Here is a 120,288-nt window from a genome sequence, read left to right as displayed (position 1 = left end):
CAAGTCCTATGTAACAGGTTGGCTGATAAGTCCCCGGTCTAACAAAGAAAAAAATTTTTTTTATCAAAATTCGTTTTTATTATTCAACATAGTTCCCTTCAACAGCGATACAACGATTATAACGACCTTCCAATTTTTTGATACCATTTTTGGTAGTACTCGTTCGGTTTTGTCTCAAAATAGGCCTCAGTTTCGGCGATCACCTCTTTATTGCAGCCAAAGTCGCTGGGGGCCAGATCTGGAGAATAGGGTGGGTGGGGAAGCAATTCGAAGCCCAATTCATGAATTTTTGCCATCGTTCTCAATGACTTGTGGCACGGTGCGTTGTCTTGGTGGAACAACACTTTTTTCTTCTTCATATGGAGCCGTTTTGCCGCGATTTCGACCTTCAAACGCTCCAATAATGGCATATAATAGTCACTGTTGATGGTTTTTCCCTTCTCAAAATAATCGATAAAAATTATTTCATGCGCATCCCAAAAAACAGAGGCCATTACTTTTACGGACTTTTGAGTCTTTCCACGCTTTGGAGACGGTTCACCGGTCGCTGTCCACTCAGCCGACTGTCGATTGGACTCAGGAGTGTGATGATGGAGCCATGTTTCATCCATTGTCACATATCGACGGAAAAACTCGGGGTGTATTACGAGTTAACAGCTGCAAACACCGCTCAGAATCATCAACACGTTGTTGTTTTTGGTCAAATGTGAGCTCGCGCGGCACCCATTTTGAACAGAGCTTCCGCATATCCCAATATTGATGAATGATATGACCAACACGGTCCTTTGATATCTTTAAGGCCTCTGCTATCTCGATCAACTTCATTTTACGGTCATTCAAAATAATTTTGTGGATTTTTTTGATGTTTTCGTCGGTAACCACCTCTTTCGGGCGTTCACTGCGTTCGCCGTCCTCCGTGCTCATTTCACCGCGCTTGAATTTTGCATACCAATCAATTATTGTTGATTTCCCTGGGGCAGAGTCCGGAAACTCATTATCAAGCCAAGTTTTTGCTTCCACCGCATTTTTTCCCTTCAGAAAACAGTATTTTATCAAAACACGAAATTCCTTTTTTTCATTTTTTCACAATAACAAAAGTTGCTATCTCACAAACTAATTGACTTACATACGTCAAATTTTGACACGAATCATTTGAAGGTTGGTACTATATAAAAAATATGGATTTAATACTACACCCAAAGAAATTTGTTAGTAGGGACAGCGGAAAAGTCTACTAAAAAAGCAGAAAGTCTGATGAAAAAGGGACAGCAGTCACTGTTTGCTGAAATAGCAAACATTTCCTGCTATTTTTTAAGCTCGATTACACTAAAACATGTTTTATTTTGGAAAAATGTCAACATAGGATCTATCCTAACAGAATTAACACAATATTTTATGAATATCTATAGTATTTGACCAAAAATCTGAATATTTATCAAATTGAGGCATAGCAGCAAACAAAATGTTTGCCGATCGTATTTAGGAGCTTGTAAGTATATTACAGAGCAAAAATATACCAAAAACTACTTTTGGTTCTTAAATATGCTTTGGAGAAAATTGTATAACCTAAAAATTTTATAAATTGTTGTTCATTAGGCCCTGAAATACAAAAGTATAACAGCAGACATCGACTGCTGTTTTTAGCAGACTTTTTTCTATGAGTGTAGCGACGACATCTATGTGTCAGACCGGGGACTTATCAGCCAACCTGTTATAATGACAAAAAATAATTTTTCGGTGGAGCGATTAAATATTTTATTGTTGCTGCTCTTAAATGTTGAAAAGGAGAACTCTTGCAATATTTAAATATGTTACCGTTACGTAGCATAGTAGGTTCCGTAATATAAGAATCCATTTCATTACCTAATACTGTATTTACATGAACATTTATGCCTATATTCATAGTAATTTACTGACAGTTTATCGAACGAATTTGTATGGTAATATGAAGGATTTTGGGCGTTTTGTTATATTTGTATAGTAAGTGCTTTGCCTGCACATTTCGATATGAAATAAGTTATTAAAAGCTTCGGTTAATCAGCTTCTTGACGCCGAAGACCGATTTTTGGTCGATTCTTCGGTCGAGTTCTCCAATGAAATCAAAATTGAAGCCACCACAATTTTGGGTTTTTGGCCGAAGCCAATGTTTTTCCTTTTTATTTTTAATTAAAGAAATTTGGTGTGTTTTAGTTCAATATTAGCCTATTTTATTGTACAAAGGCAAAAAACAACGGTAAAAGGTAATTCAGTCCATGTCTTATACTATTGTTCTAGAACTAACAGACTTTTTAGTATTCCAAATTTAAGTTTGATATTGTAACGGCAAAAAATGTCCTTTAATATTTTTTTATACATTTTATTTGTACTGGGTGCTTCGGCTGAGACAAATTCAACACTTGGACAATAAAAACGATATGAAATAAAAGATTCAAAAAGCTTCGGCTTCGTTTAATCGGCCTCTTGACGCCGAAGTCCTATTATCGCTTTTTGGTCGAATACCGATTCTTCGGTCTAACTCTAGTGGACACCCTTGTTAGGTTAGGCTAAGTTGTAAAGGATGGCAATAATTCATGAATCGAATTGTTGTCCACTTCAATTTCTTCTTCGTGAGGTGGTGTCCTTTAAACTCACTCAAGAATTTCCATTTATCCGTCTTTTCTAAAGTTGCTTAAGACATCCACAACAGAACCCCTGATGAAGGCGAGTATGCTCCTTAAGCTTAGTCGACATTTGCCAACGTTTCATGAAAATTGTCCACTTTTGAGGGTCGTCCAAATCTGAGTGATTTCACAGAAGCCTTAAATTCTGCCGAAATTGATAAGCAAACATTTGATTAAATTTTAGAGAATACCCGACGCATATGCTTTAAGAATTTCGTTTTTTTTACAATATACCCTAGATCCTATCTTTTTTACACCTTCCACCATAGCATGGGGGAGTGTGTTATGCATTGAAGTATTACTCTCTCAGAAGTGGACACCCACGGTCGCCTTAATTTTGTCCACATTTGAGAAGTGTCTATAGGAGAAGTTATTTTTTACTGTGATAATGTAGCAAACGAAAACTTTCCACGAAAACTGTCCACTTTTGGGAGGTGTCCGCTTTTCATGTTTGAGAGGTATATTTTTGGTCTATGTGAACATGGGAACTTCCAAACGAATCATACTATCGGCTTGGCATTGATGTAGGTTGGATGGCATTACAAATGGGTCATGTCGGGCCAGTTATAAGCATAGTCCCCATATAAACCAATTGCCAAATTTGATTGGGCCTCCTGTCTGAGTCCGTTTTTGGAGATAGTCCCCCTATAAACGGATTGTTTTATTTAATTTCATTCCGATTTGGTTGAAATTCGATAAGTGGTTTCAGGAACTGTCCTCGAACAATCCTGAAAAATTGGTCTTGTGAAGATTCCACGAAGAGATAATCTCATCCGATCCGGTTGAAATTTGTTACGTGATGTTAGTATATAACTTCTAAAAACCATGCAACAGTTTGTTCATATCGGTCCATTATAATATATAGCCTCTTGGAAGAAAAAATTTCATCCGATCGGGTTGAAATTTGTTACGTAACATCACGTATGCATATCCCCTCTAACAACCGTGTAAAAATCCATCCATTGTCCATATCGGTTCATAATTATATATAGCCCCCATTTAAACCTATCCCAAATTTGACTTCTGATTAACTTTGTCATTCCGTTTGTAACACATCGAAACTTTGAACTTGTTTCCTGTAAAATTCACTGTGGAATGGAGACATCGAATTATGTATATCCCCCATATAAACCGATCCCCAAGGTTGAACTCTGGAGCTTCTTGGAGGAGCAAAATTCATCGTATCTGGCTAAAAGATGGTACGTGGTGTTAGTATATGGTGTCTAACAACCATGCAAAAATTAGTCTCAGATAAACCAATCCCCAATTACATAAAAATTGGTCCATATCGGTTAATAATTGTATATGGCCCCATTTAAGGCGACCACCATATTTCAATTCTGGCTCTCTACTTACCGCGCAAAAGTTCATATTGGTTCGTAGTTATTTGTAGACTTCCCTACATATATACCGGCCAAGAACTGAATTATATACGCATTTAATTTGCATTTTTTGTCTAATATATAACATGTATGGACTAACTTACAATTTAGACGACGATGTTAAGAACTTTTGAGATAACTTGCCATCGGTAAGTATTGCCACAACCCAAGAAATTCGAATGTGGATGACAGTCTTTAGTAGAAGTTCCCACGCAATCCATGGTGGAGGGTACATAAGATTCGACCTGGCCGAACTTACGGCCTTATATACTGTTCACGATTACTTTCTCCTTCAAAGACGTATAACATACATTTATACTGTTTTTAATTATTATACCCTCCACCATAGGATGGGGGTATATTAACTTTGTCATTCCGTTTGTAACACATCGAAATATTGCTCTAAGACCCCATAAAGTATATATATTCTGGGTCGTGGTGAAATTCTGAGTCGATCTGAGCATGTCCGTCCGTCCGTCTGTTGAAATCACGCTAACTTCCGAACGAAACAAGCTATCGACTTGAAACTTGGCACAAGTAGTTGTTATTGGTGTAGGTCGGATGGTATTGTAAATGGGCCATATCGGTCCACTTTTACGTATAGCCCCCATATAAACGGACCCCAAATTTAGCTTGCAGACCCTCTAAGAGAAGCAAATTTCATCCGATCCGGCTGAAATTTGGTACATAGTATATGGTCTCTAACAACCGTGCAAAAATTGGTCCACATCGGTCCATAATTATATATAGCCCCCATATAAACCGATCACCAGATTTGACCTCCGGAGACTCTTGGAAGACCAAAATTCATCTGATTCAGTTGATATTTGGTACGTGGTGCAAAAACACCCATGCAAAAATTGGTCGAAATCGGTCCTTAATTATATATAGCCCCCATATAAACCGATCCCCAGATTTGACCTCCGGAGCCCCTTGGAAGAGCAAAATTCCTCCGATTCGGTTGAAATTTTGTACGTGATGTTAGTATATGGTATTAACAACTTTGCCGGAATTGGTTCATATCAGTCCATAATTATATATAACCCCCATATAAACCGATCCCCAAATTTGACCTCCAGTGCCTTTTTGAAGAAGCAAAATTCATCCGATCGGGTTGAAATTTTGTTCGTGGTGTTAGTATATGATATTTAACAACCATGCCAAAAGTGGTCCATATCAGTCCCGATCCCGAGATTTGGTTTTGGAGCCTCGTGGAGGAGCAAATTTCATCCGCCTCAGTTAAAATTTGGTACATTGTGCTAGTATATGGCCGTTAACAACCATGCCCAACTAGGTCCATACCTGTCTATAGTTATATATAGCCCTCAGATAAATCGATCCCCAATCACACAAAAATTGGTCCATATCAAGTTCATAATTGTATATAGCCCCCATGTAAGCGATCCCCATATTTCAATTCTGGCTCCCTACGTACCGTGCAAGAGTCCATATCGATTCGTAATTATTTGTAGACTTACCTACACATACCTTTTTTGTCTAATATATACCACGTATGGACTAACTCACAATTTAGAAAACGATTTAAGATACCACAACCCAAGTAATTCGATTGTGGATGACAGTCTTTCGTAAAAGTTTCTACGCTATCCATGGTGGAGGGTACAGAAGATTCGGCTTGGCCGAACTTACGGCTATATATACTTGTTTTAGATTTTAAGTTCGGCTAAACTCGAACTTGATACCCACCGTCAGCGCGATCTTAATACCGGCCTTTTGAAAACTGATACCTCGAAAATACCTTCCTAAATATGCCATAATTACAAAAAACATTTTAAGCTTCCCATTTCAAATGATTTTCAGTCGTTTCCATAGACCAAGAAGCTACAAACGTCTCAAGTCAATTCACAATAACTTTTCTTATATGCCGAGTGCATACATTGCACTCATTTGGGCATACAATTACCTGAATTTTTGGAGAACGAGAATTGCCGTATCAATCTATTTGAATTTATAATTAAATCATTGTGCAAAATTTTATATTATTTTTCAAAAGAAGAAAGAAAAGAAATTAAATACGGCTTGACAATTATTATTTTAAATAAAAAGGAGCCATATACAATGTTCATTGATTTGAATCGTTTATGGTCCATGACCCATACTACATTATCTTTGAATTCATATTCACTCCTATTTATTTCCAATAACTGGTAGTTCACTTAAATACACATAGAATGTTTTGTTTTTCATTGTTCACAGAACTTAGTATTTTTTAATAAAATCCATGAAACACTCCAAACAGGAAATCTTGAAATACAACAACAATCAGACAACTTAAAGCAGCTTCCTTGGAACTGAGGATGCCCCATTGTAGAAACGAGCATTATAAAACGAAAGGACGTTTACTTCTTCTTGGGTTTCATCATGTTGTAAGCAATGATTAAACCAATAACGGCATAAGTAGCCTTACCAACCTGAAAGAGTAACAAACATAATTCAGCAAATTAATGGTGTTTCATAACAGGGGGTTTCAACCTTACATTAGCACGACCAGCAACGGTATTGCCGTTGAAGATTTTTCCCAAACCCGATGCAGCTTTTTCTTCGGCCATAATTGTTGTATGCGGACTACCTTTAGTTAGGAGAAACACGAAAAAATAATTGGTTTTATATTTAAAATAAAAAATACACAGCCGACTGAAACTTACTTTTTCGTGAACAAAAATTGGCTGTCAAAATTTCGAGGTTATGTATGGCTGTCAGTTATGTAAAGTTTCGCAAAAGACATTAGCAAACGTCAAAATATATGTGTAATTAGTCAATGAACGTTGCATTAACGTGGAGTTAGTTATGGGTTCAGTGCTAGAAAATTATCAATTATAATTTCAGCTACCCATTACAAATGCATATATGTATTATATATTATATATATGCCTATAAAGGCCGGTATGCACCTCTAGCGAAAAATTTCATTCCCATAAGAAATGCATTGCTATTTATGCTAACGAAATTTTCGGTAGCGTTCAATTTCGTAAGCTGGTACGCACCTCTAATGAAAATAACAGGGTTGTCAAAGCATATTTTGGAAGCAAACTTTTAATTTATTACAATCATTGTGTGCGTAAAAGTTTTAAAAGGTCTGTAAATAATAAACAATTTATTTAAGGACTATTTGGAACATATATTAACAATTTTTAAAAGCGATTGGCTGGTTTAAAATTTGTGTACACAGCCCTGTTTTTTTGTTGTAGACTTAAATAAATTTTTGCTACCGAAAATTTCGCTAGAGGTGCATACCGGCCATAAGCACATTTTTTCTAGCGAAGTCTTCGTTGAGACTATGTTATCGATTTTTTTATATACTCTACGATAGAAATGAATGGCAAAACTGTCTTATTGGCCTGCATCAGTAATTTCCGCTAATGCGTCCTCCAGACTTTAAATTTTTTCCAGACATTCCGTCCGGAAAACTTATAGTCTGGAGGAAAAATAAAGAATCAATTATAACGACCAATGGAATTTAATCAATCATACAGCCCGATGCCGCTAACTTTTCATCAAGGCCAGTGGCAATAGTGCGCCTTTTTTCACGGGTACTTCGTTTTAATACTCTATTTTAAAGAAAATAAACTTTTTCAATTTAAAGGTAGGTACTATGTTTATTGGCACGAAAAAAAGTCCCTAAATCATTCTTTCGCGTTGAAAAATGAGAGTGTTGACAATAGATTTCGAAGGAAGAAAACAGCCTTTTTGGAAATATTTCGCGTTTATTTCTCCGAAATTTAATTGACAACATCGCCAAACGTCATAAAATTATTACATATGTATACGCAGCAGCTGATTAGATTGTTTACAAACACGCATTCATGATAATTGTTTCGTAAAGTTTTTTCTACCAGTTTTTAAATTGTTTTGCAACCAAACCTCAGACAGCACTGGACACTTATAATTGTTAAGAATAAAACGCCAGCCGCTCTACTCCTGGTGTCTTACCACATTCGGCAACAGCTTTAACGACATGTGGTACATTGTCGCCTTCTTCAGCTTTTCCAAATGGATACCGTCAATTTGTAACGCCCATCTAACAAAAATATAATTCCGGTGTTATGCTAACTTTTACATCATGCGCAGCAATGGACTCATTCATCAACAAACTTAATTCGTTGGTGTCCACAATATCTACACAATCGCATTGCAATACCAGCGGACAAGAGTGTACTTATGCCCATGCTGTTGCCGCCTCACTAGCAATTTCAAATCCAATGGTCACCACCACGGTTCCCACAAAGGATAATAACGCCATTTCATTTGCCAATGTTGTTACCTCGGGGGGAACAACATCATGGGGTGACCAGTTAAAACACGTACACCATACAATAGCTATAGTCAAAGTGCAACTTTTTGTTCAATCAACATAAGCCTATAAGTCACGTTCAAGGGCAGTTCCTAAGCAAAAGTCACTGTTCCCGACTTATATTTCGCAAGATAATTCGTCACAAAGGGATGTTAGTGTTCTATACCAGGAACTCTTCGTTGACTGAAATTAATACATTGAGATGCAAAGTGGCTGGTTTACTGAAGAATGTTTCTTGTTATACTCTCCCAATGTATAATTTTATAACTATTTCAGTCACGTTATAAAATTCAACCAGTGTTTTGAATCGATAAAATGCAACATATATGCATAATTAATTTTTGCACTTTATTTTTGGAACATAGCAATTTATTCTTGTGATTCCATTCGTAGCTACCATAGTACTGCAATATCAATCGCACTGCCTTCTTTATAATTACAATGCACCGCCAGCATTTGTGTTTATTATCCCAATACCCAGTAAAAAGAAACGATTGTAAAATGAAATTCACTAAATAGAACTTTATTTTGTTAACACTTTTGTATAAATTTCATGTTATGTACATTATTTCTATTCTATCATGTAGTAGGGAGCCGCTAGATGGTGGCTTTATTACGAAAACACCACTCCAAGTTATTTTTATTTTGTCAATCGATCTTATTGCATTTTTAAATAACAATGCGAACCACATTTGTGTTGTAATTTCACACAAATCATTTGAATAAATAAATTATTTCTTATTTCACATTGCAAATGGCGCCATGTTTTGAAACTAACTAATCTCAACATATGGAAGGATTTAACACGATCTAATTAGGGACTGTGCGCTTTAAGTCAGTTTTTCAACTCGAAAAAAACAAAGTACCACAAATGAAAAAATATTTCGGTAGTTTTTCGCATTTTTGGTTTTGTATGGGATTTCGCTGCGGAAACCGAACGTAGTACCTACCTTAAGTCCGGTATGCAGTTTTGAAAAAACTTCCTTTGCTTGGGAGCAAAATGTAAATGATGGATAATAACAAATTCGTTAACAAATATAGCAATGCATTAGCGGCTTAACTCGAACTTAAGGTGGGTATTAAGTTCGAGTTTATCCGCTAAAATCTTCACTTTTTCACGATTACTTCTCTTTAATAATCCATTTTAAGGAATACAAATTTTGTGAAAATTTGCTTTGGGCTATTCCCCATCAAGTTATAATAAAATTTGTAACAAATATGTATTATACATGCCTTTTTTTGCTGATTTAGTTTTCATGCCTTTTTTGCTGATTTATTTTTCACTTTAAGGCCGGTACTCTGTTCGGTTTTCGCGTTGAAACTCCATACAAAACCAAAACATGCGAAAAACTAGCGAATTTTTTTCCATTTGTGGTACTTTGTTTTTTTCGAGTTGAAAAACTGACGTAACTCGCGTGTTCAGTATTTTCATAACATGGCGCCATTTGCAATGTGAATTAAGAAATAATTTATTTATTAAACTGATTTTTGTGAATTTATAACACAAAAATGGATCTGATTATTATTTAAAAATGTAATCTGATGATTGATAAAACTAACATGGAATTGTATTTCCATAATAAACTAGCAACCAACATCTACCGCTCCCTACTATATGGTAGAATATAAATAATTTATATAATATGAAATTTAAACACAAATGTTAACAAAATAAAAGCTTTATTTGGTGAATTATATTTTACAATCGTTTCATTTGTACTGGGCATCGGGATAATAAACACAAAACATAATTTAAACAAAAGGAGGCACAGCAATTGATGTTCCAAACAAGCATTAGCACTTCAAGCAACATGTATAGTACCGAGGTAGCAATGAATGGAATCACAAGAATTAACTGCTATGTTCCAAAAAATAAAATGCAGCACTGTAAAATTAGTTTTTTAATTCCATAGATATTTGTAAAATAACTTCGCCTGCTTCTTCTTTTTCAAATTATTTATTTTGTATGCGTGTGTGTGTAAATCGAGCAACTAGTTGCGTATGTATATGTAATCATTTCGTGACAGTCTGCGATGTTGTCAATACATTTCGACGAAATAAACGCAAAAAAGTCCCAAAATGGCTGTTTTTTCCCTCAAAATATATTGTCAACACTATCATTTTTCAACGCGAAACAATGATTTAGGGGAACTTTTTTCGCACCAACAAACAGAGTACCGGCCTTTAGCGGCTAAACTCGAACTTAATACCCACCATTAACCATTAGACGTGCATACTACCATACTTAAGAAGACATTCTTTTCTTATTACGTTTTTAAAACATTGCATGAAAACACTGTTATCAACATGCAAAAGAAAATTGTTGTAGATGGCATTAACCAACAATGGATTCATATCTTGACTATAACAGCCCATATGTAGTTACGGCTTATTTGAAAATTGTTTAAAGCATACCTTTAGGGAGTATTTAGTTTCCCTAAAAATAATACAGATGCCGCTTAGTGCAATAGTTAGCGAAAATTTCGTGGGGTGTCAGTATTTTTCACCCAAACGTTGTTATCGTTTTTAACGTGTTGTTTCCCTTAAAAATACATGGAAAAACTGCGTTGTTGGCATGTAAACCAAAGAAATAAATAGCAATAATTTACGTTTTCACCTTGGTTTTATAGATTTCGTGTCTTTAAAATACGAATGCAAATTTTGCTTAGCCTAGAAGACGCATTTCTCTAATAAAAAGTTTTTTCCTTGTCCAAAAGCCGATAAATTTTTTAATGAATTCGTATTGTCCTTATAATTAAGTGAATTCACTTACAAATGGGTATCATAACATGAAAGAAAGAAGTTTTTGGGCTAAGGTCAACTTGACTTTAATAATTCAGAAAAATTCTTTACATTTAATGAAATTGTCTTTAAATTTGTTGTATTTTTGCATCTTGACTACAAAGCAAAAAATCGTTCAAATATAGGACATGTTTCCAAAACTTTATTTTAAAGACTTTTTTAACAGGTTGGCTGATAAGTCCCCGGTCTGACACATAGATGGCATCGCTAGTATTAATTGCATACATTTTTTTTATATAGTACCAACCTACAACTGATTCGTGTCAAAATTTGACGTCTGTACGTCAATTAGTTTGTGAGATAGAGCGTCTTTTGTGAAGCAACTTTTGTTATTGTGAAAAAAATGGAAAAAAAGGAATTTCGTGTTTTGATAAAATGCTTCTGAAGGGAAAAAATACGGTGGAAGCAAAAACTTGGATTTTGAATGACCGTAAAATGAAGTTGATCGAGATAGCAGAGGCCTTAAAGATATCAAAGGACCGTGTTGGTCATATCATTCATCAATATTTGGATATGCGGAAGCTCTCTGCAAAATGGGTGCCGCGCGAGCTCACATTTGACCAAAAACAACAACGTGTTGATGATTCTGAGCGGTGTTTGCAGCTGTTACCTCGTAATACACCCGAGTTTTTCCGTCGATATGTGACAATGGATGAAACATGGCTCCATCACTACACCCTCAACAAAAATCGCTTCTTTAACATATGTTCCAAACATATTTTGCAGGAAGCACATATATTATTGGATACTGCCGAAACATTAATATGTTTGTTTTATGTGAACATATTATATGTTTGGAAGCATTTTGAGCCCAAAAATATTATATGCTTGGAAGAATTTTTCCCAAAGATGATTGTGCTCATACCCTAACATACTCGCAATTTTCACTTCCACGAAATATTTTAGTTCTTGGCACCTTTTTCTGTAATACAAATAATGTTGAAGAAATTATTCACTTTTATAATTTTTTTAAATTTTACCTTTCGCCTGCACGGAGAATCGAACCGAGGACCATACACACACACTATCCACTGGGCTACGTAGCTGTTATAGTCACCAGTAGATAATTATCGTTATAAGTTACATTTATATAGCATAGTTTGCAGCGCCCACGAGCCCATGCAAACATAACATTATTTAACAGAAACATACATTTGTTTGCCACGTGGAGCAGTGGTTAGCATGTCTGCCTTGCATGCAAAGGGTCGTGGGTTCAATCCCTGCTCCGACCGAACACTTTTTTTTTTAATTTACACATTTATATTTATACTATATTAAATTTTTATAATGAAACTTTGAAATGTGGGTTATTAAAGATTTATAGTCAGTAACAGTGCTTGATATAAACGTAAGTGACTGATTTTTGGATAAAATATTATTTTTTATTGCAAAAATAACAATTTTGTAACAAAAAACTGTTTTTGGTACAAAACTTTAAAATTTGGAAAGAATTCAAAAACTAACAAAAGAAGAACGTGGAGTCGAGTATAAACATACATAAATAATTTTATAATATAAACATAAATTTATTTAGGCGTGAACAGTTTTTTACTAGCATTGAACACCATCGCTCTAAAATGCCTCTTATTTTTCTTTAATAATTTATTTTAAAGAAAATAAACTTTTTCAATTGTTTTAGCTGCAAAACTCGAACTTAATGCCCGCTTTTATATTTGAAGGTGTCCGTCAACTCCTCGTGGACTACTTATTAATAAAGAGGAACTAAACTTTGTTTTTATAGATTTTACTGTGTAATTTTTCACTATTTCCTCCTTATTTCATTTTACTGTCCCAACTCTAAAAAGAGTATAGTACCCTTTCGTTATTTTTATGAAGACCCCTGATTTCTTTTATCGAACCAAGAAAAAAATTGTGCCTACGGTGCCAAAATGATAAACAAAACACATGTCCACACATACATAAAATGATGCTCTCAGGCGAAAACATATGCTGGTTGGTTTTCAAATGTCTATTCTCTTGGTTCCGAATGTCTATTCTCTTTATTCAAATTAAATAATATTTAGACTTAAGCATATCAAATTTTTGGCCTTATCAAAAAACAGTTTTCCGAAACAACATACAAGCGGTTTCACAGAAATTTTTCTCTTTTGATTCTTTCGCTTTGTAATGTTGATATCTTTCGTCAACTCTCTCGGTTTCCATCTCTATTTCTTTCTCTATACTCTCTCTATCGCTTTGAATAAAATATCACAACATATGTATGTTTAGTCGAAATTTGTAAATTTATATATGTTTGCATTCACACATATGATTTTTATGAACATTCATGCCCCAAACATAATTTATTCTAACATATTAACATAGATGTCCCAAACATTTAGTGTTAGTTTAGGAACATCACATGTTTGCACTTAAATATATTGTGTTTTAAAATTTTGCCCGAAACACATTTTGTTTATATCGGAACATATGAAAAACATATTTTTCTAACAGTGTACACTTCTGAGTCCAATCGACAGTCGACTCAGTGGACAGCGACCGGTGAACCGTCTCCGAAGCGTGGAAAGACTCAAAAGTCCGCTGGCAAAGTAATGACCTCTGTTTTTTTTTGGGATGCGCATGGAATAATTTTTATAGATTATCTTGAGAAGGGAAAAACCATCAATAGTGACCATTATATGGCGTTATTAGAGCGTTTGATGGTCGAAATCGCGGCAAAACGGCCCCATATGAAGAAGAAAAAAGTGTTGTTCTACCAAGACAACGCACCGTGCCACAAGTCATGAGAACGATGGCAAAAATTCATGAAGTGGGCTTCGAATTGCTTCCCCACCCACCGTATTCTCCAGATCTGGCCCCAGCGACTTTTTCTTGTTCTCAGACCTCAAAAGGATGCTCGCAGGGAAAAATTTGGCTGCAATGAAGAGGTGATCGCCGAAACTGAGGCCTATTTCGAGGCAAAACCGAAGGAGTACTACCAAAATAGTATTAAAAAATTGGAAGGTCGTTATAATCGTTGTATCGCTCATGAAGGGAACTATGTTGAATAATAAAAACGAATTTTGACAAAAAAATTTGTTTTTCTTTGTTAGACCGGGGACTTATCAGCCAACCTGTTACTTGAAACATAGCATAATTTCTACTGGAAGTCGAGTCTTAATTTGGAAAATAAAGTTGTCGTTAACTCGTTTTTAAAGGACTATAATTTGCTTCCTAGAAGCAAGTACACAAAACCCAAATTTAAAAGAGAATTGTGTCTTACTTGTATTCTCCGCTTCTTTGGCTCGGAATCAATACCAAAAATTTTAAAGTAAAGACAAAATCCTTGGAACCGGGCATGCTTTTTTTAGCATGGGTAGCGGTAACACTTGCCGATGGCAACGTATCTTAGGTTAGGTTAGGTGGCAGTCCGATGTATCAGGCTCACTTAGACTATTCAGTCAGGCAGCACTCAGTGATAAGAGAGAAGTTCACCAATGTGGTTCACAATGGACTGAATAGTCTAAGTGAGCCTGATACATCGGGCTGCCACCTAACCTAACCTAACCTAGACTATTCAGTCCATTGTGATACTACATTGGTGAACTTCTCTCTTATCACTGAGTGCTGCCCGATTCCATGTTACGCTCAATGACAAGGGACCTCCTTTTTATAGCCGAGTCCGAACGGCGTTCCACATTGCAGTGAAATCACTTAGAGAAGCTTTGAAAACCTCAGAAATGTCACCAGCATTACTGAGGTGGGAGAATCCACCGCTGAAAAACCTTTTTGTGTTCGGTCGAAGCAGGAATCGAATCCACGACCTTGTGTATGCAAGGCAGGCATGCTAACCATTGCACCACGGTGGCTCCTAACGTATCATAAAACTCCTTAACACCGTCTTCTCAATTGTAAGTTAGTTCATACGGGGTATATATTAAACAAAAAAAAAACAAATTTACATAATTTTCTATATTAACAAAATTTTCTATATCAATAAAATTTTGACAAAATTTTCTATAGAAAAAAAATCATGACAAAATTTTGTATAGATATAAAATTTTGGTAGATTATTTTTGGGGATCGGCTATATACAATTATAGACCGATGTCGACCAATTTTTGATTGGTTGTTAGATACCCTATACTAACACCATGTACCAAATTTCAGCCGAATCAAATAAAATTTGCTTCTCTTAGAGTCTCTGCAAGCCCAATCTGGGGATCGGTTTATATGGAGGCTATATATAATTATGGACCGATGTGGACCAATTTTTGCATGGTTGTTAGAGACCCTATACTAACACCACGTACCAAATTTAAATCGTATCGGATGAAATATGCTTCACTAAGAGGGTCTGCAAGCCAAATCTGGGGGTCGGTTTATATGGGGGCTATACTTAAAGTGGTCCAATATGGCCCATTTGCAATACCATCTGCCCTACATCAATAACAACTACTTGTGCCAAGTTTCAAGTCGATAGCCTGTTTCGTTCGGAAGTTAGCGTGATTTCAACAGACGGACGGACATGCTCAGATCGACTCAGAATTTCACCACGACCCAGAATATATGTTATGCACTTTATGGGGTCTTAGAACAATATTTCGATGTGTTACAAACGGAATGATATAATTAATTTATTAATTAATAATTAATTGGATCAATTAATTTCGTGATTGAATCCAAGAATTATTTTATTGTGTGTACCAAATTTCTACCGACTCGACATCTACCGATGTGGTACACAAGGAATGATAAAGTTAGTATATTTCCCATCCTATGGTGGAGGGTATAAAAAGAAAAATACAAATTTTCCCACAATTTTCTTACTTAAAATGTTCTCTTTAAAACTCTCTCCAACCTCCAAAAAAAGGTTTTGTTTTTAAGAATCTTGTGGCAAAATTTAATTGTTGCAGAAAATTATCTAATTTTTTTTTCAAAAAGTGTTCGAAAGCTTTTCGTAAAAAATACGAATATAAAACTTACGAAAAACTCCATAAAAGTTAAGAAACTTTTTGCCTCTATCTATAGAGCTGCGCTTATAAAGAAAAACAAAGTTTTACAATTGCCATATATCATATGTGTATATATATTTTTTAGATCGTTTTTTTCACTTTTGTTTTTAATTTTTTACTAGATTGTATATGTATATATAGAGAGATTTATGTATTATAATTAATTTATATATAATTACATTCGAATATATTATATTACACAATCAATATCCATACATATATGTATAAACACTTATAGACTAAACGAGATTCTTAGATATTTAAAGCTACATTAAACAAATTACATTATACTCTCTTTAACCCCTTCATTTTAGTTTGTTTTTTTTTCTGTTTTCTTTAATATTACTATGTTGTTTAGCAATATATTTATTTTTTTTTTAATAATAATTAAATAATTCTCTTATGGTCTATGGTCGTGATATACGTACATGGAATTTATGTGTGAAAATCTACTTGTGTATTGAAAATATATGTATATGCCAAAAGTGAAAGAGAGTTTAAATTCAATTAATATCATTTGATTTATTGGTAAATTATAATACACTACTTAATTAATTTGTGTTTAAATACTACATATACGTACATACATACATTGGTATATATGTATATATAGGGAAATATACACACAAAAATTGTATGGGATTAAATGCACTGGTTTAATTGTGGTCGTCATCTTGTGACATTGAATGTTTGTACAAATGAATTGTTTGATTGTTGTTGTTGACGAATTGAAAAATTAATTAATTAACAAACTAAAATCACAATGGGCTGAACATATATGTACTTATAAATAATATAAACATTTATTATATAGTTATGTAATAATTATTGGTTATTTTGTGCGGCTTTTGGTTTGTTTAACTAATATTCTTTTAAGATTGTTCTCCTAAAATTCTATATACATGGATTAGTTTGTAAAACTTTTTATTGAGATTTCATTTATAGAATTTATTTCGTTGTGCTATATGGAGAATTTTTAACGAAAACCATATTGTGATCTGTGTACCGCTTGATTTTAAAGGTTTCATTTATTTCTGTAAGATGCAGTGTTGCCAATATCTGGGTCTTGTCCCCAAACTAGGACGCTTTAGTTTGGGGACAGGTTTTGGTAGCAATAAAATTCATAATTTAAATTAAAATTCCTTATAAAAATCGCATCGACTGCCGCAAATCTCTCAATGAGATGGCTGAGCAGTACAATATTCACCTAATATGGGTGCCTGGCCATAGGAACATACCGGGGAACTGCGAAGCGGATGAGTTGGCAAGGCTAGGGACTACCTTACATATTCCAGGGGAACTAGAATCTGTTGGTATGCCCCTGGCTACCTGCAAGCTCATGCTGCGTGAGAAGGCTGTTATGATGGCAAATGTTCGATGGGAGAATTGCAAGGGCTGTAACGACACCAAGCAAATATGGCCCCATTTAAACTTAAACCTCTAGTGTTCTCGAGACGTCAGATATCATTCCTGATATCTGCTATAACGGGTCGCTGCTTGATAGGCAATTTTGCAAAAACTATAGGCGCGAAGTATAATGACTATTGTATGAGCTGTCATGATGCGGAGGAAAAGGAATCAATTAAACACCTCTTGTGTGAGTGTCCTGAATTTTGTGTAAAGCGCAAGCAACTTTTAGGAGCATATAGCTTCAGATTATTGGCGGATCTGGAAAACGTTAACTTAAGCAGTCTGCTAATGTTTTTGGAACAATCTAGTTGGTTCAACAAAGAAAAATAATCAAGATGGTTAAGCGGTTAAAACTAGAAGTGCCCATATGTAATAGGTACTTTTAGTTAATGTGGTATCACAATGGACTGAATAGTCTAAGTGAGCCTGAATCTTAATCGGGCTGCCACTTTAACCTAACCTAACCTTATAAAAATCCCTAAATAAATTTTTGACAAGTTTTTATACAAAAAATAGGCTGTGCTGTAGACAATTACAATTTAAAATTAAAAAGAAAAAACAAACTAGGACGCTTTAGTTTGGGGACAAATTCCTTATAAAACTGCCAACAACTAACTCCAAGAAACTAGTAAATGAGAATATCACCTCAATGGTGTTTAAAAGCTTGGATAGGCAGAAAGAAAAGAAAAAAAAACAAACTAGGACGCTTTAGTTTGGGGACAGGTTTTGGTAGCAATAAAATTCATAATTTAAATTAAAATTCCTTATAAAAATCCCTAAATAAATTTTTGACAAGTTTTTATACAAAAATAGACTCTGCTGTAGAAAAGTAACAATTTAAAAATTAAAAAAAAAAAAAAAACAAACAAACAAACTAGCACGCTTTAGTTTGGGGACAAGTTTTGGGAGCAAGAAAATCCATAATTTAAAATAAATAAATAAAGAAATAAATTTATGACAAGTTTTTATACAAAAAAATAGATTCTGCTGTAGAAAATTAGTAACAATTTAAAAATTGAAAAAAAAAACAAATACAATTTTTGTCATTCCAGTTTGCGAGCAGCAAAAAAGAACAATATTTGAAAACACAACACCGGGAGACCTGTCTTACAAATGCTCGAGAACTTAAAATGGGAGTTCCAACCATTTTCATCATTTCTATATTTAATGGATATATTGTCCAAATCAGTGATGAAAACTGATAAGAGATAACATTTAGGCCCGAGTCCGTTATTTCCATTTTCATAAGTGTTGAACTTTTCTCTTATCAATGAGTCCTGTCCGATTCTATGTTTAGCTCAATGACAAGCCTCCTTTTTGTAGCCGAGTTCCAACGGCGTTTCACATTACGTTGAAAACAAGAAGCTTTGAAACACTCAAAAACTCACAAATATCACCAGCATTACTGACATGAAATCATACACCGTTGCAAAAACTTTTTGATGTTTGGTCGAAACTAGGATTGAACCCATGACCGTTTGTATGCAAAGCGGACATTCTAACCATTGCATTGCAGTATTCAATGTCATAAATAATGAAAGTAGTAAATATTTTCTATTTTTGAGCACTTCCAGTGTTACACCTTTTTGGGATATGCCAGTATTGCATGTCATTGGGACATGTTCTGGATAAACGTGCGCCCTGTTTTCTTTTAGTTCGCCGAGGCTTGGGTATTCAGTACTAATAGAAAACCAGTCTAATATAGAATTTCATTATTGAGCCTATTTCGAAAATAATCCCCAAATTTATGAAAATTCCCCACCAAATCCCCAAACCAAAAATTTTGTCCATACACCCGAAAAATATCTCCAATACCGGCAACACTGCGCCAGAGTTCTCATGAATGTGTTACTTGAGGTAATGCCAATATGGTTATTTTATGATACGTCATTATCGACAGTGTACATTTAGCCACCATAAAGGCCGGCCGACAGTTTTGACGAAACTGATGCCGCCCACAAAAATGCATGGATACACAATTTTCATTGAGACGGTATTATCGATAGCCGATTTTTTCTTTGAATAAAGTTTGCTTGCATTTACATCAAAGTCATTCGACTAGAATGGAGTTTCATATTTTAAATCTGAGTGTCCTCAGACTAAATGGAAACTTTCTTTAATACAAAATTAAGAATAGGGCTCCGCATTTGATTTTTTCTGTTTTAATCTCAGTTTTACTTTGTTGACATAAATTCCAAAAAAAAAATTTTTGTTGGGTTCCAGCCCAACTTTTTTTTTTTTTGAAAATGTTCACAAATGTTTTGTTTTTGTGTTTTATAAAAAGACAAGTGTGCTTTACAAGAGAACATCTATAAATAAATTTCATCTATTTTCCACCTCTTCACGTTTTATCATTTTAATATCCTTCAATTGATCCTCCTCGGGATCATCACAAATATCAATCTCTTCCTTATCACAGTCATCATCATCTTCGGGATCGATATCGGGATCGGTAATGAGATCATCTTCATCGTAAGCTTTTTGTTGCTGTTGTTGTTGTGATAGTTCTCTTTGCTGTTGCTGCTGCTGTTGTTGTTGCTCACGTTGATATTCTTCTTGGCGACGTCGATGTAATTCCGCTGCCTCAGCCATCATTAATTGATGTTGCTGCTGCTGTTGTTGTTGCTGTTGTTGCTGCTGTTGGTGTTGCTGATGCTGTTGATGCAATTGCTGTAGATGATGTAAATGTTGCTGTTGATTGTAGGGATGATGTTGCATAGCCGTATGATGGGCATTTGTCATAATATCATGGGATAATTGAGCCACACCACCACCACTACTCGATCCATGATGACCCGTTTGACCTTTATGTTTACCATGGTGATGATGTGGATGATGGTGATGTGGATTACTATTATCGAATAGTAATCGTGATATTGAAAAGGAGGAGATGGGCGAATTATGTGTACTACCAGCTGAGTATGAGGTATTTGTATCATCGGAGGTGGGTGTTTCACGATCACTATCATCAGACTTAAGGACTTCAGCTGCTTCTAGAGATTTTTTGTGCATTCCCAAGAGCCAGGGAGCCACGGATTCGTCTTCCTTGGCCGATTTGATAATGGTCTCTGGCAAAGGTAGTGAATGTCTTACCATTGCCCCATAGAGACCATACTCGGCCATTTTTGTACTGTGACCCCAACATTTTTCGGTTTTACGCCATTTAGCTCGACGATTTTGGAACCAAACCTGGAAGCAAGAAAAGGGAAATGCCAGTTAGCAAAATGATATATTAAATAAAACAAAAATTGGAAACTGCCAAGAACTACCTCCAAGAAACTAGAAAATGAGAATATCACCACAATGGTGTTTAAAAGCTTGGATAGGGAGAGCAAAAAATTGTGTTTGTGTGCGAGTTCATTTGATTGCTCTCTTTACCCACATTGAGAAATGTTTTTTTTTTGATTTTTTCAGCAATTAATTATAATTGTTTAGTTTTTTCATTACCTATTTAAAGAACGGGGTTTTTTCTATTAAAATATATTATGACATATAATATTTCTAAAACTGTCTCTTGAAAACAATAGCAATATATTCTACTTCATTTTGCCGTGTGTAAAAAACCTCTGTACTTTTGTTCAGCGAGTGTCAGTTTTTGAGAGTGAGAGCGAAACGTCACGTAGTCTCTTTTATTTTAAAGAAACCATAAACATTTGTAATCAACATAAAGGAAATATAACCCTTTTCTAATGCTTGTAATTCACAATAATCTTTTATTGTGAATCGGGTAGAATTGAATAGGAGAAATTTGATTCGTAAACAGGATAGTGATATCCTCCTATTCAATTCTAAAATCTTTATTTCCAACGGGGAAGACTGCGACAACTGGAGTAATTTAATCAAATATACACAGAAAAAAATTCACGAAAATTTTTTTAATTAAAAATTTAATTGAGTTTTAAAAAATATTCAATGAAAAATTTAATTGATTCAACAAATTTTTTAATTGAAACAAAAATCAATAACAAACATTAATAGTATCAATAATTTTTTATTTGGATCAAATAATTTTTTAATTGGCCTTCAATAAATTTTTTAATTGATACTATCATTTCCGTAATTGAAGACATTTCAATTAAAAATTAATTGAATCATTTAATTTCGTGATTGAATCAGATTTTTTTTTTGGTTGTAGGCAATTTCTAGTAAACAGTCAGAACTTTTAAATAAATTTACATCGAGGCGGACGTTGATTTTTTTTAAAAAAGCATTGTCTAAACAAAATTTTGTACAACATTTTGTAAACAAATACCTTTATTCAATAAAACAAAAATCAACTAAAAAATATTTTTATTACAACTATCTCTTAAGGTCATGTGTCTGGGAGAAGTTTTTTTGTCTAATTAGGAAAATCAATATATTTTTTTATTTTCTAAACAATTGAACAGTGACATATGCACGTTTTTAATCAACGGTTGGTACACTGAAAAAAAAATTACATGATATTAACGATTATGCCATTGCACAATATTAAGAAAAAATGTCATTAAAATGATGAAATTTTAATTCAAAAAAGTTCAAAAATGCTTGTCATTAAATTTATGCTTGCCACTAAAATTATACTATTAATCACAGAATTAATTAGAAAAAAACTATATTTGTTTAAAAAATTAATTCATTGATAACCTAAATTTTAAAGTAAATTGTAACCTAAATGTATCTTTATTTGGCTTGCAATAAAAAAAATAAATAATAAAAAATAATTGAAGAAAAATACAAAATCTTTGGATAGGCTTTGTTTTCATTGTTATGGTCAGTATTGTGATTTCCGTTTTAATTTTCTTAAAAAACTCCCAAATAAAATTTGAGATTTTTGTTTCTTGTAGAAAAGAACAATACCTACAATGCAATAGTCCCGAAAACGAAAGTATAGACACAGAAATTTAAAAAGGAAATGAATATCAAAAAATCTTTGCTGTTTTTTTTAATAACACAAAAAAAACACACACAGACCCTTAGTAGAAACAGTGCACAATAATAAATATTCTTCCAAAAAATCAAACAAAGCACAAAAAAAAAAACTATAAATATTTGCTCAATATTTGCACTGAAAATTTCACAATAAACACATATAATACCCAAAATATTTTTACATTTTTCAGGTGTGAGAAGTGAATGGAGATTGTCCGTCTTGTATGAAAATCCACAAATTCGTATTATCTGTTCATTTGGGCAGTGGTGAGTGATGATGTGTGATGATAATGATGGACCGACCATTAGTAGTTGTTGCCTTCAAACAGGCCATAAGGAGGCATAAAGGCTGGCTGGTTGACAGTCAGTACGATTGGGTATTGTATTGTGCTCTAGTGAAACATGACCATTTTTATAATTTAATTTTAAAAGTAAAATAAAAACATATTAAGCTGCATACACATACATGGGCATGTGTATATGTGTATAGCTAACATTCATTCATTTGTGTATGTAAAGAATCATATGCAAATTCCAAATTGAATGAAGAACCAAATTGAACAGGATAATGGTCCAACAAGTAGAAGAGTTGAAGAAGAAAGCCTGAAATGTATGTAAATTTTATCCAAAATCAGGTTATAACAAGCATGAAAATAATATTCATTTACGCACTGCCAAATACTGGCTAAATGTAAGTGTACATGTATTTATTACGTTACAAGTTACATCCCTGCAAACATTTTCTATCGAAAGGGTATCGAAGTAGTTTCGCCCTGGAAGATAAACTTTCATAGGCGATATTATTTTCTTATCGAGTTAGTGTCCCCGTTCGTGAACAAATGTCCCACTACGCGATAGTGTACTCGGGGAATCGAACCAGTGACTAAAAGTTAGTTAGTAGTTATAAAAGCGATAGTTATTTTTTAAAAAATAAAAATGATGATCGGCCGCACTGAGCGTTGAACTCGGAACCTTTCGTTTTCAAGTCAGAGGCTTTCCCTCAGTGCCACCCACGCTCGTTGATTGATTGTGGCTTTTTACACACATGTACTCTCAGAGAGATGCTATTGAAAAATTAGCTATTTTGATGTATGGAGTCTATATTTAGATTTTTGATCGCTGTTAGAGTCGAAACGGAAACACCCCACGCTATATCGTCTTTCGCAGTGGACGCCCGAAAGAGATGGTTACCGACGAAAACATTAAAAAAATCCACAAAATGATTGCGAATGACCGTAAAATGAAGTTGATCGAGATAGCAGAGGCCTTAAAGATATCAAAGGAACGTGTTTGGATATGCGGAAGCTCTGTGCAAAATGGGTGCCGCGCGAGCTCACATTTGACCAAAAACAACAACGTGTTGATGATTCTGAGCGGTGTTTGCAGCTGTTAACTCGTAATACACCCGAGTTTTTCCGTCGATATGTGACAATGGATGAAACATGGCTCCATCACAACACTCCAGAGTCCAATCGACAGTCGGCTGAGTGGACAGCGACCGGTGAACCGTCTCCGAAGCGTGGAAAGACTCAAAAGTCCGCTGGCAAAGTAATGGCCTCTGTTTTGTTTGGGATGCGCATGGAATAATTTTTATAGATTATCTTGAGAAGGGAAAACAATCAACAGTGACTATTATATGGCGTTATTGGAGGGTTTGAAGGTCGAAATCGCGGCAAACGGCCCCATATGAAGAAGAAAAAAGTGTTGTTCCACCAAGACAACGCACCGTGCCACAAGTCATTGAGAACGATGGCAAACATTCATAAATTGGGCTTCGAATTGCTTCATCACCCACCGTATTCTCCAGATCTGGCCCCCAGCGACTTTTTCTTGTTCTCAGACCTCAAAAGAATGCAGGGAAAAAAATTGGCTGCAATAAAGAGTTGATCGCCGAAACTGAGGCCTATTTTGAGCACAACCGAAGGAGTACTAACAAAATGGTATCAAAAAATTGGAAGGTCGCTAAATCGTTGAATCGCTCTTGAAGGGAACTATGTTGAATAATAAAAACGAATTTTGACAAAAAAAAATGTGTTTTTCTTTGTTAGACCGGGGACTTATCAGCCAACCTGTTACATACATACATCGACATTGCGAATTTTTCATAGCACCTCATTGAGAGTACATGTGTGTAAAAAGCCACTATCAACCAACAAGCGTGGGTAGCACAGAGAGAGAGTCTGTGATTTGAAAAAGGTTCGGTTGCGGCCAATCATAATTTTTATTTAAAAAAAAAAAGCTATCGCTTTTTTGACTTCTTTTAGTCACTGGTTCGATTTCCCGAGAACACTATCGCGTAGTGGAACATTTATTCCCGAACGGACACACTAATTCGATAAGAAGATGATATCGCCTATGAAAGTCATATCTTCCATGGCGAAACTACTTCGATACACTTTCGATGTTCGAAAATGTTTGCAGGGATGCCTTTAAATGACCTTTACACATATGTACATACATACTTACATACATATTCCCATATAGATAATTCTGCCTTTTCACTGTAAGCTCATCTATTTAGTATGAGTATGTGTATGTTTGACTTGTAAATATACTCGGATGTACATACATATAAATGTATTTCGTGCTTCATTAATAACATATGAATGGAGATACTGTTTTTTTTTGTTTTTGAAAAATAAAACAAAACTTTTTTTTTCGTTTAATTGAATATCAAATTACAATGTGTGAGTTTGCCTGTAGGTTTATTTGATTTGTTCTTTTTTGGGGATTTTTTTATTATTATTTCATATGCATTCATAATTCTAAGGGGTATGATGATCGAATATGATGGTCGGTCATAAATGCATGTGAATGTGCAATAGCTGTTCACGAGTACTACTCACTCATTTCAATGACATTTGCAGCACAAAGCATCTAAACAAGGTTATGGATTCTTTTAGAAACGAGGTGAACTTGGAAATTTATAGAATTAAAGACAACTGAGATTTAAAATATAACTCTCCGCTCATTTCTCTCTCAAGATCAAATGTCAAGGTTGAGTAGACATTGCTTTCTGTCTCTTTTTCCCAAGCTCTGCTTTATGGAAAATCCAAGAGACTTCAATATGCTAAAGTACACTGAAAAATAGTTTTAAAATTTTGTTTCAAAAAGAGAATTGCTGAAATGCATCAGCAAAATAAGCGCGGCCGAAAAAGTAGTGAACATGAATTTTGGTCTTCCAAGAGGCTCCGGAGGTCAAATCTGGTGATCGGTTTATATGGGGGCTATATATAAATATGAACCGATATGGACCAATTTTTGCATGGTTGTTAGAGACTATATACTAACACCATGTACCAAATTTCAGCCGGCTCGGAAGAAATTTGCTTCACTTAGAGGCTCCGCAAGCCAAATCGGGGGATCGGTTTATATGGGGGCTATATATAATTATGGTCCGATATTAACCAATTTTTGCGTGGTTATTAGAGACCATATACTAACACCACGTACCAAATTTCCGCCGGATCGGATGAAATTTGCTTCTCTTAGAGGCCTCGCAAGCCAAATTTGGGGGCCCGTTTATATGGGGGCTATACGTAAAAGTGGACCGATATGGACCAATTGTTGCATGGTTGTTAGAGACCATATACTTACACCACGTACCAAATTTCAGCCGGATCGGATGAAAATCGTTGCTCTTAGAAGCTCTGCAAGTCAAATCGGGGGATCGGTTTATATGGGGGCTATATATAATTATGGACCGATGTGGACCAATTTTTGCATGGTTGTTAGAGACCATATACTAACACCATGTACCAAATTTCAGCCGGATCGGATGATCGGAAAAAAAAATATTTGCATTGTCATAGATATATGGCGTATTTCTAAATCTTCCTCTTTTCATTTTCTCACATTAAAACGGTTCAACGCCCACTATCCATAAATTTAATCTTTTTTAATGTATCGTCGCTTTGTTGTTGTTGTTGCTGTTACATTTTAATTTATCAAAAACTATAGGACACGCCCACTACTTAAGCGTTTAGTGGAACACCCAAGCATTGGATTGGTATCTCAAGTACCACAACATTGGTCGCTAATTCCCAAATCTAATTACATTAAATTTATTTAGGTTCGCATATAAACACTTTTCCTTATAAAGGCGGCGGCGTAACTCTTGTTTAATGTTTGTGAAGTACTTGTGTGAATTCGAACATGACATTAAACGGTCAATTTTCAATTTGTTGCATTTCCATTTTGGTAGGTACAAATAAAAACCCGTGCAAATCCTAGGGGACAACTTAATCTTATGTTGCAGAGCCGGAAAGGAAGCTGGTTCCCACAATTTCAAGTGTAAACGCGTGTCTTTGTTGCCTGGCCCAAAAATGCCCAAGGGATTTGTATGGATGGATGAAGGGATGTGGTGCTGGCAATGTTTGCTTATGCAAGAGACAAAAAATATACTCTTAGCAAGGGTGGAATAGATGAGGCCATAAAAAAAAAACAATTGACTTGGAATCTATTAACGTTAACAACTGCAATGATTTTGTTTTTTCTTTCAAAGGTTGTGATAAATGATTAAGGATGAGACTAGACACTGTTTAGGGGTTACTATTTTTGCTATATGATAATCGTCCACATTTATGATATTTGCATTTTTGTTTTTTTTTTTTTTTTTTTGAAGACATAGTCGAGTAAATGCCAAAACAATCAAATATGACAACACTAAATTATTTCCACTACAAATGATAGCACTTAACGAGCCCCCATACCTAAAACTCAAATATGGCAACAATGTCACACTCATCTGAAGCACGGTTGCCACAGTTGGTAGAATTCTACCAAAAATTGTAGATTTTTTTATTATTTGGTAGATTGGTAGAATTCTTGATGTTTTGGTAGATTTTGCAAAATATTCCTCGGCAACCAAGAGTCATTTCACAAATTTTTAATAGCAATAAAATTTTGACAAAATTTTCTATAGAAATAAAATTTTTACAAAATTTTCTGTAGAAATAAAATTTTTACAAAATTTTCTATAGAAATAAAATTTTGAAAAAATTTTCTACAGAAATAAAATTTTGATAAAATTTTCTATAGAAATAAAATTTTGACAAAATTTTCTATAGAAATAAAATTTTGATAAAATTTTCTATAGAAATAAAATTTTGACAAAACTTTCTATAGAAATAAAATTTTGACAAAATTTTCTACAGAAATAAAATTTTGATAAAATTTTCTATAGAAATAAAATTTTGACAAAACTTTCTATAGAAATAAAATTTTGACAAAATTTTCTATAGAAATAAAATTTTGACAAAATTTTCTACAGAAATAGAATTTAGACAAAATTTTCTATAGAAATCGAATTTAGACAAAATTTTCTATAGAAATAAAATTTTCCCAAATTTTCTATAGAAATAAAATTTTGACAAAATGTTCTACAGAAATAAAATTTTGACAAAATTTTTTAAAGAAATAAAATTTTGACAACATTTTCTTTAGAAATAGAATTTTGACAAAATTTTCTATAGAAATAAAATTTTGACAAAGTTTTCTATAGAAATAGAACTTTGACAAAATGTTCTATAGAAATAAAGTTTTGACAAAAATTTCTATAGAAATAGAATTTTGACAAAATTTTCTATAGAAATCGAATTTAGACAAAATTTTCTTTAGAAATAAAAAAAATCTGTAGAAATAAAATTTTGAAAAAATTTTCTATAGAAATAAAATTTTGACAAAAATTTCTAGAAATAAAAATTTTGGCAAAATCTTCTATAGAAATAAAATTTTGACAAAATTTTCTATAGAAATAGAACTTTGACAAAATGTTCTATAGAAATAAAATTTTGACAAAAATTTCTAGAAATAAAAATTTTGGCAAAATCTTCTATAGAAATAGAACTTTGACAAAATGTTCTATAGAAATAAAGTTTTGACAAAAATTTCTATAGAAATAGAATTTTGACAAAATGTTCTATAGAAATCGAATTTAGACAAAATTTTCTTTAGAAATAAAAAAAAAATCTGTAGAAATAAAATTTTGACAAAATTTTCTATAGAAATAAAATTTTGACAAAATTTTCTACAGAAATAAAATTTTGACAAAATTTTCTATAGAAATAAAATTTTGACAAAATTTTCTATAGAAATAAAGTTTTGACAAAATTTTCTATAGAAATAAAATTTTGACAAAATTTTCTATAGAAATCGAATTTAGACAAAATTTTCTTTAGAAATAAAAAAAATCTGTAGAAATAAAATTTTGACAAAATTTTCTATAGAAATAAAATTTTGACAAAAATTTCTAGAAATAAAAATTTTGGCAAAATCTTCTATAGAAATAAAATTTTGACAACATTTTCTTTAGAAATAGAATTTTGACAAAATTTTCTATAGAAATAAAATTTTGACAAAATTTTCTATAGAAATAGAACTTTGACAAAATGTTCTATAGAAATAAAGTTTTGACAAAAATTTCTATAGAAATAGAATTTTTAAAAATTTTTCTATAGAAATAAAATTTTGACAAAATTTTTTATAGAAATAAAATTTTGACAAAAATTTCTATAGAAATGGAATTTTGAAAAAATTTTCTATAGAAATAAAATTTTGACAAAATTTTAGTTTTTTGGTAGAATTATCTCCAAATTTTAGTAGATTATTCTTGGCTCGTGTGGCAACCGTGATCTGCAGACGTTAGCAACGAACGAACGGCCTAGCAATGTCATCAACATTGGTTTAATGTATTGTATGGATGAAATGGTTTAAAAACAACAAAATTTGCTTCAAATCTAATTCTATGATAAATGTCCGTTGAAATTGTAATGTCCAAAAAAAAAAGTGGAGCAATTGTTTTTAAATGTAAAATTTTATCCGGCTATTAAACACTTGTGTGTGTGTTTTTTTTTTGTTTTGAATTGTGATACCCTTGACTGTATAATTCTGTCATAACCTTTGTTAGCGCTTCAATGGTTTTTTTATTTTCTCTTCTCTCTTTTTTTGTGTTACTTTGCTTTAAATGTTAATTACATAATTATGCAATTTTTATCCTTGTTGTTTCACTATCACCTCGTTTTTTTGTTTCTCTCTTGTTTGTCAATGTTAGCATTGCAACAAAAATTAACAGCTCATTATACAAATTAATGCAAAATACCAAAGTAAATAATTAACGGTAGCATCGTTGATATGAAAATCACCGGAAAACAGAGTTGCAACGGAAAGGCAAAACAGAAAGAGATTTGCAATGGAAGGGAAATGAGAGACGGCTGTCACCATTATGGTAAAATGGTTATACGAAAGCCAACAATGATTATAATTACAATTATGTTATTATCCTGTTATGGAGATTTCTGTTTTTTAATTATTGTCAACCACTTGCATTGGACCCAAAAAAATGTGTGGGTTGGTGGAGTATAATCTAATAATAGGTCTGTTTTGTTTTAGTACTTGATAAGAATGAAAAGTTTAATGCCCATATAGAAAACAATTTAGTAAGAGTTTATCGAAGGAATTTATATGGTAAAAGTAGGCTTAATGTTTTCTGTAACTTTTTTGTAGGTGGAGGCAAAAAATTGCCCCCCCCCCCATAAAGCTTGATATGCAGATCTGGCAAACATTTCTGTTGCATGCCAATAATATAGTGTTTCCAAGCCAAAAATAATCTACCAAAATTTGGAGAAATGTTTACCAAAAAAAAAATATGTTTTATAGAAAATTTTTTCAAAATTTTATTTCTATAGAAAATTTTGTCAAAATTTTATCTCTACAAAAGATTTTGTCAACATTTTTTTTTCTATAGAAAATTTTGTAAACATGTTTTTCTATAGAAAATTTTGTCAAAATTTTATTTCTATAGAAAATTTTATTAAAATTTTATTTCTATATACAATTTTGCAAATTTTTATTTCTCTAAAAAATTTTGTCAAAATTTTATTTCTGTAGAAAATTTTGCCAAAAATTTTATTTCTATAGAAAATTTTAATAAAATTTTATTTCTATAGACAATTTTGTCAAAATTTTATTCTATAGAAAATTTTGTCAAAATTTTATTTCTATAAAAAAATTTGTCAACATTTTATTTGTATAGAAAATTTTGTCAAAATTTTATTTCTATCGAAAATTTCCTCAAAATTTTATTTCTATAGAAATTTTTTTCAATATATTATTTCTAAAGAAAATTTTGTCATAATTTTATTTCTATAGAAAATTTTGTCAAATTTTTATCTCTATAGAAAATTTTTTTTTCAATATATTATTTCTATAGAAAATTTTGTCAGAATTTTATTTCTGTAGAAAATTTTGTCAAAATTTTATTTCTATAGAAAATTTTTTCAAAATTTTATTTCTATAGAAAATTTTGTAAAAAAATTTTTCTATAGAAAATTTCTTCAAAGTTTTATTTCTGTAGAAAATTTTGTCAAAATTTTAGTTCTCTAAAAATTTTTGTCCTATTTTTATTTCTGTAGAAAATTTTTTCCTAATTTCATTTCTATAGAAATGTTGTGAAGTACCTCTTATTTAGAGGGGAATATTTTGCAAAGTCTATTAAAACATCAAGAATACTATCGGTAAAAACTATATCACTTTTTGGTAGAATTCTACCAACTGTGGCAACCGTGAATCAAGGTCGTGCTTGTACATTTATTACAAAAAAACTGGAAATGTCTTCTGTAAATTTTGAGATCGATGAACATGCAGTTGGGCATGTTTGTATTCCAAATTCAATTTCTTCCATTTCTACGGAGTTAGTTTATTAGTTTTAATTTTCAACAAAAATCGTTAATTTTTCTAAGCTTATTTTGAATTGTTTTAATTCACAATAGCCTGCTATTGTGACTGGCAGAAATGTAATTCAATCTGGCAACATCTGTGAGATAACCAACAATGAACTGTACTGGATAGAATAAAATAGCAATTACAAATTTACATTGAATCCAATGCAAAATATCCATAATGATTTGATTTGGTAAGAAATTCTCTATTAAGGAAATTGTACAAAATTTGTAGCCTTCATTGTTTTCGTTAAGAGGAGTTTTGAAGCTCTTAGAGCAGACAAAAGACATTTTTCAACATTTCTTTTACTTTACCAATTAGGGAAATCTTAAATGAGCATTTTTAAATGTAAAAACAAAAATGCAAGAGTCTTCTGTGCATTTTTCACTTCAAAAACGTTTTTTTGCAAAACTTCAAAAGACTTGTAGCGCAATTTTTTATAACATACGGTTAAGTATTATTGAAAATCAAAAAACCTACAACAATTGTTGCAATACTTCAAACAAATCCGCACCCTAAATTTTGTGTGCTTTTTGTCTTAATCATAAAAAACAAACCTGCTGAAATTAGCCTCATTGAAATCGTGTATCAATTCAAACTCAATTCGTTGAGTGCCTTACATGCACTTTATATGACATGAAAGAAATAGGGTGAGATAATGATACATTTTGATACAAAGAATATAAAATATTTTAATGATATATGATATGAATATATTAAAAGGTTTAATATACCATGTGGAAAGAGTGGGAGACAAACTCATTCAAAGACATTTTTGCAGGGATGTGACCATACTGCAAGAGTGGGCTTTTGAAGTTTGAGCGTTGTATTCTGTACGCATCGTTTGTTTGTATTGCAACCACTGTTGCCACTCGACCCTAAAATAATCTACCAAAATTTGAAGAAAATTTTGCAGATTTTTTTTTCAAAATTTTATTTCCATAGAAATTTTTGTCAAAATTTTATTTCTTAGCTGATAGCCTTAGCAGCCACTGCTTCTTTCTCTTTTTTATCATACATTTACTAAGTGATTAAAATAAACAATATTTATATAAATAATTTTATTTCTATAGAAAATTTTGCCAAAGTTTTATTTCTATAGAAAATTTTGCCAAAGTTTTATTTCTATAGAAAATTTTTCAAAATTTTATTTTTATAGAAAATTTTCTCAATATATTATTTCTATAGATTTTTTTTTCAAAATTTTTTTTCTATAGAAAATTTTCTCAAAATTTTATTTCTATAGAAAATTTTGTCAAAATTTTATTTCTATAGAAAATGTTGTCAAAATTTTATTTCTATAGAAAATTTTGCCAAAGTTTTATTTCTATAGAAAATTTTGCCAAAGTTTTATTTCTATAGAAAATTTTGCCAAAGTTTTATTTCTATAGAAAATTTTTCAAAATTTTATTTCTATAGAAAATTTTCTCAATATAATATTTTTATAGATTTTTTTTTCAATATATTATTTCTATAGAAAATTTGGTCAAATTTTTATCTCTATGGAAAATTTTGTCAAAATTTTATTACTATAGAAAATTTTGTCAACATTTTATTTCTATAGAAAATTTTCTCAAAATTTTATTTCTATCGAAAATTTTCTCAAAATTTTATTTCTATAGAAAATTTTCACAAAATTTTATTTCTATAAACAATTTTTTCAAAATGTTATTTCTATAGAAATTTTTGTCAAAATGTTATTTCTATAGAAAATTTTGTCACAATTTAATTTCTATAGAAAATTTTGTCAAAATGTTAATTCTATAGAAAATTTTGTCAAAGTTTGTTTCTGTAAAAAATTTTGTCAACATTTTATTTCTATAGAAAATTTTCTCAAAATTTTATTTCTATAGAAAGTTTTTTTTCTGTAGAAAATTTTGTCAAAATTTTATTTCTATGGAAAATTTTGTCAAAATTTTATTTCTATAGAAAATTTTGTCACAATTTTATTTCTATAGAAAATATTGTCAAAATTTTATTTTTATAGAAAATTTTGTCAAAATTTTATTTCTATAGAAAATTTTGTCATAATTTTATTTCTATAGAAAATTTTGTCAAATTTTTATCTCTATAGAAAATTTTGTCAAAATTTTATTTCTTTAGAAAATTTTGCCAAAGTTTTATTTCTATAGAAAATTTTGTCAAAGTTTAATTTTTTGAGAAAATTTTCTCAATATAATATTTTTATAGATTTTTTTTCAATATATTATTTCTATAGAAAATTTTGTCAAAATTTTATCTCTATGGAAAATTTTGTCAAAATTTTATTTCTATAGAAAATTTTGTCAACATTTGATTTCTATAGAAAATTTTCTCAAAATTTTATTTCTATCGAAAATTTTCTCAAAATTTTATTTCTATAGAAAATTTTCTCAATATATTATTTCTATAGATTTTTTTTCAATATATTATTTCTATAGAACATTTTGTCAAAATTTTATTTCTATAGAAAATTTTTCAAAATTTTATTTCTATAGAAAATTTTCTCAATATATTATTTCTATAGATTTTTTTTTCAATATATTATTTCTATAGAAAATTTTGCCAAAATTTTATTTCTATAGAAAATTTTGTCAAAATTTTATTTCTATAGAAAATTTTGTCAAAATTTTATTTCTATAGAAAATTTTGTCAAAATTTTAGTTCTATAGAAAATTTTGTCAAAATTTTATTTTTATAGAAAATTTTGTCAAAAATTTTCTTTCTATAGAAAATTTTGTCAAAATTTTAATTTTATAGAAAATTTTGTCAAAATTTTGTTTCTATAGAAAATTTTGTCATAATTTTATTTCTATAGAAAATTTTGTCAACATTTTATTTCTATAGAAAATTTTGTCAAAATTTTATTTCTATAGAAAATTTTGTCAAAATTTTATTTCTATAGAGAATTTTATTTCTATAGAAAATTTTGTCAAAATTTTATTTCTATAGAAAATTTAGTCAAAATTTTATCACTATAGAAAATGTTGTCAAAAGGTTTTCTCTATAGAAAATTTTGTCAACATTTTATCTCTATAGAAAATTTTGTCAAAATTTTATCACTATAAAAAATTTTGTCAAAATTTTGTCTCTATAGAAAAATGTTATCTCTATAGAAAATTTTGTCAAAATTTAATTCTATAGAAAATTTTGTCAACATTTTATTTCTATAGAAAATTTTGTCAAAATTTTATCTCTGTAACATCAAGAATTCTACCAATCTACCAAACAGAAAAAAATCTACCATTTTTGATAGAATTCTACCAACTGTGGCAACCGTGATTGCAACCAATTTCAGATTTATTCCAGTGACAGTTCATTTTATTGCTTAGAAGTTTACCAAAGTATTTGGACATATTGTATTCCGAAATTAAGTTATGCGCAACATGTTTGAGGTAATGAACAGAACTATTATTTTGCTATTACGATTTGTCATCTCTGACATCGGTCAATAAACAGAGGACTCAAGGCAAACGCAATACATGAGCTTTTGGTTTGAGTCAAACATAACCACGTGTTATTAGAAGTCTACTTAATCAAACGCTTCAAAGAAATTTTTCATAATTGTTAGTTTTCCTTGAGTAAATTGAAATAAAAAGAAAAAAATCAATAATTTAAATTCCCATAATGTAAACCATGCGTGAGGCCATACAAAATTTCTTATAAGTTTTATGTCAAGCACTAACTAAAAGCCTTCACTGAATTTGCACAGGCGCGTTTTTTCCGATTTCATTTTTTTACGGGAGGAATGTGATGGCGTAGTTGGAGGCAAATGTTGATGGTTGCTGTTACGTCTTTTATTATGAAGACAGCCATGTTTGTTTTTTTGTTTTTGTTGTTGTTGTTGTCCTATAGTATTTCAAGGCAAGGAAACAGCTTTCAATGCGCTCTCCAGTTATCCTTGAAAAATTACGACTTTTACGCAGAATGGATGGCATAGGGAAGAAAACTTGTTGAAAAAAAAAAAACCAAAAAACCACTCAAAACTTTTGTGTTACGACGAGAGGGCACAAATTAATGGCTGATTTCGTTCGTTACGTTTACCATACTTTTCGGTTTTTTTTTTGGCAAACATACATTCTTCCTATACATGCATGTGGATATATGGCAGTTTGTATATTTTTATAAGCAGCCATTCATTCAACAACGCCTTATGGTAATAAAATCTCGAACTACAACCGGCAGTCATGAGTGGCTACCGCAGCAGTTTGAAATTCAATACTGATTCACTGTAGTCCTAAGTTAAAAAGGGGTTTCTTTTACAACGATGTCATTGCAAAGCCAAACCTTTGCCTGGAATCTGGGGAATTTTTAATTGAAGTATAGAATTTGAATATCGTAAACTTGCAGTCCATGAGGACTAATGGATGCATGCATTTTTCTATATTGGCAATTGTTGTAGTTAATTGAATTTTAATCTCATTGAATTTTTTTTTGAGGTAAAACAGTAGGGCGCATTTTTTATCAAGGAGTATTGCAGTTACGAAGGCGTTGCTAATTTTTCAATGAGAAAAACTTGTTACCATTGCCACCGCCGCCATAATATATGCATTTGCGTTTGTATGCTATACTGCTGACATATAGGCATTGTTCCTCGATTTATGGTGGATGTCGAAGGCTTATAATGGGTGAAAATATCATGCAAACATAATGGCTGCTTAATGCAGTTTGCCATTACTTATAAGTGGCCTATGTTAGGAAAAAAATGAAGAGTTTTGCAAATCTCACGGTGTGGTAGATACATCTTGAATAAGCGTGTGTAGATTTTTCTTAATTAAAAATCAACTTGAAAAAATTCTTTATACACGGATAAAAAAAGTTCTAGTTAATACTAAAGAAAATGGATAAATTAATTTAAAAGTTAAAAAAAAATCCAAATTTAATCTCTATAGAAAATTTTGTCAAAATTTTATTTCTATAGAAAATTTTGTCAAAATTTTGTTTCTGTAGAAAATTTCGTCAAAATTTTATTTCTATAGAAAATTTTGTCAACATTTTATTTCTATAGAAAATTTTGTCTAAAGTTTATTTCTATAGAAAATTTTGTCAACATTTTATCTCTATAGAAAATTTTATCTCTATAGAAAATTTTGTCAAAATTTTATTTCTACAGAAAATTTTGTCAAAATTTTATCTCTATAGAAAATTTTATTTCTATAGAAAATTTTGTCAAAATTTTATATCTATCGAAAATTTTGTCAAAATTTAATTCTATAGAAATTTTTGTCAAAATTTTATTTCTATAGAAAATTTTGTCAAAATTTTATTTCTATAGAAAATTTTGTCAAAATTTTATTTCTATAGAAAATTTTGTCAAAATTTTATCTCTATGGAAAATTTTGTCAAAATTGTATCTCTATAGAAAATTTTGCCAAAATTTTATCTCTTAGAAAATGTTGTCAAAATCTTGTCCCTATAAATTTTTATGTCAAATTTTTATTTCTATAGAAAATTTTGTCAAAATTTATTGCTATAGAAAATTTTGTCAAAATTTTATTTCAATAGAAAATTTTATTTCTATAGAAAGTTTTGTCAAAATTTTATTTCTATAGAAAATTTTGTCAAAATTTTATTTTTATAGAAAATTTTTGTCAAAGTTTTATCTCTAAGTAAATTGTGTCAAAATTTTATTTCTATAGAAATTTTGCCAAATTTTTATCTCTATAGAAAATTTTGTCAACATTTTATCTCTATAGAAAATTTTGTCAAAATTTTGTCTCTATAGAAAATTTTGTCAAAATTTTATTTCTATCGAAAATTTTGCCCTAATTTTATTTCTATAGAAAATTTTGTCAAAATTTTATTTCTATAGAGAATTCTGTCAAAATTTTATTACTATAGAAAATTTTGTCAAAATTTTATTTCAATAGAAATTTTTGTCAACATGTTATTTCTATAGAAAATTTTGTCAAAATTTTATCTCTATAGAAAATTTTGCCAAAATAATGTCCCAATAATTTTTTTTTTAAATTTTATCTCTACAGAAAATTTTATCAAAATTTTATCTCTATAAAAATTTTATCAAAATTTTATCTCTATAGAAAATTTTGTTAACATTTTATTTCTATAGAAAATTTTGTAAAAATTGTATCTCTGTAGAAAATTTTGTCAAAATTTTATTTCTATAGAAAATTTTGTCAGAATTTTATCTCTATAGAAAATTTTGTCAAGATTTTATTGCTATAGAAAATTTTGTCAAAATTTTATTTCAATAGAAAATTTTATCAACATTTTATTTCTATAGAAAATTTTGTTAAAATTTTATCTCTATAGAAAATTTTGTCAAAATAATGTCCCTATAATTTTTTTTTGAAATTGTATCTCTAGAGAAAATTTTGTCAACATTTTATCTCTATAGAAAATTTTGTCAAAATTTTATCTCTATGGAAAATTTTGTCAAAATTTTATTTCTATAGAAAATTTTGTCAAAATTTTATTTCTATTGAAAATTTATTATTATTAATTTAAATAAGATTGGTTGTTTATATATTAATAAGTTGAAACCAAACATTTTTTCTATCTGTGTAACTGCATTTATATCTTGCGGCATTGCTCTTTTTTTTCAGACCCTTTTTGCGTTGTGTGATGACATCATTAAATTTGTAAATTTAATTTTCTAAATCTATACTTTTATGTTTGGTCCACCCATAAAGATCCTTAATAGAATTTCAAATGAAAGTCATTTCATGTGCATCCATGCATTATAACTCTTTGTCTATTCCCCATATGGGCTAAGTAAGAAGTTTCAATCAATCTCTATAAATAATCCACTACTACTGTGGACTTGGAAATGTTATCTCAACAACCTGTTGTAAATTATCCTTCCGATGACCGTTTCCTTTATTGAGCTTTGCCATTTGCTTGGCAATGATAGTTTTTTTTGTCTTGCAGGTGGAGGCAGTAAATTCAAGTTCATAAAATTTATCACCTTACCTGTATACGATCCTCGGCTAAACCAGTTTTCATTGATAGCAATTCCCTGGCGCTGACATCTGGATAATGGGCATCTTTGAATGCCTTTTCCAGCTCTTCCAATTGATTACTTGTAAAAATGGTACGACCATGACGACGTTTGTTCTTCTTTTTACTGCTACCAGCGGGACCCAGGAGTACACCATCTGGCCCTGTGGCAGCATGATGATGGCCTAGCAGGCCATTTGCCCCAGCTCCTGCAGCCCCATTAAGAAAAGCTTCATGGTGTGCTGCAGGATTATGGGCATGGGCATGATGATGGGCTGCCGCGGCTGCAGCAGCGGCATGGTGAGCCGTCATCGGGTGGCCATGATGTTGGGAGTGTGAGTGGGCATGATGGGCTGCAGCTGCAGCGGCGGCATGGTGGGCCAATGCCGCGGCTGCATGTTCGGCTGGTGAGAGTGTGGGTCTGGTGGGCGTTGTGGGTTGATTTGCAGAATTATTCGTTGAATTTGGTGTATTATTCGAGGAGGTATTATTTTGGCTACTCGCTGAACTATTTTTACTTGGGGAGTTGTCATCATTGTTACCATTATTATTTAAAGATCCCGCATAGTCTCCACTGCCTCTTGAAGCTTGGTCTGCAAGAAAAACAAAAGAAAAGATATAATTGTAATAAAATTAAAAATTTAATCTCTAAATTGTATGATAATAGGACTAACACCTTGAAATTTTTCTTTAACCCTTTTATATGCCACTTTAGAAGATACCATGGTTGTTTGCTTGATTTCTTCTGCACCAACAATTGACATTTCAATAATCCTACATTGTCTACTCATGTTTCTGAAAACATTTGTCAAAAAAAAATCCTCAGCATTTTTTTTGCCAATTCCCATTCAATGGTGATATTTATTGTTGGCAAGGATTTTGGTTACAAGGAAATATGTTAACAATTCACATGTAAACCTCTTTAGATCCTTCATAAGGACCTTCTGCTCTTTTTTGTTTGTTCCTTACTTTGATGTGGTATTCCGGTTTAAAATAACAACACATGTGCTTAAGGAAACGTGCCATTATTTGATCCTTCAAAATCGTTTTCCTTTCGTTTCCCTATTGTTAAGAAATTCGAAAATTTTGCATTTCTAAGGTGTCTAGGGTGCGGTGTATTGTGACAGTTCTAAAGGATGTTTTCATCCCAAAAATAAAGTAAAAGGTGTGATAAAATCATTCCTCTCAAATCTTCTTGGGGATGGAAAGAGACTGTTTCTCATATCAAGTATCCCATCTAAGATTGTCATCTTAGTTAAGAAAATTATGAATTATATCGTTGAACAATTGATTTTTACACATTTCCATTGTTAAGGCAATTATCGAGGGTTTGAGGATGTGGAGAATTAGTTGTGGATTATTTCTTTCCAAATGGGTGTATTGTTATGATATTTAGATGGAAAAATGCCATTTAAGTATTTAAAATGAAAAAAGAAGAGATTTATATTAAGGGAAATTAGGGTCTATTAAAAAAGAAATAAAGGAGATTAAATCTGCAAGATATGCAGAATGGTGACGTTTGTCATTTGCAGTGGGATTTATGTGCCGCCTAGAAATATGCAACGAAAAGAGGTAAATCGTGTTATACACACGTTTAGTAGAATTCTACAAAAAATGGTAGATTTTTTACTATTTAGTGAATTGTTAGAATTCTTGATGGTTTGGTAGATTTTGAAAAATATTCCTCTCCATCTAAGGTGTACTTCTCAAATTTTCTATATAAATACACTTTTGACAAAATTTTCTATATAAATACACATTTTGTAAACATTTTTATATAAAAACAAAATTTTCAATAGAAATAAAAGTTTGATAAAAAATGACATTTTGACAAAATTTCCTATAGAAATGAAATTTTGACAAAATTTCCTATAGAAATGAAATTTTGACAAAATTTCCTATAGAAATGAAATTTTGAAAAAATTTTCTATAAAAATGAAATTTTGACAAAATTTCCTATAGAAATGAAATTTTGACAAAATTTCCTATAGAAATGAAATTTTGAAAAAAATTTTTATAAAAATGAAATTTTGACGAAATTTCATATAAAAATGAAATTTTGACAAAATTTCCTATAGAAATAAAAGATTGATAAAAATTTCGACAAAATTTGACAAAATTTCCTATAGAAATGAAATTTTGACAAAATTTCCTATAGAAATGAAATTTTGAAAAAAATTTTTATAAAAATGAAATTTTGACGAAATTTCATATAAAAATGAAATTTTGACAAAATTTCCTATAGAAATGAAATTTTGTCAAAATTTCCTATAGAAATGGAAATTTGACAAAATTTCCTATAGAAATGAAATTTTGACAAAATTTCTTATAGAAATTAAATTTTGACAAAATTTTTCTATAGAAAAGAAATTTTGACAAAATTTCCTATAGAAATGAAATTTTGACAAAATTTCCTATAGAAATGAAATTTTGACAAAATTTTTTATAGAAATGAAATTTTGACAAAATTTCCTATAGAAATGAAATTTTGACAAATTGCCTATAGAAATGAAATTTTGACAAAATTTCCTATAGAAATGAAATTTTGACAAAATTTTCTATAAAAATGAAATTTTGACAAAATTTGCTACAGAAATGAAATTCTGACAAAATTTCTTATAGAAATGAAATTTTTACAAAAATTCCTATAGAATTGGAAATTTTATAAAATTTTCTATAGAAATAAAAGATTGATAAAAATTTCGATAGAAATAAAATTTTGACAAAATTTCCTATAGAAATAAAATTTTGTCAAAAAAAAAGTTTATATAAAAATCCATTATATTACGCAAGATTCTAAATTTTATCTGTGTATAAAAAACAGTAAAGATAAATAAAATAATGGAAAATTCCGAAAAAAAATATTGGAGAAATGTACCGACCCATTTATCGCAAACTTGAATTTTGCGATGATATATTTGCTCTTTACGTAGAGATAAAAGACGAAAACTTGTAGTTTTTAATTTTTCCTTATTATTGTTTTTAATGAAAACCGGAATATTTAAATATTATCATATCTGAAGAACTAATGTGAAATTAATGCAGCGGATGTTTAAAAAGAAGACTTCCACAAGCCCATATAAAATTCTTGAATTATAAGCCGATTTTGCATCACCACCTAAACCAAAAAGAAAATTTTCATTGCTTTTCTGACTACGTTTTTCTTGCTGGACCGTTTCTAGTCCAAAACAATATTTGTAGGCAATTTTTCCTTCTTATTCTCACAATGTTTTCAAATGGAAACGTTCACCGCCTTAAAGTATGCAAATTAAAAACATTATATATCAATATTGGGTTACTCTGCCCAAATTGTCAACTTCATGGAGTCACTTTGAATGAAATGGAGATTAAATGGTGGTGGTAGATCTAATTCCGAATGTTAGAAATTAATTTAATTCGTATGTTTTTTTTTCATATAAAAATGTGCCACTTTTCTAAAATTAGTGTGCCACAATTTGTTGTGAATGCCACATTTTTAAAAATTCTCAAAGGCAGCTACTCTTTTTTTTGCTGGGGCGTTTTTTCGTCCAATACAATATTTGTAGGGAATTTTTCCTTTTCATTCTCATAATGTTTTCAAGGGGATATGTAGACCGCCTTAAAGTATGCAAAGAAAAAAATATATATTACGTGTATTAAGTTACCCTGACAAATTGGTTATTAGATCTAACTCCAAATGACAAAAATTAATTTAATTCGATTTTTTAGAAAAATGTGCCACTTTTTTAAATCAATGTGCCTCCTATTGTTGTAAATGACACTTTTTGTGCCAATTATTTTTTAAAATTGTGAAATCTTGCAGAAAACTGCAAATAGTAACACATCTGGTGATACAAAATATCATCATACGAAAAAGTGGCTACGTGAATCTACACAAAACGCAAGTGTCGATCCAGCCTTGGTTGCCTTGTATTAGGAAGGTTGCATTAATTGCAATCTCACTCAAACTATTGTTAATTTGTAATGCTATAGACAATAAAAGATTTTCATTGTAGGGAAAACTACAATCCAAGGATATTTGCTTTATTATGCCATTTTAACTCACCACTCGAAGAGAAACAATCCTAGCCGATATGATATGATTTCCTTTTTATATTTCCGGTTTAGCTTTCGATTTTCTTTAGTTTCCTTGATTTTTCCTTGGTAATACGATCCCATGCAGAATATGCACTATACAATAAAGACCACAATCAATGCTTATTTTTATTGACAGATCCAACATCCAATTTAATTGAACAATTAATTTGCCAATTTCCCAAAAACAAAGTGAATCACAGAAAAACTCGAAATAAATCTTCAATGGAACTATATTTTACTAATGTAATCAATAATAAAGTTGTTAAAGTATCGCATGACCATAAAGTTAAAGAAATATCAATCAAAATACTTGGCTATTGTTTTCCTGAGCCATTTAATGTGAACCTTTGGTCAGGCATATGCCCTATGAAATTAATAGGCAAAATTCTCTCTTAGACATAAACAAGGTGTTCGTTCATGAATCGGAGATACCCATGCCATCATCCTGCTAGACCCAATGCCGTCCAGAGAGAAGGGTCAGTGTTCCTTTCGTTACGCTTCATTGAAGAAGGGCATGGGTGGATGGATGAATGGTTCTTGGTTATCGTCCTCTACCCACCCTCTCTCTCTTAGTATCTCATATATCTTTTGGTGAAACCAATTTTGTAAATCAATTAGTTGGTAAAAATATAAGAGGGATGAAATTTCGACGACCACAACAGCAAAGCAACAAACATAATTGTTAATTGATGTGTATATAATATGCTGATGATGATGATGAAGAGAATGACCAGTGGCCAGTGGAAAATATCTATAAATATAAAGCTGGTCAAAAAAAGGGGGAAAATTGTTTAATTAGTTTTGAAGGATTATTAGCAATTATGAGGAAAAACGGCAAGAAGCTGGTAGACAGACAAACAACAGGCAATGGTTGAATGGAAATCGATTGTGTTTCGTTCTAAATTAACTATACTGGGAACAGCAAGTGTTTTTGTTTTGTTCCCTAAAACGAATGCTATTTATAAACATATACTTTTAAATATTTTGAGTAATTTCAGGCTTTAGACAAAATCTGCATCAAAGAAATGCTTGGAAATGTGGGATTAAGTGGCAACATAAGGAGCAAATACCAGCAAGAGAACTATGATAAGTGGATAGCAAGATAACAAAGAGAAGTAGACTTCAGTGTCCATTTTGGGGAATCATGATTCTGAATATACAAATATCGATGTCGAACAGATCGAAGAAGAACTTCTGTAAGAGAATAGGATTATGGTCAGTATGAACGTGATAATTATGTTTGCTCATCAAATTGAGGGTACATCTGGTCAGTATGATGAGATTTTGGGGTATTAAATGGTCTTGCTTTCTAGAGATATAGGTCTCGGTGGATGAGGAGAGGGATTAGAAAAAGGGTTAGGACCACGGTTGCGACAGTTGGTAGAATTCTACCAAAACTGGTAGATTTTTTACTGTTTGGTAGATTGGTAGAATTGTTTATAGTTTGGTAGATTTTGTATAATATTCCTCTCCCACTAAGATGTAATTCACAAATTTTCTTTAGAAATAAAGTTTTTTATAAAATTTACCATAGAAATAAAATTTTGACAAAATTCTCTATAAAAATAAAATGTTTACAAAAATTTCTATAAAAAACTAAAATGTTGACAAAATGTTCTATAGAAATAAAATGTTGACAAAATTTTCTATAGAAATAAAATTTTCGCAAAATTTTGACAAAATTTTCTATAGAAATAAAATTTTCGCAAAATTTTGAGAAAATATTTCTATAGAAATAAAATTTTGAGAAAATTTTTCTATAAAAATAAAATTTTGCATAATAATTTTTTTTTTCTAGTTTTTGGTAAAATTTTCTCTAAATTTTTTAGTGGGTTCTTTTTGGCTCGAGTGGCAACCGTGTTTAGAAAACAAATGTGCCACTAAATACCATGCTTTTTACATGTCACCTTTTTGCCATATTATGCTACTTTTCAATGTATGTCTTTTCTTGCAATACTTATCGTAAATTTTGATCCCGGATCTCTTTATGATGGATCCCGAATGAGATCTATGGTATATTTTAAAATCAAACTATGACGCCTAAAAATAGGCAAATAACATTATGTAGTTTTTGCTAGTTTTTGGTAAAAATTTTCTCTAAATTTTTTGGTGGGTTCTTTTTAGCTCGAATGGCAACCGTGGTTGGGAAACAAATATGCCAATAAATGCCATGCTTTTTACATTTTTATGCCACCTTTTTGCCATATTATGCCACTTTTTAATGTATGACTTTTTTTCAATACTTATCGTAAATTTTCATCCCGGATCTCTTTATGATGGATCCCGAATGGGCTCTATGGTATAATATAAAATCAAACTATGACGCCTAAAAATAGGCAAAGAACATTATCTAGTTTTTGCTAGTTTTTGGTAAAATTTTCTCCAAATTTTTTGGTGGGTTCTTTTTGGCTCGAGTGGCAACCGTGGTTAGGAAACAAATATGCCACTAAATGCCATACTTTTTACATTTTTATGCCACTTTTTTGCTATATTATGCCACTTTTTAATGTACGTCTTTTCTTGCAATACTTAACGTAAATTTTGATCCCGGATCTCTTTATGATGGATCCCGAATGGGCTCTATGTTATAATATAAAATAAAACTATGACGCCTAAAAATTGGCAAAGAACATTATCTATATTAGGTAGGGTTTCCCCATGAACTCTTAATTTCAAGTATGATTTTCAGTTACATGTTAGTTTGGTCTAACTAAAAAAATACGATTTCATATTTTCATAGAAAAGTTAATTAATTCATTTAATTCGTTTTTTTACTGTAAATAATATGCCACTTTTGTGCCACCTTTTTTTAAATTAGTGTGCCAGTTTTAGAAATTATACCTTTGTAGAACCTAAGGTATACCAACGTTTAGTTGAGTTCGAAAATAGGCAAAGTAAATTTTCAGTAAATTTCGTATTTTTTCTTTATAAAAAAATGTGGCACTTTCTGTGCGGTCATTTATGGCAAGTGACAGTTTTTATGCTACCTTTATGCAAGTGATACTTTTTGAGCAACTTTTAGAAATCCTTAACGGTAAGGCTGCTTCTAAGGTATGAAAAGGTTGAGTTAGAGCGCAGAGGAACCTACTCTATTAACTGCAATTCGATGTTGTGGAACCTACTCTATGAAGTTATCAACTTTTGTGATCTATCTCTCGAACCCGTTTTTAAAGTCTTCTATTGGTGTTAAGCTCAGATACTGATAGAGGTGTTTTCTTTTCTATGGAACGAACCTTTAGAAAAAGGAAGTTATCTTTAACTTAAAAAAAAAAAATAATTATTTAAAAAATATAACCCCCAACACCCAGAGAAGGAATATGATCACCTCAAACATGTTTAAAGAGTATCATGTAACTTTTTCATAGCGACCATGTAGCATTTTTGTCGCAAAACTTTTCTTTTCTCGTCAAACATAACATGCTTTCCGAAAAAAGAAAACGTCAGTTCCAAGAAAAGAACATGGTTACGACAAACATGCTACATGTTTTCCGTGAAAAAGTAACATTTTGCTCTTGGAACATGGTTGGGGGTGATTATATTCCTTCTCTGCGTGATAATAAACGAATTTCCAACGCAATAATCGAACCGTTTTTAGGTCGAAAAGAAAATTTCTTATAAATAAGATCGATACCTTATTTCCAAATATATATGTTTTACGAACTAAAAACATGTTTCTTAATTATTTTAAAAAGATGAATAATTCATTATAATCTATAAAAATTTTCATAAAAATGTAGTACTTATCAAGATCGCCTATTTCAATTATTTCCACTTAGGAAAGCTCTTTCATAATTTACCAATAAATGCTGCAACATTATTTCCAGGTAATTTACATAAACATTTTATTTTTTTGTTACAAAAAAAAAAAAATTACATTTACATAGAAACATTCTTGCCTATTACTCCTTGTGGAGTTTATTTTTCTCTATTTATACCAAAAATACCCAGTAACCTATGATGGCTTATAATAAAAAAGGAGAACGCTAAAAAGAGCGGAAACTTGTGTTGACAGGAAATACACTCGAAATTGGCAATTTTGCATTTACGTTAATAATACTCAAGTGTATTTACTACCACCAATACTAGAGCATGCCATTGCTACTTTACTACTATTACTGGATACCAACTATGTACTCAGTATACTTCATTGCTACTTACAAGTCTTACTATTACGTCTCTTTCACCACTTGCCCCACCTTAGTCATCTGAGTTTTATCCCCAAATACCATAGAGCGTGTGGAAAAAAAATTAGAGGCAAATAAAAAGAAAAATAGCAACGATGGCGGTAATAGCAACGTCGACAAACATCTTATGGTGTGTACTATGTTCTGTTTTCGAGTTGAAAACCACTTTATTTTCGCGATTACTTTTCCTTAAATAATCAAAATTGTAAATGATAACAAACATATTCCCATAATATCTTGCCGAAATTTAGAGGAACAAGAAACTGTGCATCAATTGAATTAATTTATCTGCTTTATATTGAACTGTTTTAATAAAGTAACCGCGAAAATTTGAACTCGAAAAGCGAACATAGTACTTACCTTTAGACAACGAATAATAAGAAGTGTAAGGAAAACAGTCAAATGTTGCTGATGATGTTCATGATTGTGAGTATGAGAGAGAAAGAGAGAGTGTGAGTTGTCATTTAACGTGAAATTATATATGGAAGAAGAAATATTTTCACTATGCGACAACATGGCTGGTATTTTAATGCTTAAAGGCATTAAGGTAAATTTTGTAAGAAAATGATTGTGCCTTATTGTCGTGGTTTAAATATTGACTGCAGACATAAAGTGAATGGGAAGGAAGTTACAGCTGTTTGGTGAAAAGCCAATATTTTATTTCTTTTTTTTGTGTTGAACCCCTCTAAGGGTATGAGCAATTATTTGTAATGAAGAGACTGGCAAGAGGAAACATCAAATTTCGATAGGTATTTTTATGGAAAGTAAATTGGAAAAAACGCAACATATTGACTGAGAGGGGGAAAATTAAATTGTAATGGAGATGAGAATTCAAGACCTAAACGAGCATGAAATTAATTGGCATATTTTATAAGAAATACACCCAAAGTGAAAAAAACACTTTCCCGGGAATCAAATTGTAGATAAGCGAAATTTTATTTTAATGTAAAGAATTTTCTATAAATTTGACAAAATTTGGACAAATATATCTTTAGAAATAAAATTTTGATAAAATTTTCTATAGAAATAAAATTTTGACAAAATTTTCTATAGAAATAAAATTTTGATAAAATTTTCTATGGAAATAAAAATTTAACAAAATTTTCTATAGAAATAAAACTTTGATAAAATTTTTTATGGAAATAAAAATTTGACAAAATTTTCTATAGAAATAAAATTTTGATAAATTTTTCTATGAAAATAAAATTTAGACAAAATTTTCTATGAAAATAAAATTTTGACAAAATTTTCTATGGAATTAAAATTTTGATAAAATTTTCTATATAAAACAATTTCTATACAAAACTTTTCTTTAAAAATAAAAATTTGACAAAATTTAATATAGGAATAAAATTTTGATAAAATTTTCTATGAAATAAAATTTTGACAAAATTTTTCTATAGAAATAAAATTTGGACAAAATTTTGTATAGAAATAAAATTTTGACGAAATTTTCTACAGCAATAAAATTTTGACAAAATATTCTATAGAAATAAAAATTTGACAAAATTTTCTATAGAAATAAAATTTTGACAAAATTTTCTATAGAAATAAAATTTTGACAAACTATTCTATAGAAATAAAAATTTGACAAAATTTTGTATAGAAATAAAATTTTGACGAAATTTTCTACAGCAATAAAATTTTGACAAAATATTCTATAGAAATAAAATTTTGACAAAATTTTCTATAGAAATAAAATTTTGACAAACTATTCTATAGAAATAAAAATTTGACAAAATTTTGTATAGAAATAAAATTTTGACGAAATTTTCTACAGCAATAAAATTTTGACAAAATATTCTATAGAAATAAAAATTTGACAAAATATTCTATAGAAATAAAAATTTGACAAAATTTTCTATAGAAATAAAATTTTGACAAAATTTTCTATAGGATTAAAATTTTGCTAGTATTTTCTATAGAATTAAAATTTTGATAAAAATTTCTATAAAAATAAAATTTGGACAAATATTTCTTTAGAAATAAAATTTTGATAATATTTTCTATAAAAATAAAATTTTGACAAAATTTTATATGGAATTAAAATTTTGATAAAATCTTCTATAGAAATAAAATTTTGACAAAATTTTTCTATAAAAATAAAATTTTGACAAAATTTCCTATAGGAATAAAATTTTGACAAAATTTTCAATGGAAATAAAATTTTGAGTTTTTTAAGTTTAAGTAGATCTTTGGCAAATATTTTTTTCAAATTTTGGTAGATTATTTTTGGCACAAGTGGCAACCGTGATCATAATCCGTTGAACGTTAGCGTCTGGGGCTTTGTAGTAAGATTGGCATTAAAAAACTACTACAGTTTCGGTTATATTAAGACTGCCCTTCGCCGGAAATGGAGCAAAGTGTCCCATAGGTTAGTTTGTCCCATAGCCACAGTGTCCCATAGCCACTTTCGTGTAGCGTGCGATGGCTTTGGCGTCCGTTTGAAGGCCATAATTAGTGCCAGGGGTAGTCAAGCCGAAGAAATCTGTATTGTTCCTAAAAAAGAATAACATATTCTGAAATTAAAAAAAATGTAAAGCTTTACTTTGTTGCATTGCAGGCTCAGCTATCCTGTATATATCTGCCATTGTGGTAATAGTATCTTTGTTATCGTTTTAATTGCTATGATGCCAATATAAACGGCCCATTACAGATGAGATAATCTCTCACCTCTGCGATATGTAAAAAATAAACTTTATGGTAAAAAGTTCATCATGGCAACTCTATACAAAGTTGAATTATTTTACCAGCACATACTCTATTTCTCTAATTACTGATTAGTTATTCACTGGACCTTTATCGTAATGTAAGCAACTAAAAGTTAAGTAAACATGTTTTTGTTAATTAATGAATTGCACTTTAGTTGCTATTAGGAAAAACAAACTTGATATTGAAATGAAGTAGACGAACAAGTGTGTTGATTAATGTTTACCATTAATTAATCACTTTGGACTTTTGTAGAAAACATTAAACGGAAATGAGTAGAGATTTTTGTTAAGCACTAATTTTAAGGTAAAATGAAATAAAAAGAAAAAATTACAAAAAAACAGCATTAGCAAACAATGCAGAGAAAATATCCCAGAGAGTGAATACTTTTTTTTCTATAAGCCATTTCCGTAGTATTTGCTTTCTATTTTTCAGGCAATCTTTGTTTTTTTTTTTTTTTAGCTCTCTGCTCTATTTGCTTGCCAATTTTCCAAAGCTACTGATTGCTAACTAGCATGACTGTTTTTTCAGCTATTCATCATTTGATACTCGAGTGCTGCCGCTGCTGCTGCCTCGGCTATGGCTGGGTGTTGTTGTGCCATTATTATTCTATTCCCTGGGTTTAAAGAGAAGTGAATAAAGTATATAGAGGAAATAATATTCCTTTGGCCATGGAGCAAGATAATAATGATGTTGCTCATGATGATGGCGATGCTAAAGTCATGTTAAAAGCCAGCAAAGACCGGCAGAGTTACCCAGAGACTGAGAGGCAAGAAGTTAAGGATCCAATGTATATTGTACTACATATACATACAACAACTAAATATTGTTGTTGCTGTTGTTGTGAGTAAGTATTGTCGGTTTTATGTTACGCTTATTTTCCAATTTTCTTCTAGTATTGTTTTGGCTTTCTCTCTCTGAATGGTATATACACATACACAACAACCAAACACATTATACACACATACAGAGTTGTATTTAGATTTGTAAATACGTTAAGTTTGTATGTATTTATGAAAATGCCATAGTATTTGCTTCATCTACAGGATTTCCTTTAGGTTTTCCACCATTTACAGATTTATTTACATATATAACATAGACTACATACAAACATACCATCGGTATATTTGCCGTTTGCATTTTAATGATTGTTATGTATTGTGTTCTCAAAAAGCTTTTGTTGTTGTTTGACTGCCATTCAGACTTATTTATAGCGCCAGTGAAGCTTAAATTAAATAATTGGATAATTTGTAGAGGTTTAGGTTTTCAATTTGAAGTTGACGTTTGGAATTGTTATACCAAAAAAAAAAAGCAGAAAAAAATGACACAAAAACCTGGGTAATTGAAATTAGAAAGAAAGGGGCGTGTTGTGTAAATAAAATGAGAAGTGAAGGAAAATTATATTTGAATAAAATATTGGGAAATCTCAAATGATTGAATTTAGTATGCTATACACATTTTCGGCTGTTATACAGACAATGGGCATAAAATGAAAAATTGCTATGAAGATTGATAATTTAAAGGTAAATTGAAATAAAAAGAAAAAAAAACAGATTAAATCATTCAATGATATTTTCAGAATAACAATGATTGAAAATTCCAATATTGGATAATGCTGGTGATATGCAATTTTTAAGTGTGGAAGGGTTAAATATCAATGTTTGGGCTCGGAAAATAACCCTTATTACGATACACAGAAAAAATATCAATAGTTATGTTCAATTAAATTTTTAATTGAATGTGAACGATTTTTCTACTTTTCAAGCTATAATTAGTTCATTTTTTAAATGAGAATTATTCGCCATATATTTGTCAAATTTATTTGGACAAGGTATTTGCCCAAATAAACTTGACAAATATTCTTTTTTCCCTGTTGAATAAGCTACTCTTGTGGTTTAGTCATGGTTTTAATCTGAGATCAAAACAACCATAATATATAAATTACATTGCTTTTTTATTTTAAAGAAATTTTCCATAAATACTCTGTAAATTGTGGGTCACGCAATAGTTCATAGTTGAAGGAAAAAATTGCAGCTAAAATTGGATTCTAGGTGCACACAGAGAAGGAATATGATCCCCTCCAACATGTTTCAAGAGCAAAATGTTATTTTTGGATGGTAACCATGTAACATGTTTGTTGCAAAGATGTTGTTTTCTCGGCAAACATAACATGCTTTCGGAAAACAGAACATGGTTGCCGAGAACATGTTACATGGTCACCATCCAAAAATAACATTTTGCTCTTGAAACATGTTGGAGGTGATCATATTTCCTCTCTCTCATAATATTTTATATTTTGAAGGAAGAAATACATTCTATGTATGGTAGCCAATTGAGACAAAATAATCTTACAAAATTTGGAGAAAGATTTACCAAAACCTACCAAAACTAAAAATATTATTTTTCAAAAATTTATTTCTTCAGAAATTTTTTTCAAAATTTTGTTTTTATAGAAAAATTTGCCAAAATTTTATTTCTATAGAAAATTTTGTCAAAATTTTATTTCCATAGAAAATTTTGTCAAAATTTTACTTCTATAGAAAATTTTATCAAAATTTTATTTCTATAAAAAATTTTGTCAAAATTTTATTTCTATAGGAAATTTTGTCAAAATTTTATTTCTATAGGAAATTTTGTCAACATTTTATTTTGACAATTTTGTCAAAATTTTATTTCCATAGAAAATTTTGTCAAAATTTTATTTCTATAGAAAATTTCGTCAAAATTTTATTTCTATAGAAAATTTTGTCAAAATTTTATTTCTATAGAAAATTTTGTCAAAATTTTATTTCTATAGAAAATTTTGTCAAAATTTTATTTCCATAGAAAGTTTTGTCAAAATTTTATTTCCATAGAAAATTTTGTCAAAATTTTATTTCTTTAAAAAAATTTTGTAAAAATTTTATTTCTATAGGAAAATTTGTCAAAATTTTGTCAAAATTTTATTTCTATAGAAAATTTTGTCAACATTTTATTTTGACAATTTTGTCAAAATTTTATTTCTATAGAAAACTTTTTCAAAATTTTATTCTATAGAAAATTTTGTCAAAATTTTATATCTATAGAAAATTTTGTCAAAATTTTATTTCTATAAAAAAATTTTGTAAAAATTTTATTTCTATAGGAAAATTTGTCAAAATTTTGTCAAAATTTTATTTCTATAGATAATTTTGTCAACATTTTATTTTGACAATGTTGTCAAAATTTTATTTCTATAGAAAATTTTTTCAAAATTTTATTCTATAGAAAATTTTGTCAAAATTTTATTTTATAGAAAATTTTGTCAAAATTTTATTCTGTAGAAAATTTTGTCAAAATTTTATTTCGACAATTTTGTCAAAATTTTATTTCTATAGAAAATTTTGTCAAAATTTTATTTCTATAAAAAATTTTTTCAAAATTTGATTTCTATAGAAAATTTTGTCAAAATTTTATTCTATAGAAAATTTTGTCAAAATTTTATTTCTATAGAAAATTTTGTCAACAATTTATTTCTATAGAAAATTTTGTCAAAATTTTATTTCTATAGAAAATTTTGTCAAAATTTTATTGCTATAAAAAATTTTGTCAAGATTTTATTTCTATAGGAAATTTTGTCAAAATTTTATTCTATAGAAAATTTTGTCAAAATTTTATTTCAATAGAAAATTTATGAAGTACCTCCTAGTTGGAGAGGAATATTTCGTAAAATAAATTTTTCTTATTCTTCTCTTTTTTCTAGAACTTGTAATAAATAAAGTTTGTTAAATATGATCCCAAAAAGCAGCAATTTATCTGTTCTGCCAAAAACGAAAACTTCATTTAATCTGTGCCACCATAGAAAACTCCATAGTAATTTTCAAATTAAATTTCCATAAAAATTGTCTTCAATTATTTCAAATTCGTTCTGCCTCCACATTGACTTTTTCGGTAAATTTAGCACGTATTTAATGGGTTAATAAATATTTAAATACACATACACACACCTAACACTAGCATATGTGTTTACCAAAAAAACAAATTATTTGTTTGTTTAGCCATGTGTGTATGTGAAAACAACCCTTTTTCCAAAAGGGAAATAATTCGTTCCACATCACAACACCACATTTGCCTTACACACACATGCACACATGTGGTATAGAAGGTGTAAACCTGCAATATAGGGTGGCAAATTTGCACGAGTTTTTTGTTTTTGATATTGAGTGCAAAAATAAAAGTGAAAAAGGTTTGACAGGCAAATTTGTAAAGTTTTTTTTTACCCCTTTCCCTCTATGTTTGTTTGAGGGAAGAAGCATAAGGAACAAACCAAAAGAGTAAAACTTATTTTATTTATTTAGTGTGAATTAAATAAAATTCATCTCATTTGTTTTCTCTTTGAATTCATGTTATATCATTTGTGATTGTATGTGTAACATTGATTGTATGGAATTTTGGGCCTATGTATGTATGAATGTATATATATTTTATATGCGAGGGATGGTCAAAGAGTTTTTGAAGTTTGCGTGTTTTTTTTTGTTATAAGAAACGAAGGAAATTATTTAATTAAAATTAATTAAATATGCCTCATTGGCTATAGTCGCAGCAGTAAATTCAAACTTATTTGCTACTAAAGAAAAAGGCCATTAAAATGAGGATCCAGAGATAATAATTTTAAATCCAAAAATTTAATTAAACGAAATTTAATTTTGAATTGACCAATTTTGCTTAAAAGGCAAATACGGCTCATTGTTGTAAATTCGGATTTATTAGTGACAGAAATAAATTTAAAAAATGTGACATAGAGGGGAAGGCCCTACAGCAAGCTAATTTTTAAAAATCATCCAGTATCAAACTGTTAGTCAAGCGATGGTTATTGATTTTAATTTTTGCATAAATATTTTGGAAAAAGGTAGGATTTAAACATAAAAATTCTTTAAGGACAAATAAGACACATTAGTTGTTAGAATATAGCGCTGGTGTGGTACAAAAAATTAAAAAAAAAATCCTGAGTGAGGGCCCCATTGCCAGCAGGCGATTTTTAAAATTTCTAAATTATAAACAAAAAATTAGCTTGGAAATTGAAAAGTATTTCCTTAAGAAGAAATAAAGCTTATTGGTCGCACACGATGCTAGAAATTCGGTTTTATTGTAATAGAAACAAAATTAAAAAAAGACTTCAATTTGAGGGCCCTTTTTAATAACAAAATTAAAAAAAAAAAATAAAATAAAATATCCTTTTGAATTTAAAATTGTCTTGTTAAGAAAACCTAAGACTCCTTGTCCAAAATCATTGTTATAAATTCGAGTGAGAGTCCTATTGCCTTTCGGCCGAAAGCCTTATAGCCAGCAATCAATTTTTTTAATGATGGCATTGCTAAAAATTCGGGTTATTTTCTCACTCAAGAATATATAAATTGAAGTTATGGCTATATTGCCAGAAAATATTTTTTTTTAATTTAAAAATTTTAGATAAATGGAATTTATTTTTGAACACGAAAATATTTTACCTATAAGTACATATAAGGTCTTTGGCCACATTATTCATAAGCTAAATTTAAGAAAAGGAGATAGGACTGAATATGGCCATATTGCCATTAGTCGATTTTTTTATTTTTTTGTATCAAAATTGTAGTATACATTTGTATTTAATGGTAATGCCTGCATTTCTAGAAATTTGGACTTTTTGGTCACTAAAGAAAATGTAAAAAAGTTGAAGTTAGGGCTATATTGGCAAGGAGATAATTTTCAAAATTTAAGGTAAATAGGAATAATTTTTGAATTTGATTTTAATTAATTCATTTTTGAATTTTTCGGTTTAAGCACAAATAAAATCCTGGGTCACAGTCTTTGCTGTATATTCGAATATATTTTTCACTAAAGGTGAATTTAAGAAAAGAATCCTATTGCCAGCACTCAATTTTTTTTTTAAATTAAAAATATCAAAATTTTACTCCAAGGTTTTTTTTTAAAGAAAATTATTTTTTTTTCAAATTTTGGTAAATCAAAATTTTTGTATCAAAATTTTACTCCAAGGTTTTTTCTTTAAAGAAAATAATTTTTTTTTCAAATTTTGGTAAATCAAAATTAGATTTTTAATTTAAAAATTATTTTTCAAATAATTTAAAAATTTTTTTTCAAATAATTTAAAAATTATTTTTCAAATAATTTAAAAATTATTTTGCAAATAGTTTAAAAAATATTTTTCAAATAATTTAAAAATTATTTTGCAAATAATTTAAAAATTATTTTTCAAATAATTTAAAAATTATTTTTCAAATAATTTAAAAATTATTTTTCAAATAATTTAAAAGGTGAATTTAAGAAAAGAACCCTATTGCCAGCACTCAATTTTTTTTTTTTTAATTTTTGTATCAAAATTTTACTCCAAGGTTTTTTTTAAAGAAAATTATTTTTTTTCAAATTTTGGTAAATCAAAATTTTTGTATCAAAATTTTACTCCAAGGTTTTTTCTTTAAAGAAAATATTTTTTTTTTCAAATTTTGGTAAATCAAAATTAGATTTTTAATTTAAAAATTATTTTTCAAATAATTTAAAAATTTTTTTTCAAATAATTTAAAAATTATTTTTCAAATAATTTAAAAATTATTTTGCAAATAGTTTAAAAATTATTTTTCAAATAATTTAAAAATTATTTTGCAAATAATTTAAAAATTATTTTTCAAATAATTTAAAAATTATTTTTCAAATAATTTAAAAATTATTTTTCAAATAATTTAAAAGGTGAATTTAAGAAAAGAACCCTATTGCCAGCACTCAATTTTTTTTTTAATTTTTGTATCAAAATTTTACTCCAAGGTTTTTTCTTTAAAGATAATTATTTTTTTTCAAATTTTGGTAAAACAAAATTTTACTCCAAGGTTTTTTCTTTAAAGAAAATTATTTTTTTTTTTCAAATTTTGGTAAATCAAAATTAGATTTTTAATTTAAAAATTATTTTTGCTTTTAAATTATTTTTATAAAAATTCAAATTTCCACCAATGAATGTTATTTTCCATTACAGGATAATTTAAAAATTATTTTTCAAATAATTTAAAAATTATTTTTCAAATAATTTAAAAATTATCCTGTAATGGAAAATAACATTCATTGGTGGAAATTTGAATTTTTATAAAAATAATTTAAAAGCAATTTTTTTATATAAACTTCGATTCGAGAAACTACAAATATTTTTGTGTATTACTTCAATTTGAATTCTATATAAAAGGCATAAAATATTAAAAATTTGAAATGCTTCAATGCCAACCCACGTATTGAAAATTGCAATAAATGCTTAAAAATGAGTAGTTAGATTGCGTTTTTAAAATTTAATGAAATTACATGTTTGTGACAAAATTTATTATACCCCTCAAATAGACAATCTCTCTCTCACACACACACACACTCGCACTCATACACTTTTACCCTCAAATCCAAATCCATTACAGTTTAATTGAAAAATAACTTAAACAAATTATCGAGTTGCCATCATATGGCAATAGGCCGGCCTTACCATAGATTAGATTTGGAAAAAAGGGGAGTTTTAAAGGGAAAATAGAATTGCGAATATGAAATTTGAAATGGGTAAAGAGGAAATAATTTCTTAGGAGACTATTTTTGGGATTAATTGCCTTGCCAGGAAATGGTATGAAATGTGCAAAAGAAATATGAGATTTTCGAAAAAAAACACCAAAAATAGCAAAAATAAAATCCAACTCTCAAGGTAATTATGGAAAAAATAGAGATTTTTATCAAAGATTAAAAAACAACCAATTGCTCATTTGGTGGTAGGTTTAGACAACACAAAAGATCACCTATATAGCTAACAACAAAATTCTTTTTCATAATTCAAGGTTGAATGAGTTTTTGGTGAGTTTTCGATCTTTTTCTTCGCCTTAGAGAAACTCTTTAGTCATTATTTTCTTAATGATAATTTTTTTTAAATTAGAAATTGAAATAAAAACCTACACACAATAACATTTTGGGGGTATTTAATATATCAAAACCCAGGCTAGTTTTTTCTAATACTCATTTCTTCGTCGTTATAAAATACAAAAAAAAAAAAAATAAATAAATAAACATTTCAAGAGATAATTTGAAAATTGGTTTTCTACAAAAAATAAACAAAAAACTATTTTTTTATCCACTCTGACGATCACAGGTTGTTTTTGTCTATGCTGTTGCCACCAGTTAACACTTGAGTTGCTCTTAGTGGCCGGCTGACAACTGTTAAGGTCCTAATTTTTGTGGTGGCTACTTTTTACTTAGGTTGGAAATGGGATCATTACATTACTGGGACAAGATACTTGAGTTTGTCATCATCATCGTTAGCAGATCAACTTATTAGAAATTGTTTCACATGGTCTTTTCTTCCCCATCTCTCTCTCTCTTTCTGTATTTTAGTAGAACGACAAGAATAGCAGTTATTTTGTGGGTTGATTGCTTTCTTTTAAAAAGTGCCAAAGAAAAATAGACAACAAATTTGAAAATGTTTTCAATTCTAGGAAGTAAGTGCTTCAGTTTTGGGAACTACTTGAGATTTATTTGTTTGTAATCAGCAGTTTATTTTGTGTGTTAGATTTCCTTATAATCGCTTCTTGTAATATGGTAATATGGAAAGGGGAACGATATTTTAATTTTTAAATTGAATAAAGTAAATAAAAAATTTAAATCAATTTACACCATATTACCATAATTAATATAATAAAATAAATTAAATTATTTTAAACTAACTTGTATTAAGTGAAATACAAATAAATTTAAAAATATAAAATTAATCCATTTAGTTAGTTGAAATTAAAAATATTAGTGTTAAACTTAATATAATAGAAATTAAAAAATTAAATTAATTAATTTTTAATTAAAGTAATTTTTAATCACTTAAATTTATTTAATTTGAATAAAATAACTTTTAGTTATATCAAATTAATTTGAACTAAATTAAATAAATGTAAATTTAAAACTATTAGTTATTGTATTTAGTGAATAAGATAAATTATTATTTTTTTTAATTTAGTATTAGATTAAATAGGTTCAAATTTAAAAATATTAAATTAGTTTATTTAGTTATTTATTTAATTAGAATAAAATAAATTAAATTATTTCTTATTAAATTAAATTTAAACTATTAAATTAATTTTATTTAAAAATTTATTTTTATTTATTTAAATTAATTTATTTGGAATATAAAAAATTTAATTATTTTAAATATATTGTATTAAATAAGTTTAAGTTTAAAACTGTTAATTATTTTAATGTTGTTAATTTATGTTAATTTATAATTTTGTGTGGAAGATTTCCTCAAATTCGCTTTGAATGATATGGTAATATTGATAGGGAAAGATGTTTTAATTTTTTAAATAAATTAATTAAATTAAAAACTATCTTAAATGATTTAAAAATTAAACTGTTTTTTATTAAATTAGAAAAGCATTAATTTAATTTCATTAAGAGAAATTATTTTTTTTAATATTATGTATTAAATTTAAAAATAAATTAAAAAATATTAAATTAATTTATTTAGTTAATTTAAATTAATTGACATACTGTTACAATATTTATTCAAGCTTAGTGGACAAGAAGAGTACGGGAATTGATTACTAATTTAATAAGATAATTAAATTAATTTAAATATATTGTAATATTTATTTTAAATAATACATTAGTCTTAGTGAAAAAGATAAATTATTATTTTTTAATTTTGTATTAGATTAAATAGGTTCAAATTTAAAAATATTAAATTAGTTAATTTAGTTGTTTATTTTATATTAAATTTATTTAATTGGAATAAAATAAATTAAATTATTTCTTATTAAATTAAATTTAAAATATTAAATTAATTTTATTTAAAAATTTATTTTTATTTATTTAAATTATTTTTTTTTGGAATATAAAAAAATTAATTATTTTAAATATATTGTATTAAATAAATTTAAGTTTAAAACTGTTAATTATTTTAATGTTGTTAATTGATTATTTTGTGTGGAAGATTTCCTCAAATTCGCTTCGAATTATAGGGTAATATTGATAGGGAAAGATGTTTTAATTTTTTTAAATAAATTAATTAAATTAAATAAATTAAAGACTATCTTAAATGATTTAAAAATTAAACTGTTAATTAAATTAGAAAAGCATTAATTTAATTTCATTAAGAGAGATTATTTTTTTTTATATATTTTGTATTAAATTTAAAAATAAATTAAAAAATATTAAATTAATTTATTTAGTTAATTTAAATTAATTGACATACTGTTACAATATTTATTCAAGCTTATTGGACAAGAAGAGTACGGGAATTGATTACTAATTTAATAAGATAATTAAATTAATTTAAATATATTGTAATATTTATTTTAAATAATACATTAATAAATGAGAATGAAATTGATTTAAAGTTAAAAATATTAAAATATAATATTAAAACAAATTAAATTACATTGAAATTGAATTATATTATAAATAAAAGACAATTAAATTTGATTTAAAAAATATTAAATTAAGTTATTTAGTCAGTTTAAATTAAATTATTTTATATTTATTTAAATTGATGTATTTTATTAAATTAAATTATTTTAAAGTAAGTTGTATTTAATAAAATAAATTTTATTGAATATTAAATTAATGTATTTAGTTAAATTAAATTTATTTATATTTAATTTAACTTGAACAAAAGAATTTAAATTGTTTTAAAGTAACTTGCATTAAATTAAAATAAACTCAAATTTAAAAATATTAATTCTATTGACTTCGTTGGTTTATATTAAATTTATTTATATTTAATTAAATTAATTAATTCAAATAAATTAAATAAATTTCAATTTAAAATTATTACAATAATTTATTTAGTTAGTTTAAATTAAAGTTATGTAAATTTATTAGATTTAATTTATTTACATTAATTACAATTTTAAATGCGAGCTAATTGGACATGAAGCCAGATTTTACTAGAGACTATGGAAATGTGGATTAGCCAACACTGAAACATATGTATAGCAGGCTTGTAGGATGGGTATCTGGCATTTTCTTTTCAATAGCATAATAATACCAATTCCTTAATCTTCATGTCCAATTAGCTCGCATAAGTAATTGATTTGGACGAAAAACCAGCATGCGTTGATATCAGGCTAACATAAAAATAATTAATTTATTTATTTATATTTAAATTAATTTAACTTGAATAGAAGAGATTAACTTGCATTCGATTAAAATAAACTCAAATTTAAAAATATTAAATCATTTGACTTAGTTCGTTTATTTTAAGTTTATTTATATTCATTTAAATTAATTAATAAAAATAAATTTAATAAATTTAAATGTAAAAATATTACAATAATTTATTTAGTGAGTTTAAATTAAATTTATTTTTTGTTATTTAACTTATTTTAATTTGTATAAGATAAATTAAATTACTGTAAATATTTTGTATTAAATTAAATTAAAATAAAATGCAATTTAAAATTAATTTATTTATATTTATTTAATTTATTCAATTCTTCTTCAATATTTTAAGACATTTCAAATAATTTTAAATATTATGTATTAAACAATAATATAAATTAAATTAAGTAATATTAAATTGGAGTAAAGTTAAATAAATATAACATATTAATGAATTTTTAATTAAATTGAATTTTATTATAAATTAGTGTAAACTCAATTTAATACAAATTAAGTAATATTAAATTAAATTGTAGTAAAGTTAAATTAATATAACGTATTAATGAATTTTTAATTCAATTGAATTTTATTATAAATTAGTGTAAACTCAATTTAAATTAAAAATACTAAACTAATTTATTAAATTATTGTTTATTAAATTTATTTATATGTATTTAAACTATTTTAAATAGAATAAAATAAATTAAGTTTTTTTAAATAACTTAAATTAAATTAAAATAAATTTCAATTTAAAAATATTAATTTAATTTATTTGGTTAGTTTAAATTAAATTTATGTATATGTATTTATATAATTTACTTTAATTTGAATAAGACAAATTATTTTAAAAATCTTGTATTAATTAACATATATGAAATGAAAAAATTAAATCAATTTAAATTAATTGAAAGTAAATTTAAATAAATATAAATAAATTAAATTAATACATGAATTTACAATTAATTATTTTTAGAGCTTTATGGACAAATAAGATTAAGGAACTTGATCAATAGAACCATTGAAAAGAAAATGCCAGATACAAATCTATACACGCCTACACGGTACATGTTTTAGTTCGGGCGAATGAACTTAAAGGCTGTGGAAAAGTTCATTTGCCCGAACTGTAACATGTACAGTCTAGGCGTGTATAGATTTGTATCCGGCGTTTTCTTTTCAATTGTTCTATTGATCAAGTTCCTTAATCTAATTTGTCCATAAAGCTCGAATAATAATTAATTGTAAATTAAGATATCATGCATTTGAACGTTAATCACCTGTTTCAGTATCAGGCTAACATGAAAAATAATTAAATTAATACGTTTCAATTTAAGTTATCTTACATTATAAATAAGGATAAATGTAGGTATGATGGCTATTTGTTGATACATGTGGTGATTTTCTTTCTTATCAGTGAATATTGCACGATTTTCTTCCTATACCTATACCTAGTCCTAGGAACTTGTCACTCTACCACAAAATAAAAATATTTGGTAAAATTAAATTTTTAATTGAAATTGTATCAATCACAGAGATACCAATTTCAAAATTTATTGATACAATTAAAAATTTAATTCATTATAAATTTTTTAATTTATTTTTATTTTTAATCTTTTATCAAGTAATCATAAAATGTATTAATTTTTTCAAATGCAGTTAAAATTTTAATTGAAGAACTATTGGAGATATTTTTTCTCTTTTGTTTGAAACCGCTGGTATTGATATTCACAAAATATCATTAGCACCTAAGATTAATAACCCCTAAGGAATCATTTGCAACCTCTTAGCCTATTAGTTTCCTGGGCTCTATTTCAATATCCCTCAAAAGGAATTCACATCATTGTTGTTTCATTTTTGTTTTTTGAAAACTTTACAATGAATTTTCTTTCCTATTTTGCCAAATTGGTCATTTTATGGTAAACTAATATGGAAGTCACCTCCCTTATTATTAGATGGAAAAAGTAAAGTCATACCATATTCCATAGGAAGAGTATACATGCAATCCTTGAAATTTGAAAACCCTAAGCCAAACAAAAGAGGCCAAAATACCACTTACAGTCATACTTTCTTGTCCCAAAAAAAAAAAAACGGAAAGAAATAGAAAATTCTACACAAAATTTGTTTTCTTTCTTCAGTTAATGATAGTTTCAGTTACCCTCTTGGCTATCGAAAAGTGAAAAAGTGTGAAAACTAAGTTGAAAATCACCCATAACATTTGTGGGATTATTTGGGTCGTCGAATAGTCCTCAATAACAACAACTGGTGACATGTGTGTAAATGGGTGATTATTACAAGAATAATATTGACTTTTTCCCTGCCAGCCAGGCTAAGGAACCCAAAGCAATTGTTTGTCCATTATTGAGAAGATGATACCTTTTGCTCTGGCCTAGGGAAGGAATGGAACAGTAGCAAATGCTACTTGAATAAGAAGTGCTTACTTATGTACTGGTACTCTGGTCGATAATATGCCCATCATGGTTCATTTTTTGTTTCTGTTGATCCTCTAGTTCTTCGGCAAATATCCTCTACTTGAAAATGGATAAAATGATGAGAAAGGAAAATAGAATAATTCCTTGGAAATTTGGCCAAAGAAAGTGTGAACCTTTTTCTTTCGCTTTTACCACAACATTGTGTTGTGGTTTTTGTGGGTAATGCTTGTTAGCCCTCACTTGAGTAAGCCCCGTACCCTCTCTCGTCTATGTAGAGAGAGAGAGTTTGAGCTAAACAATAGATAGCTGTTGTTAGAAAGTATGACCTTAGCAAAGATGTGAATTCCTTACTCAGACTTAAGGGTCATATTTGTTTAGTGGTAGTTGCTGTAAGTATCTGTTAGCAACACTCCTCTTCCCTAACATCAGTTTATCGGTTGTCGTTTGGAAGGAGGTCTTTTGTTTACCTCAAGTAAATAGGCAAACGCCTACTTTTTCGCACCTTTTTTTTCAATTTGTACCACTCTTTCGTTCGTGCCATCAGTTTTGAGGGTTTTAGAGATGACATAGAGATGTAGTGTGGCTGAGACCAACTATTATGGCTGGTTTGTTTAAGGTAAACAAGGTATTTTGCACCTTTTTCTTTGTAGGGTAGTTTATGTGTCATTAACATTCTTTAGAGACACTTTTTTTTGGAGAAGTTCTTTTTCCAACTACTCAGTGAAACTCGAAAGGGGGAACAACACTTGAGCCAAAAGATAAAACACTGAATATGGAAGAGCAGGAAGAAGGTGCTATTTATAGAGCAAGATGGGAGAGTTATTTTTTGAGAGAAAGTTTTAAGAATGGCATATGAAATTGAAGAATAGTTAGTAGAGACATTTTTTCCTTGGAATAAAAAAGTTCTTATTTTCAAAAAAAAAGTAGTTCGAAGTCGTAAAAATATCAAGTAAAAAAAAATATCGGTAATATTAAGAAATTTTGTGGAAAATCAGTATTTGTTTGTTTTTAGAACATTTAACAACAATAAAACAAACTGCCGTTGGAATAAATCTGTCAGCTAACAGAAGAGCGGTTTAGAAATGATAGCTACTTGAAATTGATTGCAATACATACCAGCCACACTGTAAAATATGTTAATACAAGATATTTAAAATAATTTAAGTTATCTTATCCAGAAGAATAGTTAATAGAGTCATTTTTATACCTTCCACCATAGGATGGGGGTATATTAACTTTGTCATTCCGTTTGTAACACATCGAAATATTGCTCTAAGACCCCATAAAGTATATATATTCTGGATCGTGGTGAAATTCTGATCTGAGCATGTCCGTCCGTCCGTCTGTTGAAATCACGCTAACTTCCGAACGAAACAAGCTATCGACTTGAAACTTGACACAAGTAGTTGTTATCGATGTAGGTCGGATGGTATCGGTCCACTTTTACGTATAGCCCCCATATAAAGGGACCCTCAGATTTTCTTGTGGAGCCTCTAACAGAAGCATCTTTCATCCGATCCGGCTGAAATTTGGTACATGGTGTTTGTATATGGTCTCTAACAATCATGCAAAAATTGGTCCATAATTATATATAGCCCCCATATAAACCGATCCCCAGATTTGGCTTGTGAAGCCTCTAAGAGAAGCATATTTCATCCGATCCGGCTGAAATTTGGTACATGGTGTTGGTATATGGTCTCTAAGAGCCATGCAAAAATTGGTCCACATCGGTCCATTATTATATATAGCCCTCATATAAACCGATAAATTAAACTGACATGAAGTAATTTTATTTTTGCATAATCCGATGACCTATATCCAAATTAATCCGATGACCCATTTCCTAAGGATAGCGATTTTTTTCATCGGGTTTTCACTAAAAATATTTGGGTGCATTAACAACAAACAACTTCTAAAACTTTATTTTAATGAAATTTTCTTTATGTGTAGAATCTATATAGTAAGCCCTTATAGATCTCCTATACCTCGAATGTATATCCTTACTGGTGCAGACATGAATTTATCACCAGGAAATACTTCATGTTTTTTAGTTTGATTACTCACTAACGTTAACTAAAGGAAACAATATTGACGACAGGTAAAATAATCCAAGGGAGCCATCTAGTCTGTCAGCCATTGTCTTCTGACATCGTATACCTGAATATGCCTGATGTCTGATTACTGAAGATTGAGGCTCAATACTGAAGATGTCTATCCTTAAGGGTTTTGATCTATTGTTAGCTACTGGTATACTTGGGCTTAACTTTGTTTGTAGTTAACTTACTTTTGCCCGTTGGCTTAAGATTTCAACACAATAGGTGTTAAATCCGGACATCCTATTCTTTTATTTACTTTTCTCACTCACATGCTCGTCTTCCCTTTTGCCAATGCCAGCAACCATTCATCCATTATAAGTATACAATTACTACATTATTACTTATTATAGTTGTTTACAACTTTCTAGCCATAATTTGATTACTTTATGACTATTGTGTTGCTTGCTTTTTTTTGTTTTTGCCTTCCATTTCGTTGGTATTATTTCTTCACCATTTCTTGGTGGGAATTCTGTGGTCATATTGCACATATTTTTGATGCTTTCTTTTCAATCCTCTTGAGGCGAAAGGAAATTTCAAATTGGATTATAATGAAAAGGCATTTGAAATTAATGGCAAATTATATGGATATGATGAGAGCAAATTTTGTAGAAAAGGAAATGAGTGAGAATTATTTCCAAGAAAATTCCGTTATTGACATACAAAAAAATATTTTTTAGTTGCAGTAAACGAATTTATGGGAAAACTAAATAAAAAGGTGGCCATTGATTAAAACTTATCCTTTTGTTTTTCTTTGTTCCATAAAGGTTTAGACCTAATATGAGGCTGTTGTGGTTGCAAAACAAAGACATGGGAACATTATCAATCACTGGGAAGAGTTGCAGTTGAACATTGCAAAAAGAAGTCATGAGAAAAATTCTGTATCAGTAGAAAGAGTTGCAGTCAAAGAATTCCTGTAATGACCAATAAATGGATCAGAATCTGCAAGGAAAATTTAATGATCAATATTTGGGTATTAACCGGCTATCCTATACTAAAAAGACTAAACCTTTTGTTCTAGAAAGAAACAAGGACCCGATACATTGAACTTTATCCAGATTCCTTTTTCTCTTCATTTACTTAAATCCAGACTATTATTATGATACAGTATGACATTAAAAGTAAGGATCCCATCAGTGTCACCAGTGTGCCATTTGGCAAAATGGCAAATTTGCCACTTTTTTTCAAGCGGTGCCACTAAATGTGATAGTTTTTACATTTTTGTGCCACCTTTTCGTCATACTGTGCTGTTTTGTGATAACAAAAATTGTCAGATTGTTTCAGACATTGAGACCCTAAATACCGTTGTTATGGATATGGTCGAATTTACCATTCGAATACTATGTTTGTGAACAATAGAGTGACCGCAACTTATATGGGGCAAAAAAATGTTGGAGTCTTGTTCGCCTTAACCCCACAAAACGAATCCCTTTTCCAGATATTGGGATAGCCAAAATTTGAGCCCGATTAAACGACATTAACACGTGCCTCTCGTCGCTCAAAATTTGAAAAAAAACGAATGTTTTGGCCAAAAAGTTTGGCGGTGTGAACGTTTCCGTTTCATTTTGTTATCGTCCGCTCATGATTTCTGAACATAATTTTTTCTATTCGTGTATGGGTTCCATAGTAGACATCAGTAATCGTATAGGTTAGGTTAGGTGGCAGCCCGATATATCAGGCTCACTTAGACTATTCAGTCCATTGTGATACCACTGAGTGCTGCCCGATTCCATGTTAAGCTCAATGACAAGGGACCTCCTTTTTATAGCCGCGTCCGAACGGCATTCCACATTACAGTGAACCACTTAGAGAAGCTTTGAAACCCTCAGAAATGTCACCAGCATTACTGAGGTGGGATAATCCACCGCTTAAAAACTTTTTGGTGTTCGGTCGAAGGCGTTCCACATTACAGTGAACCACTTAGAGAAGCTTTGAAACCCTCAGAAATGTGGGATAATCCACCGCTGAAAAACTTTTTGGTGTTCGGTCGAAGCTGGAATCGAACCCACGACCTTGTGTATGCAAGGCGGGCATGCTAACCATTGCACCACAGTAATCGTATATACAGTTCAATGAATTGGATCCAGCGTTACCATTGGGAATTTCTGAAAAGTGGCACAAAAAGTGTCATTCGCTGTAAAAGGTGGCACACTTTTTCACAAAGAAAAAGTCACAATTATCCACATTTATATCAGTATTTTATATAGAATTGTGAAATAGTTTCTTTTTAAATTAGATCCTCACTAACTAACAATCATCTAATATCCATTTCATTTAAAACCATTCCTTGAACTTTAATATTAACACGGATTATCAACTTTTCCATTGCATAATTTTGGGCGGATGACTTGTCCACTGAGAACATGATGATACAAAAGGGGAAATTGTTCACTAGAGTGACCGCAACTTATATGTTCGAATCAAAACAGAATGTTCACGGTTTCATCCACGGGAGTTCACGATTTCATGAACGGCTTTCGTTTTTCTTTGGCCATGAAAAGTCGTAAAATATTTGTTAGACGCTCTTATGGCAACTCCGTCGGTGGTGCAATTCGCTAAGGTGACTGTTAGCGCGTGTGATGCAGGCAATTCAGGTTCGAGTCACGTTAGCGGAGTTTTTTATTTTTTTTTTTTTGTAAACTCGTAAACATTACCATTGAACATGACACAAAAATTTCACTCGCAATATAAGGTGGCGTAATGACTTTAAGAAAATGCCACAAAAGGTGTCACAAGCATTTTGAAAAGGTGGCACATTTTTTTATAAACAAAAAAATTTTTTGCTTTTCTATAATTTTTTGTTAAAAAAATTTAAGATCATTCATTTTATAAATTATCCTAAAAATGATCCTAAAAATTATTTTATCTCGATTTCATCGAAAACGACCAATTGAAGCTTACAGTTCAGGGGCATAATACGATTCAGAGAACGGCTGCGATCTACCGCAACCGACCAGTGTATTTAGTAAACACCAATATTTGCAATTTTAAAACACCAATTGGTAAAACAAAAATTCAACCACCAATATCCAATGCAACCGACGACTGTCGGTGTTTGTTAGTATGAGTGTTGGTTGGTCTCTCGAAAATACCGTAGTACATTTGCATCAATGTAAAAGATCGCTTGGTAATTGTTGTCTTACTCACTGCCACCGACATTTTGTGGTTAAGATTGCAATACGAAAAAAAAAGCCACCGGTTGCAGTTCTCTGATACGATTTATCTACAGCAGAACATTTCGTTGCATAGTTTTAGGCGGTACATGTGTCCACTTGAAAATATTGTGCTATGCTAAGGGGAAAGTTATATTTTTGTAGTGTAAACTTAATTATTTGTTGAGGCACCGATCACTTTCATAATCCTAATAGGGCGGGGTTTTTGAAAGTCGGTTTTAAGAAACCGGATATTTTCCAAACCCAACACTCATAAAAATTGTCACAAAAAATCAACGAAAAAATAACTTGGTAATTTAGAAAAAAATTGGATACAATGTTTTTTTAATTCTAATGTGCGTTATACCTATTTGGAAGTATTTTCATTGCAGTTTATTAAAATACCCAGATGTATTTGCCTGAATTTTGTATAAAATTGGTCATTTTACCATGAAATTATTAAAACCGAAAGCCGGTGGTTGAGGCCTTGAAAACATCGGTTCTACCGGTGCACCGAAAATGAGATTTTCACGTAAACCGACAATCGGTGTAAGAAGATAAACCGGTCCACCGGTTTTTATGACTCTAATTAGAGCATTTAAATGGCCTCCAACAATTCCATAAAATTTCCTTTAGTGTAGTATTCTCCTACTCAAATCGAATTCTTATTATTATTCTTTGTCCCGTAGACATATGTGTATTGGTGTAGATATTAATAAAAACATCAACAACACCTTTTCTTTGTTAAACTTACCCCTTTTGCAATCAAAATGTTCACACCTCTTGAGCGCGGGGTCTAACCCATATTTATATGTCGTTAATGCTAATTTTATATACGAACAAACAGAAAAACATATTTACCCATCCATTTTGGAAGGATACAAACTAAAGGGTTGATTGTGGTTAATTGGAAAATATGTATGTATTAGTAGTTTATTTATATATGGTAGAAACATGAAATCACATGCCTACACATACACATATATAGAAACTAAGAAAAACTACCTAAATATGATTAAGAGGTGTCATATTGACGCGGTCCAGAGATGACGGTTATTTTGTGAATTGAATTTGAAATAGAACGTGTTACGCTATGGCTTTTCGAATCAATTTTTATTGAAAAAGGATACATTTATTTATGTAAAGTAGAGAGAGATACAGAAAATTAAAGAAATTGTGGAAAATATTCAATATCATGGTTGACTGATTATTAAAATTAAATAAATGTCTTAAAGATATTTATTTATTTATTACAAAATTTACAATCATAATAAATTATGAAAATAAATATAAAAAAAAAAATTAGGTGCTAACAACAAAGGTTTTTGACCTAGTCTTAAAGATAATATTCCGAAGTTAATAATAATATGCAAGTTAAAAAAGAAAATTTACTAAATATATTTTATATATCTACGTTTGTTGTTTTTGTTTTTCGACCTTTTTGTTTATTACCTTATGTTATCTTTTTGTAAATTCAAGCTCGAGGTCAAAGTTTTATTTTTATTTTTTTTTTTTTTTGTTTTATTTTTTCATAATTCGATATTTCGATCTCCTTCGGAAATCATCAACGGGAATAAAATAAATAAATAAAGTTACAAGCTATGTCACTGCTGTTGTCCTCCCATGTCTGTTGTTGTGGTAGCACAACAGCAGTGACATAGCTTGTAACTTTATTTATTTATTTTATTCCCGTTGATGATTTCCGAAGGAGATCGAAATATCGAATTATGAAAAAATAAAACAAAAAAAAAACAAAAAAAAAAAAATAAAAATAAAACTTTGACCTCGAGCTTGAATTTACAAAAAGATAACATAAGGTATATTTTATATATTTTAGAATGCCCATTTGTAATAAATTGAATCCTATGAGGGCCATTTTATATTAAACTGGCAATATATGTGATATGACATTAAGAACTGAAGTAGATGTTAACCTAGAGCAGGACACCACTTGTTGATATTTAGCATGACTCTTCCTCTCTCTCTCTCTCTATTGATCAACCCCTAATGTATACCTAATGAGAATACCTATCTTCGATTCCTAATTTGAAGTCTGAGGCCTACTGGGGTCTCATATTTTATACCAGAGCTTCCCAAATGGGGGAACGCGCCCCTCTAGGAGGGCACCATGAGGTTCCGTGGGGGGGGGGGGGGTTGGTTGGCAACGAAATTGTTACATTTTTTGGGGGGCGCGAAGCTCTGGTTTGGGTTGGGAAGCTCTGTTTTATACGATCTGATTAAACTTATGTGTGGTAACATGGACGACACCATAAACAAACAGTAAACCCATCAGAAAGGAAAATCTAGGTTATTTTTGGAAATTTTTGGTTAACTTTTGAACTTAACTGTATTACAAACACGGTTGCCACAGTTGGTAGAATTCTACCAAAAATGGTAGATTTTTTACTGTTTGCTAGATTGTTAGAATTATTTATGTTATGGAAGATTTTTCCAAATATTCCTTTCCAACTAAGAGGTACCACAAATGTTCTATATAGATTATATTTTGAGAAAAATTTCTACAGAAATAACAATTAAAAAAAAATAAAATATTGACAAAATTTTCTATAGAAATAAAATTTTGAAAAATTTTTTATTTTTCTATGCCAAAATTTCTGTATAAATAAAATTTTGACCAAATTTTCTAACGAAATAAAATTTTTGACAAAAATTTCTATAGAAAAAAATTTGAGAAAATTTTCTATAAAAATAAAATTTTGAGAAAATTTTCTATAGAAATAAATATTTAGTAAAATTTTATATAGAAATAAAATTTTGAGAAAATTTTCCATAGAAATAAAATTTTGAGAAAATTTTCTGTAGAAATAAAACTTTGATAAAATTTTCCATAGAAATAAAATTTTGAGAAAATTTTCTATAGAAATAAAATTTGGACAAATTTTTCTACTGAAACAAAATACTGACAAAATGTTCTCTAGAAAGAACATTTTGAGAACATTTTCTATATAAATAAAATTTCGAGCAAATCTTCTATAGAAATAAATATTTGAGAAAATTTTCTATATAAATAAAAATTTGAGAAAATTTTGATAGAAATAAAATTTTGAAAAAAATTTCTATAGTAATAAAAATTTGAGAAAATTCTCTGTAGAAAAAAAAATTGACAAAATTTTCTGTACAAATAAAATTTTGACAAAATTTTCCATGGAAATACAATTTTGACAACATTTTGTATGGAAATAAAATTTTGACAAAATTTTCTATCGAAACAAAATACTGACAAAATTTTCGCTAGAAATAAAATTTTGAGAAATTTTCCTATAGAAATAACATTTTGAGAAAATGTTCTATGGAAGCAAAACTTTGACAATATTTTCTGTAGAAATAAAATTTTGAGATAATTCTCTACAGAAAAAAAATTTTGACAAAATTTTCTGTAGAAACAAAATTTTGACAATATTTTCTATAGAAATAAAACTTTGACAAAATTTTCTATAGAAATAAATATTTGGGAAAATTTTTTGTATAAATAAAAATTTTGAAAAAATTATAGAAAAAGAAGTTGACAAAATTTTCTGTAGATAAAATTATGACAATATTTTCTATGGAAATAAAATTTAGACAAAATTTCTTAGAAATGAAATTTTAGAAATTTTTTTTTTAGAAATAAAATTTTGGTTAGAAGATTTTTGGTAAAAATTTCCATTCGAATTTTGATTGTTGTTGGCTAGTGTCACGACGGTTTCACAAAAATAATTAAATATATTTCGACAAACTCCAAAAAATTATTAAACGTAATTACTTTGATTTTTAATTTTTTAATGAAAATTTCCAATTTCAATATATAATTAACCCCCATTTTCATAAAGATCCGTTAGTGTTCCGTTAACTAACCAACTTTTAAACCGTATTATACACGAAGCTGTCATCCTGCCTTTATATTCCATAGGCCAGTTAGGAACTTAACTGACGAAAAAAATTCAGTTAAAGTTAACCGGAGAGAAGATATTTGCAATTTACTTTCTGTTAACTGGCAGTTAAAGCCTAACGGAGCTACATGAAAATGGCCGTAAAAGATTTATCAAACTCGAGGTCTGATAAATCATTTCATTATAGAAAATTTCCAAGTTTAAAGGAAACAATAGAAGTTCTGAATTGGACAAATGGCGTTAGGACCATATGAACTGTATTGTGAGATTTACCAATTTTTAACTTTTGCTATATTTCAAGTAAAAAATTAAACTTAATTTAGTTATTTTTTCTGGCTATTTTTTAAAAATTTTGTCTATGTTCTACTATTAATTTTGTTTGGTTTAGCTACATTTGCTTCTCAATAGTTAGCAACACTGTTCACAATAACCACAGGAGTAACTTATTGTGAATGAATAAAACTTATTGTAAACTAACTAACAGCACTAATGTCGTATTCTTCAATACATCCAATACACATGTGTAGACGTTGATTTGTCTCCTAGTAGGTTAAAATGGCAGCCCGATTTATTTTCAGGCTCACTTAGACTATTCAGTCCATTGTGATTGGCTCCTAGTAAGAAATATTTAATAACCGATCATTGTGATCGCTTCTGGAAAAAGGTCTATTTGCCATAAAATGCTTACCATAATAGCTATGCTATTTGCTCTCTCTCCCTTTCCTACTTCTCGGTAGCTCACCATCACCACCTTTTGTATAACGGTGTTACATGATTTTCTATGCATAAGGCTTATTAGAGTTGCCACTTGGTTGGCTCTTATTCATAAAATAAGAAATTCCTATTCATATAACAAAAACATTCACACACACACACACACACCTACAAAATGACTTATATTTGCGCTCAATCGCCCTCTCCAAAAGGTAAGTCAGTCATTCATATAAGACAATATTATGTATTCATAAGCTTTATAAGCTTATTTTCTTTAGCAGCAACAGCAGCCCAACCAGACCCTCATTGTTTCTAGACAACAATACTGAAAGGCAAAATAAAAGAAAAAGAAAAGGCAACAGTGTCTTTCTCAAGCTTATATGAGGCAAAACATTTTTCATTTGGAAATACGGAACATGAGAAGAAGGGCAACTTAAAGGACAGACGGACCATATGTAGATATAAGGGAGCCCGTCCAATAGACCCAGCATTCTTAGAGTACTATGGCATTTTTTCTCTAAGACTCTTATGGACCTTTCTTGGGCTATAACAGTCCATGTGTGTGGTCTCCCCCCCCATCCCCCTAATCTTTTGAAATGTTGCATATGAAGTGTTGCATCTTAGATAGCTAAGTTAGCCCACTTGTAAGAGTTACATAAATTTACATATAAGTATATTAGATGGGGGTTGTCTTGGTAAGAAACTTAAGCTGTATGGAAAAAGACGAAAAACCATTTTGCAAATAGGGATTTTGAAACATTTGAAGCGTCAAAGTCTAGTAATTCCGTTGCCATTATCCTAAGAAAAATATTTATTCTAGAGCGCACATTATATAAAACCGTCTAATGCCCGAATTTTTTTGCCAGCGGATTAAATATTCAATGTTAACGACACAAAAAGAAGAAAACTAAACAAGAAAAAATATAAGGTAAAATTCAGTATATGCCTCTTGAATAGTTTTAACTAAGTTTTCTTTTTATGTTATTCATTTTTGTTGTCTTACTAAAATCTTGCTGATTTAATGAAGCCCTCCTAAAGGCAGGATTGGGCATTAGAGGGATAATAAGAATCCTTTATTTAGGGGAAAGCCTTTGTTATTTCCTCTCATGCAAAAACTTCAAGATCTTCTCCCAGTTTTGATTCTACACGAAAGTTTTTTTAGTGGTGGTTTCTCTCCTCTCTGTAAGGCAGCAGGCATTTCTAGTGGAATCTCTTACGGAGAAGAGTTTAAAGGTGAAACCTAAAACATCCCAAATTCATCGACCTGTTCTAATAGATATACCTAAGTATGTATATGTATGTATGTATATATTGTTTAAATACTTTCCTCCGATATATGTTTATACATTACATATATTTAGTTATATATTTTTCTTCTTCTGCTTTTTTTCTCCTGACATTGACAATTGTAGAGTAACTGGCGCCTCTCTTCTTATCCAAAGTTACCTCTTGTTTTTTTTTTGCTGTCATTGCCTTACATTATCATTGTATGGTGGTATAAGTTTCTTAGTCTCTATGTTGCATTTCCTTTTGTGCTTGGTTCAAGTACACCCAATGGATGGGTTAAAAAATGTCTAAGAGCTACAATATCCCACGACAACAACAAAAGAGGCAACTGCAACATCTTCAGCAAGAACAGCAAGAACATCGTGTGAAATGCACTAATTAGCTTGAGATCTTTTTGTTTTTGTTGCTTTACAAAGGGCTAATAATTTTAGAGGGGCCAAGCAAGAATTTAAGTCCGTTTTCAAGAAGAAAAAAAAATGGGAAAATGACAAAGAAATGTGAAGGGAAAAAATATATAAGAAAATTATATTTTATAGAGCTTTAAAGGCTTTGTAGACAACATAAATAAATAAATGGGCTCTTGATCAATTCCAAGGGTTATCATTAGGGCTGTTTTCTTTTAGCACTGGATACCCTAAACCGTGAAGGACTAAAAGAAAACAAAGTACTCGTTTATCCAGGACATCTCCAAAAATGTGCAACACTCTCATCATCTGTTTAAAACAATCACAGAAAAGAAGTGAAATCTTGCATTTTTAATGTATGACAATCCCAAATAGTAATAAATATTTACTGCTGCGATTATTTACGACACTGTACCACTTTGCATGAAATTCAAATCGATAAATTAGTCACAATAAATTGCTATTGTGAATCAAAGAAGCGTCACTTTATCAAAATACAATCTGGCGACATCGGCGCAAGGTCGTGGGTTCGATTCCTGCTTCGACCGAACACCAAAAAGTTTTTCAGCGGTTGATTATCCCACCTCAGTAATGCTGGTGACATTTCTGAGGGTTTCAAAGCTTCTCTAAGTGGTTTCACTGCAATGTGGAACGCCGTTCGGACTCGGCTATAAAAAGGAGGTCCCTTGTCATTGAGCTTAACATGGAATCGGGCAGCACTCAGTGATAAGAGAGAAGTTCACCAATGTGGTATCACAATGGACTGAATAGTCTAAGTGAGCCTGAAATATCGGGCTGTCACCTAACCTAACCTAGCCTAACATCGGCGCAACTTGCACTGATGAGTTGTTCTGCAACGATGCAACGATGTTTTGGATAGCCCATACAAATGCTGCATCCAGTGCTAAAAGAAAACGGTCCTATTGATGTACTTTCAATTAAAAATTGGATCAATTATTTTCATCATTGAATATAAAAAAAAACATATTTTATCTGTGCATATTAAAAATTAATTTTAAGATTAGATCATTAAATAAAAATACCACTAGACCAATGATATAAATTTGTTATTATTAAATAAAAAAAAGTCTTGCATTCGTTTAAGAGTTAACTACATACACAAAAAAAAATTGGTTTTTTATTCAATCACGAAATTAAGTGATCCAATCAGTCACTAAAATGATAGTATTAATCACTGATTTAATCAGTTGACTGTAACTATAATTGGGTTAGTCTTTGGATTTGAGTCAAATTTAATGAAATTTTTAAAAATTTTTATTTAAACTAATTATTTTCGAATCAAATTTTCATTTATATTAATATTTAATTAAAAAATTAAAATATTATTTATTTTTCAAACTCAATCAGGGCGTTAATTGCAAAAATATTTAGATGATAATTTATTCTTTATATAGAAATCATGGCACTATATAACACATACACATTTGCATACTTTTAGGAGCTATAAGTAAATATATTTTATTTATTTATTTATAAATAAAATATATTTACTTATAGCGCCTAAAAGTGTTTTAGTTCATAGACTCTGCAGTAGAATAGAGAAATTTATTTATTTTTGTTTATTTATTGAGTCTTTTTTTACGTAAATGGTACAATCAAAGGTTAACAGGAAATAATGATATAAAATATTTCAAAATCAATTAAATAAAAATTTTTCAGGAAAATTATAGCCAAATTTATAGTTAATAATTACTATTGTTATAACAAAATTTAAATGTTGCTTTAGTTTATACAATATTTGGCATTTATAATGGTTAAATTTTATTATGATATTCGAAAATTAGTAAAATATTGTACAATAAAATTAATGGTTACATTCAAATCTTATTTATTTACACGGCTAATAGCAGCCGGGAAATTACAAAATATAACTTTTCAATTCAATTAAAAATAATTCTATTTTCCAAGTGGGCCAGAAGGGACCCTATAGGTCAGTAAGGACCACAGCGAGTCATAAGGGACCCTCAAGCTAGCTATTCGAGATGGGTCAGTAGGAACACCGTTGAGTCAGTAAGGGCTCCACGGTACTCAATGGTTCCATTACATTTAATTCGAAAATAAGTAAAATATTGTGCAATAAAATTATTATGAAAAGTTATTTGTTCCCAATAGGGAACCCTTATAGGGCATTTAAAGAGTATCAACACTCATATGGGTTAAAAAAATAAAAAAAATTGAATAATTTATTTTTATAAATTTGCTTTTATAAAATCAGACGTTTTAAATTGTAATACGAAAATTTATGTTCTATTTGGTAAAGGTTGGTGGTGTATGCAAGTTACAAAAGGGAGAAAATTAAAAAATTGGGCGATTCATAAAGAAACCTCTCAGAAATGTCTAGCCAAGGTCATCTCATTATTGTTCTCATTTGAGAGATGTCCACTTCTAAGAAGTTGATTATAGTTTGGTAATATAATAAATCTCTCATGAAAATTGTCCGTTTTTCGCATTGTGTAAACTTGAGATCTTTCGTTATATATGGGAGGCATGTCTAAATTTGGTCTCATTATTTCTCTAATAATAAAATTTTTGCTATATAAAAATTTTAATGGAATATAAATAAACAGACGGACGGACAGCCAGGTATAAATTAAATCAAAAGATGATCTTAAATGTTTCTTAATTTAATCCAATTATTTTCCAAAATTTAATAAAATTGTCCTTATAACAAAAAAAAAACAAGTATATACGGCCGTAAGTTCGGCCAGGCCGAATCTTATGTACCCTCCACCATGGATTGCATAGAAACTTCTACGAAAGACTGTCATCCACAAATGTCAACTCACATGGTTGTTAGATATCATATACTACCACCACGTACCAAATTTCAACCAGATCGGATGAATTTTGCTTCTCCAAAAGGCACCGGAGGTCAAATCTGGGGATCGGTTTATATGGGAGCTATATATTATTATGGACTGATAGGAAGCAATTCCTGCATGGTTGTTGGATACCCTATACTAACATCACGTACCAAATTTCAACCGAATGGGAAGAATTTTGCTCTTCCAAGGTGCTCCGGGGGTCAAATCTGGGGATCGGTTTATATGGGGCCTATATATAATTATGGACCGATATCGACCAATTTTTGCATAGGTGTTTGAGGCCATATATTAACATCACGTACCAAATTTCAACTGCATCAGATAAATTTTGGTCTTCCAACAGGCTCTAAAGGTCAAATCTGGTGATCGGTTTATATGGGGGCTGTATATAATTATGGACCTATATTGACCAATTTTTGCATAGTTGTTAGAGACCATATACTAACACCATGTACCAAATTTCAGCCGGATCGGATGAAAATTGTTTCTCTTAGAGGCTCTGCAAGCCAAATCGGGGGATCGGTTTATATGGGGGCTATATATAATTATGGACCGATGTGGACCAATTTTTGCATGGTTGTTAGAGACCATATACTAACACCATGTACCAAATTTCAGCCGGATCGGATAAAAATTGTTTCTCTTAGAGGCTCTGTAAGCCAAATCGGGGGATCGGTTTATATGGGGGCTATATATAAATATGAACCGATGTGGACCAATTTTTGCATGGTTGTTAGAGACCATATACTAACACCATGTACCAAATTTCAGCCGGATCGGATGAAATTTGCCTCTCTTAGAGGCCTCGCAAGCCAAATTTGGGTGTCCGTTTATATGGGTGCTATACGTAAAAGTGAACCGATTTGGCCCATTTGCAATACCATCCGACCTACATCAATAACAACTACTTGTGCCAAGTTTCAAGTCGATAGCTTGTTTCGTTCGGAAGTTAGCGTGATTTTAACAGACGGACGGACGGACGGACGGACGGACGGACGGACATGCTCAGATCGACTCAGAATTTCACCACGACCCAGAATATATATACTTTATGGGGTCTTAGAGCAATATTTCGATGTGTTACAAACGGAATGACAAAGTTAATATACCCCCCATCCTATGGTGGAGGGTATAAAAAAAGAAAAAAAAATCTGTTTCAATTTTCTTCAACATCGTATAAAAATTGCTCCTTCAATCTTGCGCACAATGTTATAAATGAACAGATGGACGGACAGACATGTCTTAATCCAGTCAGAAGATGCTCAAAATGTGTCTCGTGAATTTAATAAAATTATTTCCTGAAGTTAATCAAATTTTGTATTTATCATTGCGATTTTTATCATGCGAACGGGCACTCAGGTATAAATCCAGTCTTCTGACTGATCAATATAAATTTGCTAAATTTAATCAAATTATTTTCATAATTGAAAAAATAAACGTATATTAAAATAAAAGAACTTTCCTTTGTCAATTTCTTAAACATTGGAAAAAATTTAAGCCTTTTGTCTTGGAAACAAAATATAAATGCACTGACGGACAGATAATTAGGCATAAATCAAAACAGAAGATAATCAATATAAGTTTCCTACATTTATTAATTTTTTTCCTAAAATTAATAAAATAATTTTCCAAAATTTAATAAAATGCTCCTTATTTGAAAATAAAAAAAAAAACTTTCATGGACCCAATTTTAGGAAAATATTTTTATTATTAATATATTCAATAAAAATATTTTCCTAATATTAATAAAATAATTTTCTTAAATTTAATAAAATGCTCCATATTTGAAAGTAAAAAAAAAACTTTCAAGGGCCCAATTTCTTTAATATCGGATAAAAATTGGGATGGACGGAAAGCCAGGTCTACATGACATCAAAGGGGGATCAATGTAAGTTTCCTAATTTTAGTGAAATTGTTCTCATATCAAATTAAAATATATATTTGGGAACAAAATATAACTAAACCAGACCTAAAGAAAATCAGAAAGCGACCAATATAAGTCTTCGAAATTTAATAAAATTATTTTTCTAAATATAATAAAAATTTCCTTTCCTAAAATTAATAAAATAATTTTCCTAAATTTAATAAAATGCTCCATATTTGAAAGTAAAAATAAAAAACTTTCAAGGGCCCAATTTCTTTAATATCGGATAAAAATTGGGATGGACGGAAAGCCAGGTCTACATGACATCAAAGGGGGATCAATATAAGTTTCCTAAATTTAGCGAAATTGTTCTCATATCAAATTAAAATATATATTTGGGAACAAAATATAACTAAACCAGACCTAAAGAAAATCAGAAGGCGACCAATATAAGTCTCCGAAATTTAATAAGATTATTTTTCTAAATATAATAAAAATTTCCTTTAATAAAAATAAAAAAAAATTGCCTATGCCTAATTTATTGAAAATCTGATAAAAATTTCAAAAATTTATCTTGCGAAAAATATGTACAAAAGAACAGAAGGACAGACAGCCATGACTAAATGAAAGCAAAATCTGATCAATAAAAGTCTCCTTTATTTATAAAAGTATTTTACTTTATTTAACAAAATGTTCCTAATATCAAAATAAAAAGCTTTTCTGTGCTCAAATAATTTGGGTTAAACCCAAATGATCGTTTTGTGTTGCGAAAAAAATGTTAATGAATAGCTGGACGGACAACCAGGTTTAAATCAAATCAGAAATATCGGATTAAACTTGCATTCTTTATCAAGAGAACAAAATATAAATGAGCAGACGGACAGACAGTGCGATCTAAATCAAATCAGAATGCGGTCAATAAAGCTTTCCTCAATTTAATAAAATGTTCTTATACTTGGGAATAACCTAATTGAACTGATGAACGAACAGCCAGATATAAATCCTCTCAGCAGGTGATTAATATAAATTTCCCTAAATTTATTAAAATTATTTTCCTTAATTTAATAAAATTTCCCTAATATCAAAATAAAAAAAAACTTTCCTGTGCCCAATTAATTTAGGGTGAAAATTTGAACTTTATTTGGCAAAAAAAGATGGACTGACAACTAGGTCTAAATCAAATCAGAAGTCGATCAGTATTAAATTTAATTAAAAATTAATTGAATGAAAAAAAAAAAAATTAAAACCTTTCCCAATTTCTTAAATATCGAAAATGTGTGTATTTTATATTGGGAATAAAATATAAATTAACAGACAAAGGGACAGCCATGTCTAAATCCAATTAGAAAGCGATTCTGTGTGAATCAACATACTTTTCCGCGTAGATCAAAATTATTATACACTGATTGCTTTACATTAATATTGTGTATTAATTTAATATTAAATAGTAAAGTTTTACTTTCGGTATATTTTTTTATATGAATTAACATAATTTTCCGCGTAAATCAAAATTATTTTACACTGATTGCTTTATATTAATATTTTGTATTAATTTAATATTAAATAGTAAAGTTTTACTTTCACTATATTTTTTAAGTATGAATCAACATAATTTTCCGCGTAAATCAAAATTATTTTACACTGATTGCTTTATATTAATATTTTGTATTAATTTAATATTAAATAGTAAAGTTTTACTTTCGCTATATTTGTTAGGTATTTTAATTTTTTTCTTTCATCGTTTCAATAAAATTTTAAATAATTTTCTTTGTTGTGCCATTCCAGTTCGTTTTAAAAAAATTCCTTAGTTCACTATTTTTTTTTTTAATCTTTTCCCCTTCCTACTTTTGATTGCTATTCACATTTCATAGATTAGAAATCGACTTACCCGCAAATTGTGTACCAAAATGTTGTTGAAAATGTCCACGAAACTCATGAGGTGTACTAAAACCCGGCGGTAAAAATCCCCTTAAATATGCAGCTGCTGCCAATGTTGTCATATGATGATGATGGGCTGCCACATTAAGGGGACCAGCGTGATCACCATACCCTGCGGCTGCATAAAAATTGGCCGGATTAAAAACGGGTAATTGCACATGGGCAGCGGCTGCAGCTGCTGCTGCAGCAGCCGATAAACGGGTTACATCGGGCGATATGGATCGTGAGTCTCGATGCCGGCCCGGGGTTGTTGAGGAGGCAGGTGATATTGGGGCATTATTACAATCATTTGGTGTATGGGCCGGTGGCGGTGATGAGGTGGACAAACGTTGCTGTTGGGCAGCTATATGTTGCTGGGAGCTATTGCTACCCGAACTGGAGTTGTGTGTTGATGGTGGTGGTGTTGTGACGACAGGTGGTAAAGCAGCAGCGGCGGGATGCTGGTGCAAGTGAACGGGATGTGCATAACCGGCGGCAGCAGCAGCTGCTGCAGAACCTACTCCAAGACCAAGAATTTCTTGTATAGCAAATGGAGTACGCATTTTGGTGGCTTGCATAGCTAAAGGAGATCGAATTTTGCCGACGGCAAAATAATAATGATTTTTTTTGCGTTTTTCTTTTTTTAAGGGTAATGAGAAGAACTGTTCTCTATAGTCCAGTTTTGAAACACAAAGAAAATTATAAAATCATTGTACGTATGTGTTTTTTTCTATTAATTTATAAATTCAATAAATTTTTATTAAAATATTTTTTATCTATTTTATTTTATTAAAATATGTCTATTAAATCTTTTGTTTTGTATTTGATGGTGATGTTAGTTATTTTGCCAATTTAAAAGAAATTTTATTTTGCATTTTTTTCTTAGAAAATTATTTCTGTTTTAAGGCTTTTGCACATAAATAAAATTTAAAGCCTACTTTTAGGCTTTAAAACATTTTCATTATTAAAAATATTTGCAGTTATTTCAGTTATTTTGTGATGTCTACTTCAAACATATTTTTTTTGGGGTAAGAAAATTCACTTTTATTTTTTGTAGTTCCGCTACGACTTTTTGTTGATATTGCACTTTTTTCTGTTTCAAATTATTTTTGTTTTAATTTTTTTGTCTGTTTTTTTCCATATACAGTTTAATTATTTCTTTATATGAAATAGATTTATTTTTATTCACTTTTATTAAAATAATCCCATATTTTTTCGATTTACACGTGTTTCTCAATTTTCAGGTGATTTTGTTTCTTTTTCTATTTTCAAAGTTCCGTTAATGTCTCTGACACTTGTCATACTAATGTAACGTTTGTGTGTGTTGTACTCTTTATGGACTAACTGTCGTCATTGGGATTTTTTTACATCGCACCACGGACAACGTTTATTATGCTCAAAGTACCAAAATGAACTGAATGGTTAGATTTGAACAGAGCTCGGAAAAAGAGTATCCATGAGATATGACGACAATCCCTGCACAATATCACAATAAACGCCATATTTACCCTTAAGTCGCTAAACGAAAGTGGAAGGGAGACAGCAATAATTTAACAAGAATAAGGCTATTTCATTTTGTTTCAATACGATATAAAGCAAGAGGGGTATTTCTTATTGTGTTAAGGTTTCTATTCCAATAAGATAAAACGGAAATCTATCTATAAGATACTTATTTGATTTCGACATATGGTATATTGGAAATTCTTGTTGGTATTTTGAAAGGGGAAAGATAATTGAATGGGAGAATCTCTTTCGTTTCCTCTATTTGTAAATTTGTATATATCTATTCTTTTCACTCTTGAACAAATTATCTTTCTCCTTACTAAATGAGTTGTGGCATACAATACTCTTCTCTTCGTCAGATATCTCTTCCCCTTAGATAAAATAACTTTCAGTATGCTTCTTCTTCTTATGCTCAGTTATATTCTACCATGTGTTAGCTGAAGATTTGCTTTGTGTGTTTAGATGTGTGTGAGTGTGTGTGTTCTTATAATACCATTCATTTCATTTAGACCATTTTGTTGTACCCTTGCGTGAGCAAAAGAGTCAGATATAAAGAGAGTAAACAAAATCCACTGGAGAGTATGAAAGACCTGGCCTGTTTGCTATACTTCAAATGTACTAACCTTATAATCTCAGTCAGTATTATTTGCTCAATATTCATCCATTTATCCAACACAACCTCCAAAATTAGGCGGCATGGCGGCTGGCCTGTCTAACGGCTGTTTGAGTTTTTTTTCTCGATTGCATTGTGTTAAAGCTGAAAATACAGCTGCTTATTAAAAAATATATATATCGTTTGTTTGTGTGGCGTTTTAATTTTTCTATATAAAATTTTAAATAAAGATATAAAAGTTATAATAAAAAAAAACAAAATGTAATTCTATTCATTTTTCGGTGTTTTGGGAAGGCAATTTAAAGGAAAAAAGTGAATCCAGCAAATATTTTTATTTTGGTCATATAAAAAAGTGATATTGAAGTAAAATATTCTTATTTTATTGGTGAATTGGTCTAAGCATTAGACGTAATAAATAAATCCTAATGTTCTGACATTCGAAATCGCAAATTGCAAATAAAAAAATCACATGTTCAGATATTCGAAATCCTAAAATAAAAAAATTTCGTTTAGCTATATAATGAAGGGAGTAATGAGAAGAATTGAAATTGGATAGAAGTCCGAGAGTATATGATTTTTTTTATTATGAGAAAAATTAATTTTTGCGATTCCGAATATCGGAATATGGTTCCCCCATACACTCAAAAAAAAAGTTTACTTGGATCCAAAGATTTTGATCTTTCCTTAAGGATTTTGGTATTGCTTCCAAAGAGCCAAAGATGCGGTTTCTTTAAAATAAAGTCATTTTCTACGGACCTCCCTGGCTTTATATCCATTTGAATGCGATTTGAAATTCCGATTATCGGAACATGGTTTCCCCATAATGGTCTGAAAGCGCCTTATGCTGCAGTGGTACACGGATGAAAAAGACTGTTTTTCATATGTTTGGCTAAAAATTTGTGTTCCAAACATATAATGTTTATGTTTGGAACACAAATTTTTAAACACAATATTTTTGAGTGCAAGCATATAATGTTCATAAACTAGTATAACATGTTTGGGACATATATGTTAATATGTTAGAACATATTATGTTTGGGACATAAAATGTTTGTAAATATAATATGCTTGGATGCAAACATATATTAATTTAGAAATAGCCTATAAACATATATGTGTTTAGAAGCTTGGAGCGCTATTTAACAGGGAGCGATATTGAATTAAGTTGGTGGTTGTTGCTTGTTATTACAAAATTAACATTTTATTTTTCCTTGGGCAATTGATCAGCTACTTCTTTGATCCTTACAAACTGTGTGCTCCGCTGTTCGAATCCCCGTCCGGCAAAAGGTAAAATTAAAATAAAAATCATAAAATTGAATAATTTCTTCTACAATGTTTGTATTACAGAAAAAGGTGCTAAGAACTAAAAAATCTCGTGGAAGTGAGAAAGATGTGGGGGAATATACAATTAGGCAGAAACAAAATTTTGAGCATTCAGGTCGAAAACCTATGTTGTTAGCACCTATATTACCTGTTTATTTTCATAATTCATTATGATTGTAAATATATAAATAAATAAATAAAATTTTGAGCACAATATTGTTTGGGAGAATTTTTTTTTAAACATATAATATTTTTGGGTGCAAAATGCTTCCAAACATATTATATGTTCACATAATAACATATTGTTTTTTAGAAGACAACATTATTGAATTTGGATGCAAAAATACAAAATTTTTGGAACTTAGACTACCCAAACATATATTGTTTAGACCAATATGCTTTCAAACATATTATATATTGGAAGAGATCAAACATATAAATGTTTGGGCAATACCCAAAAATGTATATGCTTGAAGCAAAATATGTTTGGGAGTATATGTTACAGAAGCGATTTTTTGTGAGGGTGTAGTTAAAAGAATAAAATTATAATAAATGATCTAAATTATACAATTTTAAATGTAGAAATATGTTTTTGTTTTGTCTTTAAAATATTTTTAAAAGAACAAATAAAATTAGATTTATGGAAAAAGCGATGCCAATAAAATTTTTCCATATTGAGAATAGAAATTAATGCAATAGGCCATGACTTTATAGAAAAGAAAACATTTCTGATTTAAAAAAATAATCTTTAACTAAACGGAGATAGTGAATATTACGATTAAAGATAAAAAAGTTTCAAATATGGGTTTAAATTTATTTTGATTAAAACTTTTTTCTTTTGGATTTAAAACAAGTATATACGGCCGTAAGATCGGCCAGGCCGAAGCTTATGTACCCTCCACCATGGATTGCATAGAAACTTCTACTGAAGACTGTCATCCAATATCGAATTACTTGGGTTGCGGTAACACTTGCCGATGGCAAGGTATCTTAAAACTTCCTAACACCGTAATATATACCACATAGTCCATACGAGGTATATATTTCTAGTCTTAAGACTAGAAGTGCCCATATGTAATAGGTACTTTTAGTTAAATGTGGTATCACAATGGACTGAATAGTCTAAGTGAGCCTGAAATTTAATCGGGCTGCCACTCTAACCTAACCTAACCTATATATTAAACTAAAAAAGGCCATTTAAATACGTATATAATTAAGTTTAAAGTTTCTATAGAAATAAACTTTTGGAAAAATAAAATTTTGACAACAATTTCTATAGAAATAAAATTTTGAAAACAAATTTCTATAGAAATAAAATTTTGAAAACAAATTTCTATAGAAATAAAATTTGGAAAAAAATTTCCTATAGAAATAAAATTTTGACAAAATTTTCTATAGAAATAAAATTTTGACAAAATTTTTTATAGAAATAAAATTTTGACAAAATTTTCTATAGAAATAACATTTTGACATTTTCTATAAAAATAAAATTTTGGTAGATCATTTTTGGCTCGAGTGGCAACCATGATTATGAACCGATATGGGCCAATTTTTGTGTGATTGGGGATCGGCTATATATAACTATAGACCGATATGGACCAATTTTGGCATGGTTATTAGCGGCCTTATACTAAGATTTCAACCGGATCGGATGAATTTTGCTCCTCCAAGAGGCTCCGGAGGACAAATCTGGGGATCGATTTATATGGGGGCTATATATAATTATGGGCCGATGTGGACCAATTTTTGCATGGTCATTAGAGAACATATACCAACACCATGTACCAAATTTCAGCCGGATCGGATGAAACTTGCTTCTCTTAGAGGCTCCGCAAGCCAAATCGGGGGATCGGTTTATATGGGGGCTATATATAATTATGGAACGATGTGGACCAATTTCTGCATGGTTGTTAGAGACCATAGACTTACACCATGTACCAAATTTCAGCCGGATCGGATGAAATTTGCTTCTCTTAGAGGTTCCGCAAGCCAAATCTGGGGATCGGTTTATATGGGGGGCTATATATAATTATGGATCGATGTGGACGAATTTTTGCATGGTTATTAGAGATCATATGCTGACACCATGTACCAATTTTCAGCCGCATCGGATAAAATTTGCTTCTCTTAGAGGCTCTGCAAGCTTGAAACTACTTGTGCCAAGTTTCAAGTCGATAGCTTGTTTCGTTCGGAAGTTAGCGTGATTTCAACAGACGGACGGACGGACGGACATGCTCAGATCGACTCAGAATTTCACCACGACTCAGAATATATACTTTATGGGGTCTTAGAGCAATATTTCGATGTGTTACAAACGGAATGACAAAGTTAATATACCCCCACCCTATGGTGGAGGGTATAAAAATTTCGTTTAGCTATACAATGAAGAGAGTAATGAGAAGTTCGAATTGAAATTGGATAGAAGTCCGAGAGTATATGATTTTTTTTTAATATGAGAAAAATAAATTTTTGCGATTTGAAATTCCGATTATCGGAACATGGTTCCCCCACTCAAAAAAAGTGAACTCTCTATTTCACTAAAGCCAATTTAACTTTATTTTAGTTCATGGAATTATTATGTTTGGAGAAAGTTTTCTTTACTCTAATAATTTTTTGTTAACGTTAGTTAAATTAACTAAAACCGAGGAAAAAAATATACTCAAATGAAGTATAAAGATTAACTAAATTCGTGTCTTCCACAAAATAGATCAGAATTTCTTTAAATTTGTAAATTTGACCAAACATGCGTCCATCATGAACTTCGTATGTCACTAAAGACATTCTTGCAATTTTGAACTCCAAGTTTTTCCTTCAACCTACAAAATTTTCTTTAACAAGTGAAAAAACTTAGTTATGTGTAATAAATTTTCTTGAATTTGTCAAAAAATATTTACTTATTTTTATGACATCGGCGTGATGCCAACGTTTGTAATACTGTTTGGTTAAAATTTTTTACAAATATTCAAAATTTTCTAAAATTAACCGACAGTTTTCTTCCTGGTGGGTTCACTGTTTTTTCAGTGCCCATAATGGTCTGAAAGCGCCTTATGCTCCAGTGTTAGTTAAAGGAATAAAATTATAATAATTGATCTAAATTATACAATTTTAAATGTAGAAAGACATTTTTGTTTTGTCTTTAAAATATTTTTAAAAGAATAAATAAAATTAGATTTATGGAAAAAGCGATGCCAATAAAAATTTTCCAGATTGAGGATAGAAATTAATGCCATGCAGCCATGACTTTATATAAAAGAAAACATTTATGATTTGATTTATGATAGTCAATATTACGATTAAAGATAAAAAAGTTTCAAATATGGGTTTAAATTTATTTTGATTAAAACTTTTTTCTTTTGGATTTAAGAAAAAAAAAAAACTACATTGAAGTATAATTTGGATTTTTTGTTTGTGATATTGAAGTAAAATATTCTTATTTTTATGGTAAATTGGATAGAAGTCCAAGAGTATATGATTTTTTTTATTATGAGAAAAATTAATTTTTGCCATTCCGAATATCGGAATATGGTTCCCCCATAATGGTTGCAAAGCGTCTTATGCTCCAGTTGGAGTTAAGGTTGAGTTACATACAATGCGTTAATTCGTCAGTTGATTGAAGAGTAGCATTTTCTCTTTGAAAGCAATAGTTTTGTTAGAGTGCTTCAAACTGAAAAAATCAACCCTTCCATCAACGCACGGATTAACGCATGATATGTAACAAGAAAGAAAAATAAATGCCTTATTTTTTAGGAAGACATCCATCTTTAAAGCTAAACTGTATAAAGTTCAAATTAGGACACCGATCTAATTTTTCGGGTTTGTCCTCTTTTTGTGATATATTAACAAAGTTATGTTCGTACAAATAAATACTAATTTAAAAATGTAAATTATAAGATATTTTCACGTGTTTTCGTGATTTCGAAAAAACTTTATATCAAAAATCTAAATCCTCAAAATAATCAACATCTCAGTGATTTAAAGACTATTTCGTTGATTCAAAAAAGTTTTTCTTTATTTTAACGACAATGTGCCATACTTTAAAGAGGGGTGTAAATTTCAACGATTTATAATATAAATTTAATGCATTTTTTATAGCAAAGATTACAAACTTTATTTTAATTAAAATTTGTTTATTTTTTAACTATTTTAAAATAAATTGAAATTTCTTTATTTTTATTTTAAATTAAAATTTCTTTATTTTCATTAAAATAAAATTCAGACAGAAATTTGACCTTTTCACCAAAGAATCGTTATGTCTTGAAAGACAGGCAAATTATTCCTACGGTAAAAAAAAACATTTTCGAGTTAAAGAAAAAAATTTCAAACCAATATGTCATCTATTTAATCTTTGGATTAAAGGCAAAAAGGTTTTTCCATTTTTGTTTTAATGTTTTTTTTTTTTTTCTTCAAAATTTTGTTTTTTAATTTTGGATTTTTGAATTGGAATTTCATAGCACGTGAGTTGTATATCACAAAGAGAGAATGATATTACGATAAATGAGATCTACAACCTAATTTTGTAGGTTGTAGATCTTATTTATCGTAATATCAAAATCTTTGGATCCAATAAACTTTTTTTTGATTGTAGTTAATTGACATTCATACAGAAACTATAGCAGATACCATTAGGTTGCAATCGGTAGTGAAATTTAAATGAATATTCAAGAATTTTTGAGACTTAATCTAAATTGTCCTTTAGTTCGAATTTTAAGCACAAGAAATTTTTCTGCTTACGACAATATTGTTTTCAGAGCAAGTGCTGAATTTAGTTTACTCACCACCACACTGATAAAAGCATAATATTAAATATTCTTAGCAAAGCATCAAAGGAAACTTTAGCAAATTATTAATAATTTTCCTAATAAATATTTTGTTATAATTTTTTATTCTCTGTGTCAATCAATATAATCAAAATTTTATATGATTTAAATAAAACCACCATTAAAACCTATTCTTGGTCATTTCTCCATTTGCCAAATTGTGTCTAGCAACCATTAATGCTCTACAAAACAAAAAAACAATCCACTCCCTAACTATGAGGTCATCGTCATTGGAGAATTAAGAAAAAAAAAACAGAAACCCCAAAGCTCATCCAAATGGCCCATGACGCCGACTGATGAACAATAAATCTTCCATTAGCTGCCAATCGATAAAGTGTCTGTCCCTAATTGGCAATAGTCAAATTAAAACCTCAAGCTCAGTTGAAAGGCCCTGAGAGTAGAATGAGTAGGAGAAAAAGGTGGCTTAAGAGTGGGGAAGAGAGAGAGATAGAGGGAACAAATATATGCAGAGCAATGTAAAACAAAGGCCAAAATGAAAGTAAAGTATATCGAATATGTATGTATGTATATATGCAGGTATATCTGTATGTATGACAGCAATCGGCTCCAACAAACTTTATAGGATAGGGATGAATGGCTGGATGAATGGAAAACGAGTGGCAACATCAACATATTCTCCATTGCCAGTTGTAGTATTAGTACTTAAAAGCTTAATTAACATGTTTCCCAGACAACTACAAACAAGTGGATATGTATGTATGTAAGTTGGTATAAGTATTTACACAGAGGCGTAGAGAAAGGAAATACACTGTGGAGTTTTGGGGGAAAGATGTTTTGAATTTATTTGAGAGTAGAAATTTCAAAGATTTAGGTTTTAAAATAATTTAATTAAATTAAATTGGATCAATAGAGATTGCAGAGAAACCTCTCAAACTTGGTCACTCTGAAAGCCGGACATCTCACAAATCCGGACATTAACCTTTTCACTACACTGAATAAAATATTGTCGTGAGGCCAAAGATTTCATTTCCTTAAAATACGAATGCAAATTTTGCTTAGTATACACATTTGCCTAATATAAAGTTTTTTCCTTATCTAAAAGTTGATAAACTTTTCAATAAAGTCGTATTGTCCTAATAATTAAGTGATTTTACTTAAATATGGGTATCATAACATTAAAGAAAATCTTTTTGGGTGAGGTCATCTTGACTTTAATAATTCTGAAAAATTCTTTAAAATTAATCAAATTGTCGTTAAAGTTATTGTCTTTTTGCATCTTGACTACAAAGCAAAAAATCCTTCAAAAATAGGACATGTTTTTCAACACTTTTTTTAAAGACGTTTTTACGTGAAACAAAGCATAATTTCTACTGGAAGTCGAGTCTGAATTTGGAAAATAAAGTTGTCGTTAACTCGTTTTTAAAGGACTTGGATAGCATATGATGAAAAAAAGCTGAAAAAACGAAAAATTAATATTGGCTTCCTAGAAGCAAGAACACAAAACCCAAATTTAAAAGAGAATTGTGTTTTAAAAGTATCCCTACTTGTATTCTCCGCTTCTTTGGCTCGGAATCAATACCAAAATTGTTAAAGTAAAGACAAAATCTTTGGTACCGGGCATGCTTTTTTTCAGTGTACCGATGTCTAGGAGGACATTCGTAAACGACACCAAACTCTATTTCCCCGTACACTAATAGAAAAAATTACGTTTCACAATCGTGAACGGACGTTGTCAAAATGAAACGGAAACGTTCACAAAAAATCAAAACGGAATGTTCACAATTTCGTCCACGGGCGTTCACGATTTCATGAACGGCAGTCGTTTTTCTTTGGCCATGAAAAGTTTTAAAATAATCGTTAGACGTTGTTATGGCAACTCCGCCGTTGGTGCAATGTGCTAAGGCGACTGTTAACGCGTATCGTGCAGGCAACACAGGTTCGAGTCACGGTAACGGAAATATTTTTTTAATTTTGTTTATAAATTCGTAACCATTACGTTCTCAGATCATGAACGCTGGTTGTTGTCTTGACAACGTATGGTGTCATTTTTACGTTGTCGGATTGACCCCATCTGTTCTCAGTTTGACAACACATGTGTGTTGATTCACTTTCATGAACGGATCGTTTCGAAATGACCACGCCGTTCATGATTTTTTCTATGGATGTACAGTTTCGATTTATTTCTTGATGTTATTTACAAGTAGAGGCTTTAACCTAAATAAGCTATAAATATTTTCCATATTGGTGAGCTCTAAAATCCTTTTTTAAAAACTTCTTTAACAATAAACGAAAAATACGAAATTTTGAGTCAATTTTTCCGCTGAATGTCTCTAGTAAATGGACATTCGTACAAAAACTATGGCTTATATTTTTCGGGTTCTTTTTAGTATTTTTTCTCACACTTCGATAGATATAATAGGTCAAATAGCGCTTATTTTCATACAGCTATTTGGTCACAATTCAAGAATCAAGTTTTCAGAACAAAGTCATATAGCTCTTGAAGTAATTGAATTACAATTTTTATTCTACATACTGTTAATACAAGTAAAAACAGAAGAAATATTAAAGTTTATAACATTAGGTTTATTTCAGCAGTGAAAGGGTTAACATATTAAAATTAACCTCTCATAACTGGACACTTCCCAAATGTGAAAAATGTCCACCTCTCAGAGGTTTCACTGTTTGGGTTTGGTAATGACCAGGGCTGTGGAGTCGAGTCAATTTTGCTCGTCTCCGACTCCAGCATTTCTTATTATCCTCGACTCCGACTCCGGAGTCGACTCCAGGTGGTGTACCTAAATCTCATTTTAACAGTATTCCAATTGTAATTTTAAGTGTTAGTGTTAAGTGTTCCAAAAATAGACCGATATAAGTATTATATTTTGCCATATGTGTCTACACGCTCACAAAAAATCGCTTCTGTAACATATACTCCCAAACATATTTTGCTTCAAGCATATACATTTTTGGGTATTGCCCAAACATTTATATGTTTGATCTCTTCCAATATATAATATGTTTGAAAGCATATTGGTCTAAACAATATATGTTTGGGTAGTCTTAGTTCCAAACATTTTGTATTTTTGCATCCAAACTCAATAATGTTGTTTTCCAAAAAACAATATGTTATTATGTGAACATATAATATGTTTGGAAACATTTTGCACCCAAAAATATTATATGCTTAAAAAAATTCTCCCAAACAATATTGTGCTCAAAATTTTATTTATTTATTTATATATTTACAATCATAATGAATTATGAAAATAAACAGGAAATATAGGTGCTAACAACATAGGTTTTCGACCTGAATGCTCAAAATTTTGTTTCTGCCCAATTGTATATTCCCCCACATCTTTCTCACTTCCACGAGATTTTTTAGTTCTTAGCACCTTTTTCTGTAATACAAACATTGTAGAAGAAATTATTCAATTGTATGATTTTTTTATTTTAATTTTACCTTTTGCCGGACGGGGATTCGAACAGCGGACCACACAGTTTGTAAGGATCAAAGAAGTAGCTGATCAATTGCCCAAGGAAAAATAAAATGTTAATTTTGTAATAACAAGCAACAACCACCAACTTAATTCAATATCGCTCCCTGTTAAATAGCGCTCCAAGCTACTAAACACATATATGTTTATAGGCTATTTCTAAATTAATATATGTTTGCATCCAAGCATATTATATTTACAAACATTTTATGTCCCAAACATAATATGTTCTAACATATTAACATATATGTCCCAAACATGTTATGCTGGTTTATGAACATTATATGCTTGCACTCAAAAATATTGTGTTCCAAACATATAATGTTTATAGCCAAACATATGAAAAACAGTCTTTTTCATCCGTGTATATGTCCAAAAGAACTCTAATTTTAATTTTTGATACGACTCGACGACAAATCTCAGCATTTTAGGAATGTAAAGAACTCTACATATAATAAATTAAAATACGGCACAAGACTATATAGAGACCACATCAAAATATGGGTACACCCTCAAAAAAAATCGCTTCTTTAACATATGTTCCAAACATATTTTGCAGGAAGCACATATATTATTGCATACTGCCGAAACATTAATATGTTTGTTTTATGTGAACATATTATATGTTTGGAAGCATTTTGAACCAAAAATATTATATGCTTGGAAGAATTTTTCCCAAACACGATTGTGCTCATTCCCTAACATACTCGTAATTTTCACTTCCACGAAATTTTTTAGTTATTGGAACCTTTCTCTGTAATACAAATAATGTTGAAGAAATTATTCACTTTTATAAATTTTTTAAATTTTACCTTTCGCCTGCACGGAGAATCGAACCGAGGACCATACAGTTTGTAAGCCAACACACTATCCACTGGGCTACGTAGCTGTTATAGTCACCAGAGGATAATTATCGTTTTAAGTTACATTTATATAGCATAGTTTGCAGCGCCCACGAGCCCATGCAAACATAACATTATTTAACAGAAACATACATTTGTTTGCCACGTGGAGCAGTGGTTAGCATGTCTGCCTTGCATGCAAAGGGTCGTGGGTTCAATCCCCGCCCCGACCGAACATTTTTTTTTGTTTTTTTTTTTTTTTTTTAATTTACACATTTATATTTATACTATATTAATTTTTTTTTAATGAAACTTCGAAATGTATGTTATTAAAGATTTATAGTCAGTAACAGTGCTTGATATAAACGAAATTGACTGATTTTTGGATAAAATATTATTTTTTTATTGCAAAAATAACAATCTTGTAATAAAAAAACTGTTTTTGTACAAAACTTTAAAATTTGGAAGGAATTCAAAAACTAACAAAAGAAGAACGTGGAGTCGAGTATAAACATACATACATAATTTTATAATATAAACATAAATTTATTTAGGAGTGAACAGTTTTTTACTAGCATTTAACACCATCGCTCTAAAATTCCTTTTATTTTTCTTTAATAATTCATTTTAAAGAAAATAAACTTTTTAAATTGTTTTAGCTGTAAAACCCGAACTTAATGCCCGCTTTTATATTTGATGATGTCCGTCAACTCCTCGTGGACTACTTTTTAATAAAGAGGAACTAAAGTTTGTTTTTTTACATTTTACTGTGTAATTTTTCACTATTTCCTCCTTATTTCATTTTACTGTCCCAACTCTAAAAAGAGTATAGTGCCCTTTCGTTATTTTTATGAAGACCCCTGATTTCTTTTAACGAAGCAAGAAAAAAATTGTGCCCATAATGCCAAAATGATAAACAAAACACATGTCCACACATACATAAAATGCTGCTCTCAAGGCGAAAACATAAGCTGTTTGTTTTTCAAATGTCTATTCTCTTGGTTCAGAATGTATATTCTCTTTATTCAAATTAAATAATATTTAGACTTAAGCATATCAAATTTTTGGCCTTATCATAAAACAGTTTTCCGAAACAACATACAAGCGGTTTCACAGAAATTGTTGTCTTTTGACTCTTTTGCTGTGTTATACATATTGATATCTTTCGTCAACTCTCCCGGTTTCCATCTCTATTTCTCTCTATACTCTCTCTGTCGCTTTGAATAAAATATCACAACATATGTATGTTTAGTCGAAATTTGTAAATTTATGTATGTTTGTATTCACACATATGATATTTATGAAACATTGATGCCCCAAACATAATATATTCTAACATATTAACATAGATGTCCCAAACATTTAGTGTTAGTTTAGGAACATTACATGTTCGCACTTAAATATATTGTGGTTTAAAATCGTGCCCGAAACACATTTTGTTTATATCGGAACATATGAAAAACATATTTTTCTAACAGTGTAGATAACAACAATCTCCAGAATATGAATTTATAAAAACACAAAATTTCAAAAAATAATTAGGCTTCCAGATGTTTATGAAGTAAAATCCTGGTATTGGTCTATGCATTTTATACAAAATAAATCTATATAAAAAAGAAAAATACAAAAAAAAATCAAAATGTCGGGCTAATCAGATAGAAAGTTTAGATGTTAAAACATGTAATGTATCGGATATATAAAATAAACATAAACTGTCATAAATTAGGACGGGCGGAATTTTAAATAACTACTACCATACAACAGATGACAGGAATAGCTGGACAGTTACGAATATTGTTGCTATAGAAGTAAAATGATGAAACATCGATTTTTAAATGGTCTATCAGTTATGAACATTAAAGGCTATTAAATTAATGTAAAGAATTTCGATTGGCTTTGATGAAACAAACATTCTCCCAAAAGTCCGCCTCATATGGCAGAGGTTTAATTTAAAATTACAGCTTCCAAGAACATCGGGTATACATGGAGATTTCTCTAAATAATAATCTCCATATACAAAATCTGGACCAAAGGGCAATTTTCGCATTTATGAATGGATCTCAAATAACTCAAAATTTATGACAAATCTTATGAAAATTTTAGACTGGGAAAAATTCGTTTTGTTTTGTTTTGTTATTGTTGGTTTTGTTCTTGTAAGCATTGTTGTTGTTTTTATACCCTCCACCATAGGATGGGGGTATATTAACTTTGTCATAACGTTTGTAACACATCGAAATATTGCTCTAAGACCCCATAAAGTATATATATATATATATATATATATATATATATATATATATATATATATATATATATATATATATATATATATATATATATATATATATATATATATATATATATATATATATATATATATATATATATATATATATATATATATATATATATATATATTATATATATATATATATATATATATATATATATATATATATATATATATATATATATATTCTGGGTCGTGGTGAAATTCTGAGTCGATCGGACCATGTCCGTCCGTCTGTTGAAATCACGCTAACTTCCGAACGAAACAAGCTATCGACTTGAAACTTGGCACAAGTAAAGGGTGATTCTTTTGAGGTTAGGATTTTCATGCATTAGTATTTGACAGATCACGTGGGATTTCAGACATGGTGTCAAAGAGAAAGATGCTCAGTATGCTTTGACATTTCATCATGAATAGACTTACTAACGAGCCACAACGTCGAATTTTCAGTGAATGGGCCCTAGAAAAGTTGGCAGAAGATCCGCTTTTTATCGACAAATTTTGTTCAGCGATGAGGCTCATTTCTGGTTGAATGGCTACGTAAATAAGCAAAATTGCCGCATTTGGAGTGAAGAGCCAACCAGAAGCCGTTCAAGAACTGCCCATGCATCCCGAAAATGCACTGTTTGGTGTGGTTTGTACGCTGGTGGAATCATTGGACCGTATTTTTTCAAAGATGCTGTTGGACGCAACGTTACGGTGAATGGCGATCGCTATCGTTCGATGCTAACAAACTTTTTGTTGCCAAAAATGGAAGAACTGAACTTGGTTGACATGTGGTTTCAACAAGATGGCGCTACATGCCACACAGCTCGCGATTCTATGGCCATTTTTGAGGGAAAACTTCGGAGAACAATTCATCTCAAGAAATGGACCGGTAAGTTGGCCACCAAGATCATGCGATTTGACGCCTTTAGACTATTTTTTGTGGGGCTACGTCAAGTCTAAAGTCTACAGAAATAAGCCAGCAACTATTCCAGCTTTGGAAGACAACATTTCCGAAGAAATTCGGCTATTCCGGCCGAAATGCTCGAAAAAGTTGCCCAAAATTGGACTTTCCGAATGGACCACCTAAGACGCAGCGCGGTCAACATTTAAATGAAATTATCTTCAAAAAGTAAATGTCATGGACCAATCTAACGTTTCAAATAAAGAACCGATGAGATTTTGCAAATTTTATGCGTTTTTTTAAAAAAAAAGTTATCAAGCTCTTAACAAATCACCCTTTAAATCGATCCCCAGATTTGGCTTGCGGAGCCTCTAAGAGAAGCAAATTTCATCCTATCCGGTTGAAATTTGGTACGTGGTGTCAGCATATGATAACGGTTCATAATCATGGTTGCCACTCGAGTCAAAAATAATCTACCAAAATTTTATTTCTATAGAAAATTTTGTTAAAATTTTATTTCTATAGAAAATTTTTGTTAAAATTTTATTTTTATAGAAAATCTTATCAAAATTTTATTTCTATAGAAAATTTTTTCCAAATGTTATTTCTATAGATTTTTTTTCCAAATTTTACTTCTATAGAAAATGTTGTCAAAATTTTATTTCTATAGAAAATTGTGTCAAAATTTTATTTCTATAGAAAATTTTGTTAAAATTTTATTTCTATAGAAGAGTTTGTTAATATTTTATTTCTGTAGAAAATTGTGTCAAAATTTTCTTTCTATAGAGAATTTTGTGAAAATTTAATTTCTATAGAAAATTTTGTTAAAATTTTTTTATGTCTATAGAAAATTTTGTCAAACTGAATTATATAAGTATTTGATCGATCTTTTTTGATTTAATAAAGGGTGATTTGTTAAGAGCTTGATAACTTTAAAAAAAAAAACGCATAAAATTTGCAAAATCTCATCGGTTCTTTATTTGAAACGTTAGATTGGTCCATGACATTTACTTTTTGAAGATAATTTCATTTAAATGTTGACCGCGGCTGCGTCTTAGGTGGTCCATTCGGAAAGTCCAATTTTGGGCAACTTTTTCGAGCATTTCGGCCGGAATAGCCCGAATTTCTTCGGAAATGTTGTCTTCCAAAGCTGGAATAGTTGCTGGCTTATTTCTGTAGACTTTAGACTTGACGTAGCCCCACAAAAAATAGTCTAAAGGCGTCAAATCGCATGATCTTGGTGGCCAACTTACCGGTCCATTTCTTGAGATGAATTGTTCTCCGCAGTTTTCCCTCAAAATGGCCATAGAATCGCGAGCTGTGTGGCATGTAGCGCCATCTTGTTTGAAACCACATGTCAACCAAGTTCAGTTCTTCCATTTTTGGCAACAAAAAGTTTGTTAGCATCGAACGATAGCGATCGCCATTCACCGTAACGTTGCGTCCAACAGCATCTTTGAAAAAATACGGTCCAATGATTCCACCAGCGTACAAACCACACCAAACAGTGCATTTTTCGGGATGCATGGGCAGTTCTTGAACGGCTTCTGGTTGCTCTTCACTCCAAATGCGGCAATTTTGCTTATTTACGTAGCCATTCAACCAGAAATGAGCCTCATCGCTGAACAAAATTTGTCGATAAAAAAGCGGATTTTCTGCCACTGATTTTGGTAATAAAATTCAATGATTTGCAAGCGTTGCTCGTTAGTAAGTCTATTCATGATGAAATGTCAAAGCATACTGAGCATCTTTCTCTTTGACACCATGTCTGAAATCCCACGTGATCTGTCAAATACTAATGCATGAAAATCCTAACCTCAAAAGAATCACCCTTTATAACCACGTATGGACTTACATACAATTTAAAAGACGGTGTTAGGAGGTTTTAAGATACCTTGCCATCGGCTAGCGTTACCGCAACTTAAGTAATTCGATTGTGGATGGGAGTGTTTAGAAGAAGTTTCTACGCAATCCATGGTGGAGGGTACATAAGCTTCGGCCTGGCCGAACTTACGGCCGTATATACTTGTTTGATTTCAATTATCAGAATAAATTCAGGCAGTTCATTAAACCCAACAATGAACCACACTTGAACCTTCCGAAAAAAGGTTTTGCATGATAGCCGGCTTATGCCGAAATAAATTCGTACAAACATATCTCTTTTCCTATTTTATGTATTTATTAAAACATTTATTAAATTTATTAAAACAAATCGGAGATGGGTTTATATGTAGGTGCCATATCACAAAATTGTTCGGTGTGACCCATCTTCGAACTCTACATGCCTGCCAAAAATTCAGAACGTTAGGCTCTACTGCTATATTGCCTTAAAATTGTACCTTTATCAAGAGTATATATAGGCTTAAAAATGTATAGTTTAATATGTTAAAAATGGACTATACAATTGCTCAATTCAGCCCATATTCTAGTAAAACCTACTCTTTATATCACCGTGAAATTTCACCCATATAAATACACTTTGAATGACCTGAAATTCAGTACTTCGTTGTTCGATTAAAATCCCCAATCGAATCTAATTTGTCGAAATATTTCTTTTGTTACAAAGATATGAAGTGTTTTTCAAATGTTTCGCCGGAGTCGGAGTCGAGCAAAATTTATACGACTCCGGCTCCGACTCCAGCAAAATCTTCAGACTCCGACTTCAAAACTCCGACTCCGTCTCCACAGCCCTGGTAATGACCCACATATAGTATTAGGTCCGCATAAAAATTAGGCCCACATAAAACATAAGACCATCGAACTAAAGCAAAAGAAAATGTTTGTACGATTCCCAATAATAGTATGAATAAATTACTCTACAGTTAAAATGGTCATGATTTGGCGCCAATGATTTTTTCTTTACTTTTACAAAAAGTACAGCAGGACGTTTAATTTTCCTGGTTTCAACAAAGCTTTGTGGAAATCTCAAAATGTGGAGTATAATTTAGTTCAATTTTCACACCACGTAGTTCATTCTGGCTATAACAGAGTTTACTTTTTTCTGTGTACAGACAATACTCATACTTCGTTTGATCAGTTTGTTACAATTTGTTTTGAAATAAATTCTCATATTTTTGCGGATGTTTCATTATCAAATTTTTATTTTTCGATGCGAAACTTGTAACATTTTTGTCGCAACCATATTATTTTATCGGCAATTATTTATCCGATTTCCGCAATCATTTTATGTTTTGTCGAGAAAACAAAATTTTTGCGGCAAAATGTTTCCATAGTCCCCATCTCAAAAATTACATTTTGCTATTGATGTCTGTTTGAGGTGATCATATTCCTTCTCTGAGCAATATAATTTTCATATTTCTTATCCCTGTGTACCTCCCCACCCCTGGTCATTGTAAAATCCGAAAACAATAATAGCAAGTTCGGGGAAAAAAATTTAAACCCAGTCACAGAAAAACTCAAGTACATAAAGTTTGTTATAAATACGAGTTGGTTTGAATGTAGATGTCTCATGGTCTCACACACACACATACATGCCTACTTTACAAGTATATTTTTGTAAAAAAACGTTTATAAGCCAGTAAATTACTACTTAGCTTGTGCAAAATATTTGTATGGGATTTAAGTAGTATATCCAACCTTCCTCGCCCACCCCCACGAAACATTTATTACCAACAAAGAACATAGGAGCACAAATATATTGGAGCTAGAGTAAAAAAATAGGAGAAATACTACTACAAATGACGAAGTTAGGTTGGAACATACTTCCGTTTTCTCCAGCCAGAGAGAATATTAGCGAAAGCACATTGCTGTTACAAATAACTAGGTAGGTAATTATCTGAGAGAGAGAATGCAAAAAAAAAAACAAACAAGAGAGCGAGATTATCAAGAAGGAGAATTGCTTAGGGTTAATATTGGCTTTCCCAAGTTAAGCTTTATTTAAATATCAAAATAGGTCCTTAGAGCGTGTTGTTTTTGTATTTGTTGTCATTTGTTTGAAAGTTGTGAGGTAGTCAAGAGCATAGCTAAGCTTTAATAATTTGTACATAAAAAAAATGTGGGAAAAACTACACTTAAAAAATTAGTGAGCATACCAGAAAGGAAAATTTTGGTTAATTTTAGAAAATTAGGTTAATTTTAGAGAATTTTAACTAAAATCTATTACAAACACGGTTGCCACAGTTGGTAGAATTCTACCAAAAAAATGATAGATTTTGTAGTGTTTTGTAGATTTCGCAAACCTTCCTCTCCAATTAAGAGGCACTTCAATTCTAGTTTCTATAGAAATAAAATGGCAAAATTTTTATACCCTCCACCATAGGATGGGGGTATATTAACTTTGTCATTCCGTTTGTAACACATCGAAATATTGCTCTAAGACCCCATAAAGTATATATATTCTGGATCGTGGTGAAATTCTGAGTCGATCTGAGCATGTCCGTCCGTCCGTCCGTCTGTTGAAATCACGCTAACTTCCGAACGAAACAAGCTATCGACTTGAAACTTGGCACATGTAGTTTGTTAGGTCGGATGGTATTGCAAATGGGCCATATCGGTCCACTTTTACGTATAGCCCCCATATAAACGGACCCCCAAATTTGGCTTGCGAATCCGGCTGAAATTTGGTACATGGTGTTAGTATATGGTCTCTAACAACCATGCAAAAATTGGTCCGCATCGGTCCCATAATTATATATAGCCCCCATATAAACCCCGATTTGGCATGTGGAGCCTCTGAGAGAAGCAAATTTCATCCGATCCGACAGAAATTTGGTACATGGTGTTAGTATATGGTCTCTAACAGCTATGTAGAAATTGGTCCACATCGGTCCATAATTATATATAGCCCCCATATAAACCAATCTCCAGATTTGGCTTGCGAAGCCTCTAAAGAAGAAAATTTCATCCGATCGTTAAGAGAAGCAAATTTCATCCAATCCGGCTGAAATTTGGTACATGGTGTTAGTATATGGTCTCTAACAACCATGCAAAAATTGGTCCGCATCGGTCCCATAATTATATATAGCCCCCATATAAACCCCGATTTGGCATGTGGAGCCTCTGAGAGAAGCAAATTTCATCCGATCCGACAGAAATTTGGTACATGGTGTTGGTATATGGTCTCTAACAACTATGCAAAATTTGGCCCACATCGGTCAATAATTATATATAGCCCCCATATAAACCGATCACCAGATTTGACCTCCGGAGCCTCTTGGAAACCAAAATTCATCTGATTCAGTTGAAATTTGGTACGTCGTGTTAGTATATGTTATGGTATCCAACAACCATGCAGGAATTGGTTCATATCAGTCCATAATTATATATAGCCCCCATATAAACCGATCCCCAGATTTTACCTCCGGTGCCTTTTGGAGAAGCAAAATTCATCCGATCTGGTTGAAATTTGGTACGTGGTGGTAGTATATGATATTTAACAACCATGCCAAAAGTGGTCCATATCAGTCCATAATCATATTTAGCCGCCATATAAACCGATGCCGAAATTTGGTTTTGGAGTCTCTTGGAGGAGCAAATTTCATCCGAGTCAGTTGAAATTTGGTACATTGTGCTAGTATATGGCCATTAACAACCATGCCTAACTAGGTCCATATCGGTCTTTAGTTATATATAGCCCTCATATAAATCGATCCCCAATCACACAAAAATTGGTCCATATCAAGTTCAAAATTGTATATAGCCCCCATATAAGCGAACCCGATATTTCAATTCTGGCTCTCTACGTGCCGTGCAAAAGTCCATATCGATTCGTAATTATTTGTAGACTTACCTATACATACCTCATAATTAGAAAACGATGTTCAGAAGTTTAAGGATACCACAACCAAAGTACTTCGATTGTGGATGACAGTCTTTCGTAGAAGTTTCTACGCAATCCATGGTGGAGGGTACCTAAGATTCGGCCTGGCCAAACTTACGGCCGTATATACTTGTTCTTAGTTTAGGACCATCAACAAGTTCCTTCAAAGTTTCGCTTTCCTATGATGCCTCCTTCTATTTTTTTTCATTCGTTATATGGGACCGAATCACTGTGCGTCGGTTCTTCGTTTGACATCACATGAGTGTTTATTCAGTTTCATGAACAGATCTTGTTGAAACGTGTACTCCGTTCATGATTTTATCTATGGGTGTATACAAATATACCAGGTTTCAGGTCGATAGCTTGTCTCGTTCGGAAGTTAGCGTGATTTCTACAAACGGACGCTAGATCGACCCAGATCACCACTCAAAATATATATGCACTATGGGGTCTGAGACCAATATATATCCATGTGTTACAAACAAAATGATGAAGTTAGTATATCCCCCTATCCTATGACGGAATGTAGAAAATTAAACAGAAAATAGCTCTTTACTTTGTAGAATTATATATCAATTACTTTCGTAATGCTATATTTTAGACGTTTTCGACAAAAAAAAAAACGAGAAAATTGCCATTCTGATCATCTCTGGTGTGTATGATTTCTCCATTTTAAAGGAAATTAAATTTTTTTGATAGGAATACTCTCAAAAAATATACTAAATTACCATCCATTAGTAATCCCGCCTACCCATTTCCTTGCCAGCAAAGTATGATGACGACAACTTGAAAGGAAAAAAAACTCAAAAACAACTTCTACGAAATGATCTCCATTTTCTTTAAAACATCTTCAAGTACCATATTCCATAACATACGGACGGATATTGTTAAGACATCAAAGAATGCGCCAACAAATAGGAGTGATGGGGGAAGGGGGGATAAATTGAGAAATACAATGAGTGAATGAGTATGCAGGCATGGAAAGATGTATGCGAAGATGTGAAGAACATTTTCGAATACTTAACGCCTTCTCACATGCATTGGACGCATGGACGGACAGTAGAGTTGCATTGATGCACTGCAAATTTGCATTGAATATAGCGGCCAACAAACAGTGAACAAGTGAAAAGTGCCACTTGTATGCAAATGATGCATGAATCATAAACACTCTCGCACACACTCACTCAACTCATATTGAGGGTGGAGGAACTGAAATTCAGTTTGGCATAGGTTTGTATTTTAGTCGGAATATGATGTAAAAAAAATTCGTTTAATATCGAAGGATATTTATGATGGAAAAAGTCTTAAGAGTTATAACGCAAAGAAAAAAAAAAACGAGTGTTGGCAATGGAAATTGCTGCTTTTTATAATCTTCAAATGATTTTTTTTTTATATTTACAGTGTCTGGCAAGGTGTAGTATGGAGGATGAAAGCTTATGAAGGTTTCTTTTTGAAACTATTCCCGTATGACTTGCAATATTCATGGTGGGGCTATTTCGATAATTATTGAAAGTATGCTTCAGAGTTTTGTTTTAAAAGAAACCCAAACTCACCTGATGGTGAAGGATTTTATCAGTCTTCAAACGGACAGATTCCCTGGTACTGGATAAGAAGATAAGAGTGGGGAGCGTTAATATTCAGCCAATACTTTTAAAACTTGACAAACTTCTTTTATTTTTTGGGCACGTTTACATTATAAAAAAAAACCCCAATATTTAAAATGAAAATAAACCCCAAATTAACTATTTGGGATTGTGGGGCCTATTTTCGCATTCTGGGATTTTACAATGGTAGTAGAGTTTCTATACAAACTTTTGTTGTTATGAGTAGCAATATATCGTACAAGATGTGATTGTTGCGTGGACGGGGTTTAAGCCTTTTCCCTACAAAAAAAAAAAAAAATCACGAATATTTTTCCTATTAAAGGCTTAATTGAGTTTTAAAAAAATGTTCAATTAAAAATTTAATCGATTCAACAAATTTTTTAATTGAAACAAAAAAATCAAAAATCAATTAATTTTTTAATCATTTCTATCCTGTGATTGAAGACATTTCTATTAAAAATTAATTGGATCACTTAATTTCGTGATTGAATCAGAAAAAAACATGTCTATACGGCCGTAAGTTCGGCCAGGCCGAATCTTCTGTACCCTCCACCATGGATTGCATAGAAACTTTTACTAAAGACTGTCATCCACAATCGAATTACTTGGGTTGATGTAACATTTGACGATGGCAAGGTATCGTAAAACTTCTTAACACCGTGTTCTCAATTGTAAGTTAGTCCATACGGGGTATATATTAAACAAAACAAGTATATACGGCCGTAAGTCGGCCAGGCCGAAGCTTATGTACCATCCACCATGGATTGCGTAGAAACTGCTATTGAAGCCGATGACAAGGTATCTTAAAACTTCCTAACACCGTAATATATAACCACATAGTCCATACGTGGTATATATTAAACTAAACAAGTATATACGGCCGTAAGTTCGGCCAGGCCGAAGCTTATGTACCCTCCATCATGGATTGCGTAGAAACTTCTTCCAAACACTGCCATCCACAATCGAATTACTTAAGTTGCGGTAACGCTTGCCGATGGCAAGGTATCTAAAAACCTCCTAACACCATCTTCTAAATTGTATGTAAGTCCATACGTGGTATATATTAAATCAAAAAAGATCGATCCAATACGTATATAATTCAGTTTGACAAAGTAGACATAAAATTTTGACAAAATTTTCTACAGAAATAAAATTTTAACAAAATTTTCTATAGAAATAAAAAATTTTCTATAGAAATAAAAATTTTGACAAAATTTTCTATAGAAAGAAAATTTTGACAAAAATTTCTACAGAAATAAAATTTTCTATAGATATAAACTTTTGACAAAATTTTCTATAGAAATAAAATCTTGGTAGATTATTTTTGGCTCGGTGGCAACCACGATTATGAACCGAATAAAATATGAACAAAATTTTCTATAGAAATAAAATTTTGACAAAATTTTCTATAGAAATAAAATTTTGACAATGATGAAAATTTTATTATGAACCGAATAAAATTTTAACAAAATTTTCTCTAGAAATAAAATTTTGACAAAATTTTCTATAGAAATAAAATGTTGACAAAATTTTCTATAGAAATAAAATTTTGGTAGATTATTTTTGGCTCTAGTGGCAACCATGATTATGAACCGATATGGACCAATTTTTGTGTGATTGGACCAATTTTGGTATGGTTGTTAGCCACCATATACTAACACCACGTTCCTAATTTGAACCGGATCGGATGAATTTTGCTCCTCCAAGAGGATCCGGAGGTCAAATCTGGAGAACGTTTTATATGGGGGCTATATATAATTATGGACCGATATGGACCAATTCTGGCACGGTTGTTAAAGATCATATACTAACACCATGTTCCAAATTACAACCGGATTGGATGAAATTTGCTTCTCTTGGAGACTTCGCACGCCAAATCTGGAGATCGGTTTATATGGGCGCTATATATAATTATGAACCGATGTGGACCAATTTTTGCATGGTTGTTAGAGACCATATACCAATAACATGTACCAAATTTCAGGCGGATCGGATGAAATTTGATTCTCTTTGAGGCTCCGCAACCCAAATCTGGGGATCGGTTTATATGGGCGCTATATATAATTATGGACCGATGTGGACCAATTTTTGCATGGTTGTTAGAGATCATATACCAACACCATGTACCAAATTTCAGCCGGATCGGATGCAATTTGCTTCTCTTTGAGGCTTCGCAAGCCAAATCTGGAGATCGGTTTATATGGGGTCCATATATAATTATGGACCGATGTGGACCAGTTTTTGCATGGTTGTTAGAGACCATATACCAACACCATGTACCAAATTTCAGCCGGATCGGATGAAATTTGCTTCTCTTTGAGGCTCCACAAGCCAAATCTGGGGATCGTTTTATATGGGGCTATATATAATTAAGGACCGATATGGACCAATTTTTGCATGGTTGTTAGAGACCATATACCAACATCATGTACCAAATTTCAGCCGGATCGGATGAAATGTGCTTCTCTTTTAGGCTCCGCAAGCCAAATCTGGGGATCGGTTTATATGGGGGCTATATATAATTATGGACCGATGTGGACCAATTTTTGCATGGTTGTTAGAGACCATATACTAACACCATATACCAAATTTCAGCCGGATCGGATGAAATATGCTCCTGTTAGAGGCTCCACAAGCCAAATCTGAGGGTCCCTTTATATGGGGGCTATACGTAAAAGTGGACCGATATGGCCCATTTTCAATACCGTCCGACCTACATCAATAACAACTACTTGTGCCAAGTTTCAAGTCGATAGCTTGTTTCGTTCGGAAGTTAGCGTGATTTCAACAGACGGACGGACGGACGGACATGCTCAGATCGACTCAGAATTTCACCACGACCCAGAATATATATACTTTATGGGGTCTTAGAGCAATATTTCGATGTCTTACAAACGGAATGACAAAGTTAATATACCCCCATCCTATGGTGGAGGGTATAAAAACGCCGATTAAATAAGTAAATAATTCAGTTTGACAAAATTTTCTATAGAAATAAAATTTTGACAAAATTTTCTATAGAAATAAAATCTTGACACAATTTTGTATAGTAATAAAATTTTGACAAAATAAAAAATAAAATTTTGACAAAAATTTCTATAGAAGTAAAATCTTGACAAAATTTACGATAGTAATAAAATTTTGACAAAACTTTCTATAGAAATAAAATTATGATAAAAATTTCTACAGAAATAAAATTTTGGCAAAATTTTCTATAGAAATAAAATATTGACAAAATTTTCTATAGAAATAAAATCTTGACACAATTTTGTATAGTAATAAAATTTTGTCAAAATTTTTTATAGAAATAAAATTTTGACAAAAATTTCTATAGAAGAAAAATCTTGACAAAATTGTATATAGAAATAAAATTTTGACAAAATTTTCTATAGAAATAAAATTTTGATAAAATTTTCTATAGAAATAAAATTTTGACAACATTTTCTATAGAAATAAAATATTGACAAAATTTCTATAGAAATAAAATCTTAACACAATTTTGTACAGTAATAAAATTTGAACAAAATTTTTTATAGAAATAAAATTTTGACAAAATTTTCTATAGAAATAAAATCTTTACAAAATCTTGTATAGTAATAAAATTTTGACAAAATTTTCTATAGAAATAAAATTTTGACAAAACTTTCTATAGAAATAAAATTTTGACAAAATTTTTTATAGAAATAAAATTTTTTGGTTATGGGGGTCCAGCGTATTAAGTAATACACGAACAGATGACCTTAATGCCATGTTGCATCAATTGCCTTTAGATATAATGACAAAAAATATTGAGGTAGCTTTGTTTATGTTTACAAATATTTTTTTCTTTATAAGCGGAGAGTATTGTTTGTTATATGGGTTCCTACCACCATGAACACAGTTGGTAGAATTGGACCAAAAATGGTAAACTTTTTACTGTTGGTAGATTTTTAAAATTATTACTCTCCAACAAAGAATACTTCATTTTTCTATAGAAATATCATTTTAACAAAATTTTCTATAGAAATCCAATTTTGACAAAATATTTTATAGAAATAAAATTTTGATAAAATTTTCTATAGAAATACAATTTTGACAAAATTTTCTATAGAAATAAAATGTTGACAAAATTTTCTATAGAAATAAAATTTTGACAAAATTTTCTATAGAAATATAATTTTGACAAAATTTTTTATAAAAATAAAATTTTGACACAATTTTGATGGAAAAAAATTTGACAAAATTTTCTATAGAAATAAAATTTTAAAAAAATTTTCTATAGAAATAAAATTTTGACAAAATTTTCTATAGAAATAACATTTAGACTAAATTTTCAAAAGAATTAAAATTTGACAAAATTTTCTATATAAATAAAATTTTGGCAAAATTTTCTATAGAAATAAAATTTTGGCAAAATTTTCTATATAAATAAAATTTTGACAAAATTTTCTATATAAATAAAATTTTGACAAAATTTTCTATATAAATAAAATTTTGACAAAATTTTCTATAGAAATAAAATTTCTGTAGAAATAAAATGTTGACAAAATTTTCTATATAAATAAAATTTAGACAAAATTTTCTATAGAAATAAAATTTTGACAAAATTTTCTATAGAAATAAAATTTTGGCAAAATTTTCTATAGAAATAAAATTTTGACAAAATTTTCTATACACCCATAGAAAAAATCATGAACGGCGTGGTCATTTCAAAACGATCCGTTCATGAAAGTGAATCGACACACATGTGTTGTCAAACTGAGAACATATGGGGTCAATCTGACAACGTTAAAATGACACCATACGTTGTCAAAACAACAACCAGCGTTCATGATCTGAAAACGTAATGGTAATGGTTAAAAACAAATTTAAAAAAAGATTTCCGCTACCGTGACTCGAACCTGTGTCGTCTGCACCATACGCGTTAACAGTCGCCTTAGCACATTGCACCACCGGCGGAGTTGCCATAACAACGTCTAAGGATTATTTTCAGAATTTTCATGGCCAAAGAAAAACGAATGCCGTTCATGAAATCGTGAACGCCCGTGGGCGAAATCGTGAACATTCCGTTTTGATATTTTGTCAACGTTTCCGTTTCATTTTGTCACCGTCCGTTCACGATTGCGGAACGTATTTTTTTCTATTAGTGTAGAAATAAAATTTCTTTAGAAATAAAATGTTGACAAAATTTTCTATATAAATAAAATTTTGACAAAATTTTCTATAGAAATATAATTTTGTTAACATTTTCTATTGAAAAAAAAATTTGACAAAATTTTCTACAGAAATAAAATTTTGACACAATTTTCTATTAAAAAAAATTGACAAATTTTTCTATAGAAATAAAATTTTGACAAAATTTTCTATAGAAATAAAATTTTGGCAAAATTTTCTATAGAAATAAAAGTTTGACAAAATTTTGTATAGGAATAAACTTTTGACTAAATTTTCTATAGAAATACAATTTTGACGTTTTCTATGGAAATAAAATTTTGATAAAACTTTTCATAGAAATAAAATGTTGGGAAAAATCTAGAAATTAAATTTTGGCAAAAGTTTCTATAGAAATAAAATTTTGAAAAAGTTGGCTATTTATTTATTTTATTTATACACGGCTAATTGCAGCCGGGACATAATATAATTTTTCAATTCAATTAAATATAATTCTATATTCCAAGTGGGCCAGAAGGGACCCTGTAGGTCATTAAGGACCACGACGAGACAGAAGGGACTCCCGAGCTAGTTATTCGAAATGGGTCAGTAAGGGCTCCGCGGTACTCAACATATACAAATAGATGGGTCAGGAGGGACCCCATTGAACCAGACAAAGTTTTAAAAGTGTCATCATAAACGGTAAGGGCGCGGAAAACAGGATCATAGAAACAGCAATTGGATGAGCAGGATCAAAATTTTTTATAATGCATTTATAAAAATCTTTAGATATACAATTTTGAAAAATTTTTCTAAAGAAATAAAATGTTGACAAGATTTGCTATAGAACTAAAATTGTGACAAAATTTTCTATAGAAATACAATTTTGACAAAATTTTCTATAGAATTAAAATTTTGAAAAAAAATCTATAGAAATAAAATTTTGAAAAAAAAATCTATTGACAAAGTTTTGTATAGAAATAAAATTGTGAAAAACTTTTCTAAAGAAATAAATGTTGACAAAATTTTCTATAGAAATAAAATGTTGACAAAATGTTTTATAGAAATAAAATTTTGACACAATTTTCTAATGAAAAAAAATTGAAAAAATTTTCTATAAAAATAAAATTTTGACAAAATTTTCTATAGAAATAAAATTGTAAAAAAAAATTCTATAGAAATAAAATTTTGACAAAATGTTCTACAGAAATAAAATTGTAACAAAATTTGCTATAGAAATAGAATTTTGGCAAAATTTTCTATAAAAACAAAATTAGAAATAAAATTTTGACGTTTTCTATGGAATAACATTTTGATAAAATTTTCAATAGAAAAAAAAATTTGACAAAATTTTCTATAGAAAATGAAATAAAAAGAAAAAAAAAAAATATTCATATCCAACCATGATAATCCGTCCGCCCCATACTGTGCTCCTATGTAACAACCATATCTTATTTAGAGTACCTAGTTCGAGCAATAACATCTCTAACTCTTCTAAGTGGGTGTTCATAATGTATTTCGATAGGAATAAGAAAAAAGTATGGGAAATAAATCATAAAGGACTATATTTACGACGACAATCCTCCATCATGAGAGCAAAAAAGAAATAAAATATTATTTGATTTGATTGTTATATGCTTTAATGCATTTAAGTGAATTTCCTTTCATTTACAAATGGGAACTAACAACAGGAAAAGAGCCGACATCAGCATCATACCAACAGAGAAATTGTTAACACAAAAATATTTCCTATATAAATACACGAGTATTTTTAGTCAAGTTTCCATCGATCCATTTGGCCCTACTTGCGAACAATATGAAACATTATGGAGAAAAAAGAACACCTACGTCTACCTCAAAATTATTTCAAGTAATATTTCCATTAATATGAGTATATGGCCCATCGAAAATCATAACATCAAAGGATCCATTTAAACCATCTTCCTCTCTTGGCTGTGGAATATCCAAAGGATGTATTTCATTAAATGTTTTTGTTGTTGTTGTTGTTGAGGAAATTCAATTGCAGGGGATTTTTGTACCATTTCGGTGTATGAATTGCAAATAAGTGCTACAGTATTTTCCGCTTGATATCGATATAGAAAATAAAAATCCAAAGCTAAAGAGGCAAAAAAAAAAAACGCAACAAAAACACCAGAGCTATAAATAATGTTTCAATTAATTTGTAACCACAAAATGATTTTTGTATTAAAACTAATTTAAATTTTCTACGATGTTTGAGTGTTGGGCTTTGTAATTTATCTTTATTTTAAAATTGGTGATTAATTTTAATTGCGTAAAAGGGGAAACGCTTCATTTTGCTAAATGGGTTAATTTTAGGCTTAATTTCATTTTTAATTGCAATTTAATAAATGCTCAGTTTTGTAGCAATATAGGGTGTAATTAAAATTGCGACAATTGCTACAAGGATAAAAAATGTAACCTGTGATAGAGTTGGTGTAGTTGGTGTATATATACACGAGACATATGAGCGTCGGCCCTTGAGTCGATGTAGATATAAAATTTTGACAAAATTTATTATAGAAATAAAATTTTGACAAAATTTACTATAGAAATAAAATTTTGGCAAAATTTTCTATAGAAATAAAATTTTGACAAAATTTTCTATAGAAATAAAATGTTGACAAAATTTTCTATAGCAATAAAATTTTGACAAAATTATCTATAGAAATAAAGTTTTGACAACATTTTTTATAGAAGTAAAATTTTGACAAAATTTTCTATAGAAATAAAATTTTAAAAAATTTTCTATAGCAATAAAATTTTGACAAAATTTTCTATAGCAATAAAATTTTACAAAATTTTCGATATAAATAAAATTTGACAAAATTGTCTAAAGAAATAAAATTTTGACAAAATATCCTAAAAAAAAAATAGACAAAATTGTTTATAGAAATAAAATTTTGACAAAATTCTCTATAGAAATAAAATTTTGAAAAAATTTTCTATAGAAATAAAATTTTGACAAAATTTTCTATAGAAATGAAATTTAGACAAAATATTCTATAGAAATAAAGTTTTGAAAATTTTTTTATAGAAATAAAATGTTGACAAAATTTTTTATAGAAATAAAATTTTAACAAAATTTTCTACAGAAAGAAAATTTTGAAAAAATATCTTATAGAAAAAATTCGACATAATTTTCTATAGAAATAAAGTTTTGAAAAATATTTTATAGAAATAAAATTTTGACAAAATTTTTATAGAAATAAAATTTTAACAAAATTTTCTATAAAAATAAAATTTTGACAAAATTTTTTATAGAAATAAAATGTTGACAAAATTTTCAAAAAAATAAAATGTTGACAAAATTTTCTATATAAATAAAATTTTGACAAAATTTTCTATATAAATAAAATTTTGACAAAATTTTCTATATAAATAAAATTTTGATAAAATTTTCTATAGAAATAAAATTCATCTATCCGTCCGTCTGTCTCAGAAAATAGTTTAGGGATCAAAATCGATAGAAATAAAATTTTGACAAAATTTTCTATAAAAGTAAAATTTTGACAAAATTTTTTATAGATATAAAATTTTTACAACATTTTCTATAGTAATAAAATGTTGACAAAATTTTTTATAGAAATAATATTTTGACAAAATTGTTTATAGAAATAATATTTTGACAAAATTTTTTATAGAAATATTATTTTGACAAAATTTTCTATACAAAAAAACTTTTGACAAAATTTTCTATAGAAATAAAATTTTGAGAAAATTTTCTATAGAAATAAAATTTTGACAAAATTCTGTATAAAAAAAATTATGACAAAATTTTCTATAGAAATAAAATTTTGACAAAATTATTAATAGAAATAAAATTTTGACAAAATTTTTAATAGAAATAAAGTTTTGGCAAAATTTTCTATAGAAATAAAATTTTAACAAAATTATTAATAGAAATAAAATTTTGACAAAATTTTCTATAGAAATAAAATTTTGACAAAATTTTCTATAGAAATAAAATTTTGACAAAATTTCCGATAGAAATAAAATTTTGATAAAATTTCTATAGCACAAAGATTTTAACAAAATTTTCTATAGAAATAAAATTTTGACAAAGTTTTTGAAAGGAATACAATTTTGGCAACATTTTCTAAAGAAGTAAAATTTTGACAAAATTTTCTATAGCCAGGTTCATCTATCCGTCCGTCTGTCTCAGAAAATATTTAGTTTAGGGATCAAAATCTAAGTCGCAGTTTAAGACCATATGACTCCAAATTTGGCACAAGTATGTGTTTAGGTTCATAATTGAATTCTATCAATTATAGAAGGAAATTGTCAAATCAAAGATTTTAAAGTTTCTTTAAATAAAAATTTCCTTAATAGTTGTTCTTAATATTGTGTAAATTGCGTGACCTAAACTTGGGTTACATAATCTTTCATATCAGGTCAATATTTTTTTAGTGTATATATTAAATGTGTACCCTCCACCATGGATTGCATAGAAGCTTGTACTAAAGACTGTCACCCACAATCGAATTACTTTTGACAAAACTTTCTATAGAAATAAAATTTAGACAAAATTTTCTATAGTAATAAAATTTTGACAAAATTTTCTATAGCAATTTGACAAAAATTTCAACCGGGTCGGATAAATTTTGCTCCTCCAATAGCTCCGGAGGTCAAGTCTGGGGATCGGTTTAAATGGGAGTTATATATAATTAAGACCGGTATAGACCAATTTTTGCATGGTTGTTAGAGACCATATAGTAACATCACGTACGAAATTTCAACCGGATCTGGTGAATTTTGCTCTTCCAACGCTCCGAAGGTCAAATCTGGGGATCGGTTTATTCGCTACATATAATTATGGACCGATATGGACCAATTCCTGCATGGTTGTCAGAGACCATATACTAGGGAGCCACCGTGGTGCAATGGTTGGCATGCCAGTCTTGCATACACAAGATCGTGGGTTCGATTCCTGTTTCGACCGAACATCAAAAAAAAAGTTTTTCAGCGGTGGATTATCCCACCTCAGTAATGCTGGTGACATTTCTGAGGGTTCAAAGCTTCTCTAAGTGGTTTCACTGCAATGTGGAACGCCGCTCGGACTCGGCAATAAAAAGGAGGTCCCTTGTCATTGAGCTTAATATGGAATCGGGCAGCACTCCGTGATAAGAGAGAAGTTCACCAATGTGGTATCACAATGGACTGAATAGTGATACATCGGTCTGCCAACTAACATAACCTAACCTAACACCACGTACCAAGTTTCAACCGAATCGGATGACTTTTGCTCATCCATGAGGCTCCGGAGTCCGGAGGTCAAATCTGGGGATCGGTTTATATGAGGGCTGTATATAATTATGGACCGATGGAAACCAAAGTTTGCATGGTTGTTAGAGACCATATACTAACACCATGTACCAAATTTCAGCAGGATCGGATGAAATTTACTTCTCTTAGAGGCTCCGCAAGCCAATGTTTTCTTTCAGAAGACAGTATCTCGTCTTAGAACTTCTCCCTGATCAAGAATATATACTTTATATAGTCGGAAATCGATATTTCGATGTGTTACAAACGGAATGACAAACTTATTATACCCCCGTCACCATTCTATGGTGGTGGGTATAAAAAAAGGCCGATTAAGTACACTGAAAAAAAGCCTACTCGGTTCCAAAGATTTTGTCTTTACTTTAAAAAATTTGGTATTGATTCCGAGCCAAAGAAGCGGAGAATACAAGTAAGGATACTTTTAAGACACAATTTTCTTTTAAATTTAGGTTTTGTGTACTTGCTTCTAGGAAGCAAATTTTAATGTTTCGCTTTCTCAGCTTGTTTTCTTCATATGCTATCAAAGTCCTTTAAAAACGAGTTAACGGCAACTTTATTTTCCAAATTAGGACTCGACTTCCAGTAGAAATTATGCTATGTTTGAAGTAAAAAACTTCTTTAAAATAAAGTTTTGAAAAACATATCCTATATTTGAACGATTTTTTGCTTTGTAGTCAAGATGAAAAAAGACAACAAATTTAAAGACAATTTCATTAAATTTAAAGAATTTTTCTGAATTATTAAAGTCAAGTTGACCTTAGCCTATAATTTTTTTCTTTCATGTTAAGATACCCATTTTTAAGTCAAATCACTTAATTATAAGGACAATACGACTTCATTGAAAAGTTTATCGACTTTTGGACAAGGAAAATGACTTTATTTTAGAGAAATGCGTCTTCTATGCTAAGCAAAATTTGTATTCGTATTTTAAAGACATGAAATCTTTGACATCACGATAATATTTTTTTCAGTGTACGTATATAATTCAGTTTGACAAAATTTTCTATAGAAATAAAATTTTGACAAAATTTTCTAGAGAAATAAAATTTTGACAAAATTTTCTATAGAAATAAAATTTTGGTAGATTATTTTTGGGGATCGGCTATATATAACTATAGACCGATATGGACCAATTTTGGCATGGTTGTTGGAGGCCATATACTAGCGCAATGTACCAAATTTCACCACGTACCAAATTTCAACCGGATCAGATGAATTTTGCTCCTCCAAGAGCTACGGAGGTCAAATCTGGGGATCGGTTTAAATGGGGTTATATATAATTAAGACCGTTATGGACCAATTTGTGCATTGTTGTTAGAGACCATATGCTAACACCACGTATCAAATTTCAACCGAATCGGATGAATTTTGCTCATCCATGAGGCTCCGGAGGTCAAATCTGGGGATGGGTTTATATGGGGGCTACATATAATTATGGACCGATATGGACCAATTCCTGCATGGTTGTTAGAGACCATAAACTAACACCACGTACCAAATTTCAATCGAATCGGATGAATTTTGCTCATCCATCGGTTTATATGGGGGCTATATATAATTATGGACCGATGTGGATCAATTTTCGCATGGTTGTTATGGTTGCTTCTCTTAGAGGCTCCGCAAGCCAAATCGGGGATCGGTTTATATGGGGGCTATATATAATTATGGACCGATGTGGACCAATTTTTGCACGGTTGTTAGAGACCATATACTAACACCATGTACCAAATTTCAGTCGTAAGCCAAATCTGGCGATCGGTTTATATGGGGGCTATACGTAAAAGTGGTCCGATATGGCCCATTTGCAATACCATCCGACCTACATCAATAACAACTACTTGTGCCAAATGTCAAGTCGATGGCTTGTTTCGTTCGGAAGTTAGCGTGATTTCAACAGACGAACGGACGGACAGACTGTGCTTAGATCGACTCAGAATTTCACCACGACCCAATATTTCGATGTATTACAAACGGTATGACAAAGTTTATATACCCCGCCATCCTATGGTGGAGGGTATAAAAATGAAGCATTAAATGTCAAAGACGCTTTAAAAAGTCTAGCAGCTAAAACGTGGAAAGATGCAATGATAGTCGAGTATCAAGCATTATTAAAGAACAAAATGTGGACTGTCGTAGATCTTCCTAAAGGACAGGGAGTCCTAGATTGTAAATGAATACTTAGGAAGAAATACAATAAAGATGGGAATACCAATACGTATACCAGCTCCATTTTGTCTCTGCTTACGTAAATGGCGAAATAGAAGAGAAAATTTATATATATATTGATTCCTTTTACTTCGCATCATGACAGCTCATACAGTGGTCATTATACTTCGCGCCAATAGTTTTTGCAAAATCGCCTATCAGGCAGCGACCCGTTATAGCAGATATCAGGAGTGATATCTGACGTCTTAAGAACACTAGCATATCTAGTGTGCGGTTTAAGTTTATATGGGGCCATATTTACTTGGTGTCGTTACAACCCTTAGGTTAGGTTAGGTTATGTGGCAGCCCGATGTATCAGGCTCACTTAGACTATTCAGTCCATTGTGATACCACAGTGGTGAACTTCTCTCTTACCACTGAGTGCTGCCCGATTCCATGTTAAGCTCAATGACAAGGGACCTCCTTTTTATAGCCGAGTCGGAACGGCGTTCCACCTTGCAGTGAAACCACTTAGAGAAGTTTTGAAACCCTCAGAAATGTCACCAGCATTACTGAGGTGGGATAATCCACCGCTGATTAACTTTTTGGTGTTCGGTCGAAGCAGGAATCGAACCCACGACCTTGTGTATGCAAGGCGGGCATGCTAACCATTGCACCACGGTGGCTCCCTTACAACCCTTGCAATTCCCCTATAGAACATTTGCCCAGTGTTGCCAGTATTGGGGATTTTCCCCCAAATGGGGGTTATTTTTTCATGAATGGGGGCGAAATGTCAGAGTTGGGGACTTGGGGATTTGGAGGGGAATTTCCATAAATTTGGTGATTTTTGTGGGGATTTTTTCGAGAAATCAGTTTAATCTTTTTTATAAATAAAATTTTATTTCCATCGAAAATTTTGTCAAAATTTTATTTCTATTGCCAAATTTTCTTTCTATAGAAAATTTTTTCAAAATTTTATTTCTATAGAAAATTTTGCCAAAATTTTATTTCTATAGAAAATTTTCTCAATATTTTATTTTTATAGAAAATTTTTTCAAAATTTTATTTCTGCCGAATAAATTGTAAAAATTTTATTTCTATCGAAAATGTTGTCAAAATTTTATTTCTGCCGAATATTTTGTAAAAATTTTATTTCTATCGAAAATTTTGTCAAAATTTTATTTATCTAGAAAATGTTGTCAAAATTTTATTTCTATCGAAAATTTTGTCAAAATTTTATTTCTATAGAAAATTTTGCCAAAATTTTATTTCGCATCATGAAATTTTCTATAGAAAATTTTGCCAAAATTTTCTTTCTTTAGAAATTTTTTTTCAAAATTTTATTTGTATAGAAAATTTTGTCAAAATTTTATTTTATATAGAAAATTTTGTCAAAATTTTATTTCTATGGAAATTTTGTCAAAATTGTATTTCTATAGAAAATTTTGCTAAAATTTTATTTCTGTGGAATATTTTCCAAAAAATTTTATTTCTGTCGAAAATTTTGTCAAAATTTTATTTATCTAGAAAATGTTGTCAAAATTTTATTTCTATCGAAAATTTTGCCAAAATTTTCTTTCTATAGAAAATTTTGCCAAAATTTTATTTCGCATCATGAAATTTTCTATAGAAAATTTTGCCAAAATTTTATTTCTTTAGAAAATTTTTTGCAAAATTGTATTTGTATAGAAAATTTTGTCAAAATTTTATTTTATATAGAAAATTTTGTCAAAATTTTATTTCTATGGAAATTTTTGTCAAAATTGTATTTCTATAGAAAATTTTGCTAAAATTTTATTTCTGTGGAATATTTTCCAAAAAATTTTATTTCTGTCGAAAATTTTGTCAAAATTTTATTTCTATAGAAAATTTTGCCAACATTTTATTTCTATACAGAAAATTTTGTTAGAAGTTTATTTCTATAGAAAATTTATGAAGTACGTCTTAGCAAAATCTACCAAAACATTAAAAACTCTACCAATGCATTAAATAATAAAAAATCTACAATTTCTGGAAGAATTCTACCAACTTTTGGAACCCAATTTTACTACTTGAATATTTATAAGTAATTTTTCGTTCATAAAGGCAAGGTGACCGACTCCCATTTTCATATCTCCAGCATTTGGAAGACGATCACCAGTCTCTTAGTGTTGTGGTTCGAAATCTTGATCTTATTGCAGGTTGCTGGATTTGACAAAATTTTCATTTTTAAACTATTACTGATTTGCTACAGCAGAGCCTTTTGCTTTTTTTTCAAAAAAAAAAAAAAAAAACTTGTCACAAATGTATTGGGGATTTTTGTGAGGAATTTAAATTGGGGATTTTTGGGAACAAAAATATCATAATTTGGGGACAGGATCCAGAAAAATACTGGCAAAACGCAATTTGCCATCATAACAGCCTTCTCACGTAGTAAGAGCTTGCAGAGCGTTTTGCTTAAAAAAAAAAATTGTCACAAATGTATTGGGGATTTTTATGAGGAATCTAAATTTAAATTGGGGATTTTTGGGGACAAGATCCAGAAAAATACTTGCAACACTGCATTTGCCATCATAACAGCCTACTCACGCAGTAAGAGCTTGCAGGTTGCCAGAGGCATACCAACAGATTCTAGTTACCCTGGAATATGTAAGGTAGTTCCTAGCCTTGCTAACTCATCCACTTCACAGTTCCCCGGTATGTTCCTATGGCCAGGCACCCGTATTATGTGAATATTTTGCTGCTCAGCCATCTCGTTGAGAGATTTGCGGCAGTCGATGGCCGTTTTCGAGTTAAGGAACAAAGAGTCCAAGGATTTTATTGCAGGTTGATTGTCAAAGTGTAATCCACTACGTTGGGCATATCTGGTATTATTTTGAGAACCGAACTGTGACCGTACGACCACAACGATAGCTCGCTAACCGCACAGTCGTTGTTGCAGCTGACTGTTTGGTCAAAATGTCTAAAGGCAATAAATGCAGCATGACATTAAGAGCATTTGTTCCTGTCTTACTGAATGCACCTGAGATACACAAGCACGCTATACGCTGAACTTTGTTTAAACTTGTCGGCTGCTGAAGTGCCGGCCACCAGACTACAACACCATATAGCATTCTAGGTCTAACCACTGCCTTGTATAGCCAATGCCCAATTTTCGGTTTTAGTCCCCACTGTTTTCCTATTGCCTTTTTGCACGAGTACAAGGCTATCGTGGCTTTTATCGCCCTTTCTTCACTATTAACCCTTTCACTACCGATGGACATTCGAAAAAGGCAAAATAACCCCCAATGTATTTTGCAAACTCACCAAAGGGAATTTCAATACCCCCAAAAGATATGGACTTAACCGTGGGAGTTTTGCGATCTTTGCAATACATGACTACACGCTCACAAAAAATCGCTTCTGTAACATATACTCCCAAACATATTTTGCTTCAAGCATATAAATTTTTGGGTATTGCCCAAACATTTATATGTTTGATCTCTTCCAATATATAATATGTTTGAAAGCATATTGGTCTAAACAATATATGTTTTGGTAGTCTAAGTTCCAAACATTTTGTATTTTTGCATCCAAATTTAATAATGTTGTCTTCCAAAAAACAATATGTTATTATGTGAACATATAATATGTTTGGAAGCATTTTGCACCCAAAAATATTATATGCTTAAAAAAATTCTCCCAAACAATATTGTGCTCAAAATTTTATTTATTTATTTATATATTTACAATCATAATGAATTATGAAAATAAACAGGTAATATAGGTGCTAACAACATAGGTTTTCGACCTGAATGCTCAAAATTTTGTTTCTGCCCAATTGTATATTCCCCCACATCTTTCTCACGAGATTT

At 30.3% G+C, this 120,288-nt stretch overlaps 2 protein-coding genes across 2 annotated transcripts; both read right to left on the bottom strand.

Annotated features, from left to right (window-relative positions):
• Positions 1 to 6,237: 6,237 nt before the first annotated feature.
• Neb-cGP (ATP synthase membrane subunit K, mitochondrial) lies at positions 6,238 to 6,834 on the bottom strand. Its single transcript, XM_075300554.1, has 3 exons — positions 6,709 to 6,834; positions 6,541 to 6,632; positions 6,238 to 6,474 (listed from the first exon to the last, which is right to left on the bottom strand). The coding sequence occupies exons 2-3, from the start codon at positions 6,610 to 6,612 to the stop codon at positions 6,403 to 6,405; spliced, it is 144 nt and encodes a 47-aa protein (XP_075156669.1). The 5' UTR covers positions 6,613 to 6,632; positions 6,709 to 6,834; the 3' UTR covers positions 6,238 to 6,402.
• A 9,585-nt stretch (positions 6,835 to 16,419) lies between these two features.
• Positions 16,420 to 81,485, bottom strand: Vsx1 (Visual system homeobox 1). Its single transcript, XM_075302112.1, has 3 exons — positions 80,736 to 81,485; positions 38,063 to 38,682; positions 16,420 to 20,710 (listed from the first exon to the last, which is right to left on the bottom strand). Exons 1-3 carry the CDS (start codon positions 81,340 to 81,342, stop codon positions 19,844 to 19,846), a joined length of 2,094 nt encoding a protein of 697 aa, XP_075158227.1. The 5' UTR covers positions 81,343 to 81,485; the 3' UTR covers positions 16,420 to 19,843.
• Positions 81,486 to 120,288: the final 38,803 nt, after the last annotated feature.

This window comes from Haematobia irritans, chromosome 3 (genome assembly GCF_050003625.1).
Source record: "Haematobia irritans isolate KBUSLIRL chromosome 3, ASM5000362v1, whole genome shotgun sequence".
NCBI lineage: Eukaryota > Metazoa > Arthropoda > Insecta > Diptera > Muscidae > Haematobia > Haematobia irritans.
Note: the sequence above shows the minus strand (reverse complement) of the source record. Positions and strands in the feature narration are given on the sequence as shown.

What these genes read in the sequence shown, in the direction of transcription:
- Vsx1 (XM_075302112.1), bottom strand. Translation starts at nt 81,342, where the DNA reads ATGCAAGCCACCAAAATGCGTACTCCATTTGCTATACAAGAAATTCTT. An exon ending in TTTTGGTACACAATTTGCGG is followed by an intron (nt 38,683 to 80,735) that starts GTAAGTCGATTT and finishes TTTTTCTTGCAG; the next exon opens with ACCAAGCTTCAAGAGGCAGT. An exon ending in TAGCCGAGGATCGTATACAG is followed by an intron (nt 20,711 to 38,062) that starts GTAAGGTGATAA and finishes TCTTGCTTCCAG; the next exon opens with GTTTGGTTCCAAAATCGTCG.
- Neb-cGP (XM_075300554.1), bottom strand. Translation starts at nt 6,612, where the DNA reads ATGGCCGAAGAAAAAGCTGCATCGGGTTTGGGAAAAATCTTCAACGGC. An exon ending in CCGTTGCTGGTCGTGCTAAT is followed by an intron (nt 6,475 to 6,540) that starts GTAAGGTTGAAA and finishes TTACTCTTTCAG; the next exon opens with GTTGGTAAGGCTACTTATGC.